Source organism: Lissotriton vulgaris, chromosome 5 (genome assembly GCF_964263255.1).
Source record: "Lissotriton vulgaris chromosome 5, aLisVul1.2, whole genome shotgun sequence".
Lineage (NCBI taxonomy): Eukaryota > Metazoa > Chordata > Amphibia > Caudata > Salamandridae > Lissotriton > Lissotriton vulgaris.
Genome location: NC_141693.1, coordinates 259,900,012 through 260,044,190, shown reverse-complemented (window position 1 = coordinate 260,044,190; position 144,179 = coordinate 259,900,012). Strand labels below are relative to the sequence as shown.

At 46.2% G+C, this 144,179-nt stretch overlaps 1 protein-coding gene and 1 long non-coding RNA gene across 2 annotated transcripts; both read left to right on the top strand.

Annotated features, from left to right (window-relative positions):
- The first annotated feature begins 59,671 nt into the window (after nt 1–59,671).
- Nucleotides 59,672–66,695, top strand: LOC147710648 (TAR DNA-binding protein 43-like). The gene is made up of 6 exons (XM_086921323.1): nt 59,672–59,826; nt 61,077–61,323; nt 61,691–61,851; nt 62,110–62,250; nt 64,690–64,854; nt 64,941–66,695. Exons 2-6 carry the CDS (start codon nt 61,083–61,085, stop codon nt 65,538–65,540), a joined length of 1,308 nt encoding a protein of 435 aa, XP_086777449.1. The 5' UTR covers nt 59,672–59,826; nt 61,077–61,082; the 3' UTR covers nt 65,541–66,695.
- Nucleotides 66,696–77,727: 11,032 nt separating this feature from the next.
- LOC147710647 (uncharacterized) lies at nt 77,728–141,756 on the top strand. The gene is made up of 6 exons (XR_015295640.1): nt 77,728–78,834; nt 78,931–79,010; nt 138,996–139,051; nt 139,161–139,368; nt 141,175–141,225; nt 141,474–141,756. It is a non-coding gene; the product is annotated as an uncharacterized LOC147710647 (long non-coding RNA).
- The last annotated feature ends 2,423 nt before the right edge of the window (nt 141,757–144,179 follow it).

Genomic DNA, 144,179 nt, shown 5'->3' with positions numbered 1-144,179 from the left:
ATGCTGCCACCACAGACACGAGTCTGACCTCCTGCTGCTGGGAGTCCTTCCAGCGAGGGAGGCTTGGACAAAGGGTTTCCTGCCTTGGGAGGTGCGAGCACCACCCCAGACAGGGTTTTGTGTATTGGGTAGGATAGGGCTGAATAGATTGAGACATGCCGGGGGCACACAAGGTGTCCCCATGCATAAGCCAGTCCAAACCGGTCCTGGGACTTTCCAGACCCAGGCCTGGCAAGGAGCTGGACAAAGGAAAGGGGTGTAACCGCCCCCCTTCCTGGTTCCTCCCAGAGGAGGGACCTAGTAGGTGATCCACCCCTCAGATTGGGAATAAGAGTGGGAGCAGTGCCATTGCACAGCAGATAATCCTGAAATCAACTTTAAACAAGAAGAAGACTGGACTTCGACATTCTGCTGCACAGAAGACTGAAGAGAATCTCCCTTGTGGCCTAAGAGTGGCCACCCTGTGAACACAGGCACCAACCGGCAACTCAACGTCTGCTTTGCCGCCGCCTCCCGCCGGAGCCGGAGCCCAGATCCTGACAAGACCCAAACTCCCAGACCTCTCACAGCCCGATCCACAGTCCCTGCAAAGAAGGGACCCGTGGAGGCACCGAGTGACGTGGGACCGGACCTCTTGGAAGACACTCTAAAAGCTGACTGCGCAGCAACCGAGGCATCCTCGACATTGTGCTTTGGGGACTGAGAACCCCCACCACCGAGCAGCCCTTGCACCGAAGATCAGCCCCCCAGCATCTCCACGATCTGCGTGGGGCCCTTTTGCATTGTGCCACTCGACACGCCATCCCGGCCACTAGCCACGCGGTCAAAGGCCATCTTGGCGACAAAACTGACAAACTACACTGCGGGTCTGGTTGCTCCAGACTTGCCCTAGCTCCTGCAGAAAGGAGCCCCCGCTCTGACCTTGCTGGTCCGAGTGATAAGCATCTTTTGATTCCTGCGTGGCTTGAATTAGCTAAAGCCTGTTTGCTCCGATCAGGTCGCCGACACCGCCAACAGCGAGAAGCCTGCGTGGGACAGCTTGTGACCGACTCCTGGACGTCCTCAACCCCCGGTGTCCACGTGGCTGCAAAGAGAAGGTACACCTCAACGCCTGTTTGCACCCGACATCGCCTGGTTCCAATCTGGTTCCACGGTAGTCACTGGCTAGTGACTTTGAACATTGTCCCCTCTGCTTTCAGGTCTTCACATCTTCAGATCCACCCTTGGATCCACCGGAACTCTTCACATCGAGCCGCCTGCAGCACCTTCAGCTCCAAGCACCATCGACCAGCGTGACGAAACCCGACACTACTTCGACCCTGTGCACCCGCTTCCTGTGGGTGAGGTAACTCAGCTCCGCCGGTGTTCCTACACTGGTACACATCTCAAGGGCCTGTGTCTTAAGTTTCAGCGTTCTAGGTCACTCGGAAGGTTCCGAACTAACTAACTTTGTACTTTTTACGCACCATAGACTTTACATTGGTGAGTGCGTGCACTTTAAACACTGCACCCGAGTCCCGCGGGCCTTTCCTGACTTAGTCACTGCTAGTCTCGAATAGCTCCAGCGATTCCCAAGGCCCTAGGCCTGTTTCCGTTCTGAGTGGTATCTCTTATACCACTTTCTTAGTATATGGTTTAGGTGGCCCCTAGGGCTCATCCATATGGTGCAACTTTTGTGTATTTTAAACTGTCTTGTGTTTAACGCTTGTGCTTCTGTGCTCATAAAGAGTCCAGGGGATTCTTTTAGTTAATAAACCAATATATATTTTCAATAGATATCTGTGTGGTGTCCTTTCATTTGGTATTCAAGGGGGTTGTGTATGGTAATACAGCTGGCTTCACATGCCTTTCAGAGTTTAGCCTAAGACTGCTTTGTCCACGTTACCACTAGGATAACTGGTCTACAAGGTTGAATTACAACCAATCATCATAAGGGTTGCTTGGCATGGTACAAAGTGATCACTAGAATTAGTGAGCATTATATACCAGGCCAACTTCTCACAGCACACAACACATAATTGTTGTTTTAGCTTTCAACCCAGAAGAGCGTCGTGATTTACTTGAGAAATAATATGTTATTGCTCTGATATCAGCTTTGCTCTGTACACTGTCTGCACATTGAGTGCTGAAGGCTCCAAGGATAACTCGACACAGTGTTGTTGTTAGTCTGATCGTCGCACCTTCATAGACATAACACACATGCTGCTGCCAAAATCTGACTCGAAGCGGGTTTTATATTGCTTTGCTGAAAACACACGAAACACACTTGATGGTGCTTCGCATGCAGAGAGCTGGTGGAAGATGATGTGATCCTCTACCACTGAGATTTTGAGGTATGGGCCCGCCCTGCTAAAACCCAAATGAGACCTTCATAGATAAAAATATACTATGCTAAATAGGGAGGGTGAGAATTAGGTGTTGTTAATTCCTATTCATTACAGCATCTTAGTATGCTGTCACCATTCGCCCTTTATGGACTAGTAACTATGCTGATAACTTTGTTGCTTATAATATGTTTGCTTGTATTATATAAGATACTGCGTTTGAGAACCCTGCATTAGTAAATAAATATTTCAAATATGCATGTGTCCTCATTTACTCCACGTTCTGTTTTGAAATGATTATATAGCAAAAGAGTGTTCATTTGTTCCACGATACCTGAGGTAATCTAAGTTCATGTTCTGGTTTGTCTAAGCATTGGGAGTTTATTATGACCAATGAGACACTGTAGCTAGCTCGGTAAGGGGATTTTGGGTACTGAGGTGAGTTTTGGGCCATCCTAATTCACTGAGGTTCCGAATCTCTATGCACAGTTCTGTAGGAGAACGGAATTCCCGCTACAATGGTCATCCCCCACTTTTTGCCTGGAAAATTATGTCGTTTTGACTGGAAGAGCACAAGGTCCCTGCCAACCAGGTCCCCTGGGCCAGATCTCCTTCCCTGAACTGTGCCTGTCGTTTCCACAATTGGCACCACTTTAGCTCATATATATGTTTCTAGTAAAAGGTACCCCTGGTACCAAGGGCCTTGTGGTTAAAGAAGGTCCCTAAGGGCTGCAGTATGAATTGTGCAACCCTAAGGGACCCCTCACCAAGAACATGCATGCAGCCACTGCATCTCTTGGTGCAGACAAAACTGAGGAGTCAACATGACACACACCTCTGTGTGCCAAGCCCACAGATACTGCATGGCATATAGGTAAGACACCTTTCTAGCAGGCCTTAGCCCTAAGGTAGGATGCACTACATCTCCTGTGCGGGTATATCAGCATGAGCAGATATGCCCCTGCAGTGCCCTTGTTGATTCCTGAATATTGTAAGTGACCAGAGAAGCCATAGTAAGTACATGGGCTGGACACTTATCATTACAAGTTCCCCAGCTCCAGGTTGGCTTCATTAAAATATGGGATGTTTGTTACCAAACATCTCAGCATAATGAACCTGCACTTATTCAGTGCCAGATTTATTTAAAATTGCAAACAGAGAGCCCCTTAGAGGGGTCCCCTGAAACATACCAATCTTTACTGTGGTCACCAACTGGCCTGAGCCAGCCTGCCACCACCAGACAGTGTTCTGACCTAATGGGGAGAGTAACTGTGCACTCTGAGGTCAAGAAAATGCTTTTCTGGGTGGAGGTGTTCACACCTCCCCCTGGTCAGGAAGAGCCATCCGTTACAGGAAGCTTCAAAGGCCTTGCTGCTTTTGTAATGCATCCCCAGTGACTCCTGTTAGAGAGAGCAGTCCCCCTTCCTGTCCTCACCCACTTTTTGACAGGATGGCAGGTGGGAAAGCGTAGATAGGATAGGAGGTTTGCCTCCTCTGCCAACTCCACCACTCAGGTGCTGGAGGCGAGGTGAAGTACACTTTCAGTGCCCACCCTGAACCCGGCTGGCCCTGTGCCACTGGTGGTGTATTGTTGGTGCTGAACTGAACCAAGCCCAATACTGACCTTAACTTCAGAAGACCAGTCTTGTAAGTCAATTTTGTCTAGATGTATGCTGAATATTTTCTCCCCCCATATGTTAACATTGTAAAGTCTGAAAATTGCACTAAGACGAAGTTCTGTGGTCTACCAAATAAATATAACCAAGTATTTTTTTTATAAATTGGACTCAGATTTATTCATTGAGTGTATCTCATTTATTGCCACTGTATGTACAACAAATACTTAACACTACCCTCTGATAAGCCTAACTGCTCGCCCACGATACCACAAAAGAGAGCATTAGTATTATCTACTTTGGCCTCTGTAAAGACTCTGGGGATCCACTGGACTTCTTGCACACTATACATCTTTTTGATATAGTATATAGAGAGGTTGTTTCCTACAGCTGGGTTGTTCTCTTTTAAACCAGCTCAGACCCAGAGGTGGGTCCATGATGTGGACACAGGTGACAGTTTACCTGTCAATAGCAAACTCTCCCAGTTGTTTGACCAGGTGAACACCAGCATCAAAGATGTTGGAGCTGAGGCTGATTGGCACCTCCAGTAGTCCTTGGTCAGAGCCCAGTGCTTCTGGTGCCTAAACCCAATCCAAAAGGTGGGAAGTCAGAGCAAAGGCTCTTTGTGAAATACAGGGGACTCAGATTATTAAACAACACTGGTGCTCCCCGCATCCCAGAACCTAATGAGTTCATAGACAGACTTGGGGCTTCCAAGTACATGGGTACCTTTTTTCTCACCTCAGGATATTGGTAGATTGACCTAACAGAGGGAGTCAGAACAGGGCTGCATTAAAGTGATGACCTTTTATTTAAAAAAATGACCTGAGCACCTTAGAAATGTGGTGAACTGGGTTCTGTCTGGGTTGGATACTTTTAGTGCAGCATATCTGGATGCCATTGTTGTATTTAGCTCCACCTGGCAGGACAACCTGGCCCATATGAAGGATGTGCTTCTGGTCCTGCAGCAGGTAGACCTGACTTTTAAAGCAAACAATTGCTAAATAGCGCAATGGACTGTGGTACACCTGGGCCACCTTATAGGTTGGGGACATCTGCAACCACTCTAGGCCAAGACCCAGATAATTCTGGCCTGGGAGCCTCCCAAAACCCAAACCCAGGTCATGGTCTTTCTTGGTGTGACTGGGTACTTCAGGAGATTTTTAAAAGAGAATGGCACTATTGTAGCACTCCGGACAGCACGCACCTCCAAGAAGCAGCACAAGAAAGTTAATTAGATGAAGAGTGTCAGAATGCCTTTGACTTCCTGAAAAAAGCAATATGCTCAGCACCTGTCCTAAAAGCACCTGACTGTAGCATAGAGTCTATTGTCCAGAGAGATGCTTCTGAACATTGGCATGGGGCAGTGCTGGCACACGTAAATGCTGAGGGCTAGGATCAATCAGTTGCCTATCAATTAGCTGCCTCTCCAGTGCACACTGTTGGACTGCCATTGAGAGGAAATCCTTTGATGAGGATGTTTTCCTTGAAGAAGCTGGGACCCTGTCTGTTTGGGACTCACTTCAGAGCCCAAACCAACCACATGCCTCTCAGGTGGCTCATGCAGATAAGGAAAACCCCAAAAACTGTTGAGGTGGTCCTGCTCCCTACAGGGAATGGACTTTACAATGATACACAGACCTGGGAGTGATCATGCAAATGCAGATGGCCTTTCCAGGTTTTTTCACCTGCATGATGAGAGCTATTAGACAGTTGCTTGCCACCTTTCATCTCGAAGGGGCTAGTGAGGTAATGCCTTTTTTGTATGATATTCCCCCAAATGTTTGGACTGATGCAGAAGGTATTGTTGCCCGTTTCTGGGAATGTAGACACGAGTCGGACGCGCGCTTTTCCAGTGTCAGTTTTGTCCGCGGGAGCGCGCTGCTGGCTGCTTGTAAGCAGACACGCACACACACATACAGAACCCCTCCCCCCGTCATTGCGCACACATACAGAGACACACACACCCCCCCACCCCTCCCCCCACCCCCCCCGCCGCCGCCACCGCACACACACAAGCGCACCCTCCAGCACAATGGCATTTTCCTCGCAGCACTGAGACCGCCTCCCCGGCCGCTTCGTAGCTGTAGCATGACTTTAATTACCGTGTTCACATCCTTTCACCTCCTCGTCTGCTGACCCTTGGATCCCAGGGCCAGCCAGGGTGCTCTGAGTGCTGGCCGAGGCACGCGAGCCTCCTCTCCCCAACGTGCGGGGCAGCTGCGGCGCCTCCTCTCCCCAGCGCGTGCGCCACCTGCGGCGCCTCCTCTCCCCAGCGCGTGCGCCACCTGCGGCGCCTCCTCTCCCCAGCGCGCGCGCCACCTGCGGCGCCTCCTATCCCCAGCACGCGCGCTACCTGCGGCGGCTCCTCATCCCCATGCAGCAGGCACGCGACGCCGATAAAGAAGCTGGCTTTGACTCCTCCCGTATATTTAGACGTCTATGCTCAAAGAAGAAATGCTTCTTACTTGGTCAGCGTGAGTGATACCTGGCATTTTGACTATTTCTGTGGCACACAGAATAGATTGTCGAAATATCTCCCCCAGGCTATTCAAGGGGCAGAACTAGTGCTTAGAGAATATGTGTGCCGTACGAAGCGCACCGAAAATGAAAACAACGGGCGAACGCTGCTCTGATAGTATCTGGGGAAATAAAGGAGGTTTTGAGGCGTGCCCGGCACACAGCGGGGAAGGGTACGTCCCTCTACCTCCCATACTCCCGCTCTCTCCTGGCCCGTCCGCCCACACAATCGCTCATGACACAGGATCGTGGCAGATATAAAGCAGACATTGAGCTCTGCAGAAAGGGCGGGAGCAGCGCACACCCTCTACAGAGAGAGGAGGTACCATGACAGGCACCACAGACCAGACAGGAGCGAGGGGACCGGGGCACGGGGTTTTCCGCTACCCGAGAGGAAGACGAGGTACTAAGGTAAAGACCTTCTATGTGCCCCTAGTCTGCCACCCGCATTTCTCTCATGAACGCTTGTGATCTCTAGTCAGTGCCCTGTTTCTCATAGCCTTTTCCGTATTTAACTAGGCTGTCTTCTGTACTCCTCTAGTCACTCCCTTGTATTTCTTTAGTCATCTACCCGTGGGCTTCTCGGCTGCATCTTGTGTCCCTCCAGTCTGTCCCACGTTTGCTCCCGTGCTTCCTTAGTCTGCCTCTTGGTTTGCCCCTGTGCTTGTCTAGTGCTGCGCTGACTTCATCTGGTTGGACCCGATGCTTGATTAGTGTGTCCCTGTGTTCTGCTAGGTTCCCTCCATTCCCTAGTGTTCTGCTACTTTGCCCAGTGCTTCCCTGGTATGCCCATATGTTCTCCTGGTTTTCCCCATGCTTCCCTAAAATGCCCATGTTCTTGAAGTGTGACCACATGGTTTACAAGAAAGGCCCTTGTCCTACTAGTTTGCTTCTATGCTTCCCCGTGCTCTCCTGCAGTCTGCTAGTTTGCCACTACTTCCCTAGTGTACTTCTTTTTCTAAAGCTGTGTGAATAATAAACGTAACATTCACTTACATTTGTGCCAGCAGTACTTCTTTCTAGGGACATGCCTGTTCGAATTACAATAATTTTTATTTAAGTATTAATTATTAAAAACAAATTAAAAGCAATTGTTATTTGTAATATCAATACATCTAAGTCACGTAAATACAACACATATTGCATTACAAATGCTATAGCTGTCACATTTGCGAAAGTTAAAAGTATTGGCATTATAAATGACAAAGCTATTAATTTCACTATTTTCAAAACCAACACATAAATAAAACATGTCATTTACAATACCAAAAGCTCAAACGTTCTTAATGCGAGACCTATTGCATTGCAAATGCTTGTTCAACTTTGAAGTGTACTAGGTCCTGCTGTCCAGGTCCCTCAAATTTATGTATAATTGGCTAATACCTGACTGGGGTATACACCTGTTACAACGCATTTGTTACAACGCACTACCGTTACAACGCGACTTTTACAACGCATACCATTACAACGCATTGCGCTGGGGGGCGCTCTAGGATAGGGAATAAGTATAATTTACTATCCAACACCTTCCCTAGGGTCCACGGGGACTGGAGTTAGAATAGTAAATTATACTTACCACTATCCAGCACCTCAAAGCGCTATGCGTTGTAATGGTATGCGTTGTAATGGTCGCGTTGTAACGGTAGGTAGTTGTAATAGTATGCGTTGTAACATGGTACATCCCCTGACTGGCATATTTAACTTCCCTATAAATCACTAGTATATGCTACAAGGTGTACCCTGTGCTTATAAGTTAAATACCACTAGTGCACTCCAGTGTTTATTTCACCACTATTGCAGTGACAAAGTGAAAACATGGCTCTTGGTCTTCTACTGCAGCCTAGCCGGGAAGCTTTTAAACTGACAACCTGAAATGGCAAAATAAGCCTTTCGCTAAGTCCAAACCTTCCTTTTTAATATTTATACCTTGGCCCTAGGGAAGGCCTTAAAAGTCAATAAGGAAAGGAGCAGAATATTAAAAAGAAGGGTGTGTTTCTTTATTGTTTTACATGTCATGACAGTTGAAATTCACCATTGTAATTTTCACTGTAGTAAGGCTGGTAGTCCCGTTGGCTAACATGGGTTACACTGGTCCAACCGCTAAGTGTGGATTTCCATTTGAGACTAACAAATATAGTACTTTAAGGTATCAAATTGTTACATTAAACCTGACATGGTGCTAATGTTGGCTTTAAAGTAACTTGTAATATAAAGGTGACTTTCTAAAGTAACCACTGTATTGCCCCAAAGTTCTAGTAGCCATTTCTGATTAATTACTGCAGTTGTCCCTGAGACAGCCTGCTGCCCTCCAGCCAGGAGGTGTGAATTGCTCCCTGTAACAGGGAACAAAAGACATGGTGATGGCCAGAGGATTTTGGTCGCCGATGGCCAAGCTTCAAAGGGCCTGCTGCCTGTCACAGGTAAAAGCGAGTCATACTTTAGCCTGCCCTCTCAGTTGTCTAGGTAGACAGGCTGGCATCTCTTCCAGAGGGGGAAAACCTGTTGCAGAACCAGTTTACCAGGAGGTGTTGCTCATTGTTAGAAATGTGATTTTTGGCAGGCTAGGGCATGTGCTGAAGCCAGGCAGAAACCACCACTCTAGTCAGGATAAGGGATTTACAGTCCTAAAATAACCCCTGCTCACCCACTTAGTAGCTTGGCACGAGCAGTCAGGCTTATCTTAGAAGCAGTGAGTAAAGCATTTGCACATTACCAACCGTAATACAGTGTAAGTACTACAAAAGGACACTACAACAGTTAAGAAAAATAGCCAATATTTTTATATACTTCAAGACAAGACCAAAACGATAAAAATCCACAATCCAGTCCTTCAAAATATACAGTTGTCAACATAAGCTTCAAAAACAGTTCCTTGATGTCGATAGCTCCGTCCGGGGCTATCACGGCGTCGTGAGCAAACAAATCCAAGTAGTTGTGGCTGACCGGGGTGTCGCGGGCCAGCTACGGTGTTGGGAAGACCCGCAAACAGTACCTTTTAGAAAGGCAGGGCGTAGGTGACCTCTTGTTGAGCTTCTGAAATCACGGCGTCCACAGGCGTCAGTTCCGGAGGTCAGTACAGGATTCGTCAGGGCCCTCAAAGTCACACGCGTTGCAGGTCGATCTCCTCTCTGTTGGGATCAGGAGCGCTGGCGTCAGCAGGCGTCATGTGCTGCGGTGCGAAGTGTAGCGTGCAGTGCCCCCAGGTCACGGTGCAAGCAGCGGCTCGGTGGCGGCCTCGGATCGCGTCGTCGGTGAGACCAGGGTCGAGGTGCGAGATGGAGGCTGTGCTCGTCACGGTGCTGGGGGGTCACGGTGCAAGCAGCGTCGTCATCGTTGCTGAAGCGCTTTCGTCGGCTGACAAACTGGAGTCGATGGCGCCGGCGTCGGTAGGCCAAGGCTGCGGTGTGGGATGAGGGTGGTGTGTCGTGTAAATTTACGAGCGGTGCCCTCGAGCCACAGTGCTGGTAGCGGCTTCGATTTCGGTGTGGAGCGGCATTGTCGGGGATTCCAAGACGTCGTCGTGAAGCGAGATGGTGCGGAGTGCGGTGCCCACAGGTCGCAGTGCGAGCACCAGCTCGGTGGCGGCGTCGGATGGCGTTGTCAGTGACACAAGGGTCACGGTGCGGCGTTGCCCTCTGCGGTGCCAAGGCGTCGTCGTGAAGCGAGGCGGTGCGGAGTGCGAGCAGAGACTCAGTGATGGCATCAGCAGGCGTCGTCATTGAGACAAAGGTCGCGGTGCGGCGTTGCGGTGGTGCCCTCTGCTGTGCCGTCAGGTCACGGAGTCAGCAGCGCCATCGTAGATGCCGTCCAGTTGCTTTTCCTCTGTTGCAGCACAAAACACATAGTCCTCGGTGCTGCGGGCAGAAGAGCTTGAAGTCTTTGCTGTTCCTGAGACATTGTGAACAGGAGGCAAGCTCTACCTCAAGCCCTTGGAGAAACTAAAAAAGTAGATTGCAGAAAGTTCAGTCCAGTCCTTTCAGTGCCCAAGACAGACGCAGCCACTGCAGGCCAACACAGCAAAGCACACAGCAAAGTGGTGGTTCCTCCTCACAGCTTCTCCAGCTCTTCTTTTTGGCAGTCTTCTTGATCCAAAAGAGCTTTAAATTTCAAGGGTCTGGGCCCCAATATTTATATCCCAAAATCCTTTGATCTCTTAGGCAGAGAGTGTGTGTGCCCAGACAGAACCAGTTCTGCCTTCTCTGATGTGACTTCCTGGCAGGAGGTGGAGACAGCTTTGTCAGAAGCTGACCAGGCCCTTTGAGGTGCAAGGAAATCTCCTCCCTCTTCCCCAATTGCAGCCCAGGTCTATTCAGCCCTTTCCTGACCCGCCTAGACTATCTGGAGCCACTACTGCTCTCCCAGCCTTCTGTCAACCAAAACCCAGACAGGCAATCCACATTCCCGCTGAGGCATACGGGATGACTGAGCAAGAAAATACCTACTTTCTAAAAGGGTATTTTTAAACACAGAATGTAAAAATCACCTTCACTACAAGATACATCTTTAGATTCTGTGTTCAGGCATACTAAAATTTATTTTCCTACCTAGTTCCCAGGGCCAGTTATGTTTATAAGATGTTATAAACAAACTTCCAATTCTGTCCTATGGGGAACAGGTAGCCTTACAATAGTGGAAAACGAAATGGGCTGTAATTTACTATCAGGACATGCCACACACAACAGGGCATGTCCTACCTTTCACAGACACTGCACCCTGCCAGCAGGGGTACCTTGGGCCTTCCTTAGGGGTGCCTGACATGTAAACGGTAAGGTTAGAGACTGGCAAGTGTGTGCACTGGCCAAGTCAACATGGCAGTTACCAACTCTGTGCAGACTCTGCAAAGGTAGGTCTGAGTTACCTTTTTAAGGCTACTCACGTGGGTGGCACAATCAGTGCTGCAGGCCCACAAGTAGCCTTTGATTTACAGGCCATGGCACACTCAGTGCACTGTACTAGGGACTAACAAGTAAATCAAATATCCAATCATGGAAACACCAATCCATAACACAATTTACACAGAGAGCATATGCACTTTAGCACTGATTAGCAGTGGTAAAGTGCCCAGAGTCCTAAAGCCAACACAAACAAGTCAGGAAAAAATAGGAGGAAGAAGCAAAAAGTTTGGGGATAACCCTGCAAAAAGGGCCATTTCCAACGTCATTATACTGGACCCGCCTCAGGGTTGTGCCGATAGCTCTGACCAATGGAGGATAGGTTCAGACATGTTGGATTTGGGCAAGGAGATGAACTGTGGTATTGTTTGTGCCGATCCCCTAGGAAGTGATGTAAAGTGGGTATGGTTGCCCTTGGGAATTTTATCCTCATTGGCTAGGGAGTCCTCCCCACCCCCAAACTCAAAACTAGCATAAAGGAAATAAGAAGGACTGCACCTACTAAACCTGTGGACCTCAGGAAGAAAGGCTAACTAAGTAGGACTACACCAGCTGAACCAAAGACAGGTCTTCGGAAAGAGAGGACTGCTCCTTCTGTTAATGCCTTAACCGCGGTGGCAATTCTGCCGTGGTGCGGGCGTTCTAATAAGTGGGCGGGGCTGCGTCGGCCGTTGGCCGTTCGCAGCACTAGGGAGGGAGTGCTCCCATCGGCCATTGGCCGACAGGAGCACGGAAGGGGTTAAAGTCATGGAGAGAGACCTCAAGGTCTGGGCCTGCTCCCACTTGTGCCATGGACCAGAAAGTGGAGCCAAAGGGCTAGTTAGCCAGCCTCCTGTTAAGCTGCAGGAACACAAAAAATAAAGAAGCCCTGCCTCTGCAAAGTACCTTGCTGACCAGTTACAACTGTATTTGTCCTGAATGGATCCCTGACGTAATATCAATTCAACAAATATCGAAACACTAAATTATCGGAAATGAAATATCGCTAACAAAAATATTTCCTAACTATACAAACCACACATATTGAGAAATCAAATATCGTACAAAATAACGGCTTTTACATGTATCGAAAACAAAAATATCAGAACAAAATATCATTACCTTTAAATAAGCATACAATAAGTTAAAAATATTGATCCACACAAATTCGAGTTCAATAATATGGCCAAACTAATTAAACAATCATTAATAAAACACTGAACACTTTTCACATAAAACAATTACTTTAAATTTACCCAAAGCTTGTTATACACATTGAATTTAAATTAAAAAATCGTATATCAACAAAATAGTTACCATTCACCCCAAAAATGCACAAATCTTAAAATACATACTGTAGGAAATTGGGTTATTAGTTGTGTGGCCTGCACAAGTAAATGGTCCACAAGTGTCTTTACAGGGAACCAAGCACTTCATTGTAGCACTTGACTCTTTCAAGGTAGCAAGGCAGAGCAGTCCAAGAACTACTCAGGGGAGGTGTTGTGGGCTAGTAATCACTGTTCGCTTGCCCGCAATAATAGCACTCAATAAATGATTGCCCAGACAGTACTTGTTCTTTAGAAACAGGAGAAGTACGTTTATTACACACACATTTCTAAATACTACACAGTAATTTACAAATATGTACATTGGAAGATGGAAAATACCATATAGGACATTGTTTAATCACTTTTTGGCCCTATAAATGGGTCACACGAACATATCAAGTGAGTCTATTGGTTTTGTCAAGGTTCAATAGCAGCAAACCACATATTAAAGCCATTATTTTGAATTTATTAGATACAATTATCAAAAAGAATAATCCCGCTGAATGCACTGATTAATGCTAATAAACCATATTTACTTTGAGCAGTAATCATTGCCATCATTATGGGAAATCAATAAAGCATTTAAAATAAGCAGGATCATTACACAGCAATGGAGGACCAAATTATGCGGTCATGTTGACTAAATTATGCAGCAAGAAAAGGAAAATTAGGTGGCATGATGTGGTACATCCTATTTTCCACAGAATAAAAGGTTGGATGTGCAGTTAACGGAGCTGGTAGTCCTGATGGATAAGATGAGCTCAAGTTTCCCAAAGGTATGAATCCTGTTGATGGGTGATTTTAAAGATAAGATTTGCCATAATCCATCGAGAGATGAGTTTCAAAGGGAGACCGAAAATGTTCAGGGGAATATGTGTCAGTTTCAGAAGCACCATCACAGGGATGGGAGAGGGAAACAACTCGGTTTGTTGCTTGATAGCTTGAACCTGACAATTGTTAATAGTAGATGCGTAGTCAGACCACCAGCATTTCGCGATTTCGCGGTTTGCCGCGAAATCGGCACTTTTGTAAAAATGCCGCGATTTTTACAAAAGTGCCCGCGAAAACTGCACTTTTGTAGAAATCGCGGCATTTTTACAAAAGCCGCTATATCCTGGGGTTCTGTCTAAATCATTTTCGATAGTACATGAATGTGTTGGATTCGTTTGCATTTGTACATTTGGTTAGAGTTCAATCTTTCAGTTTTATATACATTGTTGGAAGCTTTTACATCACAAGAGCTGCTCCTCACCTTTCTACTGTAATTTGCAGTCAGCTGCACATTTTATGGACTAGTTTTTCTTTTTTTTTACTTTTATGCAGCCGTTACATCGAATGAATGATTCTGTTACCTTTGTAATTTGCTGCCTGAATATTGGTTTCGCATTCTGCACATCTTGAAATAACATCGCGCTTCTGCACGCAACTCGTTTCTACAATTACTTGTGAGCTGCTTGTCATTTGTTTACATAGCGCTTCTGGCCGGACCCACTATTGGTCTGTAATTGTGTGGAAATAGCTCTGCCTTTACTTCGACTGTGCCCCGGTTTCGTTTTGACTCTGTTAGCCACCATTTTGTTGTTGTTGTCATCTCTCCTGGCCCGCCTCTACCTCCCCGCGACTGCCTCCCAGCTGACCCTCCCACGCTCCTCCCCCTCCACTATCCATTTAAGGCAGATGTCCCAACGTGCAGCGTCCACGCGCTGCGGCCGCGCCGAAGGTGCGCCAAAGATAAGCCCGTCTACGCCCGTCCGCGCCTGGACCGCGCCCAGCGCCAGAGCCCCTGGCCCCCGCAATGCCCTGACCACCCGCATTACATATGACGCAGCCACCCTCACAGCCCTCAACACCGGCCGACCTCCAAACTGCTACCAAGCCGCCCCCGGACATACCCATGGACCTTTCACCTGTAATTCATGCAAGCTCGCCTGCGTTAGAACCCTCACCAAACCCACCACTTTCAAACATACTCCTAACACCAACCAGCTGAAATGTATCCTTCTGAACACCCGCTCAGTCCACAGTCACGCCGTCCAACTCTGGAACCTACTCGACACTACAGATCCGGACGTCGCCTTCCTCACAGAAACGTGGATGAATGCCTCTTCAGCTCCAGACGTCACCATAGCCATCCCGGACGGGTACAAGATCATACGTAAAGACCGCACAAAACAAAAAGGAGGAGGCATCGCCATCGTCCATAAGAACACCATCCGTGTCTCAACCAGCTCTGACGACAACTTCACTATCGCCGAACATCTTCACTTCCAGATCCACACCGACCCCAAGACCACACTTAGAGGCACCCTCCTCTACAGGCCACCAGGACCCCGCACACAATTCAGTGAAGACATCACTGACTTCATCAGCCCACACGCCCTCCACTCAGAGGACTACATCCTACTGGGAGACCTCAATTTCCACCTGGAAAATAGCAACAACAGCAACACCACCACCCTTCTAGACAACCTTGCTAACCTCGGACTCAAACAACTTGTAAACACCCCACCCACTACGCAGGACACACTCTCGACCCTATCTTCACCTCCAGCAAGCACATCTCCTTTAATCACACCACAGCTCTCCCTTGGACGGACCACAGCTGCGTCCACTTCGAATACATAAAAACCACAATCCACAACCACCCTCAACCAACACTGCGAAGAAACTGGAACAAAATCACCATCGACCAGATCTCCACATCGCTTCTTCAAAATCCCTCTGCCTATTCATCGAACCCTAACCAAGCAGCCATCAACCTCACACAATGGCTAACCCACAGCGCCGACAACCTAGCACCCTTGAAAAAACGTCAAATCAAACTAGGCAGCAAAAACGCCCCCTGGTTCAACGATGACCTTAAGAAATCAAAGAAACTCTGTTGTTCCCTTGAGAAAGCCTGGAAAAAAGACCCAAACATTAGGACCAGAGACACCTTCAAAAACGCCACCCGAAAACACCACCAACTCATCCGAGCAGCCAAGAAATCCGCATTCAAAGACCGACTAGACAACAACGCCCACAACAGCAAGGAACTATTCAACGTCGTCAAAGAGTTTACCAACCCCACTGCCAACTCCAACGACATCACTACCTCTCAAACACTTTGCAACTCCCTAGCTTCATTCTTCCACAACAAAATCGCCGACATCCACAACAGCTTCGACAACCATCCCGGGGACCAACCCACCCATCCTACCTCCGAAACTCAACCCCCCCAGAACATCCTTTATGACTGGAACCCAATCTCCACTGAGGACACCATTCGCCTGATGAACTCCATCCACTCAGGATCCCCCACAGACCCATGCCCCCACCACATCTTCAATAAAGCAGACTCCATCATCGCACCCCACCTCCGAGATGTCATCAACTGCTCCCTCAACTCCGCCACATTCCCGGAAAGCTGGAAACACGCAGAGCTCAGCGCCCTTCTGAAAAAACCCACAGCAGACCCCACCGAACTCAAAAACTACCGCCCCATCTCGCTCCTACCATTCCCAGCCATAGTCATTGAGAAAGCCGTCAACAACCAGCTCGCCGCCTTCCTCGAATCCAATAAATCCCTCGACTCCTCACAATCCGGCTTCCGAGCCAAACATAGCACCGAAACCGCCCTCATCGCAGCAACTGACGACATTCGAACACTACTGGACAACGGAGACACAGTCGCCCTCATCCTCCTTGACCTGTCCGCAGCCTTCGACACAGTTTGTCATAGCACCCTGATACAACGTCTCAACAACATCGGAATTCAAGGAAAAGCACTAGACTGGATCACTTCGTTCCTCACCGGAAGAACTCAGAGAATCTGCTTCCCACCGTTTAAGTCAGAGGCCACCGAAGTCATCTGCGGCGCCCCACAAGGATCATCACTCAGCCCCACACTCTTCAACGTATAAATGAGCCCTCTCGCAGCCATCGCACGCCATCACAACCTTAACATCATCTCCTACGCCGATGACACTCAACTGATCCTTTCCCTCACCAAAGATCCAAACACCGCCAAAACTAACCTACATGAAGGGATGCAAGAAGTAGCCGAATGGATGAAGCACAGCCGGCTAAAATTGAACTCGGACAAGACAGAAGTCCTCATCCTAGGAACTTCCCCTTCTGCCTGGGACGACTCTTGGTGGCCAACGGCCCTAGGAAAAGCACCCATCCCAACGGACCATGCACGAAACCTGGGCGTCATCCTGGACTCCTCACTCTCGATGACCAGACAAGTCAACGCAGTTTCTTCATCATGCTTCAACATTCTGCGCATGCTCAAAAAAACATTTCGCTGGATCCCCATCGATACTAGAAAAACGGTAACCCACGCACTGGTTACAAGCCGCCTGGACTACGGAAACACCTTATACGCCGGTACCACCGCAAAACTTCAGAAAAAACTCCAACGCATCCAAAACGCTTCAGCCAGACTCATACTAGACATACCGCGCAAAGACCACATGTCCGGTCACCTGAAAGACCTCCACTGGCTTCCCGTTAATAAAAGGATAACGTTCCGCCTCCTCACCCATGCACACAAAGCCCTCTACGAACTTGGACCCGAATGCCTCAACACGCGACTATCCTTCTACACTCCCCCCGCCAGCTTCGTTCTTCCAACCAAGCCCTTGCTGCTGTTCCACGCATCAACAAAACCACCATGGGGGGAAGATCCTTCTCCTACCTAGCGGCTAAGACTTGGAACTCCATCCCCATTCACCCCCGTCTCACTCAAAACCACCTAGCCTTCAGAAAACAGCTTAAAACATGGATATTCGACAGGTAATCCTCCACCCTCCCTCAAGCGCCTTGAGACCCTCTGGGTATGTAGTGCGCTATATAAATTTCCTGACTTGACTTGACTTGACTCTTAGGCTTTGAGAAGTTTATGACCTAAAGCCCAATGGGAATGTTTCAAAACAGTTGTTCACTTGGGAGGTGGAGGGGAAGGGGAATACACACATTCTTTAGAACAAAGATTTGTTGAAATAATTAGTCTATCGCAGCATAGCTTAAAATTGATAAGCCCACAAAGTACACACAATTGAGCACCAGAGAATCACATAATTTAACTATGATGTATTAATATTTTTTAAATAATAGTATAGCGGCGCAGTGTGCTTTGTGACCACACAAATCAAATTATAATAAATGAAATGCCAATTAATTTGGGTGGGTTAGAACAATAACTTGGCTATCCACTATAGGTTGCCTTAGACATCTAAAAAAAAAAATAATATCCCAAAGAAGCCGTACAGTGCTTTTCATGCGTCTATTGATGTGAAAAGATGCAGTCCATATAGCAATTAGGGAAGTTTGTCAATGTTTCATCCCCAACCGGTTTACTTAGCAGGGGGCCTCATTAGGACATTAGTCTAAAAGACACTTCAGCAACTCAACCTGAAGGAGGAACTGCGAAACGCAAAAGCTGGTAACCCAGTTGGTAAAGGAGAGAATCCTAAAAGAGTAACATACATAAAGTAAAAAATAAAAAGCAAGAGCTAGAGAATTGCCCATCAAGGAAACAAATCAAGAGCTTTCTTATGGGATAAGCTTATGTATTTTATCAAGTCTCTTACACTGGCTTTTGCCACAGAAAGCAAATGTCCCTTAGTAAGCCTATTAATACATTTAATCCCCAAAGCAATTGAGATGGCAAGCTTTGCAAGTCTGACAATGAAGCAGGTGCCCTTAGCAGTTAGTTATGTGAATGCTTTTCAAAGTGCTTTACTTGCCAAAGTTTTAACTTTTTAAAAATGTTCAAGTCCTGCAGAAGTGTGTTGTAATAAACACAGTTGTGAGTGTGCATGCCTTAGCTGTAGTTTTACCTACATTCACTTGTGTTAAAGTGGCATACAACCTCATTGCTGACACTTGAAACAATTACCATTCCTGGAGTTCGACCAAAGTTCAAAAATACCTCTGAGCACTTGATAGTGCTACAGATGAAGCACTTCTTATTACGGACGATGCGGCCAAGGTTTATCAGGGCACCGCATAGTCGTTCGACACGCCCTGCCATTGTGCAGACGCCGTCATTACTCTCGGGATTGTCCGAAATTTGCAAGTCCAACTTAAGAGCCAGTATTTTCTGAGCCCTGATAAACCTTGGCCGCATCGTCCGTAATAAGAAGTGCTTCATCTGTAGCACTATCAAGTGCTCAGAGGTATTTTTGAACTTTGGTCGAACTCCAGGAAGCGTTAGAGAATCGGTTTCTCACAAGTACACCGCATCCAGTCGCTACAGGGGTCCCGGCCGGGATCTCTGTAAGTTGCTTTTATTCACTCACTTCACGGTGTCACTGTTATCGGATGCATACCTCACTAGTACTGAGCAGGTGCTCGACATACAGTCAGTCCTGAAGAGACCTTTTATCCACATAAGGTCGAAACGTCGTCGACAACTCCCAAAGAAGCAGACCGTTCTTTTAAGTTGTCATTATTGGGCAACTTTAATATTTATTTGGAAATTAGCTAATAGGTCGCCGCTTTCTTTTGCAAAAAACGAATCCATATTAGAAACCCTATGTCACTCCTTTTTCATTATGATTTGCTGTAATATGTTTAGTTTTTTTGCTGGTAATTACTCACTTGGGACACAATTTCACTGTTTTCAAATTGTATAAGTGTATATAAATGTGTAAATTGTTCATATATGTAAGATCTGTATCTATTGTTGCTGGTATCTAAATATATTCTTCCAGTGCATATACCACTTACTTGCCTTTCAACTTTTTCCAAATCACCCACATTGCCATCGTGCATTAATATTATCATATCTTTTGAGTAATTATCCACAGGAGCCATTGTTTTTGTGTGAATACTTTACCCAGGCTCCCAGTGAGTAGGGTTCCCCTGTTAATTGTCCTACATGCTCAATATCAGGCAGACTAACTCACGGGGCGTGGCTTGGCACGCAATGGCGACAGACGTGGAAGGGTAGAGCTCCGACCTAAGCTCCCCTTCCCGAGGCCGTTTCTCCGCACCTGTTATCCTGCTTGGGCCACGGCGGTGGGCAGACCCGGAGACAACCTCCGCCAGCACCTCAGCCGAGTTTGCGGCACCTCACGAGCCGGGAACCGCACCGGCAAAAACTGCGTCCCTGCGGCCGCACTTGGCAGACCCTGCTCCGGAGCGGCTGATTAGGCGAGTCCGAGGCTTTGACTGCCACGACAGGCCCGGCGGCGCGGCCTCTTTGGCGCCGTCGGATCATCGACAGCTGAGTGGCTCCTTCGCACCTACTGCCTTGCCTCTGTTGCGCTGTATCTGTACAAACTCGAGAGCACATATGAGACGGCTGGTACAGGGAAGCGCCTGCCCATGACGGACGCTTTGTGGAGAGGCACTTCAATTCACAAACTGCGCATCGCCCCGCCGGTGAGTGGCAAGAGGCTGTTTTGGACCCCGACCCCCGCAGGGCTGAGGACACACGATCCGGCTTCATTTGACCGCCGGTAGAAGCGGCGCCAGCGGGAGAGAGACTCCGACCGCCCCTTGTGCAGCATACTCGGGTGGCCGATCCTGCAGGCGGTGGGGAGTTGAAGAGAGGCGCGAACGGAGACTCGGCCCTGCCGGCCACCATCAGCGACGCCGAGCTCTGACCGTGAGGCTGCTGGGCACACGGGCGGCGGGCGGCGGGGGGACGTTTGAAGGTAGCCGATCCCTACCACAGCCGCGCTGACACCTGGGGGTCTCCCCCGCGCCCCCCGCCTGCTAGCAGTGGGCGCCCGCCAAAAGCACACACGAGCCCACTTGACTGCCTCACTTGATGGTTGGGTGAGGCGAGCCCGCGTCCACAACCACATACCTGTGGAGAACCACGAAGAACTGCCTGGGGACGCCTCCTCGGAGTGTTGAGGTGCCGCCCTGCGGCGCTGCCCCGCCGGGTGAGCGCTCCCTCTAACTGAGCTGCTGATCCCCCTCCGCTCACTGGGACACTGCCACTGGTAGAGCTACCTGCAGGACAAAAAACTGAGTAAGCGACTCGTTGCTACTCCTGGCATACCTGGGTAAGTCATCGCCTGCATGCCAGCGGCCTGAAGTGTATGTGACGAGCCTCTGATAACCTCGCCATTGTGCTCTACTTCTGGGCACAGCTCAGTGTCCCACACAAGGATTGCCGGACTAGCGCCCTGGCCACGCAAACGCGCCTATTGCAGCTGTTTATTCTCTACCCGCACGCATCGACCATAGAGGACGCTTCCACGCAGTATCTTGCTCATGTCTGGGGGAGTGAGGACTCGCACGGGCACAGGTGGCACATCGCTTAAAAGGAACAAACCAAATCGCCACCCAAGATGGCTTCTGACGTTGTGACGTCGAAATTAGACAATGTACTTGCCGTAATGGAACGTCTGGAAGCGTCTCTTCAACAGACTCGTACCTCCCTGGAGGCTAAGATAGATAATGTGGCGATTGACCTGACCCATCTGAGAGCTGATCATAAAAAATTACAGGATTGTACCATGACACTGGAGGGCTCGATGACTGCGCTTGAACCCCGAGTGAGTCAGTCGGAAAAACATGTCTGTGACCTCCTGAACAGGGTGGAATTCCTGGAAGAGCGGGCGGAGGACGCGGAAGGACGGGCGAGACGGAACAACATCAGGCTTGTAGGCATACCGGAACAAGCAATTACAATGCAATGGTTTCGCCTTTTGAAAAGTTTGAGCTATTGGCATTGTAAATGACAACATTTGTATTTGTGTGTTGGTTTTGAAAACAGATAAATAAATGGCATTGTCATTTACAATGCCAATAGTTTAATCTCTGGCAAATGCCACACAAAAACACACAGACCCACACACATGGCTTACTCCAAGCATAACAGCACCTAGGATGCTGAGACTTAAAGCCTCAGTAGATAAGCATTGTAATGTTCTCATATCAGAAAAGGCTTATCATCACATTGTTGCTCTGTCTTTTGGGTGTGAGTTTGGTGGATGTATCAACCCAAAAGTTATTTACTTTGTCAAAGTGGTAGGGTATACCATCTGCTTAAGCCAGGCTGCAGTGGGTCATATGTTTACCACAATTCACAACTTAAGATCTCAGATATGGAAGAATTTAATTTCAGAATATTTTGTAGTGCTCCGGTTTGTTCAAAAGGATTCAGTAACTCCAGATGACCCGAGGACTTATGGTAGTTAAAGCGTACAGACAATCTGAGTGTCTGAATACTCCAGAAGTACAACCAAAAAAAGCATAAATAACCAGGAGGACTGTGAAAAACAGGCTACTGCTGTATTAAAATTTGAGGTGAAGTGTGGTAGCTGGTATTTGCTGTATGGTGGCACGTTGCTGATGACACAATGACTGTGTTTTTTACGGCTGTGCTAATTGTAGAGAGATAAGCAGGGAGAAAAGACAGCGGCAGACAATGTGACGAGAGGTGCTAGCAGAAACGACCGGAGGGGAGGGTTAAGGAGAGAGAGAGAAAGAGAATAGAAGAGAAAAATTGAGAGGATGAAGAAGGGATATTAAAAGAAACTGGAAAATTAGGAGAGAGGGTAGGTGTGAGAAAGAATGGAGAGAAAAAGAAAGTGGATGTGAATGAGGACGAGTGAATGGAGAAGGGAGCACAAATAATGAGGAATAGAGAGAGAAGAGAGGAAGAAAGGAGGGAATTGAGTGCAGAAAATACAGTCCGAGAGAAGGGAAAACGAAAAGAGGAGCGAAATATTCAGAAGAATTCGATGGTGAGAAGGAAAAAAAGCAGAGAAAGAGTAGGTGTGAGAAAGAATGGAGAGAAAAAGAAAGTGAATGTGAATGATACGGGAGAAAAGAATTGAGAAAACCGAATGGGAGAAGAGAATAGTGAAAGACAGTAGAGAAGGGAAAGACTGGGAAATGGGAGACAAAATAAATGAGGAAGAATGAAAAGGGTAGACGAATGTTGCAGGGAAAGCGAGATGAGGAAAGGAGGGTAGAGGCAAGAGGAGGGAGGACGTCAAAGAAGAGGCCTGGGCTCTGATAGATATAATTATAAAACATGACAGCGGGAAGGGCACTCAATAAATTAGAAATGCAGAAAAAGATGAGAGGGGTAGGACAAGGGAAAACGAGGTTGAGCATGCATCAGCTCTGTACCCCGGCTGCCGAGGCGCCCGAGACCACCCGTGCCACGTGGCACCGAAGGACTGGGCGCAAAGACCACTATGGAGAGTGTGGAGGTCCGTCCCTGCCACCCAGGAGACAGCACCTAGGACTGGCAGCACTGCCGAGAGAGCATTGAGGAGGCAGACGGCTGCGGACGCGTGAGACAGCACCCAGTGCTGCAGAGAGAGCGACAGGGAAGTAGGATCAGAGAGGCGGACCCTTAGTAGAGGCCGTCAGGGACAGCACCTAGGACGGTGTAATGGCCGGATTTTCTGCTTAGATGGGATCCGCCCCTAGGGGCCCCTCTAACCCAGCCAAAACGTAACCACATCCCTCCTCAGGACCATCTATCCAGGCACCTGGGTACCTACCTGAGGATGGGGAACTCGCAATATACAAGCTCATATTATTAGAAACACCACTAAATCTATAGGGATACTAAGAATACTCACTGATTTCTAAGGATATCCATGCCCTACACCACACTCATACCTTATAGTCTCGCGGCCACTCAGACCCAGACTAATCTACCCCGGGGCAGATATGACACACAATCCGGTGTGTCTACACATGGGCCTGCAGAACCCAATGCTCTCTTTTCCAAACGGTTTACAATCCAGCAAACCTCCACGTTGGTAATCCCCCCCAACGCTCTCATTTACACACGGGCCGCAATCCGGCAGCCCTACACGCTGGTAATCCTCCCCAGCGCTCTCATTAACGCCGTATATCAACGACGACCACATTCCTATGAACACCTTCAGTTATATGTTGGGAAGTCTCTCTCTCTCCTATTCACTAAGGGCTTGCTACTACAATAATATTATGGGATAGCCGAATTACTTAGTGTCAACAATTCCCTAGCTCAAGGGCTCCCTGTTCTCCCTATTTATTCAGACTTACCGGATCAGGGGCAGCATCTGTTCTGGCTGTAACATCTGACTAGGAGAAAAAGGCTACCTATGCTTTGGAACAGAAGACGCTGTTTACAGGATTATGGGAGGGTGTACCAACTTTGTCCCTTAGTTGCAGGTCTCCTATCTCCCTAATTATTCACTATTACTTACCTGATCAGGGGTAGCATCTGTTCAAACAGTAATACCTAACTAGGAAAGGGGATTACCCTCACTGTATGGGGACAAAGATATACACACTATGTGATTGAGTTATTCCTTGATTTAAGCGCTCCTACTCCCTTCTGAAGACAGGCTAGCTTTATCATAAACACACTCATACACCCTAGTTCATTAATTAAATGGAATCACTTTATTGTAACAATAATAAAGTATATATACACAAAACTATGGGCTCTCTATAACTAGCAGTAACTTTAACACACCGCTGAAAGAAAAGGATTAGACATACAATTTATCTGCGGGGTAACAGGAACTTTTAACACACCGCTGCAAGGAAAAGGATTAGCAATACAAAAGCCTAGGGAATAAAGATAAGATTAAGATGTAAGTGTGATTAGTTCAGACTACCTCACCTATTGGAAGGAAGATTTCTCTCTGCCTCTGGTGGGATTAGGGCTCTCTCTGTCTTTCCCTCCTTCACCACATCATCACGCCTCTGGTTCAATTGCTCCAGCTGACAGCCTTTTTTGATGCTCTCTGCACTGCTCTCTCTCCTCATCTTCAGCACTGCTCTCTCTCCTCATCTTCAGCAATCATCTGCCTTCTTTCTCCATTCCAGAACTGCACTCTATTCTGCAGCTCCAGCAGACATCCTGCTCTCTCTCTCCAAGCTGAACTGAGCTCCAAGCTGAACTGAGCTCCAGGCTGAACTGCACACAAGCTGGAATGAACACTCCTCCTCTCCTGTAGCTCGCTAATATGGAAGCTTGTCCTTTCATGGAAAGTTACGGCCAGTAACCTGCCGCCCACCAAATTCTTGTACCTCCCCGTACCAAGGACACGTTCCCAGCTGGCCAGCCTGAAGTTGTGTCTTCGGAGTGGAGAAAAATACATTCCTTCGCTAAGGGCCAGCCTGAGCCGGTTCTCTCCAAGCGAACAACAGCTTTAACTATAAACTTTACCTTTACTCTAAAAAGCCTCTCAGCTTCATCAAGATGGAGTCCCTCTAGTTCTAGGCCTGTAGGCCTGAGAAGGATGAAATACCCCTTAGCTCTGTCAGAGTACCTACATAAACCATACCAATGTGTAATATAAAGTCAGGACCACAGGATCCACCCGCTACTATAAGCAAGTATGTCAAAGCCAATAGGCAATAGACAGATTAGAGTCAAGAATAAGGGATCTATCATCATATTAAGCAGCTGTCCTCTTCTAGGTCTGGAAAAATGGCTTAAAAGGGCCAACATAAGCTAGGAATACATATCCTAGATGTGAGCAAGATTAAAGTCTATACTACTGCCCACTAGGGCCAAAAACCATGTCAACACATTCCACCCTTAGACTTTATCTTGTGAGCATCTATAAACAATAACATCCATATAAACAAACATCAACACAATCTATCAACAAATCAAAAACCAAAAAACTCTCTAAAATGAAGGACAACGTAAAGAAATTCCACCTGAAACTTAATGTAGGGAATACAAATCTAACAACCAACTGAAAACAAATCAAAGCACCCTTGACTTGAATGCTGAAACATATCTAAGATTGGATCTGATAACAACAGAAACTATCCAAAGCATCCTCAAACTAAATGTGCCTCAACTTCTAGTGATAACTGGTGAAATCTAGTGATGTAGGGACTTATGTGTTAAATGAAAACAGCAAGGGGCCTAAATGGGGCCTACCTACTTCGGACAACTTAAGAACTAAATGTGTTTCAACTTCTAATGATAAAACAACAAAAGGGCCTAAATGAGGCCTACCTACAATGGTCAACTTAAGCTAATGATAACTCATGAAATCTATTGGCGTAGGGGCTTGTTTGTGGAATAACAATAACAATGGGCCTAAATGAGGCCTACGGACATTGGTCACCTTAAGGAAACATTTGGTGAAATCTGAGAAATAAACAGGACAAATTGTTCTCAAGGTCTGGGCAAACATGAATACTAAAAGACACACCTCCCAGGACAACCTAAAGTCTAGGGTAACCACCCTTGGATCAATCAAAGTGAAAGTGTAATAACAGGAAAATAAAGACAACCCCATTCCTACAAGATAGCTGGTGTAGCATTAAGCAGTGACATATATCTATATAAATGTGGACTATATGTAAAAGCACAATATCATAAAACAGTTAGCACTTAGTTTTCATCACACCGTGGAACACATGTGTGCACCACCATTCTTTTTTTTCATCCCTCCATACTGTTTTGCAGGAAAACTATAATAGGTGACTGCATCCTAAAAAGCAAAGATAGTACTTCATAAGCATCAAAATCATGAAAATATTTCTTTTTGTTTAAAAGTGGGGCCTGTTCGTAGTGATTGCAAAGAAAAACATGGGAATAATGCAGGCCAAGTAAATGCATAACAGAAAACATTTCTTTTTGCTTAAAAGTGGGGCCTGTTCGTAGTGATTGCAAAGAAAAACATGGGAATAATGCAGGCCAAGAGCTTGCATAACAGAATCCTTTTGCGGGAAACATAATCAAAATCCAAGAAGAGAATATTATTGGCTTTGTAATATAATTAACCCCTTCCAGGCTCATGACGAGCTCAGTCAGTGTTCAGCACAGGGGAAATTTGGGCAGTCAATGTTTTTATTTTTCGGAATATCAGTGTAGGTCACCACCCTGCGTCAGCATCCAGTAGAAAGGAAGCACGTCCTCCGCCGTTGATCCACCACCAATCCGGTCTGGTCTGGTCTGGTTCCATCTTCCAAAAATAATAAACTAACATAAAAACATGAAAGTAAAAAACTAAAATAAGAAAGGAAGTGGGGGGGGGCCGACCCACACACCAACACCACAACCCAGCAACCTAGGACAAGAAAAACAAGTATCATTAATCTTGCAGGATAAAATTTTCCATTTAAAAAGCACCCCAAGTGCTTTTCATTGTCGAAAAAAAAAAAACTTAATTAATTAAAAACATTCTTCTAAAGTCAAGACATAATTAAAATCATATATTTCTAAATTTGTTTGGGCAAAATCTAATTTTTACATACACAGCCAGAAGGGCCGAATCATACCCTAATACTCCGTGAAACAGCCCCTCCCTTCAGAATACGCAGGAGCCAGGCTACAGTGTGAAGTAATTTGAATCACTGCCAAGGGTTGATCTCACTGCAAGGGGAAGGCACTGCCAAGCACTCGATGCAAGCATCTCTAGTCTCTAATCAGGGAAGCCCACCCAGGCCTACTGTATCTAACTAACTCCAAGGGCCAAGAGTCTGCCAACTACTCTGCATGTGCAAGCATCCCTTATCAGCGGGCAATGAAGCTGTCTGCGCCGACAGCCAGGAGGAGCGAGTCAACCCCCCTTCACATAAACACACCGTCCGCGGAACAAAATTGGCTGTTAGCCAATCATAACAAGACAGGTAGTGTTCGGAGCCTGTAGAGGGAAGGAAAAAAAAAACCCGTCTTCACAAACCACTGGTCTGCCAAGGTCGACAAACAAATTCTTTGTAAGCCTTTCCCAGGCCTGATTCTTTAACTAACGAAAGCAAATTCATATGTGGATGCAAGCAATTTAAAATAATTCTGGTACAGTGTACTGCTACTTAAAAGCTCCACTTTCTAAAAAAAACTTTTGTTTAATTAATTCAACTAGAGGGCAAGGGACATTTGAAACATGGGCATTAATTTAGCATGCAGATCAACACACAGAAAGGGGCAATTTGCTTCTGCACACAATACTATGCATTTCTTATTTGAAAAAACGAATTATCATGAACTGTTGGGTTTAATATTTCTATGCACATATATCTATCAGGCAGCATGTTTAATAAACACTGACTTTACCATGCAAGATATTACCTTTCTATCAACAGCTTGTCAAAGTACATAGGCGAGCCTTGTAACTAAATGCAAATTAAACTAATGTAAGGGACACTAAGATGGTAGTGTGTTATAGTTATCATTTTTAACAATATATTCTGCTCCACCCTAACTATACACACTAGCATCCAAAAAATAAAAATATATACTGTCAGCTGTTGAAAGAGAAATAATTTAAAACAACATAAAATGCAGACACATTTCACCATTGTATTTTGTTCAACCAGGGGCAACATGTAATTTTGCATTGCAGAGCGCAAACCTTTCAATTAAACCTAATAAAAGGGCCACATTCATATATTATCAAACAGCCATTTATTTTCTAACTGAGTGGGTTAAGTCATATATGCCGGTTTTACTGCATATCAAAACATTCACATTTGAGAGAAAAAAAAGGTTCTGCTTGCATTTGGGAAAATAATAATGAGAACACATTTATTTCAAAAGCACACGGTTGCCTTTCACTAATTAAAAGCACATGTTACCATGCACTGTTGGGCAAGATTGATTATTCTCAACCTGTGATCATCGCAAAACACCGGCCAGCACATTCCTTTCTAGATGGAAAACCCTCAAGGAAATAATTAATGAAAACAGCCCCGTAGCGCGCGCACACCAACTGGGCCATCTTCTAATATTTCACTCATTTTAAATCATGCATTCAAAAATAATTCTCCACACGTCTGTGGATACATATTAAGAAGCACATTTAAAAGAACACAGCTCTCTCCGTGCAAACCCTTATCTCAATCCGACTGGTTGATTTATAACTTACCGACCTCTAAGAGTTAGACACATGAAGTCATCCGTTCCAAGGCAAACCCACACAAATTCGTAGACGCATTTCAAAAAGAATGTTAAAGGAACAGAGCCCTACGCTCAGCACAAGATGTTACCTTTCCTTCAAGAAGCTGACAAAGCACGTAGGCAGACCCAGGAACCAATAAAAGTCAAAATCAAACCACCAATCACCAAAGTATTCACTGACTTTTAGAGTCAGATCAAATAACCATGCATGTTAAACAGCATATTAACATAAATACTGCCATCTCAATTCAAGATATTAACCCTTTGGCAGCTCAAGCACAATCATTCCCCAAGACTGCAGTACATGGGAAAGTCATGAACTCATCTCTCCACATTTACAGATAACACGTACGCACATCTACAAAACAATTTCTCCAAGCATATGAAAGAGAACCAGCTCTCCCCTACCTAATGCAACAATAACATGCACCATTCAAACCATAACCACATGGCGCTATTCACAAGCCATATTTACAAGACAAGTCAACAAATTCAAAAAATGACACGCTCCTCACAAGGAATATATGCAAGGCACAATTCACAAGCAACACAGCAAGTCAAAATGAGAACATGGTCCTCACAAGCCACATTTACATGGCGCTATTCACAAGCCATATTTACAAGAGAAAAAGTCATATTACATTGAACACATTTCACATTGAACAGCATAAGCAGATGCAGCAAGCAATTTAATGGACAATTTAAAAGCATTATTCACACACATTTGTACAATTGGACCACCACAAAGATGTTACCGGCTCCCTCATGTAATGTCATCCTTCAACCCTGACAGTTCAAACACCAAGATGAAAACCATTTCTTCCACCCTGCGTAAGTCAAATGCCATGATGTACTGCAATCTCCTGACACAGCAACTGTTCAAGCCCATAGGTCACACAGGCTACATAAACTGCAAAACTACACCAGATGGAACTGGCGCTCAGGGCACCCCCCATAATACATAGGAAAACAATCCAAGCACATGGCCAGATCACACAGGCTTCGTAAACTGCAAGACTACGCCAGATGGAACTGGCGTTCAGGGCACTCCCACACAACACATGGGAAACTCTCCAAGCACATGGCAGGTCACACAGGATTCGTAAACAGTCGACTACGCCAGATGTAATGGCCGGATTTTCTGCTTAGATGGGATCCGCCCCTAGGGGCCCCTCTAACCCAGCCAAAACGTAACCACATCCCTCCTCAGGACCATCTATCCAGGCACCTGGGTACCTACCTGAGGATGGGGAACTCGCAATATAAAAGCTCATATTATTAGAAACACCACTAAATCTATAGGGATACTAAGAATACTCACTGATTACTAAGGATATCCATGCCCTACACCACACTCATACCTTATAGTCTCACGGCCACTCAGACCCAGACTAATCTACCCCAGAGCAGATATGACACACAATCCGGTGTGTCTACACATGGGCCTGCAGAACCCAATGCTCTCTTTTCCAAACGGTTTACAATCCAGCAAACCTCCACGTTGGTAATCCCCCCCAACGCTCTCATTTACACACGGGCCGCATTCCGGCAGCCCTACACGCTGGTAATCCTCCCCAGCGCTCTCATTAACGCCGTATATCAACGACGACCACATTCCTATGAACACCTTCAGTTATATGTTGGAAAGTCTCTCTCTCTCCTATTCACTAAGGGCTTGCTACTACAATAATATTATGGGATAGCTGAATTACTTAGTGTCAACAATTCCCTAGCTCAAGGGCTCCCTGTTCTCCCTATTTATTCAGACTTACCGGATCAGGGGCAGCATCTGTTCTGGCTGTAACATCTGACTAGGAGAAAAAGGCTACCTATGCTTTGGAACAGAAGACGCTGTTTACAGGATTATGGGAGGGTGTACCAACTTTGTCCCTTAGTTGCAGGTCTCCTATCTCCCTAATTATTCACTATTACTTACCTGATCAGGGGTAGCATCTGTTCAAACAGTAATACCTAACTAGGAAAGGGGATTACCCTCACTGTATGGGGACAAAGATATACACACTATGTGATTGAGTTATTCCTTGATTTAAGCGCTCCTACTCCCTTCTGAAGACAGGCTAGCTTTATCATAAACACACTCATACACACTAGTTCATTAATTAAATGGAATCACTTTATTGTAACAATAATAAAGTATATATACACAAAACTATGGGGTCTCTATAACTAGCAGTAACTTTAACACACCGCTGAAAGAAAAGGATTAGACATACAATTTATCTGCGGGGTAACAGGAACTTTTAACACACCGCTGCAAGGAAAAGGATTAGCAATACAAAAGCCTAGGGAATGAAGATAAGATTAAGATGTAAGTGTGATTAGTTCAGACTACCTCACCTATTAGAAGGAAGATTTCTCTCTGCCTCTGGTGGGATTAGGGCTCTCTCTGTCTCTCCCTCCTTCACCACATCATCACGCCTCTGGTTCAATTGCTCCAGCTGACAGCCTTTTTTGATGCTCTCTGCACTGCTCTCTCTCCTCATCTTCAGCACTGCTCTCTCTCCTCATCTTCAGCAATCATCTGCCTTCTTTCTCCATTCCAGAACTGCACTCTATTCTGCAGCTCCAGCAGACATCCTGCTCTCTCTCTCCAAGCTGAACTGAGCTCCAAGCTGAACTGAGCTCCAGGCTGAACTGCACACAAGCTGGAATGAACACTCCTCCTCTCCTGTAGCTCGCTAATATGGAAGCTTGTCCTTTCATGGAAAGTTACGGCCAGTAACCTGCCGCCCACCAAATTCTTGTACCTCCCCGTACCAAGGACACGTTCCCAGCTGGCCAGCCTGAAGTTGTGTCTTCGGAGTGGAGAAAAATACATTCCTTCGATAAGGGCCAGCCTGAGCCGGTTCTCTCCAAGCGAACAACAGCTTTAACTATAAACTTTACCTTTACTCTAAAAAGCCTCTCAGCTTCATCAAGATGGAGTCCCTCTAGTTCTAGGCCTGTAGGCCTGAGAAGGATGAAATACCCCTTAGCTCTGTCAGAGTACCTACATAAACCATACCAATGTGTAATATAAAGTCAGGACCACAGGATCCACCCTCTACTATAAGCAAGTATGTCAAAGCCAATAGGCAATAGACAGATTAGAGTCAAGAATAAGGGATCTATCATCATATTAAGCAGCTATCCTCTTCTAGGTCTGGAAAAAGGGCTTAAAAGGGCCAACATAAGCTAGGAATACATATCCTAGATGTGAGCAAGATTAAAGTCTATACTACTGCCCACTAGGGCCAAAAACCATGTCAACACAGACGGTCATCCAGAGAGTGTCAGGGAGGCTGCATCCTAGAGGCATCTGCATGGAGTTCCCCAGGAGCACCCACTAGAGGGGGAGCACCGTCGAGAGAGAGTCAGGGACGTGGGGCCACTGAGACAACTGGGGCCTCCCGCGGACACCCCGCGGACGTGCGACGCAGTTAAGAGACCTCTGGCAGCTAGGACTAGAGAGCCAGCCGACAAACGGAACACAGCAGGGACTGGCGGCACTCGCAGAGGGGCCAGCGAGACACCAGCTCCGTGGAGGCACCAAGGAGAATGGCAAAACAAAGCTTTGAAGAAAAAAGAAAACAAGTCAGGTCCCGGGCCGGCATCCAATCACAGCGCAGCCCGGAGAATGACGTCACGGGATTTCCCGGGTCGGCAGCCAATCACAGCGCGGCCCGGGACACACGGCAACAAGGGGCGGGACTTAAAAAAAGAGTCAGAAACGCCCCCGAATCGCCCTTTCACGGGGAAAGCGTGATTGACAGCCAATCTCTTCCAATGGCTAGCCTCCATTTATGGAGCTAGCCAATGGAAGAATGGGCGGATTCAAGTCCCCCATACTGTAAACAAAAGTCTTTGCCTTGGCGGAGCACTCCTTTGCAGTGCTACGGCCAGGTCGAAACCTAAAAATGGGAAGGGACCGACCCCACCGGACGCGTGGAAGACTGGCTCAAGGACCTCCTGCCAGAGGGTGTACTATCGCCCTACTTTGTGGTGGAGAGAGCGCACCGCGTCCCCTCCAGGCCCCTCCCCCTGGGCTCCAACCCCAGGCAGCTGATCTTCCGTGTCCTCAACTACAGAGACCGGGACACCATTCTGCGCGAGTCCAGGAAACTTGGAGACATCCGGATTGATAATGCCACAGTGATGTTCTTTCCTGACTTTACCATCCAGGTGCAGAGACAGAGGCACTCCTTCATGGCGGCGAAGCGCAGGCTGAGACAGTTGGGCCTTATGTACTCCCTCCTCTTCCCGGCTAGACTGCGCGTCGTGGCGCAGGACAAAACACATTTCTTCACGGATCCTGAAGAGGTTGAGGCCTGGCTGGATGGTGGAGTGGAGGAGACGCCTAGGAGGACTAAGGGCACCGCCACGATGACACGCGCCAGAGGACAGAGGCGGCGCCGTCGCCACAAATCGCCCACGCCGCAACACTCACAGGAGGCGACTGCATGTTCCCCCCCGGCGGACCAGATTCTGCAGGAACAGCGGGACGCACTGCGCAAAGTGTCGGAGATCAGCAGCTCCCCGGCTCCCTCCTCCGCACCACATGCCAGCCCACGTGCTTTCCCCAGCGATGACGAAGCCATCTATGGTTTGCCGGACTCTCAACATTCTGCCGATCTCCCCGACGTCACACCACAAACAGCGGACCTATTGGCCTGAGGGGGAGCCACTGAGACTTCTAGACTCGATGACCTGCGACGACTGGCCTCGGCGACGCGGCCCTGGCTCACCATGGTCTCCTAGAGGTTTGATGGAAGGGAGTGAAGGTGAGATCCCTTTGCTCTGCGAATACTGACATCAGCGAGACGCAGTGACTAATCCCTTGCACCCATCATGTACACTTGTCAAAAGACACTAAGGCCCTTTTCCTGTTGCTAGGGCTACCTCTCTTGTGGAGCTGTGTAACCACTGCTTGCTAATGACTTGTACCTTCCACACAGCCTCTCCTGCATTGTGTGACTGTAAGCGGACATATATCCCTCTTTAACCAGGTGGGTTGACAGCCAAGGACACCCACCAGCCGTGGCAAGAATTCCACGGCCTGGGGTGGGCAGCGAAATCCCCCCCCCCCCCTCCCCTGTCCCTTTCCTCTTTTCTCTATTGTGAACAATATTGCGTTGTCACCATTGCTGCCGACCACTTACCACCTCCTAGATTCGTATAGCTTCTTTAACTCATTAGAGTGTTTGGACAGCGACATGTTGCAAAGCCGACCTTTTGGAATTTGTTACGGTTTTGCATTGTTTGGACTGTATGCTTTTTATCCCGACCCCACCCTCGGGATACTGCCTGGGTTATTTCTACATGTGTCAGTGCTAGTGTCTGTTCTGGGCGGTAGAGGGGGGCCAAGAGATCGATGGAGGTTCACACCTGAGGGGTGGAGAGTGGGGGAGGGAGGTGATTCTCGCACAGGTGACGACTATGGCTGAAATCAAGATATGTACGTGGAATGTTAGGGGCATGCATACCCTGTCGAGGCGCTATCAGATCTATTCCCACTTGAAATGCCACAAATGTCATGTAGCACTACTACAGGAGACACACTTAAATAGGGCGGAGGTACACGCGCTGCGCCGCAGATGGCGCGGACAGCTTTACGCCACTGAGTATACCTGCGGGAGGTCATGGACAAATTCGAATTGGGGGACGACTACGAGACCATGGTTGGATTCTTGTACCGCAAACCCACAGTTCGCGTCCGTACAGGTGCACTGCTCTCTGACCCCATTCGTGTGCGGAGGGGCACCAGGCAGGGCTGCCCCCTGTCGCCCTTGCTGTTCTCCATGGCTGTGGAACCCCTAGCTGCACTACTCAGGTCCCGAGGCGCAGAGTGGGGTATACCGATGGCGGATGGCCTTCACATAGTATCACTGTATGCGGACGATCTCCTCCTCTATATTAAAGATCTGACTAATATCCCAGCGTCCCTTGCTGACATTTTCCACACCTTTGAAGGGATGTCGGGCTTAAAGGTCAATTGGGCCAAATCAGGGGCCTATTCCTTTGACCCAGATGCGCCCGAGAGTGAGATATACCTGGGTGGTGAAAAACGACAGTGGTATCCCACGACATTCAGGTGCCTAGGTATTTACATCTACCGTAACCCATTGGATATATTAGAAGGGAATCTGATGCGGGCAATTGCATCCATCCGGTCACAAATAGGGTTCTGGAAAACTCTGCCGCTAAACGCTCCCAGCCGGCTTGCCTTGGCAAAAATGATAGTCCTACCCAGGCTATTGTATTATTTCGCCAATATGCCATCCTACGTCCTCAACCGGGTGTTCCGGGACCTAGAAGCCTTGCTTCCCGACCTAATCTGGAATAAAGGACGACCACGCATTGCGCTGACGAAGCTATATATGCCCACAGAGGCGGGAGGACTAGCAGTTCCCAACATAGAACTATATTACCTGGCGGCGCAGATGCAGTGGGTGTCAGGGTGGCTGGGCGGTAGAAACCTGGGAGATACGGCCACGGACGCTATTGTCTGGACTCCGCTGCAGATCCACGTGTTGTTTCACCCACTGACCCGGACTCCTCGTCCCTCGCAGCTGTATCTTGCAGTAGCGCGCAGATGTTTCCAACGCTGCCTGTGTCTCACTCGAACGACGGTACCATATGCTCCGGTACTCCCATTATTGGGCATCCCGACAACAACCGGGGCGCTTACGAAGGCGGTACTAGGCAGTTGGACCACTGCAGGGGTGGAAACACTGGGGGACCTATACTCAGATGGCGCTCTCCTCCCTTTCGCGAGCCTTGCAGTTCTCGCATGCTACATACCACACTAACCAACACCTATGCTGAACCCATGCTCCGAGAAGCTTACGTTGCTTGTCTGATTGCTTAGCAGTGTCGCCCTTGGCGCCCCAGCCCGCACCCTAGTATATCCAACCCTTAGTGTGTACTCTAACCACAGATCACCTCACGAACCATATCCTAGGGTCGCATTCGACACGCCCTCATAGTGGAGATCACCCCCCTTATCATGTCGATACACACACGGACCGTAGACTGCACCCTCCTACCCCCTCATTGGACTACTACTGACACAACGACACCGCGTATCTTTCCCTACGCACGAGGACACGATAACCCAAGCTCCCCCTCCCTTTAACGCATACTCCCCGGGTTATCGTTCTGTTGTTTAACTGTCACACTGGCCCCGTTCTCCTTTTTATTTTTATTTTTTATTTTTCTCTTGACCAAGCTCCTTGACGTCTGTTCCTCGACACATTACATTATGGGATTTCTGAGTGTGACAATCATGGTCGGGGTGATCCCAATTGGGCACCACCGCCAACATCCACTTCTCCTGCTAGGATTAATGTGCCAAATAAAACCCTCACACATCGACCCACTCATGATGTCGCACAGCCATGTCTTCTGAAATTAATGCAATATGCCCACTCATCAGGCGAACTTCGCCGAAACATTTATCCATAACACCTATTAGTGAGAAAGGGCCACTATCCGTCTGGTGACATTAAGAAATATCATCATAGTTTGGTAACCAAGGAAATACGTTAAACGTTATAAAAAAACAAGACAATCTACAGACCTATGTATTTATTACACTAACTGATTTGCTCATTGAGAAGTGCTGCCATGGAAAGACTTGCACCGCCGAACCTCAGGGTTGTCGGCCTTAAGGCTGTGTTCAACAGATAAAGTGTATACGTTTATTGAATGCTGCGGCTGGCCCGGAGGGGTTGTAAGCTAAACGCAGTGTAATGTGCAACTTGAATAATAAAGGTCTTAAAAAAAATAATCAGGCAGACTAACTCACTATTCGATGAAGAGACCTTTTGACCTATTGGCGCCGCCAGTGCTTGTCTGTCTCTATGAGGATCTTTGTTGGCTGTCCGTTTCTCCCGTACTCTTACTCTGCCGTTTTCATGTCTGTTTTCTCCTAAAAATGTGTCTCATGGTTGTGTTCTCTTCACCTGTATGTCAGACTCGCCACTCATTGTAATCAGTGAATCATTATCTGATGACTACACCTTAGCTGTTGCTTAAAGTTACAGCAGCATGTAACAATGTGTGGGGTCCTACAATTTCTTCACATATATGTTCCCACTATTGAGACCGGTAGTAAAACGTTTTAAAACTGAGAATGGAAAAATAATTGCATCACATTGAAATATCCATATAATTTTTTGAAAGCGTTTTATAAATAGCGCAAGCTCGACCCGAAGGTATCAAAGCGCTTTACATGAACACCAGTTGAATTACAGACAGACACATTTATTTTTGGAATGCACTGGGAGATTATGTGATTTGCCCAGAATCACAGGATGTTGAGCGTCCCTGCCGAGACGTTAGCCCGTTCTCCAGCTTTGAGGTCAGCCGTTAGGCCACATCCTCTGGGAATGATACCATGAGGTGCTGTATTTCCTGGGTGTTGGTGCTCTAATTACCAGGTGTGGTAAAAACATACTATGGCAAGAATTCGTCTGGGAAAGTTGGAATAACGTACAAAAAGAAGGCTTTCACAAGTTAACACACATTGGTAACCCTTGGAAATTTTGTGAGGTTTTATCTGCCAATTTTACTAGCAGGAAATTGCAAGAGATGCAATGTTTATACCAGTACTCATCATTGCAATTAATATATGCAAACACAAGTTTGTGCATGAATCAGAATTTACCTTCTCACTTGTACCTGGTACCTTAGTGCGTATAAATTGCGATATATAACAGACTTGTATGCAGATTCCATAAGTGAAGTCTGAAGTATGAGAGCAGTGTAGTATATGAGAGAAATTTCGGATGTCATTTTTGTGAGAAGTTGGCCTGATATATAATGTTCACTATTCTAGTGAGCACTTTGTATCAGTCCAAACAACCCTTATTGATGATTGGTTGTAAGTCAACCTTATAGACCAGCTATCCTAGTAGCATGGATACGAGCAGTCTAAGGCTAAAGACTCGAGAGGGCGTGTTAAGCCAGCTGTTATACCACACATGTACCCCTTGTAACACCCAGTGAAAGGACACCACACAAGTGTTATGAAAATAAACAGTGTATTTATTAAAATCACAACAGCCCTGTACTCTTTATGAGGACAGGGTACTAAGCACAAAACAAAACTCTTACGAAAATACTTAAGTTAGCACAGTATATACAAATGCCCGAGGGGCACGGAAAACCATATACTCTGAAAGTGTAATGCGAAATTACTAGCAGGTAAGTACAGTACTAATAGGCTTTGGAATCGCTATATCTTGACTATAGAATCTTCAGATTACTTCTTGGAGACCCAGGGGACTCGGGTGCAGAGTGTGCACTCTCACGCGTGATGCGGGACAAAGTCTATGGTAGCTAGTTTTCAGAAAGTTAGTGTTCTCGGGCGAACCCAACCTGGTAGGAGGAAAACGTAAGTGGATTCTGACCCTTGGATAGTGAGGCTATGCTGGGGCACCGAAATGCCGAAGTTACCTAGCCCAGGGGCTGCAGCTGCATAGGTCTCAAAAGACGTCGGGAATCCTCGTAGACGGACCAGGAGCCTGGAAGAAAGAAGTTGCTGGCAGGCGACCAGTGAAGAAAGTTCGATGGATCCAAGCCTGGATCGATGATAGAAGACACCTGAAAGCAGAGGGGACCAAGTTCGTGACTACTAGCCAGTAGTCAGGTGGCACCAGGAGGGCACCGGATGGTAGTCACCTCGACTAGGTGAGTGGGTGACGCTGTGCTCACAGATCTCACGGACCAGGAGGCGTTGTCGGCGACCAGGATGGAGGAGCGAGCTGTCCCACGATGGATGAAGCTGTCGGCGTCGCTGGACCCAGGATGGAGCAACAAAGCCTTGGCAAATTCAAGCCCACGCGGTGGACTCAAAATGGCGTCTGGAGTGGACCAAGAGGGTCCGGGGTGCCTCTCTTGAAGAAGGAAGCAAGGGCCAGTCTAGAGCAACCAGACCAGCAGCAGTGATGTCGTCGGGCGTCGTTAGGAAAGCCACAAACCAGCCGGCTAGTAGCCAAACAACGCGGTGAGCAGGCAAAAGCAGAAGGGCCCCACGCAGATCGTGGAGATGCTGGAAGGCTGATCTTCGGTGCTGGAGCTGCTCAGGGTTGGGGCTTCTCGGACCCCAAAGCACTCACCAGTGGAAGGCTCGGTGGGCTTGTTGCAAAGAAGTCGTGCAGTCTTGGCGATCGTCGGTCCCTCGAGGTCTCGTCGCACTCACAGTTCTCAGCTTGGCTGTAGAGGTGAGTAGAGGTCAGAGGTGCCAGGGAAGCCGGGTCTCGTCGAGCTGGGTCGTCGGATTCCGGAGGAAGGACTTGCAGCAGACCGCAGTGTTCTTAGGATGGTGCCTGCGGATGCAGGGTGACTACTCCTTAGCCACAAGGGAGAATCTTGAAGAAGAAATCTTGATGTCCTTTCGCAGAAAGTCGTGTCTTGATTCCAAGGATGATCTAATTTGAACAGGGGGCCCGCTCCCATCTTTACACTAAACAAGCATTGGAAATGCAATAGGTCTCGCATTAGAAAAGTTGGAGCTATTGGTCTTGTAAATGACAAATATTTTATTTATTTGTTAGTTTTTAAAATAGCTAAATTGATATCTTTGTCATTTACAATGCCAATAGTTATAACTTTCGCGAATGTGACACCTATAGCATTTGGAATGCAACATGTTTTGTATTTACGTGACTTAGATGGCAGCTCTGGTCGTTAGGCCACATCTCTAGAGAGCAGGAGAGTGCAGCAGGGGAGAGAAGCACAGCAAGGGGTGTCGGAGGATAGGGGGGCAGCTGGGGTTCTTGGTGCTGGCTTCACTGGCCCGGGACCGTGGGGGTCGGTCCTAGGCTAGCTTGTGGGTTGGTGATGGGCGGAGTAGGGGCAAGGGGTCTTGTGCTGCACGCAGGCAAGGACATCGCGGGGTGGCAAGTAATTGTGAAAGTTACACTTTAAAGGGAAGGACGAGGCGGATATTACATGTGTAGCAACATCATATTGTTGGAGGTCACTGGTTGGTGAAGAGGCACGCAAGGTATACTGGAGGGATTAGGCATATATTTGTGAGTACGGAGCTGGTGGGGGCTCCCAGCAGAGGCGACCAGTATATGGAGCGATTAAGGCATAGAATGTTATTAAGAGCGCTCCCAGTGAAATGTACGGGTGGTTGGGCTCGGGGTGATAGCAGGGTGCAAAAGAGAAACTGTGGTAGAAGGAAAGGGTGCCAAAGGGATTGGGGGGATGGGGCGTTGAGGGTGAGTGAGGGTGAGGGTGAGTGAGGGTGAGGGTGAGGGGTTGAGGGTGAGTGAGGGTGAGGTGTTGAGGGTGAGTGAGGGTGAGGGTGAGTGAGGGTGAGGGTGAGGCGTTGAGGGTGAGTGATGGTGAGGGTGAGGGTGAGTGAGGGTGAGGGTGAGGGATTGAGGGTTATTGAGGGTGAGGGTGAGTGAGGGTTTGAGGGTGAGTGAGGGTGAGTGAGTTTGATGGTGAGTGAGGAGTTGAGGGTGAGGAGTTGAGGGTGAGTGAGGGTGAATGAGAGTGAGGGGTTGAGGGTGAGGTGTTGAGGGTGAGTGAGGGTGAGGGTGAGGTGTTGAGGGTGAGTGAGGGTGGGGGTGAGTGAGGGTGAGGGTGAGTGAGGGTGAGTGAGGGTGAGGGTGAGTAAGGGTGAGGGTGAGTGAGGGTGAGGGTGAGGGTGAGTGAGGGTGAGGAGTTGAGGGTGAGTGAGGGTGAGGGTGATGAGGGTGAGGGTGAGGTGTTGAGGGTGAGTGAGGGTGAGGTGTTGAGGGTGAGTGAGGGTGAGGGTGAGTGAGGGTGAAGGTGAGTGAGGGTGAGGTGTTGAGGAGGAGTGAGGGTGAGGTTGAGGGATTATTGAGGGTGAGTAAGGGTGAGTGAGGGTGAGGGCTTGAGGATGAGGAGTTGAGGGTGAGTGAGGGTGAGGGTGAGTGAGGCTGTGGGGTTGAGGGTGAGTGAGGGTGAGGTGTTGAGGGTGAGTGAGGGTGAGGGTGAGTGACGGTGAGGCATTGAGGGTGAGTGAGGGTGAGTGAGGGTGAGGAGTTGAGGGTGAGGGTGAGTGAGGGTGAGGGTGAGTGAGGGTGAGGGTGAGGTGTTGAGGGTGAGTGAGGGTGAGTGAGAGTGAGGGTGAGTGAGGGGTTGAGGGTGAGGAGTTGAGGGTGGGTGAGGGTGAGATGTTGAGGGTGAGTCAGGGTAAGGGTGAGTGAGGGTGAGGGTGAGTCAGGGTGAGTGTGAGTGAGGGTGAGGGGTTGAGGATGAGGTGTTAAGGATGAGTGAGGGTGAGGAGTTGAGGGTGAGTGAGGGTGAGGGGTTGAGGGTGAGGGTGAGTGACGGTGAGGCGTTGAGGGTGAGCGAGGGTGAGGGTGAGTGAGGGTGTTGTGAGGGTGTTGAGGGTGGGTGAGGGCGAGGGTGTAAGGGTGAGTGAAGGGGTGTGAGGGTGAGGGTGTGTGAGGGTGTGTGCGGTTGAGGGCATGTGAGGGTGAGGGTGTGAGTGTTGTGAGGGGTGAGGGTAAGTGAGGGGGTGATGGTGTGTGAGGGTGAGGGGATGAGGGTGTGAGGGTGAGGGTGTGAGGGTGAGGGTGAGTGAGGGTGGGCGAGGGTGAGGGTGTGAGGCTTATTGAGAATGTGTGTGGGTGTGTGAGGATGTGTGAGAGTGTGTGAGGGCAGGTGTGTGTGAGGGCGGGGTGTGTGAGGGTGGGGGCATGTGAGGGTGTGTGGTTGAGGTCATGAGGGTGAGTGAGGGTGTGTGAGGGTGTGAGGGTGAGTGAGGATGTGTGAGGTTGAGGGTGTGAAGGTGTGTGAGGGAGGGTGGGGGTGGGTGAGGGTGTGTGAGGGTGTGTGTGTGAGGGTTAGTGAGGGTGAGTGTGTTGTAAGGGTGGGGGGTGAGGGTGGGTGTGAGTGAGGGTGTGTGAGGGTGAGGGTGTGTGAGGGTGTTTGTGTGTTGTGTATTTGTGTGATTGTGGTGTGTGTGCTTGTGTGTGTGTGTAGTTGTTGGTGTATCTTTGTTGTATTATATGTTTTGGAAATGTTGAATAGCAGAAGTGTGACTGTCCCATAATTATATTAACGTATTTAAGTTATTGCGTTCTAGTTTTTTTTTGGAATCCCGTACTATTTTGATTGACGTCCGTGTCAGCCAATGAGATTTCAAAATCCTCTCACGTTGCGTAACAATTTACTCGCGTCTAATTGGAAATCCCCATATTGTTGAAAGCGGGTCCCGTGTAAGGAGTGTTGGCTTCGTTGTCTGTTCCGTGCATCGTTCGACAGGTAAGTTGTTTTTTGTTGTTTGTTTTGTGTGTGTATAGTGTTATGAATTATTCGATTTGTTGTTTCCTATTAGTTTTATTGGCATAGTAGTGTCTTTGTTTTGCAACGAAGGATGTTTATTTTGAATTGTCGGCTCTTTATGTATGTAATGCATTGTATCCTATTGTTCAGATTTAATTTTTAAAATGTTTGCTTTTGGTTAGTAGTTGTGTTAATAATTAGAGCAGTGTTTTTTTGTGTGTAATTGTGTAGTATGTTGTATATCTGCGTGAATATTTTATATTGTTTCAACTCTACGTTCTGTTATTTCAGTTATTATTAAATGTATGTTTGTATAGCTTTTTATTTTGATGTGTATGTAAATTTCGTGCTGTGGTTTGTGATACTTCCTCTTCGTTAATAATCAATGCAATGTCTCCGCTTTGTGTTACGATGTATTTTTAAAGCAATATTGTCTTCTTATATATGCTTTCTCCATGTTGCTATCAGAATTCTGACTTATGTCCACATTACTGTAGAGTAGCAAATTTTTTTTTGTTGTATATTTGATGTAATTTCGTGTGAATAAATGCTCGTGTTATATGCGTACGGCTTTTTGTGTAACTCTTGACAATTGTGTTTAATCCGTCCCATTCCCCGGGTGAATAATGCTTATTTATTCCCCCAATAAAAAGTAGGCTGTTTCACATTTGTGTTTGTACATCCTCGTCCTCGCTTCCTGCCAGATATTTTTTGTTGTTTTGTTGGTGTTATATTGTCCGAATCATTTTTGTTTTGTGACCTGAAGCCTGATAAACATCCTTGCATGCTGTAGCTCACATTTGGGAAGTAGATTTTGCGTGTAACGTATCTGATGCACGACTCCGTTGACCCCCTTTGTTTTTAATTTCGTCCTAAAATTTGTTTATGTCTCAGAAAATGGCATAAAATTTATCAATTTGTTAAAGGCACAATCATTTTTTTTAATAGGGTGGAATAGGAGGCTATTTTTTGAGTCTTTACTTATATTGTGTTTTGTTTAGTTTAATTTGATTGTTTATTTGGCTGGTGGATTAGGATGGCGTATTTTTCCTTTGGATTTTGTTTTCTAGGATGTATTTCTGTTGCGTATTTTGAGGGTGTATTTGGAGGGTGAATTCGGCTGTTATTTTATTAGGGTGGATTAGGACTCTGGATTTCTATGTTGGAGTTAGAGTGTGTATTAGGATGGTTTATTTCTATTCTTCCTTTGGATGCTGTATTTGTGTGTGTGTGTGTGTGTGTGTGAGGGTGAGTGAGGGTGTGTGAAGCTGAGAGTGTGTGACAGTGTGTGAGGGTGTGTGAGCGTCAGTGAGTGTGTTTGCTGCATGTCTGATGCTTGTGGATGTCTGATGCTTGTGGATGTCTGTTGCTTGTGGTTGTCTGTTGCTTGTGGATGTCTGTTGCTTGTAGAATTTCTGTTGCTTGTGGATGTCTGTTGCTTGTGGATGTCTGATGCGTGTGGATGTCTGTTGCTTGTGGATGTCTGATGCTTGTGGATGCCTGATGCTTGTGGATGCCTGATGCTTGTGGATGCCTGATGCTTGTGGATGTCTGATGCTTGTGGATGTCTGATGCTTGTGGATGTCTGCTGCTTGTGATCCTTGTGGATGTCTGTTGCTTGTGGATGTCTGATGCTTGTGGATGTCTGCTGCTTGTGATGCTTGTGGATGTCTGATGCTTGTGGATGTCTGCTGCTTGTGATGCTTGTGGATGTCTGATGCTTGTGGATGTCTGTTGCTTGTGGATGTCTGTTGCTTGTGGATGTTTGTTGCTTGTGGATGTCTGTTGCTTGTGGATGTCTGCTGTTTGTGATGCTTGTGGATGTCTGACGCTTGTGGATGCCTGACGCTTGTGGATGCCTGATGCTTGTGGATGCCTGATGCTTGTGGATGCCTGATGCTTGTGGATGCCTGACGCTTGTGGATGCCTGACGCTTGTGGATGCCTGATGCTTGTGGATGCCTAATGCTTGTGGATGCCTGATGCTTGTGGATGCCTGATGCTTGTGGATGTTTGATGCTTGTGGATGTCTGATGCTTGTGGATGTCTGTTGCTTGTGGATGTCTGTTGCTTGTGGATGTCTGTTGCTTGTGGATGTCTATTGCTTGTGGATGTCTGATGCTTGTGGATGTCTGATGCTAAGCATGTCTGATGCTTGTGGTTGTCTGATGCTAAGCATGTCTGATGCTTGTGGATGTCTGATGCTTGTGGATGTCTGATGCTTGTGGATGCCTGATGCTTGTGGATATCTGATGCTTGTGGATGTCTGATGCTTGTGGATGTCTGATGCTTGTGGATGTCTGATGCTTGTGGATATCTGATGCTTGTGGATGTCTGATGCTTGTGGATGTCTGATGCTTGTGGATGTCTGATGCTTGTGGATGTCTGATGCTTGTGGATGCCTGATGCTTGTGGATGCCTGATGCTTGTGGATGTCTGATGCTTGTGGATGTCTGTTGCTTGTGGATGTCTGTTGCTTGTGGATGACTGTTGCTTGTGGATGTCTGTTGCTTGTGGATGTCTGTTGCTTGTGGATGTCTGTTGCTTGTGGATGTCTGCTGCTTGTGATGCTTGTGGATGTCTGACGCTTGTGGATGCCTGCCGCTTGTGGATGTCTGATGCTTGTGGATGTCTGCTGCTTGTGATGCTTGTGGATGTCTGATGCTTGTGGATGTCTGATGCTTGTGGATGTCTGATGCTTGTGATGCTTGTGGATGTCTGATGCTTGTGGATGTCTGATGCTTGTGGATGTCTGATGCTTGTGGATGCCTGATGCTTGTGGATGCCTGATGCTTGTGGATGTCTGATGCTTGTGGATGTCTGTTGCTTGTGGATGTCTGTTGCTTGTGGATGTCTGTTGCTTGTGGATGTCTGTTGCTTGTGAATGTCTGTTGCTTGTGGATGCCTGTTGCTTGTGGATGTCTGCTGCTTGTGATGCTTGTGGATGTCTGACGCTTGTGGATGCCTGCCGCTTGTGGATGCCTGCCGCTTGTGGATGCCTGATGCTTGTGGATGTCTGCTGCTTGTGATGCTTGTGGATGTCTGATGCTTGTGGATGTCTGATGCTTGTGGATGTCTGATGCTTGTGGATGTCTGATGCTTGTGATGCTTGTGTATGTCTGATGCTTGTGATGCTTGTGGATGTGTGATGCTTGTGGATGTCTGTTGCTTGTGGATGTCTGTTGCTTGTGTATGTCTGATGCTTGTGGATGTCTGATGCTTGTGGATGTCTGATGCTTGTGATGCTTGTGGATGTCTGATGCTTGTGGATGTCTGTTGCTTGTGGATGTCTGTTGCTTGTGGATGTCTGTTGCGTGTGGATGTGTGATGCTTGTGGATGTCTGATGCTTGTGGATGTCTGTTGCTTGTGGATGTCTGTTGCTTGTGGATGTCTGATGCTTGTGGATGTCTGACGCTTGTGGATGTCTGCTGCTTGTGATCCTTGTGGATGTCTGTTGCTTGTGGATGTCTGTTGCTTGTGGATGTCTGCTGCTTGTGATGCTTGTGGATGTCTGACGCTTGTGGATGCCTGCCGCTTGTGGATGTCTGATGCTTGTGGATGTCTGCTGCTTGTGATGCTTGTGGATGTCTGATGCTTGTGGATGTCTGATGCTTGTGGATGTCTGATGCTTGTGATGCTTGTGGATGTCTGATGCTTGTGGATGTCTGATGCTTGTGGATGTCTGATGCTTGTGGATGTCTGATGCTTGTGGATGCCTGATGCTTGTGGATGCCTGATGCTTGTGGATGTCTGATGCTTGTGGATGTCTGTTGCTTGTGGATGTCTGTTGCTTGTGGATGTCTGTTGCTTGTGGATGTCTGTTACTTGTGGATGTCTGTTGCTTGTGAATGTCTGTTGCTTGTGGATGCCTGTTGCTTGTGGATGTCTGCTGCTTGTGATGCTTGTGGATGTCTGACGCTTGTGGATGCCTGCCGCTTGTGGATGCCTGCCGCTTGTGGATGCCTGATGCTTGTGGATGTCTGCTGCTTGTGATGCTTGTGGATGTCTGATGCTTGTGGATGTCTGATGCTTGTGGATGTCTGATGCTTGTGGATGTCTGATGCTTGTGATGCTTGTGTATGTCTGATGCTTGTGATGCTTGTGGATGTGTGATGCTTGTGGATGTCTGTTGCTTGTGGATGTCTGTTGCTTGTGGATGTCTGTTGCTTGTGTATGTCTGATGCTTGTGGATGTCTGATGCTTGTGGATGTCTGATGCTTGTGATGCTTGTGGATGTCTGATGCTTGTGGATGTCTGTTGCTTGTGGATGTCTGTTGCGTGTGGATGTGTGATGCTTGTGGATGTCTGATGCTTGTGGATGTCTGATGTTTGTGGATGTCTGATGCTTGTGGATGTCTGATGCTTGTGGATGTCTGATGCTTGTGGATGTCTGACGCTTGTGGATGTCTGCTGCTTGTGATCCTTGTGGATGTCTGATGCTTGTGGATGTCTGATGCTTGTGGATGTCTGATGCTTGTGATGCTTGTGGATGTCTGATGCTTGTGGATGTCTGTTGCTTGTGGATGTCTGCTGCTTGTGATGCTTGTGGATGTCTGATGCGTGTGATGCTTGTGGATGTCTGATGCTTGTGGATGTCTGTTGCTTGTGGATGTCTGATGCTTGTGGATGTCTGATGCTTGTGGATGTCTGATGCTTGTGATGCTTGTGGATGTCTGATGCGTGTGGATGTCTGCTGCTTGTGATGCTTGTGGATGTCTGATGCTTGTGGATGTCTGTTGCTTGTGGATGTCTGTTGCTTGTGGATGTCTGTTGCTTGTGGATGTCTGCTGCTTGTGATGCTTGTGGATGTCTGATGCTTGTGGATGTCTGTTGCTTGTGGATGTCTGTTGCTTGTGGATGTCTGTTGCTTGTGGATGTCTGTTGCTTGTGATGCTTGTGGATGTTTGTGTGTGTGTAGTTGTTGGTGTATCTTTGTTGTTTTATATGTTTTGGAAATGTTAAATAGCAGAAGTGTGACTGTCCCATAATTATATTAACGTATTTAAGTTATTGCGTTCTAGTTTTTTTTTGGAATCCCGTACTATTTTGATTGACGTCCGTGTCAGCCAATGAGATTTCAAAATCCTCTCACGTTGCGTAACAATTTACTCGCGTCTAATTGGAAATCCCCATATTGTTGAAAGCAGGTCACGTGTAAGGAGTGTTGGCTTCGTTGTCTGTTCCGTGCATCGTTCGACAGGTAAGTTGTTTTTTGTTGTTTGTTTTGTGTGTGTATAGTGTTATGAATTATTCGATTTGTTGTTTCCTATTAGTTTTATTGGCATAGTAGTGTCTTTGTTTTGCAACGAAGGATGTTTATTTTGAATTGTCGGCTCTTTATGTATGTAATGCATTGTATCCTATTGTTCAGATTTAATTTTTAAAATGTTTGCTTTTGGTTAGTAGTTGTGTTAATAATTAGAGCAGTGTTTTTTTGTGTGTAATTGTGTAGTATGTTGTATATCTGCGTGAATATTTTATATTGTTTCAACTCTACGTTCTGTTATTTCAGTTATTATTAAATGTATGTTTGTATAGCTTTTTATTTTGATGTGTATGTAAATTTCGTGCTGTGGTTTGTGATACTTCCTCTTCGTTATTAATCAATGCAATGTCTCCGCTTTGTGTTACGATGTATTTTTAAAGCAATATTGTCTTCTTATATATGCTTTCTCCATGTTGCTATCAGAATTCTGACTTATGTCCACATTACTGTAGAGTAGCGAATTTTTTTTTGTATATTTGATGTAATTTCGTGTGAATAAATGCTCGTGTTATATGCGTACGGCTTTTTGTGTAACTTTTGACAATTGTGTTTAATCCGTCCCATTCCCCGGGTGAATAATGCTTATTTATTCCCCCAATAAAAAGTAGGCTGTTTCACATTTGTGTTTGTACATCCTCGTCCTCGCTTCCTGCCAGATATCTTTTGTTGTTTTGTTGGTGTTATATTGTCCGAATCATTTTTGTTTTGTGACCTGAAGCCTGATAAACATCCTTGCATGCTGTAGCTCACATTTGGGAAGTAGATTTTGCGTGTAACGTATCTGATGCACGACTCCGTTGACCCCCTTTGTTTTTAATTTCGTCCTAAAATTTGTTTATGTCTCAGAAAATGGCATAAAATTTATCAAATTGTTAAATGCACAATCATTTTTTTAATAGGGTGGAATAGGAGGCTATTTTTTGAGTCTTTACTTATATTGTGTTTTGTTTAGTTTAATTTGATTGTTTATTTGGCTGGTGGATTAGGATGGCGTATTTTTCCTTTGGATTTTGTTTTCTAGGATGTATTTCTGTTGCGTATCTTGAGGGTGTATTTGGAGGGTGAATTCGGCTGTTATTTTATTAGGGTGGATTAGGACTCTGGATTTCTATGTTGGAGTTAGAGTGTGTATTAGGATGGTTTATTTCTATTCTTCCTTTGGATGCTGTATTTGTGTGTGTGTGTGTGTGTGCGGTCCCAGTGAAATGTACGGGTGGTTGGGCTCGGGGTGATAGCAGGGTGCAAAAGAGAAACTGTGGTAGAAGGAAAGGGCGCCAAAGGGATTGGGGGGATGGGGCACCAACGCAGGCAGCCACAGAAGACCCGGCGTAAGGGGTAAGTGGTAGGAAAAAGGGGTCGGCAGAGTAAAGGAATTGGTAAGACAAGGAGAATAGGGAGGGCGCATCAGCTGCGGGGTGCGAAGGTTAGGGGCTCTGCTGGGAGGGAGGGGGGCTCCGGGAGGGACGAAGGGGTGGGGGGGCAGGACAGGCAGCGATACGGAAGGAATGGAGGAAGCTCGGGCATAGAGGGGTCCAGCGGGCATAGAGGGGCCCAGCGAGGCTACCAAAGAGCAGAGGCATGCCTGGCATACACAGGCCGGCAGAGAGTGACTGACGAGAGCACAAGCAGTGGGCCGGAAAGTGAAGGGTGCGGGGCGTCGGAGAACCTCGAGGAGGGAAGGCAGATAAGGGGAGGGGGGAGGAGAAATGCGACACGGCGGGCAGGGGAGGGGGCGAGGGGGGAGGAGAAATGCGACGTGCGTGTGAGGGAAATGGCTGATGACATGGGGGAGTGCGCTGAAACTTTCGAGAGGATCGAGTGCTCAGGCAGTTGTGAGCAAAAAGTACGGGAAGACGGAGGGCATTTCTGTGGGATGGGGGAGGAGAAATGCGACACGGCGGGCAGGGGAGGGGGCGGAGCGGGGAGAGGGAACAGACGGAGGGAAGCCAGATAAGGGGAGGGGGAGGAGAAATGCGACACGGCGGGCAGGGGAGGGGGCGGAGCGGGGGCCTGGAGTGCGAGGGGTTTTAACATATGGCTGGGGAGTTTCAAAGACCGTAAGACGGCGGGCAGGGGAGGGGGCCGAGCGGGGAGAGGGGAGAGGTGCGACACGGCAGGCAGGGGAGGAGAGTAGGAGGAGGAGGGGGGAGGAGAGTAGGGGAGGCACGGCCTAGCGGCCGTGCAATCAAGAAGTGAGGGGGCGGAGCTGGGGGAGGCAGTGAGAGAGAGAGTAGGCAAGGCAGGCGGCTGGGGGCATGTGCACGCGCTTTTAAGCTCAATGCGCATGCGCATTGAGCTTAAATTTCTCGTGCACTGCAAGGAATCGCCACGATTCCTTGCAAGTTGGTTAAAGAGTGGATAAGCCCCCATAGTCTCGCAAGCTCGATGCGCATGCGCATCGACAGGCGAGACCTAAAAAGGGGGCTGACCCGGTGACTAAGTCCTGCCTATGGGTGGGACTAGGAGGGGGGTGGTTACACCCCTCTCCCATGCCGGACTTTCCCCAGGCCAGGGGCTGGTGTGCCCCTGGAACTGGTTCTGACCGGCCTATGCGTAGTGAGCACCGGGGTGCCACTCAGCAGTCACCTTCCTGTAAAGCCCTGCCTACCCAGGATACACAAAACTCTGTCTGGGACGGTGCTAGCACCGCCCTCGACAGGAAACCCTTTGTCCAGGCTCCCCTCGCTGGAAGGACTCCCTGCAGGGGGTCAGACTCGTGTCTGTGGTGGCAGCATCCATTTTGTGGAGCTGAGGCTTCAGTTAACTTTAACCGGGGTTCACAGTTACATACATGTCGTGTCCCTCTAGAAGGGTGGAATGCTAACCCCGTCGCCAGAATTGGCGAGGGGTTAGTATTCCAATTCGTATGACACCTTACTCGACATGTTTTGATAAAGCAATACCAAAGATAGAATTTAACCGCGAGGATTATAATGCACTTAAGAGTATATGGTATGCGATATCATGGAACAGCTATTAGGACTTGGTTCCGCAAGCTGCAGGCAGGCTCAGCTCATGCCAGAGCACCATCTCACACGATTCCAAGCACTCTGCCTTCAGGATTGTTAAGGCCTGCCATAGGAGTGACTGATAGGAATCTGTGTGTCCATTTTAGGGTTAGATATAGGTATACTATATCTACAGCAAAGGGTGATTACACGACTTTGCCCCAGCTGTCATGCAGCCAGTTGTGTCAAATTTAGGAGGCCAGCCAGGGGTGGCATAATACATGCTTCAGCCCCTGGTAGGCCCTGGGTACACCTATGCCCTGAGTTACAGGGTCTGATAAGGTGGCCCAGTACCAATTGGAAATGTACCTAAGGTACATGGAATCCATTTTACAGAGAGAGCAGTAGGCCTGGGGTCCTGATTGGCAGGGTCCCAGGTCGACTATGTCAAAAACCAGCTAAAACACAGGGCAAAAAGTTGGGGGCAACCATAGTCAGGAGGTACCTTCCTACACAACCCCCCCCCAAACGAAAGGAGATAAGGCTATCCTTGTCCATGTAAGCCTCTATTACCTAAGTGGCCATATAAGGAAGGACCAGCTCTGGCTTGGTTTCCCCCTGTGTCATGGTCCACTAGGCAACCCCTCACCCTAAGGGTATCTGAGGGGGTATGTAACACTTACAACGCATCTTTTACGTCGCATTCCGTTACAACGCAGATTTTACAACGCGGGATCCATTACATCGGATGTCATTACAATGCATGGCATTACATCGCAGATGCTATTACAACGCATACTATTACATCGTAAGTATTGGTAAGTATTTAATTTTTTTGTATTTTATTTAATATTATTTAATTATTATTAATTATAAAAAAAATATTTATTTCTGTTTTTAAATATTATAAATTAAATATATTAATTTAAGTGATTTTTTAAATAAGTATGAGCATAGGAGTATATGTTTTGGGGTACTGAGGTATATGTTTTGGGGTGTTTGGGTATTTATAGGTTTTAGGGCAGGGTTTGGGTTTTGGGGTACAGGGGTGTTTTTAGGTTTTAGGGCAGGGTTTGGGTTTTGGGGTACAGGGGTGTTTTTAGGTTTTAGGGTAGGGTTTGGGTTTTGGGGTACAGGGGTGTTTTTAGGTTTTAGGGCAGGGTTTGGGTTTTGGGGTACAGGGGTGTTTTTAGGTTTTAGGGCAGGGTTTTGGGTGTTGGGGTACAGGGGTGTTTTTAGGTTTTAGGGTAGGGTTTGGGTTTTGGGGTACAGGGGTGTTTTTAGGTTTTAGGGCAGGGTTTGGGTTTTGGGGTACAGGGGTGTTTTTAGGTTTTAGGGCAGGGTTTTGGGTTTTGGGGTACAGGGGTGTTTTTAGGTTTTAGGGCAGGGTTTGGGTTTTGGGGTACAGGGGTGTTTTTAAGTTTTAGGGCAGGGTTTGGGTTTTGGGGTACAGGGGTGATTTTAGGTTTTAGGGTAGGGTTTGGGTTTTGGGGTACAGGGGTGTTTTTAGGTTTTAGGGCAGGGTTTGGGTTTTGGGGTACAGGGGTGTTTTTAGGTTTTAGGGCAGGGTTTGGGTTTTGGGGTACATGGGTGTTTTTAGGTTTTAGGGCAGGGTTTTGGGTTTTGGGGTACAGGGGTGTTTTTAGGTTTTAGGGTAGGGTTTGGGTTTTGGGTTACAGGGGTGTTTTTAGGTTTTAGGGCAGGGTTTGTGTTTAGGGATAATTAAATTATATTTACCATTTTAAAATGAATTAAAATATATTTAATAAATTAAATTAATTATTTTACATTAATTACATTTTTTAATTAAATTAATTAAATTAAATAAATAATTATTATTAATGTAATTTAATTTCATTATAAAAAATATGTACTTTAAACTAATTACTTTTTTTTAATTAAATTAAATTAATTACAATTTTTAATAAAATTACATTTATTAAATAGATATTATTTAATTAAATTAATTTAATGACAATTTTGAAATGTCTTTTAATTAAATTATTTAAAAAAAATTAATTACAATAAACTAAATAACATTTTTAAAAAAAGGTATACTTACCTATACTTACGATGTAATGCCATGCGTTGTAATAGCATCTGCGATGTAATGCCATGCATTGTAATGACATCCGTTGTAATGGATCCCGTGTTGTAAAATCTGCGTTGTAACGGAATGCGTTGTAACACAACGCGTTGTACTGACACCAATCCATCTGAGGGTCTCCACCATAGGGAATCTCTGTCTCTGGTGTGTCTTGGGAAAGAAGAAGGCTGATGCTGGGATGGAGTGCTGAAGTGAGGTTCCTCTACCTTTGGGCTCAACTTCCTCCAATCACCATCCATCATGTGTGCCTTCCTTTCTTTAGCTGAGATGCACTGAGCTCTCAGGGTCAGCCTCTGGCTACCTAAAGCTGGAGGCTGAGTCCCTTTGTTTGGCTTACTGGAGGGACAGGTCAGGTCTGGGGTTTTTAGGCCCCATGTTTGGCTGTGCCCAACAGTGTCCAGCTGTGGGAGGTCCCTAACTACTTTTAAGGGGGATCCCTCAGGAGTCTGATTTCTTTTCACTTGGCTAGGTTTACCAGCTTCAGTGATCCTAATCTGCTGATTAAGGAGTTCTTCTGGACAGGGGGCCCTTTGGGGTCCACCACTGGCCTCCCTGACCTCGTCAGCCCTGGGCTGACTGAGGCAGGGTAGAGAGGGGCAGGTTACCTGCTCCAGACTGGGTCCCACCTTGGAAGGGTCCACTGACATCAGGGGCTCTGCCAGGCTAGGCCTGACTACCTCTGGGGCAGTTCCTTCACAAGGGGTCAGATCAGTTCCCTGAGGAGGCTGACCCTTTCCTAGAGTCTGGTGGGAGGGAGATTTCTCTTCCTCCTCAATGCTCTCTGTCTGAGTGGAGTGATCCATTGTTTCAGGCTTCACAACACTATCTGTTTGAGTGGAGGCTGAGACCATTACAGCCTTGCCAACCTATCAGGAGGGCACTCAGTTTGTGTTTGGGCTGTGACTGTCACAGCCCTCCTATCCTGTTCAGGAAAGTCTGTCTGAGCCTGGGCAGTGGCTACCACTGCCCTTCCAACCTTTTCAGGGAGGAATGGTGCTTGGACTGGGGCTGTAGCTATTACTGCCCCACTAACCTTTCTGGGTAGGCCTATCATTCTGGAGTGAGTTTCTTGCTCCACCTCAGCCCATGCTGAGATTTCCAGGTCATTCCCCAGTAAGCAATCTACAGGTAGGGTGTCTGTCACTGTCACTCTCATGGGCCCTGTGACATTACCCCAACTGAGCTCGACTACTGCCATGGGATGCCTTCTCTTCACTCCATGAACGTCTGTCACCTGGTAAAGGAAACCAGGGGTCAGTTGAGCAGAGGGGACCAGATGGTCAATCACCATGGTGATACTTGCCCCTGTGTCTCTGTATGCCTCAACTTTCTGACCATTGATAAAGGGCTCTTGTCTATACTTTCCCAAAATGTGGGAACCAGTAGTGAAGTTGGCAAACCCCAAGCCAGTCTCACAGACAAGAGTGTTGTTAGGGGACCTGGCTAGGCCATAGTCCTCCTGGTTTCCCAAAGTAATGCCCACCACATTCTTGGGGGCACTCCCACCACCTGGGGGATTACCACTAGTGGTAACAGGAGGTCTGGGAGTGTTACTTGGGGGTATGTTTTCCTTATTGCTATTTTTAGGGCACTTGGCATCACTTTTGTAATGGCCCACCTGTTTACAGGTATGGCAATAAGGTTTCTTCTGTTCTGAAGGAGTGTTCTGGGACCCACCACCCTTGTTGGAGTTTTGGGGCCCTTGGGAAGTCTTCTCTGTGGATTTATCCCCACCCTTCTCTTGAGGCTTGGTTGATTCCTTCTTCTGGTCACCACCCTGGTTCTTAGGCCTGACCCTGGTTCTGACCCATTTGTCTGACCTCTTACCCAATTCCTGTGGAGAGGTCAGATCAGAGTCTACCAGGTGCTGGTGTAATAACTGGTTCTGACAATTACTTAAGATTTGCTCCCTCATAATTAGATTGTACAATCCTTTAAAATCAGTAACCTTACTACCCAGTAGCCAGCCTTCAAAAGCCTTAGTGGCACAATCAACAAAGTCAGTCCAATCCTGAGACTGAGTTTTCTGGGTGTCTCTGAACAGCATCTGTACTGTTCAGTGGTTAAACCAAACCCATCAACCAGTGTATTCTTCAGGACTTGGTAATTGTTAGCATCCTCAACTCTAGTAGTGAGGAGCTTATCTCTACCTTTACCTTCAAAGGAGAGCCACAAGATAGCTGCCCACTGACTTTGGGGAACACCCTGCGCAGTGCAGGCCCTCTCCAAAGCAGTTATCCATTTGTGGATGTCATCCCCTTGTTTAAAGGGGGGCACTACCTTATTCAGGTGCTTTGTATCAAAACTCCTTTCCCTATTGCTAGGTATATTGCTGCCACCAGTGGGTTTTGACCCACTCAATTCTTGCTCTCTAGCAAAGGCAAGTCTTTCTTTGGCCAGGGCAAGTTCTTCCCTTTCAATCCTCAGATTGACTTCCCTTTCCTTAGCTTCATAGATTCTCCTCTGAGGGGAAGTCATCCTCCTCACAGCAGAATTCTGAGAGCCATTGGTTTGAATAGATCTGCCAGAGCCTCTTGATAGAGACCTAACTCGTCCATTCCCAATGTTAAGCTGGCCTGAGAGAGGTCCCAGGGGTCCCCTAGTACCATTCTCATGCCTGCTTAAGTTGGACCTGGTTAGTCTGCTGACTTCTACCTGTCCCTTGTCTGCCTCATCCCCTGACAACTCATCCTCATCCTCAGCATCATCTGCCTCCTGGAGGGGATGGTCGTGGTTATCAAAGGGACCCTGTAAGGGGGGCATGCTCCCACCTGGATTAGAGGGGTCTGGGTTACCAGCCCTCTTGGCATCATAAGTCTCTAAGAGACCAATCAGGAATGGGAGTGTGGGGTTAGACCCCTGTCTTATCTTCCTGGATGTACAGAGTTGTCTCATCTCCTGGAAGCTAAGGGCTGCATATCTAGAAGAGGCCTGTGGAGGGTCCTCAACCACCTGAGGGGTCTCAGTAGACTCTCCGTGGTTAGACATGCTTCTAGTATGGTGTAAGTGATGCACCTACCTACACTATGTGTTTACCTACTGATCCCTTGCTAAGAGTTGCAGCCAAGGTGTGCTAAGCCTTGAGGAGCTGCAACAGCTGGTTCAGTAGAACTCAGAGTATTCTAAGCTAAGTTATATGTACCTAACAGTACTTATGTGATCTTTCAACAAGATATTCTTAGGATACATGTGGTAGAACAACAGCAAGCTCAAATCCCAACTGCTGCTCACCAATGTGAGAAGTTGGCCTGATATATAATGTTCACTATTCAAGTGAGCACTTTGTATCAGTCCAAACAACCCTTATTGATGATTGGTTGTAAGTCAACCTTATAGACCAGCTATCCTAGTAGCATGGATACGAGCAGTCTAAGGCTAAAGACTCGAGAGGGCGTGTTAAGCCAGCTGTTATACCACACATGTACCCCTTGAACACCCAGTGAAAGGACACCACACAAGTGTTATGAAAATAAACAGTGTATTTATTAAAATCACAACAGCCCTGTACTCTTTATGAGGACAGGGTACTAAGCACAAAACAAAACTCTTACGAAAATACTTAAGTTAGCACAGTATATACAAATGCCCGAGGGGCACGGAAAACCATATACTCTGAAAGTGGAATGCGAAATTACTAGCAGGTAAGTACAGTACTAATAGGCTTTGGAATCGCTAGATCTTGACTATAGAATCTTCAGATTACTTCTAGGAGACCCAGGGGACTCGGGTGCAGAGTGTGCACTCTCACGCGTGATGCGGGACAAAGTCTATGGTAGCTAGTTTTCAGAAAGTTAGTGTTCTCGGGCGAACCCGACCTGGTAGGAGGAAAACGAAAGTGGATTCTGACCCTTGGATAGTGAGGCTATGCTGGGGCACCGAAATGCCAAAGTTACCTAGCCCAGGGGCTGCAGCTGCATAGGTCTCAAAAGACGTCGGGAATCCTCGTAGACGGACCAGGAGCCTGGAAGAAAGAAGTTGCTGGCAGGCGACCAGTGAAGAAAGTTCGATGGATCCAAGCCTGGATCGATGATAGAAGACACCTGAAAGCAGAGGGGACCAAGTTCGTGACTACTAGCCAGTAGTCAGGTGGCACCAGGAGGGCACCGGATGATAGTCACCTTAACTAGGTGAGTGGGTGACGCTGTGCTCGCAGATCTCACGGACCAGGAGGCGTTGTCGGCGACCAGGATGGAGGAGCGAGCTGTCCCACGATGGATGAAGCTGTCGGCGTCGCTGGACCCAGGATGGGACAACAAAGCCTTGGCAAATTCAAGCCCACGCGGTGGACTCAAAATGGCGTCTGGAGTGGACCAGGAGGGTCCGGGGTGCCTCTCTTGAAGAAGGAAGCAAGGGCCAGTCTGGAGCAACCAGACCAGCAGCAGTGATGTTGTCGGGCGTCGTTAGGAAGGCCACAAACCGGCCGGCTAGTAGCCAAACAACGCGGTGAGCAGGCAAAAGCAGAAGTGCCCCACGCAGATCGTGGAGATGCTGGAGGGCTGATCTTCGGTGCTGGAGCTTCTCAGGGTTGGGGCTTCTCGGACCCCAAAGCACTCACCAGTGGAAGGCTCGGTGGACTTGTTGCAAAGAAGTCGTGCAGTCTTGGCGATCGTCGGTCCCTCGAGGTCTCGTCGCACTCACAGTTCTCAGCTTGGCTGTAAAGGTGAGTAGAGGTCAGAGGTGCCAGGGAAGCCGGGTCTCGTCGAGCTGGGTCGTCGGATTCCGGAGGAAGGACTTGCAGCAGACCGCAGTGTTCTTAGGATGGTGCCTGCGGATGCAGGGTGACTACTCCTTAGCCACAAGGGAGAATCTTGAAGAAGAAATCTTGATGTCCTTTCGCAGAAAGTCGTGTCTTGATTCCAAAGATGATCTAATTTGAACAGGGGGCCCGGTCCCATCTTTATACTAAAAAAGGGGGCTGACCCGGTGACTAGGTCCTGCCTATGGGTGGGACTAGGAGGGGGGTGGTTACACCCCTCTCCCATGCCGGACTTTCCCCAGGCCAGGGGCTGGTGTGCCCCTGGAACTGGTTCTGACCGGCCTATGCGTAGTGAGCACCGGGGTGCCACTCAGCAGTCACCTTCCTGTAAAGCCCTGCCTACCCAGGATACACAAAACTCTGTCTGGGACGGTGCTAGCACCGCCCTCGACAGGAAACCCTTTGTCCAGGCTCCCCTCGCTGGAAGGACTCCCAGCTGCAGGGGGTCAGACTTGTGTCTGTGGTGGCAGCATCCATTTTGTGGAGCTGAGGCTTCAGTTAACTTTAACCGGGGTTCACAGTTACATACATGTCGTGTCCCTCTAGAAGGGTGGAATGCTAACCCCGTCGCCAGAATTGGCGAAGGGTTAGTATTCCAATTCGTATGACACCTTACTCGACATGTTTTGATAAAGCAATACCAAAGATAGCATTTAACCGCGAGGATTATAATGCACTTAAGAGTATATGGTATGCGATATCATGGAACAGCTATTAGGACTTGGTTCCGCAAGCTGCAGGCAGGCTCAGCTCATGCCAGAGCACCATCTCACACGATTCCAAGCACTCTGCCTTCAGGATTGTTAAGGCCTGCCATAGGAGTGACTGATAGGAATCTGTGTGTCCATTTTAGGGTTAGATATAGGTATACTATATCTACAGCAAAGGGTGATTACACGACTTTGCCCCAGCTGTCATGCAGCCAGTTGTGTCAAATTTAGGAGGCCAGCCAGGGGTGGCATAATACATGCTTCAGCCCCTGGTAGGCCCTGGGTACACCTATGCCCTGAGTTACAGGGTCTGATAAGGTGGCCCAGTACCAATTGGAAATGTACCTAAGGTACATGGAATCCATTTTACAGAGAGAGCAGTAGGCCTGGGGTCCTGATTGGCAGGGTCCCAGGTCGACTATGTCAAAAACCAGCTAAAACACAGGGCAAAAAGTTGGGGGCAACCATAGTCAGGAGGTACCTTCCTACAATTTTCCAGTGCAGTTTATTACTGCATTATCACAATTTCATTTGATATTATACAATACACTATCGCATTTTCGCTCTGTGTAAGTTTCAGGAAGCAGAGCCAAACATGGATCAGTAGAAGAGGTGAAACTAAGACATGGCCATAGGAACAAGCATTGGCATAGCCGATAGGTCTCACTTTTGGGACCTTATAAGTATTAACCCCTTCACTGCGGCGCTATTCCGCCGCAGTGCTAAGGGGGCGGGGCGGCCGCCGCATGCTGGTGACGGAACTGCTCCGTCACCAGCCTCGGTTGAGCTGTGCTCATGACGGAGCAGTTCCGTCATGGCCCGCCCCGCTCAATGGAACGCTCAGCGCAGGCGCGGAATTCGCGCCGCGCAGGCATTTCCGAGTGGGCCATGACGGAACCGCTCCGTCATCAGCACAGCGCACCCACAGCTGATGACGGAGCGGTTCCGTCATCAGCGTCCAAGGGGTTAAGTTATGCAGCACAATATATATATACTCCACTCTCTTGACATTCAAGGATAGTTGGTGACCGGACTGTGTTAACCACCTTATTTTTCATTCCGTATTCTTTTTATCCCTGGTTTGCTTCCTTACTGCCTGCATACGATGTAAAGCAATTTCTGTCAGTTTTTTTACAGGATGTATGTAGAGCGCTCTGATACCCACAGGTCAAGCTAGCGCTATATAAAACTTTTAAAATAAAATAAACTGTTGCATGGCTAAACACTTATAAGGTCCCAAAAGGCGAGACCTATTGGCTATGCCAATGCTTGTTTTAAGCAGTATGCGGCATTGGGGAAAGTAGTATCCTTACGGCTAGAGGTGATGACTTTATTGCTGAGAAAATGGGTTTGAGCCTCTGTGATGGCTCAGCATGCTGTGATCCTGGGCAAATCTTTTAATCTCCCGCGCCTACCATAAATTTAATGTGTCCTAATGAAACATAACTGCAGCTCGTGTAAAGTGCTCCAATACCTTCGGGTCGAGATCGCGCTATATAAATCTGTAAAAAAATGTTTATCATAAGAACTGTATGTATGTGTATGAAAAGTTCGTATGACCTTATTGGCATGTCTTCGAACTGTTCATGAAATCAAACGCGGCAAGAGCAATTCTATTTTGGAATTGAACTGTGCACACTATTTTCGGTTCCCTGTTCCAAAGTCAGAAGCTTTTCTTGTTTCTGACTCCAATAAAACTATGTCTAATGAAATACTGATTGTTTCTGACTCCTATAAAACCATGCCTTTCCAGAGATAGAACCTGAACATGCGCAGCGTGTAACGGCGCACTCCTATTTCGAACCCTTGCCTATGACAATACGCCTGCGCACAGTTGCCCAACGAGTGACGCATGGACTGTACCAAGTTCCCGTCAAGGGCGTATTTTACTGAGAAGAAAATCATTATATTAAAACAGTTAGTGTGGCTACCTCAAGATAGTTAAATTAGAAGAAATGAAATATGGACGTCTTGCTTATTTGAATCAGAGCCCTGTGACTAGGAGAGGGTGACTAATAATATATGCGCCAGTCTCACCCCTTTCCAGTCATGATACAGTGGTTTCATAAGTGGGCGTGGCTATAGAGGCTGTTGTCTTCTCGCGGGCCGATTAGGAACGGCCATTTTGATCGGGAGTTGCGAGGCAGTAGGTTGGAGATAATAGCGCAACCACGGATACGTTTGAGGAGCCTGATTCAGGCCTCGAGTCCTACGATCTCCCAGCCGAAGATTACGAATCCTCAGTCGGCGGGCAGGACCAGGCTGCTCCTCTGCCTGTAAGTATTATGGATCTGCAGGTTAATTTTCTATGAATAGAAGGAAAGAAACAACCTCATCGTTATATCATCAGTAAGCCAAATGGCGTTCATGTTACTCCTATACTCCCGCGACTGCGTTGACACCTTTAAAGACCAGGTTGCGCACGATTTTTGGTGGGTGGAGGCCATTGCGTCAACAGTAAACCTAGCGCGGTCTTCAACTGTAGCCCAAACACTACGTTGCCCTGCTGAAAACTTATTTTGTGTGTGCAGTGCCATATGGGCAATAAATAATCTAAGCGGTGTCAGTTAGTTTAACGTTACCCCGCATAATAGCTTTGACTCGCAGATACGTGATGAAGACTGGGTTCGCGTTTCATTTTTCGTGTGCGCGGCGGCCATGTTTGTTGAAGGTGTATCGATTAAGACTACGAACATGGCGTTCTACTCGTACTGCCATTTGGAGATTGCTTTTCAGAAACTAGCTTCAAGAAAGTTGGCAAAAGATTCTACTTATGTTAAAATTAATTTTAAAAGTACGATAGCATATAGGCAGTTTCGCAGGCAGCAGCACTATCCTGAAATAACGAATACCAGAATTAGACCGATTAACCGTCATCTAGTTTTACACTTTTGTGCTTTAAGAGACCGGGTTTAGGTAAATATTTAAATGCACCTTGTAATCTTTGGCAAGATATAACTAAATTCAAATTTCCCTTATTATTGCTGATGGAAATCAACCTCGTTAACTTGAGCGAATCCTCTACTCTAGATTGAGTATTTTGGAGTTGTTCAAGATGGTTTTTGAATTTGACAGAGTAAAGGGTGTAATATGTATAGTAAATTTTTAAACCACGTACTTTTTAATTTATTCCCAACTGGTTCTTTTACTTGATGCGGGCCTACTACAGGGTGGAGCGGGATACGCAGTGTGATTGCGTCTGAAAGTTAGGCCACGCTTACAGGGGGAAACAACTTGTGTGCTGCCATCTTTGTTCTTTATGTGAATCATGTCTGACTCCATGAATGACCGACCCGCACACTATGTAACAGATCCCTACACTCTGAAGCCTGCGCCATTGGTTAGTCACTTGCCCAGTTAGCCCAACGCTTGAGGAGTGTGTTCCAAGCCCCACATTAAGCAAAGGATAAATTAAGCTGAAACTGTCAGAAGTTATGAATTCCTGAATTACTACACATGCCGTAAAAGTGACCGCATTTTTTTCTTTGCTCTAGCTTTAAACTAGCCCGTTTTTGTTTTCCTCTAGTCCGTCATGGAGATGGAATACATCCGTATCACAGAGGACGAGAACGACGAGCCAATTGAGATTCCATCTGAGGATGATGGCACGGTCCTGCTGTCCACCGTCACCGCCCAGTTCCCCGGAGCCTGCGGTTTACGTTACAGAAATCCAGTTAATCAGTGCATGAGGGGTGTCCGACTTGCGGAAGGAGTGTTGCATGCCCCAGAAAGCGGTTGGGGGAACCTGGTATATGTCGTCAATTATCCAAAAGGTACTTTTGATGCTTCCGTGAATCTTAAACATACGTTTTAATAGTCGTAGGTTATTTATGGGCGATGTTCATCATGTCTGTGAAGTTTTTTTCCTCAGCTATAGGGGTACTCCGTTTTCGTTGCAGTACTGTATTATGTGCAAGTCGCGGTTAGATATGTTAGTTTGATGGAATGAGGGTCATTCTTTCGCAATTCAAGTTCGTCTCCTTAACTTGTCTCTGGGTTAAGAGATGGATATTTGGTTTAGCATGATTATTTATCTGTTTGTTTTTTAGTTTTAGTCTTCATTTTACCCAATGACGCCATATTGCTTGCTAGAACAGTATCATATTAAATGTATTGGGTAACGCTTGTTTGGTCTTGTAGACAACAAAAGGAAAATGGACGAGACAGACGCGTCTTCTGCTGTAAAAGTGAAACGTGCCGTGAAAACCTCCGATTTGATTGTTTTGGGGCTTCCCTGGAAGACTACTGAGCAAGACCTGAAGGAATATTTCAGCACTTTTGGGGAGGTCGTCATGGTGCAGGTAAGACTTGAATGGCAAGCATTCGGTCGCTGGTGGATTCCGGGCAGATACTAGGTTAAACCTTTTGCACCTTGAAACTAGTTTCCAAATAGCCCGACCCCACTTGACGAGTTGCATTGAAAAGTTGTCACGCACGTAATTAATTAAAAAATGTACAATTAGTGTGCATTATGTTGAGTTAAAATATGGTAGTAGTGCTTTATTCGGTTGTATGTTGCTTTCCCTCACATTCTGATGTAATCTAATTTCTATATCTAGGTGAAGAAAGATGCTAAATCTGGAAATTCCAAAGGCTTTGGGTTTGTGCGGTTTATGGAGTATGAAACCCAATTGAAGGCAATGTCCCAGCGCCACATGATTGATGGGAGATGGTGTGACTGCAAACTTCCGAACTCAAAGGTAAATAGGGTGGTGGGGCTTTCGACAATCGGCATGCCTGCACTCTAGTTGTCTCGCATTATTGCTAGCAGGCAATCCCTGCTCGCCTACGTATTCTCTGAAATAGTGTGCATGAATGTTATCACCTCCTTTCGTGTAACTATGTTCGTAATGGAATAGACCTTCCAGACTAATATGCATACAGGGTTCCAGTGGACTTATGCACATAGCTGGGGGGGGGGGGGTAGCGTATGATTCCACACAATCTTTAATTCGCTACCTCATTCTTAGAAGTTTCAGAAACGTTTTTTTCAAGCAAGATTAGGCGACGCCATGTGGTCAGTGGTTAAGTAGGAATAGTAATCTTTGTTCGGATACACTGTACTGTTTGTAAAACACCATATGACCCCCTTGTCCCCTATCCTAAGGGAAGTGAATGAATTCAGAACTTGTTCAAGAGGAAGTGTAAATTGGGTCAAGTCTGAAATAATCCCCAACCGTGACTCGAAATTTAACGCTAGAATAGCCCAATATCCTGAGGGAGTAAGCGGCCAATTGTTGAGATCTGCAGACCAACGTTGTTGTGTTAAGATAACTATGTCCAGTGGTAAACGCATTACTGGAGCAAATTTGCAGGATTGGTCGCACTTCATTAGCTATGGCCAGTAAAATAGTAGCTCTGTAAATGCTGAGTCTTAAAGCGTGTATCCTAAGGAGCGTACAAGCATAAACTGTCAATAGATTTTAAACTGTAAATGTGGGTCATAATTTGCCCTGATTTGGATGAGTTGAGGAAGCCCAGTCCTTTAATCGGAGTTTAGATCCAACATCTGGTTAATAGTAACATTTATTCTGGTGTAGTGGAATGCTGTGAACTCTATATCCAGGCGGGACGTCCAGTTCACAATGGCACCCTCCTTTGCAACAGCTCGTGTCTGTATCCTGTACCAGGTGTATTCTCCCAGCCCGCCCTAAAATTTAGCGGGTCTCTGTCTGAAACTAGTATTCCTTTTTACTCGTGTTTAACCTATGCATCAATTTGGTAAGAAGCAGTTGTACCAAAAAGCTTTTGCGTGGGATGGGTATATTTGCAAACATCTTAAACAATAATAAAGAGTTTTCAAACTGAACCATTCCTGGTCCCTTTGTAATCCATGTATATAAAGAACAAAAAGAGTAATTCTGAATCAAGTATATGTGCACAGAGAAGGAGTAACCATCGCTCACTAACCTAGTTGGTGAACTGCTTCATCATGGGACTTCAACCCAAGCGGCCGACTGCCACTCGGGTGTGCTATGACAGCGGTTTACAGCGAAGCTGGTATTTTTTGTGTAGTGCTGAGATGGTGGTAGTTTACTGTACCCAAAGTTTTTTTGATGATGGAAAAGTAAGGTTAAAACTACGAGTATGTCCGGCTGGTATAAAATGACCAGTGACATCCCTACTTAAAAAAAGTGAAAGGTGATCGGTCTACACGTTTTAGCCTCCAAATGCGAATTAGCGAGGCTTTCTTTAGGACTAAGACTGTCACAGTGGTATGTACATGCTACAGTGCACCCTCTCCAGTGGCAGTAATTACCGCAAACTTATGTTTTTGTTCTTTGGAAATGTGTTTTTCTGAAAAAGAAACCCAAATCAAAAACACTTAACTGTCCTGACATACGTGCAAATTATTGAATTAGGATCACATACCTATGGTGCCTAGCTTGGAGTGCATATTTTAGCACTATTACGACCATATTTGTATTGTGTGGTAGAGTAGTTAAAAACTACCCGTGAGGTGTCCTACCTGCTCCGCTCTAAACAGGCGTCATAGCACACCCGAGTGGCACTCTGCTGCTCAGGTGGGAACCCCATGATGAAGCATGGCACCAACTAGGATGGTGAGTGAGGGTTCTTTTAAAAGCAAGTGATAGTCCTTCTGCTCTGTGCACATATCATTGTTTCAGAAATACTCATTTTGTTTATATATCTATTTGCAAACCAACATGAGATTTGTGGACACCTTTAACTTCTGCCCGACAGCATAAGCAGAAGTTTGATCTACGAGTCGAATTTTAAAGGAAGTGAACTGCGAAAGTAGAGTGGAGCAACATCCTAATGAGTTAGAGGTTGTCTACTTGCTTGTAACAGTTGTCCGCTATCGATTGTGGCACTCCGCCTAAATTGTAGGTCCGTGCCCTAGGAACTTTGTTTTGATATTGTCCGCATAGTCCTTTGCGTTTTGAAGTACGAAGCAATTAGTCGTGCCCCTTGTGTGCTAGGACTGTGCCTTTAACAAATGGTTATTGTGAGTCTATTGTATCTGTTGCAGGAAGCCAGTTAGCGCATCAATGTTTTGTATATTATACAGGTCTTCGAATATTACAAGGCCTTTTACTTAAAGTGGAGGTATTCACACCTGGACTGGAACTTTTTTGGCTCGTATGCTTAAAATAATTTTTCTTTAACATTTACAGGGTCCTGAGGAGCCACTACGCAGTCGGGTGTTTGTGGGCCGTTGTACTGAAGACATGTCTGCCGATGAACTCCGGCAGTTTTTCGCCCAGTATGGCGAAGTCGTGGATGTCTTCATTCCTAAGCCTTTCAGAGCCTTTGCATTTGTTACATTTGCTGATGATCAGGTACAGTAAAACAAAATATGAGCAGCTGATGTAGATACCATTCTTGTAAAGTATAGAATTTAATCTCTTTGTAATTTACTTTTTAGGTCGCCCAATCGCTGTGTGGAGAAGATTTGATCATTAAAGGAGTCAGCGTGCATGTATCTAATGCAGAGCCTAAACAGAACACCAATAGGCAGTTTGATAGAGGCAGTGGCAGATTTGGGGGGAATCAAGGGGGCTTTGGTAACCAGGGTGGGTTTGGTCCAGGCCGCATGGTGGGTGGTGGTGGCGGTGGAGGTGGTGGTGGTGCTGGAGGTGGTCTTGGTGGTCCTCCAGGAGGCAACATGGGTGGCGGCGGCGGTGGAGGAGGAGGAGCTGGTGGAGGGATGAATTTCGGAGCATTTAATATCAATCCTGCAATGATGGCTGCTGCACAGGCGGCCTTGCAGAGCAGTTGGGGCATGATGGGCATGCTGGCTAGTCAGCAAAATCAACCTGGTGGGCCACCAGGAAACAATCCTGCGCAAGGTAACTTGCCAAGGGAGCCAAATCAGGGCTTTGGTTCTGGGAGTAATGCATATGGCTCAAACGCAGGGGCAGTAGGATGGGGCTCTTCTTCTAACCCAGGTCCTAGTGGTGTCTTCAATGGTGCAGGGTTTGGTTCTTCGAGTATGGAGTCCAAGTCCTCTGGTTGGGGCATGTAGTGAATGAAGTTTTGGACTTGATGGTTCCTCTTTTCTAACTTGATGGTAAGTATACTGTAAAATATATGTAAAACAGTCTTCTGATCGTGTTGAAGCAACATTTTTGACACTTTCTTTTCTAAAAACTGAACTGAATGCTCTAAATTTTATTGATCTTTTTGTTGTTGGAAGGTTTGTTAAAATGAGTGGGATAGGTTAAAGTTGCCTGGTTCAGTCAGGGCTTTAATTTGACTATTGCATTTGGAAGGCCAAGTGAGCAAATTAATTTGTTTCAGGAACATTCCTTCAGAAATTGGGTTACTTTTTTTTGTACAGTCTTCCCCCTCCCTTAATTACAAAGCACCAAGTGAACGCTTCACCGGATCTCTACTACATTCAGCGTTCCGTGATTGTTCTGGGAGAGCACTTCCTGAAAGCACAGCTGTAACTGTTCTCTGGATTGCTTTTTGTCGACTTGTTATCCAATCCTCCCTGCACGTGCCACGTCTTAACACGGTGGGTGTTGCATTTTTAATCCACTATTACATGGATTCATACCAACGCTAGACTCGCAAGACTGAGAGATGGACCAGACGGCTGTTTGAACTTTGTGGAATTGATGATGGTGCCGAGGAATGATATGGTTGGGTATGAGCGAAGAAGTGGGGAAAAAGTAGCGCGTGCAGAGACCTGGTGTTGCAGCTTGGATTTTACTTTCAAACGTGGCAAGATTGTCTCTGGACCCTGTGGCTTTGGTGAGAAAGTGTGCAGAGCAATGGGAGCAAGTAACGTACGAATGTTTCCTGCACTCGAAGACCTCAGATCTGTTGGACGGACGACGTGCACGAGTTTCCATGCCTTGTAAACTAATGTAGTTGAATGTGTTTTTGCAAAGAAATTGTATTTTTCTCTTGTCTATTGCTGTGAATGCTGTATGGGGTGTAATTGTACTTTGTTAATGACCTGTAAGTGTGGCTATGCGAACTGTAGCTTGTGCTTCAGGAGCGAGCACTGCGATGTGCCACAGGGGGACTGGTGTGTCATTTGATGGAAGTCAACCTGCTTGTAAGAACCCTAAAAGAATGTGGTCTGCTTCTGTCACGTGTTCTGTGTTTGGATGCTTTTTTTACAAGTTGTAAATATAGGTCATTCTTAAATAAAAACGTTTAAACTGTCTGCTTTATAAGTTTATTAATTTCCCCTCTTCATTGAAGTTCGGGTAAAAGCCACAGTAGAGATGGTGGTGGGTGGCAGGGTGGCGGTGTAACACGTCGTTGCACGGAAAGCAGTGATCTGAATCTTTCGTACAAATCCTCCATTTATTTGCATAAAAGTAACACACGCCCATACAAGACTTGAGCTTTTGCAACCTAAATGTTCTTACTTGTTTGAAATTTGTGGCCTGGCCCTGCCATGTTGTAGCATTGTACTGAACCTTGCGCTATAGTTGATTATTTGCCAGTGGCCCTTCAGCCAGAAAACCGACATTCTTAGCAGTGCCCTGTTGTGCTAGCCTTTCATACGCACTTCATTCTTGCTACATCTCGGGCGCATGCCCCAAATCCGTTCACTAATACTGGACCATTTCCATACGCAGCAGATTCCTTGCTACCATAGTTTTGCTGAGAAACTAAAAACATGCTTTAATGCACCACAACCGTTCATCACTGTCTCTTAACACTTTGTTTCACATTTAATTATGAACCGGCCATTCGCACAAGGGAAGCTACTAGATGATTTCAAAATGTCTGTACATCAGTTTTTATATATCTGGTCAAGTATGGAAATGCTTTAGTGACTAAATCACCTTAAAGCCATTTGCCAGGCATATCACTGGGATGAGAAAATCTGACATTCACACCCGTCCTATGTTATAGGCCTAAAACACCTTCTTGTCTTTATGCCCTGCACCCTAATGCCAACCACCTTTCTTTCTGCATAAATAAACTGCCTACGCGGTTGTCCTTACTGTTTACTTGCTAAGCATAGTTGGCCTCGCACCTAACTGATCAATAGTCTGACATGCACCCTTTATGTGCTCCTTTCCAGAAGGTGCTCAAAAGGTCCAGTCCCCTCATCACTCACTATACCCATCTTTTAGCATTGTCTCATTTGGCTTTTCAGATCACCTTTTCTAGCTTTTTCTTTTTATGAAACTTGGCATTCAGACACACAATGGCACCATTATTTCCTAGGCTGACATGTTTTATTCTTCCGGTTACCTCCCCATTACTACTCCCCATCTATCCTTGCTGACTTCATCCCTGAAATTCAACCTCCTCTTGCCCCAAAACCAGTCCTCTTTGGCATGCTTGTGAAGAATGAGGTATTCATCTCAAATACGTTTATTCCAATAAGGTGTGTGCTCTTTCATACCATTCAATACACAACGCTAATTGCCTCCCTACTTGGTTTCCATCCACGCTTGCTCGCTGTCATGCACTTTCTAGTACCTTCAGTTATAACCCTAAGGCCCTTGCATTGACCTTAGTTCCTCTTTTACATGTGTTTCCTTTAGCTGACATCTTGATCGGCTGTATCTCCTCCAATGGGTTTGCAGATCGTCTTGAACACAATGGCTTGGAGAAGTTACTGGGGTTGTAGTTTATGGTGCTTTCATTTTGCTCTTAATGCCAGTCCAACTGATTTAGAATAAGCATTAATGCATTGGCTAAGAAAAGATACTGCATTAATTTCAGAACTAAGTAATGGCAGTATGAAAAGCAAGGTAAAAAAAAAATCTGCGTCAACATTAAATTGTATCTTCATTTTTGAATGTGAGTGAGGATGCTACAATTACACACATGATAACATCAAAATAAGTCTGTTTTGAGGCTCAGTGCCATTGTAGGATCATGGTGCCTTTAATCCTAAAACTGACAAGACAGGAACACTTTGAATTTGTCAATTGTAATATCGATTGGCATCTCTAGCCATGATATATAAGATATTGTATCCACTGCTGTACAATGTTTGGAAAGTGGATTAAAAGTAGTGGCAGATCTGCATTTACCACTGGCAATAATACCACTAACCCTACTATATAGGGCTCGGAATAGGTCTCTAGAAAATGATACCCATGTCAACTCTTGGTAGCTTGGCTGCGAGAAGCTGGTTAAACTTCAGACAGGCAAAGCATTTAAAGGGTAACCCTTTCTAGGACTTATAGTGCCACTCTTGGATGAAGCCAACTTTGAGCTTGACTGCGATGGAACCCAGGTCTGATGCACTAAACTGAAGGCCCTCGGTTAACACCATGGCTGCTTAAGATATTTCCCTGCTGTGCTGGACCATAATGGAAATGGGTGTGGTTATGACTAGCTTAGCTCGTCACGAGCACTGTGCCTCATGACGATCTGATCTTGTCATGAGCAGCGAAGGGCTAAAAATCTTATTTCCCCCCACGTACAACTTTTCTGGAGGATTTCTCGCCATATGTCTGGCAGGCTGGATTCAGTGAGAATTCTTCCTGAAGTTCCTCTTGTGTCGCCCTTTTTCAAAGTTACTTTTTCCACACAGTCTATGCATTTCTGCCTTGCAAATGCAAGACAGTCAATAGGAAATAATGCTCTACAATTCGGAGTTCCACTAAGTCTCCTGATTAAAACAATGGTACCTCACTTGGGTGGGTAGGCATTAGTGCTCATGACAGGAAATTGCCCAAAATGGACACACCACTTTTACAGTAAAAGCGGACACCAGAAAACCTAAGAAAATTTGAAAACTAGCCACTCCGAGGAATCCATGATAGGAGTGAGACTCACCAGGTTCTGTTACCCAGATTCCCTTGCAAATCTCAAACTTTGAAGAAGAAAAAACATTTCCCTCTTATTTCTGAAATGGAATGTTCTGGAATCTGTGTGGATCCACAAAATTCCACCTCCCCTTCCCCCCGTCTTCTGATTAAACGGGTATCGTGCTTGTGCGGGTGGACCAAATACCAGTGATGGGCAGGGGCCCAAAAAAACAATCTGGTTTTTGGGGGGTACCCGGGATTTTGGCCCCAGGCTCGGCGGCCATCTAGTGACACCTTACAAACCAACACTTCAGGGGAAATAAAGATACCCAGGGAGGTATGGCTTGCATGGATACCCCCAATCTTTTCCTACCCAGAATCTGTGGCAAACCTCGTGTAGCTGAAAAAAAAAATATTCTCACATTTCTGTGTGGGGAAAATTGTGGGATCACCTGGCTGATTCAAATTTGCTACCATGGGAAAAATGGTACCTCATTCACATGGAGGTGCGCCAAGGTCCTGTCACCGGCAAGGGCCCAAAACTTATTGAGAAGGCATCAGAATTACCTCTCATAAAACAATATTAATTTGCAGGGGGTGGGGCACCAAAGATTTTGGCCTCAGCATGGCCGCCATCTAGGGAAACCTACCAAACCCACACATTCTGAAAGCGAGTCACCCGGGGGAGTCCAGGGAGGTATAATCTCAACGGTTTCTGACACAAACCCCATGCTAACATCAATCTTAGCTAAAAAATTGCATTTTTGCGTGGGATCACTGTGCCAGTACAAATGTCCTAACACAATGTGTAGGAAAATATTGGGGGTATCCACGCAAGCCATACCTCGCTGGACTCCTCGGGGTGTGTCTTCAGAAATGTATGAGCTTGGTAGTTTCCCTAGATGGCTGCTGGGGCCAAAAACCCAGGTGAGCCCTTGTCTGGCAAAGTCGAGTTGTTTTGTGATAGGCAATTTAGATGTCGCCACAATATGTTTTGGACCCTTGCCTGTCGCGGGTACTTTGCCCACCTAGACGATGGAGCTACCATTTTTATCGGGAGACCCGAGTGTTATGCTGGATGGTAGGAAAATTGTTTTCTTATACCAGAATATTATGTCGCAGTAATACAAGGAAAATGTGGCCTATAGTCCCATTTTGAGGTTTGTATGGCCTTGTGAGTGAAAAGAGCTTGTTGGGATCCTTGATGGGCATGCCCTATTTTTTTTTTTTGTTGAAAACCTGTTTTTATTGGCATATGTCACATAGTAAGACACTTAGCATTCAACTTGTCATTTATTTCTCGTACATATGTGCATCTTATCAGTAGTAAACATTCTTTTTAAGTTGAACATCCCCCCTGAACAATACTCTCTCCCCGTTTCTTTCCCTTTCTGGCACTTCTAATTCCCGCACTTCAATCATTATTAAATTAGAAATGAAACCTGGTCCAACCCACAGCATGCCCTCTTTTTTTGGGGTCAAATATCTAAAGTTGCTGTATTTTCCCTAGACACAGATTATACCGTACCACAGAAATACAGACGAGACAAATATGACTACTGACTATCCATCTGTTCCTCAAGTACACATGTTGGATTTGACACAAGGGAGAGTGAAAGGATCAAAATGTATATTTTATACCAAGCTATTACAAAAATAAAATCAGACCCTCCAGGAGTTCGCGGTTTGCCGAGGAATCAGCACTTTTGTAAAAATGCAGCGATTTTTACGAAAGTGCCTGCGAAATCGGCAATGCGCACAATTAGATCTGTTGGTGACTACGTTTTTCATAGGGAGATGCTTCTTCCACATTTTAGGAGGGTGCCTTTATCATAGCAAACTCAGGCAGAAGGAGGACATCTTGGGAGCTAAACACGGTAAAGGAACTGGTATGGTACTGGCAACATGGCAAATGTAGGTGGCAGGCGAGAGAAGGGCAGGCGGCAAGCTTCCTCGTAACAGTTGGCACAAGTAAGGGCCAGGCAGATGAAAGGTGTCTGGCATCATGGTGTAAAAGGCAGCACAAGATGAGATGAGAACAAAGGAGTGGGATGGCAGCGAGCACCTTCGGGCAGAACCTGGCGCGGGTAGAAATCGAGAGAAGAGGACATTTTCCAGGCAAGTGAAGTGATTAGGTGGCTACTGGATAAAAGCAGGGAGTAGATGAAAGGTAAACGGGAAGGGATCATCTTGGTGGCAGAATGGGATACAGGCAGGTAATTAATAGGCAGCAAGGTGATGGGACCAGAACTGGACACTTAGCGGGCAGGCAGTGAACCCAATGGGGCAGATCTGGTGAAAAAAAAGTCACACTATCGAAACTGTCAGGCAGCAAGAAAGTGGTGGAGAGAGGACAGAGCAGCAGCAAAATCCATCCATACATGTCCTGTGTAAATGTCTGTCACCCTAGCACATGGGTACTCACAAACTCTTGTCGGGGGCCAAAATTACAGTGAGGTTTGGCTGAGGGCCGCACAGGTAGGAATGGAGTCCGTGGGGGGCGGGGTTTGAGTAAAAAAAAAATCAAACCAGTTTCGAAACATTACACAGTGCGATAATGCTGTATTTTAATAGCAGATGTAACTACAAAGCAAATTTTGATAATACTTTTTTATTAGCAGACAACAGCAATATTAAGAGGTATTGCATAGCTTCCTATACATTTTAACCCCAATTCCATTATCTCTCTTCCCCCCCCCCTAGTCCATGTAGCTTTGTCAGTCAATCTTTGTCAGTCTCTCTCTTCCCTCTGTCATCCAGTCAGTCTCTCCCTCCCTCTGTCAGCCAGTCAGTCTCCCCCTCCCTGTCAGCCAGTCACTCTCTCATGTAAACAAAAAATCTTTGCTTAGCATAGTTTGCCACCCTACAGGTATTTTGCTGTTTGTATCCTGATATATCATATACAACCAGTGACATTATACCTGTGACAAGTCCGGACTATTGTCTTTGCCAATGGTTGTTAGTTGCATACCGCATAAGATAAATAAGCAACAACTATGGCTTCGTTGTGTGTATGTGTATATATATATATATATATAAATATAAAAAAATTGAAAATGCTTCAGTTCTGAAACGATGAGACTATGAAGGAACTAAAGGAAGTATTTGAATTACATCTAAGTCTTTGAGCAATGAGGCTGGTATTGAAATGAGATATTGTTGGTTCACCTGGAGTGCGAGAATGGAGACCAATGGTTGTTAGTAGCATAAGATAAATAATCAACAACTATGGCTTTGTTGAATATCCTATATAACATTGAAAATGCTTCAGTTCTGAAATTATGAAACTGAAAGCAGTAAAACGGGCCTATTTGGAATTGCATCAAAGGCTTTGTGCTGCTGTTGATTTGATATTTATCTAAGGGCGAAAATAGAGACCCCAGTAGTTAGTTGCATAAGATAAATAAGCAAAAACTATGGCTTTGTTGTATATAATAATGAGAATGCTTCAGGTCTGAAATGATGAGACTAAAAGAATGAAAACGATGGATTTGAAATGACGAAGGCTTTTTGAGCAGTAGTGCTGCTGCCGAGTTGATGTATATATTTTTCACCCAGAAGGCAAAAATGGAGGCCCAATAGTTACATGTCTCAGCAGCCCTGCCTGCTAACTCGGGGAGAACAAACTTGCATAAAAAGTAAATTTCAGCCGATGATTAACTCCCAATATGGTAACAGCGCCATGTACTGTCATAGGCACTATTAATATGCATAACCGCTCGTAATAAATTGAAAAGAAAAACATACATAAAAAACTCTTCTGCCCAAGATTTTAAGTGCCCTGGAAACCTCCAAAAGATATCTTTCACTTGTGTGTGTGTGTTGCATAAACAGGATCTAGCAACAGAAAACCACAAAGTATGGGGGCCCAGCAATAACAATTCTGGCATTGGCACACAACACACTTACTCCTTTCAAAGACGAGACGTGGCAATTGGTGTCAGGTTGCAGTGATTCTCGGCTCGGTTTCAGCTGGGCACACACTGCTTCCATTGGTGCGAGTCTGAAGTAGGTCCTGCTGCAAGCCTATGAAGTCACGAGGGGAGATAATTGTCTGCGTATGCTCTATGATCTTTCTCGGCAAATGCGGCCCCCAAGGAGACACCACAACAGCAGTAATGGCGCTGAGTCCGGGATGGCTGTGTGGGCCGCAAGGAAAGGTCTGGCGGGCCGTACTTTGAGTAACACCGCCCTAGCAGAATAGTAAAAAAAACAAGCATTTAATGTAATAGGTCTCACATTTACGCGAGTTTGAGCTATTGGCATTTGGTTTTTAAAACAAAATTAAATAGCGTCATTTACAATGACAATAGCTTGAACGCGCGTCAATGCGACTCCTGTTACATTGCAAATGTTTTAACGTGCCCCCACTCCCCCTTCGCCCGTGAAAACAAAAACGGTCGGAGCCTTAGCCAGACCCTCCAGGATTTCACGATTTGCCTTGAAGTATTACACCTTGTATAGTGCCTTTATTTTGAGTTTCTCCTCTGCTGCTCCTAAGTGGATTCCACAGGTCATACTCTGTGACTGGTAGCATAATCTCAATTTCTTTGGGTATTTTTCTGTCCCTTCAATCTGGGCCCCCAGAGCATACACTAAGGTAGGTTCTAGAATGGAAAAAGGAAAGGAAAAAGCTGTAGGAGAACGCCCTGATGGAGATGGAATCTGTCCTGAAGAAGCTGGTGAGAGAAAGGCGCAGTAAGAGCATCCCTCAACAGATCTTCATGGACGCCTTGCTGCAGGGTAACCTGAGCGACAAGCAGGTGCTGGAGGACAGCATGATCCTCTCACTGGCAGGATGTGTTATCACAGCTAACTTGTGTTCATGGGCTTTATATTTTCTCACCACACCGGAGGACGCTCGGGAGAAGCTTTACAAAGAGATGGCCCAAGTACTAGGCAAGGGGCCCATAACACTGGAGAAAGTTGAGCAGCTCAGGTATTGCCGGCAAGTCCTCTGTGAGATAGTACGGACAGCTAGACTGACACCCATTGCAGCACGGCAAGGCTTCAGGACCTGGAAAACAGTTTCCATTGATTGGCCATTCACACACTGTTCATGTGTGACCAAGGACTAGTCGCACTGCCAGCCCAGCACATTACAACATTCACATCCACAGACCGCACCACGACCACATGACTGACATAGCAATCACACCGGCTGGTGGTTGACACTGTGTGTGCATTGATGTTTGGCTACCATGACATCAATTCAGACACACTCTCCCTGCTGTAATTACACCTAACAGACCACCTTTTATCACTAACAAACATATAATGATCCTTCCATCAGTTGTCTAACCAACACTCTCCTCTCCCTTCAACCATAATAACACTAACACACAACACACACACTGCACACGACCACACTTTGTAACTCTTGAAACAAACCAGTCTAAGATAAACACTCTCACCTCTACTTCATTCCCTCCTACACACAACATACACTCTACTCATAAACACATCATCACCCCCTCTACGTCACAACCTCCTCTCCCAAACAATACTTCCCAACCAAATCCAGTGCATGAAACATATACATCAGCACTACACCTCAAAAGCTAAACATATCGCACACACCAGCACAAGATCTTCAGAGCACAACACCTCATAATACATACCATCACAAAATACATACATATACCCACCTTTCAAACCACACAAAGGAACAAACTCCAATGCCAAGCTTTCACTCTTCCACCACACCTAACACAGATACAGCAATACAGCACCTCTCTTCTAACTGCCTCTCATCCATTGGACAATTTAGAACATTACTACATGACCCACATGCTGCACCACCTCCCATGACTCATACACCTTCCACCTTAAACACACGCAAAAAATATAAGCAACATACCACACCTCACAACTTTGCTTCCCCAAGTCGCCCTCACAACAGTGTTACACCACAAAATCAGCACCGCACTCCAACTCACCCTCAAACACCATCTCCAACACATACACATGCAGACCCATCAAAATGTCCTCTTAGCATGCTGGATGAGAAACACGATACAGAACAGCTACACGATTGCTACCCTAATACAGCTAATACCAGCCAGACCCCCCAGGATATAGCGGCATGGATTGGCAAATTTAGCGGCACAAAAATGGAAATTTAGCGGCATTTTATTTTGGGTTTTTTGCAACACCAAACACAGAACCGGATAGTACCTCGACCTAAAAAGGGGGACCACTCGAACCCGGCCAATTACAGGCTCATAGCCCTCCTCGACATAGAAGCAAAGTTATATGCCCGCCTTCTTCTCAGGGATTTGGAGGACTGGGTGGACAAGAACGACATTCTCCCGCCCACACAGACCGGCTTTAGGGCTCATAGCTCCACTCTCGACAACATCTTAGCCCTTTCCTACCTTGCGAAGAAGGCCAATACGAGGAACAAGCCGCCCCTGTTCTGCTGTTTCATAGACTACTCCACAGCCTTTGACCGAGTGAACAGGGGCCGGCTCTGGGCAAAACTTGATTCCTGGGGTGCTACCACAGGTTCTGCTAAAATATGGGATATAAGTCGCAAACAAGAATTGAAGATTACAATACATCACAATAAAGAAGCGCATTACGGTAAAATGAATAAGTTGCCTGACTGACCATCTGCCCTCTAACTCATTTAAAAATATACACGTACATCATGCCCACAAAAATCCCTTGTGCTTATTTCACGGGTGGCATCTTGACCGTACCTTTCTTAGTGAAGCATTGAAAACAGCAGGGAACCCTTTCTGAAGTATCACAGGTATAGATTATGATTAACCCAAAGAAAGGCTCAATTTATAGCGCTACCGCATAGATGTGAAGTATCACGAGTACAAATTTGAGAAGGGTATAAACTTGCAAAGAATGGCGTAAAGTATAGCGCAACAGCATTGATGTGAAGTATCTCAGCTACAGATTATGTATGTTAAGGATGTATGTATGCACCTTCGAATCTCACTGGACCGTTCCTCAAATGTGACTACAATAATTGCTGGCAGAGAGGAAGAGTGTAACAACAATAGGCCCTTCACATGCAAAAAAGTACAAAAATGTTACTTGAAAGTTTCGCACACTTAAGAAACAAAATAGGAGTTATGAGAAACAGGAAGTCAATACAACGCTGGTAAAGTGCTGCTTAAGGCAAGATTTGCTGTGATAAAACACAGAGAGTTAGAGCTATTGGCATTTTAATGGAAATATTATTTACGTATGTGAGAGACAGCGCACTGGTGCGAAAGTGATAGAAAGCGAGAGAGAGATGGTATACCGAGATAGCTATTTGCGTATATGAGTGAGTGGTAGAGTGAAGAGATTGCAAATGATTATAATTGTCCTGAATGAAAAAGCACTGCGGTGCTTTTTCATTCAGGACAAATATAGACTTTTTACCCAGGTTTTGGGTAATGCTCTTGGGACAGGGAGCATTTGGAAAGTTCACGCTGGTTTATTGAAAAGTTAATAATTTGGTGATATTTGGATTGGTGCTTTGTTTTTCGCTGGAGTGGTCCACTGTCCGAACTGTGGTGCTATAAAGATGGCAAATGATATAGAGAGTGAATGATTTAGAGAAAGGTAGAATTAGAGAGAGAGTGTTTAGAGGTAGGTTAGTGAAGTTGGAGAGATAATTGTGTGGTAGAGAGAAATGCATCCTGTGATTCTGGGTAAATCACTTAATCTCCCTGTGCCTACCAAAAAATGAGTGTGACCTTGTGTAATGTAACTTGTGCAGTTTTAAAGTGATCCAGTACCTTTGGGTCGAGTTTGCGCTACATAAAACTGAAAAGAAAAAATGCATTCTGATTAGCCCAGACTTCCCATAAAGTGACATCATTCATCACTCTCATGTACAAATGGCAAATATATTTGGGTTAAAGCTAACTGCATCACAATGTGGTGTCTGCAGCAATTAACAACCACATTAATGTAATCACCTTAACCCAGGTCCTTTATTTAAAGCAGACACCCTGGCACTCTCCATGATCTGCAGTCACCCCCAGCCGCTCATTCCACACCATACACCAGATCAGAACAAACCACAAAACATACTATGTGAATTCCTCAAACACAACAAACAACAGCACACTGTATGGCCTCACTTCAGCCTTACAAAAACTTACCAAGCCATAAGAAATTGAAAAGTGCCAGCCACATTATTACATCGAGATTACAAGGCACACAGCTAAAATCCACGTTCACTTCACCCCTTTCCTCCGGCTATCACATTCCACCTTATGACACTAAACACACACATATCGTTAAAACAATCCTTTGTATCTGCAACATTGAATCGCTACTAGCTGTAGTGGTACATCTACACCCTGATATGCCTTCTCTACCTTCATAAGATGACAACCTCAAAACCCACACTCTCTGAGGTACCAGCATAAAAAAGAGATGCCACTCACCCTGCCACCAGAATAATGATCCTTAGCGGATCCTTTGCGACATAAGCTGAGAGGAAACACTTGGGTGTCTGTACACTCAGGAGGTATTTTCACTCTACACTTGCATTTGCATCTTTATTGAAAACTGAGCCATACTGCAATGAAATTGTACTGTATTGAATTTGAATTCATTTTATTGAAAAGGAGCCATACTGCCCTAAAATTGTATTGTATTGAATTTGAATACCTTACCTGTTTTAAAATTCGCCGTTTTTTCAAAAGAGCTGTTTGTAGAACAAAGTACAAAACTCTTGCTTTGCCTTTTCCTAGTTTGTGGGTTGCTTGCTCTATGATAGAGAGGAGCGAGATACTCCTAGTGACCATAGAGAGGAACGCTCAGGTTCTGCCCTAAAATTGTATTGTATTGAATTGGATACCTTACCTTACCTTATCTGTTTAAAAATTCGCTGTAATTTAATAGGTATCTGATATACAAAAAATAGGTCACCCCAATAATCTCCTCGGGACTGGGTATAATCAATAACAAGATACAAACGTCCCTAGAAGAATCATTTAACTATTATTTCATATTTCAAAACATGTCACGTATGTGAACACAATTTATTGCAATCAGGGAACTTCTCCTAGAACACTGTTGTATAAATATTTGTTTTAATCCAATTTTAGAAAAATATTCAATTTATCATGTACGGCAACCAAAGAACTACTGATTTTATCGATATATTTCACAGTAGTAACAAAACACCTTTTGCTTTTTGTACATATGGGCGAAAATCCATCATATATAAAACTTAAACATCTTTTCACATTGCTTTCAATGTGGCGCCCGAATAGGACGCCGATCAGAAATTAAGCCTGCATACTAACCCACTTAGCCACTACAAGATGGCGCATGTTTTGGGAGGATATAAATAGGAACTCCAATATGGCGCTGGTGCAGAACGCCAGATAGGGGAACGCGTTCGTGGATAGACGAACACGAAATGAGATAGAGGTATGTATGACTAGTAACTTTGTGGGTAAAATACTGTAAGTTAGAACTGATTAGTTTCTAGTACATAATTATAAAAGAACCATTTGATCTTATACTCGATCATTATTGCAGATCGTGAATAACTGATTACTTTGGAAGATATGTAAAGACTCCTGACTGCAGAATAAGATTTAAAGAAGTAGGGTAAGTGTACTATGGATTCACGGATGTTATAGGTTGTTTTACAAATAACTGAAGATATTTTTCTAATTAAAGTCCTTGGGGTTGTTTAAATTGCAGGGTCTTTTACTTCATAATTTGAAGTGACGAAGAGACTGATTATTTCAACTGAAAACTTTTTCAAAAATATTTGGATTACGGTAAAGAACCTTTCTTAATAATTTTTGTAAATAGTGTTTAGTCACCTCAGGTGACTCTTGCTTTGGAGGGTGACTAAGAGTTTATAAATACTCTATAAAACAAAAGATAGTATAACATGTGATCTAGTAATTTTGATTAGGGATATTACCCAAGATGGGGCCGATCATCTATAATATAGGAATATTAGATAGTTGATCCCCTGTGGGGCATTATTTAATTTACAGATGCTTTTTCAATACAAGTAGGAGGATTCTATGTTACATATAACTATTAGCTTTGAAAGAATGCTTGAAACTTATGTACATGACTTGGTGGTGGCTTGCTGAAGACGTGCACATATCGGGTGTATGTTCTTTCTGGTATTCTCTTGCCGGGTTCTTTTCTGCTCATCACGGGATTCTGGAAACTGTTATATTTATATGTTAGCTTAAATCAATTATAGTGATGTTTATTTGTATTATGATTTCAGCCCTGATGAAGTCGCTGTGTAAATAACTTACAAAACGAAACACTTGTTGGCTGAATAATCCAATGACTTCTGTATGTGGATTGTGGAGGATTTGAATTCGGAGAAAAGAGAAAAATAAAAACCCATGATTTGAAGGACTTTGTTGATATATTATTTTGGATTACCCACCTGGGACTGCTTTGGATGAATTCAGTGGAACCTTATTATTTCTGATACTGAACTTTACAAACTGAGAGTGCTCAGGAAAGCTAATTTGTACAGGAGTTCGGACTAACCATAGTGTCTTACGCTGATGACGCACAATTGGTAGTATTAGTGTCAGAAGAGATTAACTCTAATCATCTTCAGTTGGTACCATGCCTGGAAAAAATAGCCAAATTGATGACCAATTCCAATCTAAAACTGAATGGCGATAAAACAGACCTGATGCTCCTGGGCTAAAATCAGCTGGTCAGACGTCTGGGCCGCCCCTCCTGTTCCAAAGCCATCCATAGAAAATTTTGAGATGTGGCTTGACCACAACCAGTTCATGGAAACTCAAGCTATAAACTTTCAGCCGTCAGTGGTCCAGGCCCTTGTGACTTCAAGGTTAGACTCCGACAACTCCTTGTATTTGGGTTCTCCCAAATACGTTGTTGATAGGCTACAAGTTGTCCAGAACGCTGCGGCCAGGACGCTGCTAAAAATTCCTAGACCGGAGTCAGCTAGCTCCTCACTTAAAAAACTTCACTGGCTCCCCATCCAGTCCAGGGTGAAGTTCAAAACCCTTTGCTTAGCTCATGGAGCCATGTACGACAGGGATACAGCCCTGTTAAAAACTATGGTCACCCCCTATGTCCCTAATAGATCTCTCAGGACATCTTATGATCACTCAAAGAATAAAGAGATGGAGATGGGGAGGGAGCTCTTTCACAATCTTTGCCCCCAAATCTCTGGAATTCATTGACCAAAGAGCTGAGTCTGACCAGAGATGAAGGAAGTTTCAGAAAAAAACTTAAGACCTGGCTGTTCCCTTAATATTTTTCTCCACCCTCTTCTTCGTTTTGGCAGCGCTGGGAAACCCCTGGGCTGCCATGCACTTTATAAATCACATAAACAATAAGGCAATGAAAGTGCAATCGAAGAACTATGCGTCCCCCATCTTGCCCAACGCTTACAAAGCCCAACCGTGTCAGCTGCCTCCAATGAACCCGGCAGATCGCAATACCAGTGACACCAGGATTAGATAGATTCCATGGGAAAAAGTGCAGAAGCACAACGAACCAGCTGGAAAATGAAAACCACTGCTGCTACAGAATAGTCTATGAAGACGAAAGAAGGACCAAATAAAGTAATGGAAAGCATAACAAGCCGGGTAAACAAGGGGCTGCTCTTAGTGTAGCCACGTCTCCTATTCTTTTTTGGTGGAATCGTACTGCATGAAAACACTTTAAATGTTTTTTTATAGTGTGCACCAGTTCTATCAGATGATCGCGCAGAGATTGTTTTGCAAAATTAGCCCTCCCTGTATTACACCTGGGTGATTTCACGTTAAGAGAGGCTAGACTGCGCTATGTTTTTTCTTCTTCAAACAGCCACATTAACAATACATTTGTTCCCATGAGGAATGGCGACTGACATCAAATGGCAGCGATACAACATACGAAAAACACTACATTGAAATAGTACATGCAAAGGGGATAGTAGAACCGGAGCGAAAATTCCATTTGCATCTTAAGAACTGGTTCTTCATGTATATTGTTAGAGTAGGCTCTCCCTTCCATTGAAAAGTCTACGGTCGCACTCCGACTCCACCCACCAGCAGGTGAACCCCAGGAGCATCATGGTAGATGCAGTCTTTATAGCGTGTGCGCTATTTGAAGATTGTGTGTTCTTGCAAAGTTGCAGCACCAACTCTGGACACCGGTGTTTCGGAATAATTGTTCCTCATCAGCAGAATGTAGGATTCTTTGGGGTTTGCTGTGCAGGCTGCTAAGTGTTCTCAGGTTAGATACCTCTCAGGGCGCGTGGGTGCGTGATCAGAGCTCGTCAGCTCGTAGCTCAAGGGAGCCAATTTAACTGAAAAGTCTAAGGTCGCACTCCGACTCCACCCACCAGCAGGTGAACCCCAGGAGCATCATGGTAGATGCAGTCTTTATAGCGTGTGCGCTATTCGAAGATCGTGTGTTCTTGCAAAGTTGCAGCACCAACTCTGGACACCGGTGTTTCGGAATAATTGTTCCTCATCAGCAGAGTGTAGGATTCTTCGGGGTTTGCTGTGCAGGCTGCCAAGTGTTCTCAGGTTAGATACCTCTCAGGGCGCGTGGGTGTGTGATCAGAGCTCGTCAGCTCGTAGCTCAAGGGAGCCAATTTAATTGAAAAGTCTAAAGTCGCACTCCGACTCCACCCACCAGCAGGTGAACCCCAGGAGCATCATAGTAGATGCAGTCTTTATGGCGTGTGCGCTATTCGAAGATCGTGTGTTCTTGCAAAGTTGCAGCACCAACTCTGGACACCGGTGTTTCGGAATAATTGTTCCTCAACAGCAGAGTGTAGGATTCTTTGGGGTTTGCTGTGCAGGCTGCCAAGTGCTCTCAGGTTAGATACCTCTCAGGGCGCGTGATCAGAGCTCTTCAGCTCGTGGCTCAAGGGAGCCAATTTAACTGAAAAGTCTAAGGTCGCACTCCAACTCCACCCACCAGCAGGTGAAACCCAGGAGCATCATGGTAGATGCAGTCTTTATAGCGTGTGCGCTATTCGAAGATCGTGTGTTCTTGCAAAGTTGCAGCACCAACTCTGGACTCCGGTGTTTCGGAATAATTGTTCCTCATCAGCAGAGTGTAGGATTCTTCGGGGTTTGCTGTGCAGGCTGCCAAGTGTTCTCAGGCTAGATCCCTCTCAGGGCGTGTGGGTGCGTGATCAGAGCTCGTCAGCTCGTAGCTCAAGTGAGCCAATTTAACTGAAAAGTCTAAGGTCGCACTCCGACTCCACCCACCAGCAGGTGAACCCCAGGAGCATCATAGTAGATGCAGTCTTTATGGCGTGTGCGCTATTCAAAGATCGTGTGTTCTTGCAAAGTTGCAGCACCAACTCTGGACACCGGTGTTTCGGAATAATTGTTCCTCAACAGCAGAGTGTAGGATTCTTCGGGGTTTGCTGTGCAGGCTGCCAAGTGTTCTCAGGCTAGATACCTCTCAGGGCGCGTGGGTGCGTGATCAGAGCTCGTCAGCTCGTAGCTCAAGGGAGCCAATTTAACTGAAAAGTCTAAGGTTGCACTCCGACTCCACCCACCAGCAGGTGAACCCCAGGAGCATCATGGTAGATGAAGTCTTTATAGCGTGTGCGCTATTCGAAGATCGTGTGTTCTTGCAAAGTTTCAGCACCAACTCTGGACACCGGTGTTTCGGAATAATTGTTCCTCATATGCAGAGTGTAGGATTCTTCGGGGTTTGCTGTGCAGGCTGCCAAGTGTTCTCAGGTTAGATACCTCTCAGGGCGCGTGGGTGCGTGATCAGAGCTTGTAAGCTCGTAGCTCAAGGGAGCCAATTTAACTGAAAAGTCTAAGGTCGCACTCCGACTTCACCTACCAGCAGGTGAACCCCAGGAGCATCATGGTAGATGCAGTCTTTATAGCGTGTGCGCTATTCGAAGATCGTGTGTTCTTGCAAAGTTGCAGCACCAACTCTGGACACCGGTGTTTCTGAATAATTGTTCCTCATCAGCAGAGTGTAGGATTCTTCGGGGTTTGCTGTGCAGGCTGCCAAGTGTTCTCAGGTTAGATACCTCTCAGGGCACGTGGGTGCGTGATCAGAGCTCGTCAGCTCGTAGCTCAAGGGAGCCAATTTAACTGAAAAGTCTAAAGTCGCACTTCAACTCCACCCACCAGCAGGTGAACCCCAGGAGCATCATGGTAGATTCAGTCTTTATAGCGCGTGCGCTATTCGAAGATCGTGTGTTCTTGCAAAGTTGCAGCACCAAGTCTGGACACCGGTGTTTCGGAATAATTGTTCCTCATCAGCAGAGTGTAGGATTCTTTGGGGTTTGCTGTGCAGGCTGCCAAGTGTTCTCAGGTTAGATACCTCTCAGGGCGCGTGGATGCGTGATCAGAGCTCGTCAGCTCGTAGCTCAAGGGAGCCAATTTAACTGAAAAGTCTAAGGTCGCACTCCAACTCCACCCACCAGCAGGGGAACCCCAGGAGCATCATGGTAGATGCAGTCTTTATAGCGTGTGCGCTATTCGAAGATCGTGTGTTCCTGCAAAGTTGCAGCACCAAGTCTGGACACCGGTGTTTCGGAATAATTGTTCCTTATCATCAGAGTGTAGGATTCTTCGGGTTTGCTGTGCAGGCTGCCAAGTGTTCTCAGGTTAGATACCTCTCAGGGCGCGTGGGTGCGTGATCAGAGCTCGTCAGCTCGTAGCTCAAGGGAGCCAATTTAACTGAAAAGTCTAAGGTCGCACTCCGACTCCACCCACCAGCAGGTGAACCCCAGGAGCATCATGGTAGATGCAGTCTTTATAGCGTGTGCGCTATTCGAAGCTTGTGTGTTCTTGCAAAGTTGCAGCACCAACTCTGGACACCGGTGTTTCGGAATAATTGTTCCTCATCAGCAGAGTGTAGGATTCTTCTGGGTTTGCTGTGCAGGCTGCCAAGTGTTCTCAGGTTAGACACCTCTCAGGGCGCGGGGGTGCGTGATCAGTGCTCATCAGCTCGTTGCTCAAGGGAGCCAATTTAACTGAAAAGTCTAAGGTCTCACTCCGACTCCACCCACCAGCAGGTGAACCCCAGGAGCATCATGGTAGATGCAGTCTTTATAGCGTGTGCGCTATTCGAAGCTTGTGTGTTCTTGCAAAGTTGCAGCACCAACTCTGGACACCGGTGTTTCGGAATAATTGTTCCTCATCAGCAGAGTGTAGGATTCTTCGGGGTTTGCTTTGCAGGCTGCCAAGTGTTCTCAGGTTAGATACCTCTCAGGGCGCGTGGGTGCGTGATCAGAGCTTGTAAGCTCGTAGCTCAAGGGAGCCAATTTAACTGAAAAGTCTAAGGTCGCACTCCGACTTCACCTACCAGCAGGTGAACCCCAGGAGCATCATGGTAGATGCAGTCTTTATAGCGTGTGCGCTATTCGAAGATCGTGTGTTCTTGCAAAGTTGCAGCACCAACTCTGGACACCGGTGTTTCGGAATAATTGTTCCTCATCAGCAGAGTGTAGGATTCTTCGGGGTTTGCTGTGCAGGCTGCCAAGTGTTCTCAGGTTAGATACCTCTCAGGGCACGTGGGTGCGTGATCAGAGCTCGTCAGCTCGTAGCTCAAGGGAGCCAATTTAACTGAAAAGTCTAAAGTTGCACTTCAACTCCACCCACCAGCAGGTGAACCCCAGGAGCATCATGGTAGATTCAGTCTTTATAGCGTGTGCGCTATTCGAAGATCATGTGTTCTTGCAAAGTTGCAGCACCAAGTCTGGACACCGGTGTTTCGGAATAATTGTTCCTCATCAGCAGAGTGTAGGATTCTTCGGGGTTTGCTGTGCAGGCTGCCAAGTGTTCTCAGGTTAGATACCTCTCAGGACGCGTGGGTGCGTGATCAGAGCTCGTCAGCTCGTAACTCAAGAGAACCAATTTAACTGAAAAGTCTAAGGTCGCACTCTGACTCCACCCACCAGCAGGTGAACCCCAGGAGCATCATGGTAGATGCAGTCTTTATAGCGTGTGCGCTATTCGAAGATCGTGTGTTCTTGCAAAGTCGCAGCACCAACTCTGGACACCGGTGTTTCGGAATAATTGTTCCTCATCAGCAGAGTGTAGGATTCTTTGGGGTTTGCTGTGCAGGCTGCTAAGTGTTCTCAGGTTAGATACCTCTCAGGGCGCGTGGGTGCGTGATCAGAGCTCGTCAGCTCGTAGCTCAAGAGAGCCAATTTAACTGAAAAGTCTAAGGTTGTACTCCGACTCCACCCACCAGCAGGTGAACCCCAGGAGCATCATGGTAGATGCAGTCTTTATAGCGTGTGCGCTATTCAAAGATCGTGTGTTCTTGCAAAGTTGCAGCACCAACTCTGGACACCGGTGTATCGGAATAATTGTTCCTCATCAGCAGAGTGTAGGATTCTCCGGGGTTTGCTGCGCAGGCTGCCAAGTGTTCTCAGGTTAGATACCTCTCAGGGTGCGTGGGTGCGTGATCAGAGCTCGTCAGCTCGTAGCTCAAGGGAGCCAATCTAACTGAAAAGTCTTAAGGTCGCACTCCGACTCCACCCACCAGCAGGTGAACCCCAGGAGCATCATGGTAGATGCAGTCTTTATAGCGTGTGCGCTATTCGAAGATCGTGTGTTCTTGCAAAGTTGCAGCACCAACTCTGGACACCGGTGTTTCGGAATAATTGTTCCTCATCAGCAGAGTGTAGGATTCTTCGGGGTTTGCTGTGCAGGCTGCGAAGTGTTCTCAGGCTAGATACCTCTCAGGGCGCGTGGGTGCGTGATCAGAGCTCGTCAGCTCGTAGTTCCAGGGAGCCAATTTAACTGAAAAGTCTAAGGTCGCACTCCGACTCCACCCACCAGCAGGTGAACCCCAGGAGCATCATGGTAGATGCAGTCTTTATAGCGTGTGCGCTATTCGAAGATCGTGTGTTCTTGCAAAGTTGCAGCACCAACTCTGGACACCGGTGTTTCGGAATAATTGTTCCTCATCTGCAGAGTGTAGGATTCTTCGGGGTTTGCTTTGCAGGCTGCCAAGTGTTCTCAGGGTAGATACCTCTCAGGGCGCGTGGGTGCGTGATCAGAGCTCGTCAACTCGTAGCTCAAGGGAGCCAATTTAACTGAAAAATCTAAGGTCGCACTCCGACTCCACCCACCAGCAGGTGAACCCCAGGAGCATCATGGTAGACGAAGTCTTTATAGCGTGTGCGCTATTCGAAGATCGTGTGTTCTTGCAAAGTTGCAGCACCAACTCTGGACACCGGTGTTTCGGAATAATTGTTCCTCATCAGCAGAGTGTAGGATTCTTCGGGGTTTGCTGTCCAGGCTGCCAAGTGTTCTCAGGTTAGATACCTCTCAGGGCGCATGGGTGGGTGATCAGAGCTCGTCAGCTCGTAGCTCAGGGGAGCCAATTTAACTTCCATTGTAGCATATATAGTCCAGTGTGCAAGAGCATGTTACTATTACCCAGGGGAATCAGTTTGCAGCCGATCAGCTGGAGTTCAACAGAGGGAATTAAATGGTGTTCTCCTCGGCCAAATCCTAAAAGACCCCGTTAGTCAGTATTACTGTCTGCCTTCAGTATCTTTTCCAGTGTGCAGCTTCTGATTGTAACATATACCTAATGTGTACTGACTTGATGGCAAACTTTTTATCGCTAGAGAAAATGGAAAGGATATGGCCCAGCGGCTAGAGCTGCCCACTTCATGAGAGCTTCCCACTTCAGAGCTGGTGATCCGAGCTCAACATCACTTAAATATGGGCAAATCGTTTAATCGCCGTACGTACCTGCATTATATTGTACAATTTTAAATTAGACAGCTAATCTAAATTAGACAAAAAAAAGTAGCGATCTCAGAGGGGGCAGAGGCAGGCAAGCCAAATGTTGTGGGAGGAGTGATGAGTGTGAGAAATGTAATGTAATGAGAGCAAGCCCTGCGCATCGCTGCTCTTTCCGGTGGCAATACTCCAGGTGAGTTAACTAGTGAGAAAAGGTGGGACATGCACCAATCATTAGCCATTTTCAGGCTACACTTATTGATTGACACAGACAAAAGCCAAATAAAGCGGTGGGAGGAGTCAGACACCACAAAGTACACACAACAGATCACCTGACAGCTTGTGCTGTCTAGGCTCGACCTAAAAAAGGCACTGGGCCCCGCAGAGCTGAACAGGAAATACACAATTTATGCAGCTGTGACTTGGAGAGAGGTAAATGGATTAGGGAAGCCACAAAGGCGCAGGGAATCCCCTTGAACGGGCCATTGATTAGCACACGCACACCTAATCCAATCTGCAGCACCCTGGGTGTCCCAAGCACAGCAGGGGAGGGATGGGGTTTTTAAAGAGCGCCCGGGAAAAACTGCTTCAACCTATATTGCCAGAAGATCAGCCGATAGTGAGAGGAGAAAAGAACTCCTTTTCACAGACTGGAAGGGGAGAGTTTTAGCAATCACACTTAAAATGGAGGAAACCAGTAGAGCTTTTGAAAACGGGTATTTGATAGAGACTACTAGCTGCAGATTCCTTAATGTAGAATTACCCCCAGGCGTGAGACTGGATCTGGAAAACCTTTCTGCCACAGCATCTCTGCGCACCGGGGGGACGGCACCATGTGACTTCGCCCTGATGTCGTCCGTGTTCGGGACGTCAGCGCAGATACATAAGTCCCACCCCAGCGCGCCTATGTCAGTTTTTTCTCTTTTCAGCGTGCAATGCGGATCCAGATTGTGTCCTAGCCTGTTTTCAGGCCTTCTCTTCTTTTTCATGCTTTGGCGCTGGTGGGACAGTGTGCAAATGCCTTCGGGCTTCAAGACGTGTACCTCCTGTGCACTTCCCATGTCTGCGACAGACCTTCACCCGATTTGCATGTGATGCCTAGGTGAGCACCACGACTCGGAGGGCTGCGACGCCTGCCAGCACCTTTAGCCTAAATCATGGCGGGAGCGCCGGATGAAGTTACTGTCAGCGCGCTTGTCCAGGTCGGTGTGTTCACTCCGTCCGTCCCCTATAAGCATGGGCGAATTTTGCAAATCTGGCGTTCGCAAATTTTGCGAATTTGCGAACTCGCAATCCGCGAATTCTCGCGAATTAGCAGATTTTTTTTTTGTGTTCGCAAGGATTTCTGCCAGTTCGCAAGGATTTCTGGAAAGGGGCGACCACTCGGTCCCCCCGAACGTATGATTGGGTGCCCCGATCCCTCCGGGAAACCATTTTGGGCGGGGGGCGTGGCTCGGCTGGTATGCCCGAAGCGGTGTAGCCGGGGCGCGCCTTTTTCCGCCCAAGAGGGGTTGTCCTAGACACCTACACCGAAGACCACGCCCAGTAGGCGTACCCGAGGAGGGTACACGCCCTCCCGCAGAAGAATAAATAGAGCAGGAATCCGAAGAAGCGTCCTCTTGTTCCTGTGCTCTGAAGGCTGCACCCACTCGTTGCTCGTGAGCCCTCGACGGAACAAGCGGCAATTTTGAGAACTTGTAATCTTGTTGTTTCTCTTTCAGTTATTTGGAGTACGAAGGATCCAGGACCTCGTTGATCGACTAGGAGGGGAATACTTGAAACCATGGCTGGCAAGAAAGCAGGAAAGGGTTCCGAGACGGATAAGGTATTGCGCCTACTGTCGAACCGAATGGCTTGCATGGACTGAAAACTCGGACAGGTCCAATCGATCGGTCGAGGTTTGGCGGAAGTCAAAAACAGCTGGCGGCACTGAGCAACTCGGGTCACCCTAAGAAGGTAATAGGCCCAGCCTTGCCGGGAGTCGTCCCCGAGGGTAGAGGGAAACAGGTCAAGAAGAGGGCGGTTTCGGGGGAGGTCCCGGTTCCAGAGGTACCCCCAGTCGCCCCCGTCACGCCGGCAGACAACCCGGTACCAAACCCAGATATAGGTCTGCCGATCCCGGTTGTGATTACTCCCGCGAATGATGAGGAGATGCCTCCCGAATTGGCCATCCAGTTGGCAGCGGTGTTGCCGTGGCTCAAGAAAAAAGCAGGTGGGGCAGTGGCCCCGGGAGACCCGGCCAAAGAGGCCAGACTAATAATCGAGCAATTGCGGCAGTCGAGAGAGGCCGCAACGGCGAATGTTCCTCTTGTTTCCCCACAGGTGGCACCGGTAGGACCTGAAGTTGGTCACGAGAAGACGGCAGAAACAACGGCCGAACCTGGTAAGCTCGCATTGCCAATGGCGGGGGAGGGTTCATTACCCTCGAGGCGGGAGAAGGTGGCACAGCACATCCCTTTGGCCACAAAAGAATTAATATGGGGAGACAAATATGTTAACATGTTTTCATTATTGACTGACCATCGCGAGATGGAATATGCTAAAACCCAGAAGGATTTATGGCACCCGAGCGTTTGGCGCGCCAAGATGGCGGAATTCAGGGTGGATGAGACAGTAACGAACTGGGTTAAGGCCTTTTCTATATTTATTGCAGTAATGGGGGAACGAAAACCCGAGCTACTGACTGAGTTAACTTGCTATCAAAATCGTATTATGGATTTTTATTCAATGTATGAGGGGGAGGAATGGAAAGGTTACGATATGAAATTCCGGAAAGCGAAAGAATACGATGCTACTTTGACTTGGGATTGCCTGGACTCGGTGTCATGCACAAGCAGCTCTTGCCAGGGGCGGCAGGTACGTCCTCGCCAGGCGGGAGCGGGTCAGGGTTCGTCCGCCAAAAGTCCGCTGTGCCCTTTCGAGCGGGCGCTGGTGGGGACCACCAGCCCAAGACCGGCGGGAATGGCGGCAAGCGGGGGGTTTGTTGGGGCTTCAATCGAGGCAACTGTAACAGACCACAGGGAACATGTAGGTTCAAGCATGCGTGTGCGGGCTGTGGGAATTCCTCACACCCGGAGAGTACCTGTAGATCTAAAAACAGTGGGACGGGAGGTAAAGGAGGGTCTAAGCAGGAGTGAGGTAGGACGTCGTGACCGATTGCCTACACCCGTTGATATCATGGCTCTGACTCCTTGGTTGAACAAATACCCTGATCATGTATCCGCTGGGGTGTTGAGGAAGGGATTCTTACATGGCTTCCACATCCCGGCGGGGGATTTTCGGGGGGCCTCCTTTTGTAAAAACCAGTTATCAGTACAGCACAACCCAAGCGTGGCACAGAAGAAAATTGCGAAAGAAGTCAGCTTAGGGCGGGTGGCAGGGCCTTTTCATCACCCGCCGGTGGCAGAGTTCATCTGTTCCCCATTGGGGGTTGTCCCGAAGAAAGACCCTGGGGAGTTTAGACTTATCCACAACCTGTCTGCTCCAAGGGGTTCTTCGGTGAACGAAGCCATTGACCCAGAAGTTTGTTCAGTACGGTACGCATCGTTTGATGATGCCGTGGCCATGTTAAATCGCCTGGGCCCCGGGGCGCTGATGGCGAAATCAGATATCGAATCAGCGTTCCGGTTGCTCCCGGTACACCCACAGGCTCAGCGCTTGCTAGGTTTTGCATTTCAAGGGAGTTATTTCATGGATAAATGCATGCCTATGGGTTGCTCCATTTCTTGTGCCTATTTTGAAATGTTCAGCTGTTTTTTAGAGTGGGCATTCACCGAGGCGACAGGGCATAGGCATGTTATGCACTATCTGGATGACTTCCTGTTCTTGGGAGCAGCCGGTGATACGAAATGTGCGCAGGCGCTGCAGGACTTCTGCATCCTCATGCGGGAATTCGGAGTCCCATTGGCACTAGGTAAGACGGTTGGACCATCTACTTCACTGGAGTTTCTGGGAATTGAGCTCGATTCTGTGGAGGGATGTTTCCGTTTACCGATAGAAAAGGTGTCCAAGTTTAGGGCTTCCTTGACGCAATGCCTGGGCAAGGAGAAGGTGACCCTGCACCAGTTACAGCAAACAGTGGGTCAGCTTAACTTTGCCTTGAGGGTGATACCAATGGCCCGCCCCTTCTCGCGCTCTATTGCACAAGCTATGGTTGGTCTCAAGGAGGGACACCACCGTACGAGACTGTCTGCAGAGGTTCGCCAGGAAATGCGCATTTGGTTGGCATTTCTGGCGGACTTCAACGGTCGAGTTGTGTGGAACAAGCCACCAGCGTCTTCAGATGAACTAGGTCTGTGGACTGACTCAGCTGGGAGCGTGGGATTTGGCGCCATCTTTGGTAACCGATGGTCGGTGCAAACATGGCCGACGTGGTGGCACTCCAGCGGCCTCACAGGTAACATTGGGTTCTTGGAGTTATTCCCCATTTGGGTTGCTCTGATGGCATGGCCAGACGACTTCAGGGACCGCTCGGTGGTGTTTTGGTCTGATAATATGACTGTTGTCGAGTGCATTAACCAACAGGCAGCACACTGCAAATGGATCTTGAGATTGTTGAAGGAAGTTGTACTGCTTTGCATGAGATTGAATGTACAGTTCAGGGCGAAACATGTGCCAGGCGTACTGAATCATGCAGCTGATGCACTCTCTCGTTCACATATGCAGGCGTTCAGGGGCTATCTACCTACAGCGGACCTAGTGGCGGCACCATTCCCCGAAGCGCTATGGCTAATCGGTGCCCCGGATTACAAGACCTCACACGGGAACTCGGATGACCTTTAAGATGGCGTCGAGTGGAAAGGGGGCCCCCACCACGACAAGGGAAGTTACAGTTGGCAATGAGGGTAGAGTCCTCTGCGCATGCGCCACTCACACCGTGAGGGCGAGAGTTTTGGTAGTAGAGATCTGACACCGGTTAAGACCTTGCCGTTGGCCCTTAATGCTAGGATGTACAATTTTCATTTAGAATGTATGCATTTTCAGGATGTTAGACTCGGCTAGGAAACCTTTGTATTAGAGATCTGTTAAGGTTAGCCAAAGAACATGTCTTCATCGAAATGTAATAAATGTAAAATTGTACATAATGATGAAACTTTTATTTAATGTTTTAAATTTTGTTTCATATTTTAATAAATACGGCCGGGAGGGTGACTCCCTCCCGCCTCCCAAAAGTTCAAACCTGTGTCCGACTTCTCCCATCCTTGGGGATTGTGTTGGGAGGGGGTGGCGGGCATCCCGGCCATATGCCAGTTCGCGAGGGTTTTGTACCAGTTCGCAATCGCGAACTTACATGTCGGCTCACAACGGTCACGATTATGTTGTTTCTACGTCTGGTTCATCATCACAGGTTCCCAGAACCCTCTGTTTCACCCCTGGCACCCTCTGTTTCACCCATGCCATCCTCTGGTGCATCAATGCCACCCTCTGGTTCATCATCACTGTAGATTATGGGGGGAAAAGCAAGCACACCTGCCTGCTTCAACTGACATGAATTAATTTGGGGTTGATTTATTAATGTGTCACTGTTTTAAAATTCCAGTCTGGCACCTGCTTCCTTATCTGTAATTTGCTTTCTGTTGCAGTGCAATTTTTTTTTCCAGGACCTTTGTGGCCTACTTGTTGCTATTCTATGAGCCTGCTGTGAGGGTCAGAGCAGGGTCATATAATTGTTGCAACTAGCAACTGAACTCTGGAGGGGCCCTTGTCAGGAAGCACTACAGGGAATGGTTACTAATGATGAGTTTGAACTTTTGAACCTGCTGAATGCTTTTTTTGTGTTCGCAAGCATTTCTGCCAGTTCGCAAGGATTTCTGCCAGTTCGCGAGGGTTTTGTACCAGTTTGCAATTGCGAACTTACATGTCGTCTCGCAACGGTCACGATTATGTTGTTTCTATGTCTGGTTCATCATCACAGGTTCCCAGAACTCTCTGTTTCACCCCTGCCACCCTCTGTTTCACCCATGCCATCCTCTGGTGCATCAATGCCACCCTCTGGTTCACCATCACTGTAGATTATGGGGGGGAAAAGCAAGCACACCTGCCTGCTTCAACTGACATGAATTAATTTGGGGTTGATTTATTAATGTGTCACTGTTTTAAAATTCCAGTCTGGCACCTGCTTCCTTATCTGTAATTTGCTTTCTGTTGCAGTGCAATTTTTTTTCCAGGACCTTTGTGTCCTACTTGTAGCTATTCTATGAGCCTGCTGTGAGGGTCAGAGCAGGGTCATATAATTGTTGCAACTAGCAACTGAACTCTGGAGGGGCCCTTGTCAGGAAGCACTACAGGGAATGGTTACTAATGATGAGTTTGAACTTTTGGACCTGCTGAATGCTTTTTTTGTGTTCGCAAGCATTTCTGCCAGTTCGCAAGGATTTCTGCCAGTTCGCGAGGGTTTTGTACCAGTTCGCAATTGCGAACTTACATGTCGGCTCGCAACGGTCACGATTATGTTGTTTCTACGTCTGGTTCATCATCACAGGTTCCCAGAACCCTCTGGTTCACCCCTGCCACCCTCTGTTTCACCCATGCCATCCTCTGGTGCATCAATGCCACCCTCTGGTTCATCATCACTGTAGATTATGGGGGGGAAAAGCAAGCACACCTGCCTGCTTCAACTGACATGAATTAATTTGGAGTTGATTTATTAATGTGTCACTGTTTTAAAATTCCAGTCTGGCACCTGCTTCCTTATCTGTAATTTGCTTTCTGTTGCAGTGCAATTTTTTTCCCAGGACCTTTGTGGCCTACTTGTAGCTATTCTATGAGCCTGCTGTGAGGGTCAGAGCAGGGTCATATAATTGTTGCAACTAGCAACTGAACTCTGGAGGGGCCCTTGTCAGGAAGCACTACAGGGAATGGTTACTAATGATGAGTTTGAACTTTTGAACCTGCTGAATGCTTTTTTTGTGTTCGCAAGCATTTCTGCCAGTTCGCAAGGATTTCTGCCAGTTCGCGAGGGTTTTGTACCAGTTCGCAATTGCGAACTTACACCGCACGCAGCAAAATTGTATCACCAAGAAAAAAAAAAAATCCGCTGCGTGCGAATTTGCGGATTTTGCGGGAAATTCGCGGATCTCGCGGATTGCGAATGTACCGAAAAATCCGCAAAATCCGCGAGCGTAACGGATTTTCCGCCCATGCTTAGTCCCCTACCTCGGAGGCGAGGAACTGCCGGTTTCATCTGTGACATCGTCTCTCGCCACGGCCCCTGGGGCGTGGCTCACCGGCTGGTAGGTCCTTCAGTTTGTCTCTGAGGCCCTGTCCTCCCGCGGTGGGCGCCGACTCCCCCCGGGACATGCGCCCTCGCCTGTCGCCTTCCTACCCGCCGTTTCCCGGTGCAGAGGTGACTAGGGACCAAATGACAGCCTTTCTCTGAGGCTCTGCAGGCTTCTTTGGCCCTTCCTCCACATCCCTTGCCTCGCACAGGGACTTCGGTGGAGTCGCCGGCGGCTAGGCCCTGGTGCCGAAGGTTTCGGCTTCAGGTCGTAGGAGGGTGGTGTTGTCGAGGTGTGGTCCTTTGAGGCTCCCCTCTTTGTCGTCTGGCATCCCTGCCTCACCGCAAATCCCTACGGGGCTCCCTGTGGTGTTGCCCGAGATCGCCGGGACTCTGGGCTTGCCCCTGAGTCCCCCTCGGTCCTCTGAGCAGGCAGCTGCCTTGCCAGAGGTCGAGCCGGTGCCGTTTTGGCGGCGGGAGCCTTCCTCCCCGGCTCAGGTGGAGTCGCGGGTGGAGGCCGGGACCTGGGACACTTTCCCAAATCCCTCTTGGTCCTCGACGCGGGCGGCTGCAATGTTTGAGGCCGAGCCAGCACCTTTTCGGCGGCGCTCCTTCGCCGTTCCGGCGTCGACCCCACATCTGCCCCATTCTCCCAGAGAGCAAGTGGTAGCAGAAGTATCCTGGCACCACGAATGCCCATTACGGCGCCGGTCGACGTCGATCAGGAGCCGATGGCGGACTCCATGGAGCTGCGCCTGCGTTGGGTTCTTGATTAGTCTCCTAAGGTCCCTTCTTCTCCAGAGGTCTGTCATCTGTTGGTGTGTTCCTCCCCGAAAACTGGGTACCGTATTGTTGCCTTTTCACTGGCATATTCCAGGGAGGGCTCCTCGCCGTCCCCAGGTCCTAAATCCTCGAACCCTTCTTTCCGTGGCTCATTGCTGGCTTTTCCACTGGCTTCTCCGCCTTCCCCTCAGGACCCTTAGGTTTCCCATCCTCATCTATTCCGGAGCTGGCCGCTCCCCCCGGGACTTGGGGGTGGACAGCTCACTCTGCAGCCATCGCCCACGGAGGAATTACTGTCTCCTCCGCGACGCCCAACTGAGGCCAGTGTTGCCTTTGTTCGGGCTATTTCCACAGCCACTGGTATTCTGAGGATGGGTGAACCTGTCACTCCGTTTCCTACGGACAACCTTTTGGAAGTTCTCCACCAGGGCCCTGGTGTACAGGAGTTGTTCCTTCCTTTTAAAGCGTCACTCCACTATTGTCTTATGGGGGCTTAGGGGCGTCTCAGGCGCTTCTGCATCGCCACCGCCCTGCTCCGCATGACCCTGTCTGTCTTTCCACCCTTCTACTCAAGGCTCTCTTCTGCGGAATGCCTATCCATGTTGGCCTGTAATGTTGTTTCCTGCGTATCGGGAGGCCCGGTGGTTGGATTCATGGAGTCATAATGTGTTTGCTTCTTACAGCGTTGCCTTGCGAGCGCTCAACACTTTGTGTGTGTTGACCAGGGCTACTACAAGTCTGTGGGACTCTGTTGGGTCCCTTCTTTCTCATGTCTCCCATGAGGGTGCCCGTGCTGATCTGCGGGGCCATGTGTTGGATTGTAGGGGTTGGCCGTGTTTATTCTTTGTGCGGACTTGGACGTTGCCTATGCTCTCAGCCGTGCTATGGCCACCTCTGTGGCTCTCCATCGCTATGCTTGGCTGCGTGATGCTGGCTTGCCTGAAAATATTAGAGAGCGTCTGGTTGATCTGCCCTTTGAAGAGGTCCTTCTGTTTAATACTCATGCAGACTCTGCCATTCAGCGTCTTCTTGCGGGTCTCCGTCCTCCTCCTCCTCAGTAGGTTGGTTTGTTGATCCTCCAGGTCTTGGTGAGGGATGTTATACCATTTGCTCCTGAAAATCTGGGGTTGAAGTGTCCTTTACACTTTCTGTGTGGTTTGCTATGCCCTTGGGGTCTCTTGGTTGGACCACTTCTTCAGTTTGGTGCTGGTTTCTTGGTCATTACCTGGGCGTAGCTGGCATTGCTTCAGTTCTGTCTTTCTAGGGATCTGATGCGTCAATTGACTGGCTTAGTATGCCGTCTTCGACGTTGTGCTGCAGTGTTATCACCCTGTGGTCCACCGTTTCGGCCTGGTCCTCTGTCTCGTGTTCCCGGGGTGATGCTTTCCTGTCCTACTTGTTTCTCCTCTTATCTTATGGCTGGTCCCACTTTTTTCGTGGGTTGGTTTCTGTCTGGAATGGTCCCCTTCTTTGGGTCGTTCGAGATTTCCCTGGCCCTTGCCCTTGCTTGGTGCTCAATGTGGTCTGGCGCTCGGCTCAGGCGCTTGTCTGAGGTCAGTTGCACCGCTTGCTCTTCTGGTCTTTGACCAGGGACCTTGACGTGGGTCCTTGTGCTCCTACCTTTGTTTTCGCTGGGGCTTTTCGAGACTACGTCTTTCTTCCCACCCCTGCCTTGTTGCTGGAGGCGTTGTTCCTGCCTTGCCCGTTAACTTCAGGCTGTGCCAGGTTCAACTGTCCCTTTCACTGTGTGTGTGTTCCAGTGGAGGGCTTTGTCTCCGTTCAGCCTCTTCTTGGAGTCTTGGGGTGATTATTCGGTATTCCTCTGCCATTGTCTATTCCTCTGGGCTTCTGGCGGGGGTTCCTGGTGCCTTGACAGGGCTTGGGGTATACTGTCCTCCCTTCGTCTTGTCTTTGATTTCTTCTGCTTGGTGGGGGTTGTGCCGCCCCTCTCCTCTGCTTCATATATCCCCTGTGCAGCTCTGTGTTCTTCTCAGCTGGTGAGGTTCTCTCCTGCCTGGAGGTGGACTGGGCTTCTCCCTGTCCCTATGACTCGTCCCTTGTGGGGCCCTGTATTATTCCAGGCTGATGGGTTCCTCTCGCAGACCCTCCTCCCCTTTGGGTATGGCTAGGGTATCTATTCTACGGTAAGGAATCTGCGGCTAGTAGTCTCTATCAGATGTACGATTTACTTACCTTCGGTAACAATGTATCTGGTAGAGACGATTCTAGCCGCAAATTTCTTCACGACCCGCCCTTCTTCCCCGTTTTGCGAGGACTTTTCCTTGGTCTTCTGCACTCGACTGCCTCAGGACGGCTGTCCTCTGCGAGTGCCCTGTCTTACTCCCTCCCTAGGGGGATGCTTGCCTTGCTGTTGCTCCATTCCTTCCTTTCTGGTGGTTGTGTGATGAATTCCTGGGTACTTCTGCGCCCCTGCACTGGGGTCTCCAATGCGGGGTTCACTCGTGTTCTGCTTCCTTGTGTTGCTTGAACTTGTTCTTGGGGTTGAGGTCCCTTGGCTGGGTCTCGACCCTCACTTCTTGTTAGGAGATCCTCCCTGCTGGTGTTGTCTGGGGGTGAATTGTCGTTGCTCTTCCGTTCTGGCCTTGGAACCCTTCTTTGTTCTGGGCGGTGGTTGCAGAACTCTTCATCTGCTGCACATTTTTTCCCATGTTTCCTGCCCCCGGGGAGGCTGTTGTATTTGTCTGCAGGCTTGCATACGGTAGCTGCGCTCTGTTCTTTCATTCCATGACTTGGTGCCTTAGTACCTGGCACTATTCTGGATGGTGCTGTTCCTCACTTTTTATTTCTTTCCCTTCTGTTTAGCTGGGTTTTGGCACACTGTTCTAGTATTCTCACAGTTTTGTTTGTGATGGCTCCGTGTTGTACTGACGTAGGCGCGCCAGGGTGGGACTTATGTATCCTCGCTGATGTCACAAACTAGGACGACGTCAGAGCGGAGTCACGTGGTGCCGTCCCCCTGGCTTGCAGGGGTGCTGTGGCAGAAAGGTTTTCCGGATCCAGTCTCCCGCCTGGGGGTAATTCTACGTTAAGGAATCTGCGGCAATAGTCGTCTCTACCAGATATATCGTTACTGAAGGTAAGTAACTCATACGACTGTGCCGTACATACATACCATACCTGCCAACTTGAACAGTCTCACTGTGTAAGAAGGGGGCGGGGCTTTGTGCTGAGTAGTACCTAGGAGGACCCCCCCCAAAGCTTACTGAGGCTGGTGCCGACGTTCTGGGGTGTTATCACGCACCTCGATGGCTGTGAGCAGTTTGAAGCCTAACGAAAGGGAGCTGGAAAACTACTTTTTGCAGTGGTTTTCAGCTTGTTTTCCCTGCCACTGTGTGATATTCGCCGGCCATGGCCCGTGCAGGTAACATCAGTGAGGTCGGGTAAGGGGGGATTTCAAGGGACGATGCAGAGGGAAAATTAAATAAATAATCTTCCCTCTGTATCGTCCCTTGAAATCCCCCCTTACCAGGCCCCTACACTGTTACCTGCACGGACCGCTGCTGAGATCCGCTCCTCATGGGTGACTGTGTGATGGGAGCTGATACCACGTGTTACACTGTGAGTTTTCAGGTATGTACATTCACACACGTTTTTACATTTGTGCATTCTACATAAACATATATACACACAGTGGGATGAAGAGGGCCACTGCATCCAGTAATGTAACTAGCCATGGTCTTGTAGAAAATGCCTCTATGCTGTGTCTCATACCATGGGCGGCTTGAAGCAGGTGAGATGTCGAGAAGCAGCAGGAATGACTGCAGGGAGGGGGTGTGAGCGAGGAGCCCCGATATGGCCAAAAAAAAGGAATAAACAGTGATTTCCGATGGGTGGGACCTAAGCCCCCAAAGGCGGGACAGAGAACACTATTCACCAACCAGAGCATAGGAATTTTGAAAGGCAGGCCAAACAATCAACCAAAAGTCCTGGTCTTGTTGAAAGCCCATTGACTGAATACAGCATGTCTTGCAGACAGTACATGCTGCTGAACCTAAAACGGGAAGACTAGGCCTTGCCATTGCCTTAAATGGAAAAGTTGAGTTGGCAATTTAAAACTGCCCTTCCAGTCTGCAGTGGCAGACTAAGAGCCATGTTTTACCTTTGTCACACGCAGCGTGGCACAACCAGTGATCCAATCCCTGGTGTGACTCCCTAACCTACAGGCCCTGGGTTCCGTATACTAGGGCATTAATTCCCAAACTTTTGACTCCAAGGGAGTCACTACTGGAAGCCGGGGACCCCATGCACGTTGTACGATTTACATTTCAAACATTAAAACAGTAATTAGAAAACAAACACACATGTGCACACCAAACAAGTACTCGAGTTACTAAAGATTATAGCATTTTATATTGACAAAAATTTGCAAAAGCAAAAAAATTAAATGGGATGGTTAAGGCTGCACATCAGCGACTAGCTTTTCAATATTTGGTTTTATTTCGCAGTACGAGGCTCTTGCCAGGGCTCGACTAGAAACTGCTGTTTTTTAAATGCATGGTACACATTCTTCGCAGCAAGCATATTAACCATCTGCACTACCGTAGGTGAGTCAAAGCTGCCACTGGCCAAAACTCCCATCTCTCCCCAGTAGGTACATTACTCACCGGAGTCATGTTGTCGCTTTTATTGTTGCCTGAAAACTGCTAGTTATACAAGGAACATTGCGGTGCTTTTAAAACTGCTGTTTGAGTACCATATGAGAATGTGTCACAGACCCCTGGGAGTCCGCAGACCACAGTTTGAGAACCACTGAATTAATGCCAGTTAAAAGTTTAACTCCGCTGCATGCTGCACGCGTGATCAATGCTCACACACGTGCAGTACACACAGCGGGGCAATCTCAAAGTCCCTGTATGAGCCCAATAGACTATCTTCAGTAGGAGAAAGTCGGGGCGCTTGCTGGTCACCCTATAGTAGGCGGAGGGAAAGAACCTTACTTATTTGAAGGACCCTCACTCACCACTAGTTGGTGACATGCTTCATTATCGGGTCCCCGCTGGGGTGACCGAATGTCTCCCCAGCGTGCTATGACGCTTGGTTACAGCGGAGCAGGATGTGGTGAGTGCAACAGTGCCCAAATAAGAGGTGACTAAATGTGATTGTGCAAATGTGTTAAATGTTAAAAAATGCAAAGGTTGTGCCTTTAGAATTTTTTTTAATAATGGCCAGCCCGCATTGGTTAAAAACAGAGTGAGCGGACTCCCCAGGTTCTTATTAAGGAACTTGAATCCTGAATCAAAAACAGAAGTTGGTCGACATGTTTCAGCTGTTTAGTTGCGTATAGCTCAGCTTTCTTCAGGACCTATATTAAAAGTCCTCCGGTGGAGTGCGCGCGCTAAGGCGCACCCCCCGAGAGGCTCAAAGTGTGAAAAATAAATATACAGTGAAAAAAGGCGGATATTTTCCGTCAATTACCCACTACACAATTGGTAGGGATGTATAAAAAGACCTGTAAGGGAAAAGGGATAAACAAGACCACAAACACATAAACATGAAGAAGGAGAGTTACTTTCTTCAGTGCGAAATTTTGATTAACAATGGTTTCAAAAATGCGTAGGTCTAGGCGTCATGCATGATTTATGTGACACCAGTACTGGGGTGCTACCTTAGATTCCATAGTTGGGTGCATCTAAATTAGCCACAAACACCGTCCCTATAATGAGGTCGGTATCAGGTGATTGCTCGGCTCTCAATTAGAACCAACAATATGCAACTCGCTTTTTACTCAAAGAGCGATAGAATAAATACACAACACGCAGTGTTAAAAAGGTATTTGCAAGTGTATCCTAGGATGTTAGAAGGAACCATGAAGCCACACACAGAGGAAAGCTCCCTCTCAAAGCGGGAGAAGTTACAGGCAACAGTGGGTCTACTGGAAGCTTTTGATAAAACTCACTTCCTAAGGGACATGGTTACGCCCCTACGGAGACGACAGCGTGGGATATCTTCACTCCGCGTTACTTTGAGAAAAATAACAAAGGAGAGAGACCGTAAGAAATTAGTACGGAGTGCGAGTGCTCGCCTCGATGGCAGAGTAGGGTTGACTTACTTCAAAGACCGCGGCTCCCCACCGTGTACCTATACAGTCAGCGGCTGTCTTTCGGGAGTGCGGAGAAGGTAAACAGGCCGTTTTAAATGCTTGACGCCCCTGATTGGTTCAGCCGGCCCTCGTGGGTGTGTGACATCGGTGGCTCAAACGCACGCCCCGCGTCTTAAAGTGACAGGTAGCATTGGGGTGGTTCAGTAAACATAAAGACCAGCGTGATTGGTTCGGTGATCCCACGTGGGATGATGGTGTCAGGGGGACTCTGACATAGCCAGCGTTTTGGTGCTCGTAACCATGAAGATAAGGGTTCGAGTCCAAATTCTGATAACGATCCGAGTCCTTTGTTATTATTTGCGGGGTTGTGAATAGATTTAAGGCATATTTTAAAAAAAACAAAGTAAACAATGGCTTGAGTCCCTCGCTTGGATGGTTAAGTTTTGCTCAAAACAAGTAGTGACCCCTCGTTAGGATGTATTGCACTCAAAGCAAAGAGTCAAACATTAGCATTAGTCCCTCGTATGGATGGTGTTTCAATCCAGCAGTGAAAAAGAGGGGTCAAATACTAACCTAGTCCCTCACTTAGATGGTGCAATGTTGTGCTCATCAAAAGTAATACCAAAGAAAAAAGGGGGATCAAATATTGTTAGCCTTGGGGGGGAAAAAAGGTTGGTCATCACACAGAGTGGCGAATGTGTTTGCGGACCTACATGTGTCCCTTCCCAACTGATATCAACTGGGTCCCTAACTAGGTGCCTGTGAGCTCTAGCTGGTATTCAGAAATTATAATCTCATGTTTTGAGAGACAGGAAGGGGGGGTGTTTAAACCCATCAGCATAATACACTGCCCCACGGTATCTCATTGTTGAGGCCCTTTGAATTAGTACCCAGGCGGTACACCCAATGCTGTTCCTTCTCGAATAACAAGGACTCAGAACTGCCCTCCAGATACTACAATAACATGAATTGGCACAGATTTCCAAATTGAATCATGCACCTTCTGCTCTCAGCATCAAATGGTCCCTCTCTCCCTCATTATTCAGTCACCTCTTACCTGACCGGGATTTACATCCGTTCATGAAAACGATGTCTGACTAGAAGACCAGGTTACCCTGATTGAACAAGAATACAAGGCACATGTCGGTTCACTAAGAACTGGGGTATTTTATTACAATAATTATAAACACAGAACTATACTATAACATATATCCTGCAAAGGAAAGTGAAAGGTTAGAATGTGCACACTATAAGTAATGGTCAGACATCACCTTGTGGATACGAAGTCAGGGTTCAACAGTCATCTAGGTTCCCTTCTCGTCTGTGCCTTGGCTCGTCTCGGAATCACACCTCAGCAGTCACGAGTACACGTCTGCACCGCTATGCTCTGTCACCTCTGCTTCCCTCCAAGTCACTGGAGCCTTCCTCTTTATTAGCTGTTGTCTCTCTCTGTCTCTAATCGCTCTGCGCTACTTCTCCTTCTCCTTCAATCTTTCTCAGAGAGTATCAGCTTCATGATCTTTCTCGGACTTCAAGATGGCGACTGTCTGCCTGGAAATAATTAATGGCATTGATGCTAACGTCTAGCTGCTGCCTACAGACTGACTGACTCACTGCCTAACACTTTCGCTAATATGGAAGCTTGTCCTTTCATGGAAAGTTACGGCCGGTAACCTGCCGCCCACCAAATTCTTGTACCTCCCCGTACCAAGGACACGTTCCCAGCCGGCCGGCCTGATGTTGTGTCTTGGGAGTGGAGAAAAATACAGTCTTTCGATAAGGGCCAGCCTGAGCCGGTTCTCTCCAAGCAAACAACACTTCGAAACTAAAACATTACACTTGACCTAGAAGCCTCTCAAGCTGCCGAGGCAGAAAGCAAGATGGAGTCTCTCCCGTTTGAGGCCTACAAGGCCCGAAATAAGCATAACTCCATAGAAGGTATACTAATACTCTTGCAAAAGGACGGTTTATAAGCCCTGATCTAAGGAAAAGGGTACGAAAATGCACTACTGTGTCTTATGAATAGGCCCTGTTTATAGTTCTAATCCCTGCACTAGGAGGGTAATAGGCTGGAGTCATCTTCAATCATTCTCCCTCAAAGGAGGGCCGAAAAAGTCGGTCAGAACAGGCAGACCATAATAAATAAACCCAACGTGGGAACACTAGGTGGAACTAAGGCCAAAAACAACGGAGCTAACACAAACACAGTTGACCATAACAAACCAACTCCAACGATGCCCGCACCTAGCACAAGCAAAAGCCAACCTCTAGCTACACATGCCCCTAATCCAAACATGACCAAGGTATCTAGTTTGGAAGGGACGGATCATAATGCTGATAAAAGCAAAAGGGTCCCATCTCGACAAACTAAGAATGATGCCCAAAACCGCCCCATAGTTCAATCCGAACTAAACACGGGAACCAAAACGAGGAAGATTCCCACCCGCATCAGCCTGCCGCCTGAATGTGGGGCATACGTGCTGGTTTTAGTTAATGTGCCCAAATTAAAGAACGACCAAGAGGAAAATCACATCACTCTTAAAAACAGGATTCTCCATCAGCTATCTATAAATTGTAATTTCCCAATGGAAGGAGCAAGGGAGATTATTCAAACACAAAGAGTAGGGTGGGTGGGCCCGCTGAGAAAAAGGTTTGATGGGGACTGCATAGTTATAAACTTTAGGTCCCCTCAACTCAAAAAACCCTTGCTAATGCGCCACTGCCATCACCGTGGGAATTTAACAAGACCCTGCTTCCCCTGGGTTACTTTTACAGACACCTAGCCCCAAACTCCAACCCCATGAATAACCCGGCTGTGCGATATCAGGATCCAAATCTTGGTATCAGGGATCTATTCCCATCTCACCAACTGAATCAAGGTTTTGGCTCAATAAATGGCTCAGCTCAACGCTACCAGGCCCCATTCCTGGGACACTCGATGCCACACCCATACTTCCCCATCATGCCTCCGCTCAACCATAGTGAGAGGCCATATTTAACCTCGAATTTAAACCTGAATTTGCGTCAGAATGAGTTGAGGCCCCTATATAACATCCCAACCTATAACCGGTTTGAACACGCCTTCTCAAACTTAGAAGATCAGGACTGACTGAGGAAAAGGGGAAGTAACATCGGATGTCAAGATGAAAGTAATGATAATGAGGAACACTTACCCCAACACTAACTAACACAACTCAGGAAACAACAATACAACATCATATTATCATACCTGTAACAACACAAGAGGTTGCACCTCCCATACCAATTAACCCCAAGCGAAGCAGAGTAATGAGTGTTAGAAGCAAGTCAATCAAACACACCAATCACTGTGACTTGTCCATTCTTAGCTGGAATGTAGCAGGGCTAGAACAAAGATTGTCAAATCCACAATGGGTCCAGCTACTGGATGGTAAAGACATTGTTATGTTTCAGGGGACATGGGCTGTTGAGAATTTATATATAGAGGGCTACCACTGCTTTAGCGTGACAGCACCCAAGCCTGATTCAGGACGTGCAGTAGGAGGTCTGTTTATTGGTATTAGGTTCTGGCTGGTGGCACAATTAGAGACCTCTCTAGAGGAAACCCAAACATACAGATTTTAGAGTTCAAGCGAAAGACCCGGATTTATTTAATCAACTTTTATAACAATGATTTTTATTCTGTACCCAACAAAAATTTTGAAGCACTCTCTAAAACTTTACGGAATCTTGAAACCAGCTTAGAAACTGGGGAGGAAACAGGGATTTTAATTGGGGGGGGACTTTAATGCGAAAATCCCAAAGAACGGCAGGACTGAGGATAGAAATCACTCAGATCAAGCTGAACGAAGGGGCATTGAATTAGCCAATATACTAACTGAGCATACTCTCAGCAATGCTATGGATACAAGTCACATTCCTAGTACATTTCACGCCCCTACGTTCAGAGGTAGGGATTGTTCATCCGCCATTGATTTTATTTTCATGTCTCCCCATTTATTAGACCGTGTGATAAAATTTACAGTGGTAGAAACATCGTTTGGCGATCACAACCCCCTAACTGTAACTTTAAAATTAGGCCCTAGCCAGGTATACGCCAACTTAAATGGCGCAAGAGATATCACACCCACGGGTTTCGGCTTGCGTCTAAAATGGAGGGGAGTTGACAGCGGGGCAATATTGGAAGGTGTAAACAGAGAACACCCCTGGTTAATCAATTCTTGTTTAACAATGGATGGGAACTGTCATAGGATAATCGATGATTTTGGTAAACTGTGCTTAGCCATAAAAACCTCCCTGTCAGTTCCATTACCTAAAGAAGGGAAAGAACCAAGGTGGTTTGACTCTGCCTGCTCATTAGCAAACAGGGAATTGCGCAGGGCATTAACCACTAAACCAAGGCGCGTAACGGAGGTACAGGCAACCAGGAAATTTTATAAACTCAAAATAGCTGAAAGGAAGGCTGCATTATTAACAGAACAATGGGAGTCGCTGGTTGGGAGCGCAAATTCGAAAAGCAGCGGTCCTTTTTGGTCAGCTGTTAGGAAAACTCGAGAAATGGGCAAACAACTAACCCCAATAAGCTGCAACATAACCAGCAGCTCTTGGGAGGCCCATTTTTCCAAAATGTATGCTGCCCCACTTGTGGAATTAACTAGTTTTATCCCTGGTCAGCCCCGTGGCTTAGAAATAGAACTCCATGAGGTGAAGACAGCCATCAAAGAGAGCCTTGGAAACAAGGCTCTAGGCCCGATGGACTGCTCATAGGTATAATTCAGCATAGTCCGGATCTATGGGCACCAATCCTCCTCAATGTTTTTAATAGCATGCCAACAGTACCCGTGCCCATTACTTGGGCTACTAGTACTATAGTTCCAATTTTTAAAAAGGGCGAAAGGTCGGACCCAGTTAATTACCGTCCGATTTCTCTCTTGGATAACACCTTAAAAATTTGGGGGCGAGTAATCTATAATAGGGTGGTAGAGTGGACCGAAGATACGGGCCTATTGGACCCGTGTCAGATGGGATTCAGGAGCAAGGTGGGGACGGTCGAGCAATGCTTAAACCTGAAACTAATTATTGATAAGTATAGCGTTGCTCGATCATCCCCTATCTACATTGCGTTCATAGATCTTTCATCTGCCTTTGATCTAGTGAATAGATCAAAATTATGGGCAATTCTTTTGAACTATGGCCTGGACGAGGCCCTTGTTAATTTCCTGGCGTACCTCCACACCGATCTTAAAGCATAGGTTAGGATAGGGATGGGTGGAGAAGTTTCTGGACCCATCAACATTGGTAGAGGGGTAAGACAGGGGTGCGTTTTAGCACCCCTGTTGTTTATCATCTACATTAATGGTTTGGCCAAAACCCTAAAGCAAGTGACTAGTGATGTACCAATAATCCAGGGGCAACTATTGCCAGTTGTATTATACACAGACGACGCGGTCCTTATGGGACGAACACCAAATTCCCTTCGCTTACTTGTTAAAGGTTTTGTCCAATACATGGAGGGCTTAGACCTGCGCGTCAATTTAAAAAAATCTTTTATTATGCCATGTGGACCCGGGAAACGAAAGCTCAACACTATACACATAGGGACAGATAAATTAGAATCTGTAACTACCTTCCCATACTTAGGTTTGGTTTTCGCTGCGAACGGCTCATGGAGTGGGCATACGGCCCACGTCATGGGCAAGTTCTCGAAAGCCACCAATTCCATTTTGAGTTTGCCCCGCCCAAAGAAAATAGGTGCCACTAGAGCTATTTTAAATTTTATTAGGTTACAGTGCTTACCGGTAGCCACATACGGGGCTGAGGTCTGGGGATTGAGGAATAATCCTAATATCCAGCGAGAAGAAGGTCGATTTTGCAGGAAAATACTGGGTGCCCCAATTTCATCTTCCGGATTTATTTGCCACGAGGAACTAAACCTTCCCTACGTATGTGACTTTATCAGATCTAGACCCCTCTTTTCTGGATCAGGATCTGGAGGAATAACTCAGCCACTTTAACACAAAACATTATAAAAGACTGTCTCAAATGTGAACATGGTATGTTGATCCCCTGGCTTGCGGGAGTCCTAAAAACACTGAGTACCGTGAACAGGGAAGATCTTTTCTCCGACCCTAGTAGGATTGAACTTAAAGATAAAATCGAGGTCAACCAAGCACTGTATGCACTTTATAACTCCGAACGAATGAAAAGGGAAATCCTTAAATCAACTGTTGCGAGTTACATGAGGAATGATTTAAGCAGGAGAACACTTGTACCATACCTCACCCTACCCATGACTAACTGGGAGAGATCACTATTGCTTCGGCTAAGGTCAGGTTCAGTAAAATGTTTGCTGGGCTTTCCCTTAGGCCATCATCATACAACAGATTACAATCCGTGTCCGTGTGATGGTATCAGTAAACAAAATGATTTGCACTTTCTATTCTTCTGTAAATTTTACTTAAAATATATTAATTGGTTTTTAACACCTTATTTTAGAAAACAGAGACCCCTTTCGTTAGGGGAGTCTTATTCAATGTTACTTCCCTGGACACAGACAAACTAATTTATCGCACTAGCACTTTTCTGAGACTTATAACACGTGTACGTAAAATGATGGAAAACCCCTGAAAATAGTCTTATGAGAGTTGTATCAGATCTTTTTAATAATTATGAATTTTGTAAATCTGTATTTGTCATGTAATTGAATTGTTTTTAATGTGGTACTTTTATGAATTTTATGAAATTCGAATAAAGGTCTTTTGAACTTGAACTTGAACCTCTAACTTCACTGCTTACCACCTTATTCAGGTATTTGTATCCCTAGACCATTCACAAACCCACTTCCACTACACGCTTGTTCAGTATCCATTCACCTTTGGTACTTTACTACTAAGTCAGTACCGGTGCTGGAACTCAAACCTGGGTCTTTGCTGCAATTAAAAGCAGCCACTCGGCCAAGCCTTCACATACGTAACATTACACAATTAGAAATAGAGGATGAGAGCCCTGGAAATTCTGGATGCGCGACAACCATAGGGGCGTTCCTGTCGCATTGTGTGTGACTCATACATAAGAATCAGGACTATATGTTTAGGCTTATAACATCGTTTTTGCCAGCATTTAAACACCTATCCATAAATGTGAAACCATTTTGGTTAACTGTGAAAAGTAATGTAAAAATGTGTCAAAACATTTAAAAATGATATAGAAGGATCAATATCTTATAATGTAAAGTTTTATATTTAAAAAGAGTTATACATTGTAGTTTGTATATATAAAATGACTTTAAGGAAGGTAGTATTATCAGCGCAATCTCCATGCTTTATTATTAACAAACAGAAGCGTGTGGAGTGTTTACAATATCTTGCGCTTTGTCCTGCACAGATAAGCCGACGAGGACCTTTGACAAGATCCTGTCCCACCTATTAGCTAGAGCATGGGTACTCACAAACTTTTTCTCAGGGGCCAAATTTACAGTGTGGTTTGCGTCCGAGGGCTGCACCGGTGGGGGCGGGGTCAGTGGGGGAGGGGGACGGGGTTAGAGCAACAAAAAAACCTGTGACCATGAGGCTGATCACAGGTCCCTGCAGCGGACGCCTTCGTCCACTGAGCCACCAGACCCAACATACACACATCTCTCTCTCTCTCTCTCTGTCTCCCTCCCTCGCTCTATCTCCCTCTCCCTCCCCCCTCTCTCTCTGTCTCCCTCACTCTGACTGTCTCCCTCCATCTCACTCCCTCTCTCCCCCTGTCTCCCTCTGACTCACTAACTCTCTATTTATCTGTCTCCCTCTCTCTCTCTGTCTCCCTCACTCTGTCTCCCTCACTCGGCCTCCCTTTCCCTCCCTCCTTTTCCCTCACTCTCCCTCCCTTTCCTTCACTCTCCCTTCCTTTTCCTCACTCTCCCTCCCTTTCACTCCCTTTCCCTCACTCTCCCTCCCTTTCCCTCACTCCCTTTCCCTCACTCCCTTTCACTCCCTCCCTTTCCCTCACTCTCCCTCCCTTTCCCTCACTCTCCCTCCCTTTCCCTCACTCTCCCTCCCTTTCCCGCACTCTCCCTCCCTTTCCCGCACTCTCCCTCCCTTTCCCTCACTCTCCCTCCCTTTCCCTCACTCTCCCTCCCTTTCACTTTCCATCCCTTTCCCTCACTCTCCCTCCCTTTCCCTCACTTTCCTTCCCTTTCCATCTCTCTCCCTCCCTTTTACTCCCTTTCCCTCATTCTCCCTTACTCTCACTCTCCCTCCCTTTCCCTCACTCTTTCCCTCGGATGTATGACGTTATAACGCATACCATTACAACTACCTACAATTACAAGGCGACCATTACAACGCATACCATTACAACGCATAGCGCTTAGAGGTGCTGGATAGTGGTAAGTATAATTTACTATTCCAACTCCAGTCCCCGTGGACACTAGGGAAGGTGTTGGATAGTAAATTAAACGTATTCCCTATCCTAGAGCGCCCCCCAGCGCAATGCGTTGTAATGGTATGCGTTGTAAAAGTTGCGTTGTAATGGTAGGTAGTTGTAAAAGTTGCGTTGTAACAGGTGTATACCCTTTCCCTCACTCTCCCTCCCTTTCCCTCACTCTCCCTCCCTTTCTCTCACTCTCCCTCCCTTTTCCTCCCTTTCCCTCACTCTCCCTCCCTTTCCCTCACTCTCCCTCCCTTTTCCTCCCTCTCCCTCCCTTTTACTCCATTTCCCTCACTCTCCCTCCCTTTCTCTCACTTTCCCTCCCTTTCACTCACTCTCCCTCCCTTTCCCTCTCCCTTCCTTTCCCCCACTCTCCCCCCTTTCACCCTCCCTCCCTTTCCCTCACTCTCCCTCACTTTCACTCCCTTTCCCTCACTCTCCCACTCTTTTACTCTCCCTCCCTTTCCCTCACTCTCCTTCCCTTTCAAGGCACACAAAAAGAGAAATTGTATTGAAAAACCACCATGGCGATAGAGCCAACACTGCTCCCGCATACAAACCACAGTTTTGTGTGCACGCAAGTAAAAACAAGCATTTACAATGCAATGGTCTCTGCATTATTAAAGGTAGAGCTATTGGCATTGCTCATGACATTTTTTTTAAAAAATCAGAAATAAATGGCATTGTCATTTACATTGCCAATAGCTTAATTGTTAAATAAATGGCATTGTCATTTACAATGCCAATAGCTTAATCACTCGCAAATGCATGACCGATTGCATTTACACCCACACAGACCCACACACACAAAGCCACCCACACACACATACAGAGCCACCCACACAGAGACACACACACACACACAGAGCCCCCCACACACACACAGAGCCCCCCACACACACAGAGCCCCACACACACACAGAGCCCTACACACACCCAGAGCCCCACACACACCCAGAGCCCCACACACACCCAGAGCCCCACACATACCCAGAGCCTCACAAACACCCAGAGCCCCACACACACCCAGAGCCATATACACACCCAGAGCCACATACACACCCATAGCCACATACACACCCAGAGCCACATACACACCCAGAACCACATACACACCCAGAGCCACATACACACTCAGAGCCACATACACACCCAGAGCCACATACACACACAGGAGAGCAAGCACAGCGAGGGGGCAGGGAAACAACTCCGCTTCTCTGATCCATTTGTGACTCACCACCTTCACTTCTCCTACCACACAGCGCCTTGAGGCAGCACAGCGTTGTGCAATTGCATTCATGAACTCATGTCTCTCACAGCTCGGAGGCAAGGCTGTGAAGCGGTTTGTGGCCCTACGTTTTTCATTGCGTTCTCTCCCAAGTAGCAGACCGACCTGTTCCCAGTGAATTCTGGGTGTCTCTGTGTAAACATGCAGCGTCTCTTAGCCTCTGAGATTCTGTGTCCCTGGCCGTCATGTGGCGACGACGCCTCGTTTCCCTCACTCGCCTGCCAATGTTCACGCCTGTCAGTCAGGCTTCTGGCAGAGCAGGCAAGGTTTGCGGGGAGGGGGTGAAATCCCGGGAAGGGGTAGGCTAGGGCAAGAGCAGGGAGTAGAGGGGTGCCCGGCTAAATTGGTACGGGGTACGAGAGTAGGGGAAGAGTGAAGGGGAGAGGTTATACCAGGGAGTGATGAGAGTGTCGCGAATGGGAGGTCGGGAGACAGCAGGAAAGGAACGAGTCCAGTCGCACTCTGATGGGGGTTTGTTGACAACAGTGTGACGAGAGTGCAGGGGACCAGCAAGGGAAAATGCAAGAATGGGGGTTGGGTGGACGCCTGGGCCCCACAGTGAACTTGGGGTGAAAAGAGAGAGGAGAGATAAAAGATTAGGATGAGATAGCGCACTCTCAGATTGTGACAGGGCGAGGAGAGACAAACAGAGAGAAACAGGAAGGACAGGGGACGGGCAGCAAGTGACGGTGTGCTGTCAAAGTGTGGTGGAAGTAAAGAGAGGGAGAGAGAAAGAAGAGGGGAAGAGCAGAGAGCGCGCATAGTGTCAAAGTGTGGGAGGAGTTGAAAGAAGTGAGGAAAAGGAGATGAAAGGAGGGAGAACCGTCGCAGAGGGTGCGGGGAAGTCAAGGCAGAGGATAGCGGGGAGAGAGGCCGCGCTCAGAACGTGTTACAAGAGATTAGGAGAGGGGAGTGGGAGCTACATTAAAAGCACAAGACGGGCGAAGGGTGCCAGTTAGCCCATGACAGGTTAATGGGTGAGGAGGGACAGTGGGAGAGCAGGGGAGGGAAGGATGGAGATTAATCATGCTGCGATAGTGGGAGAGGAAAGTGGGGAGGGGGCCCGGGGAGCGCATGGAGAGAGGGCGCTCTCTAAGTGTCATAGTGTGAAGAAAGTGAGGGAGAGTCACGGAGCCGTGGGTGACGCCTCGAAGTGTGCCAAGGGGTGCAGCGAGCGTAGCACGAGAGGGCGGCTCGGGGCTCCCTGGTGCATTGCGCCTCGAAGTGTGCCAAGAGGTGCAGCGGGTGCCAGGGATGGCTCGGGACTCCATTAGCAGCCGGTTCGCCCTCCATCCCCGACCACGACCCTCCATCCGACTGACTGATTGAGCGCTGGGTTTACAGTAAACAATCCCGAGCGGTGGCTTTCAATCTGCAGCACTTTCCCAGCGGGGCCCTTGACTCACTGCCATCTAATAAAGCATTTTACGTGGGAAAGGTGTAGTAATAAACGTGCATACCCAAATGTTTTGCTACAGTACAAAAGTCACATCGCATGCTACCAACATATAAGAGCTTGATCGTTGGAATCGTGCCGAATAACTTCATTTACCACTGTCCTAGAAGGAGTCGCACGGTAATAAGTTCTATGTTTTTCAGTGTGTTTTACGATGTGGAAAAAAACAGTAGTGATCCTGCCTAACCATGCTGGAAATGTTGACGTAATGAAAGATTTAACATGGATTCAAAGCGCCTAACGATACTTGTTCTGGCGGCGAAATAATTTAAACCTAATAATGGAAACTCCTTGTCTTACTTCAGTGGCACCGAGCCAGCATGCTTGCGCGTGATTTTGTTGAATGTCTCGGATGTCCTTCTTTTTGCGCCGCGGAGTCTCGGAGGCAACTGTCAGCAATAGGACAACGGACACACAGAGCACCAAAGGAAATGTGAGACGAGCAGACATCTTCCAGAGTGGAATAACGGGATCTACAGACCCGAGAGCCTCTATAGGCTTGGAAGATCTCACGACAGCAGAAGTAAGTATTCATAGGCTGCAGGCAGACGCGGACTCTCATAGGTTGTATTGGAGCCCTCCTCAAAGTGAGGAGTTTCGGAATAGGCTGAGAAGAAGGCGGGATTTGTAGTCCGTTCTAAAATAAAAGCTGTGTGGCCACGTCCTACTTCAGAATGATTTCTTTGGTGCCCCTGGGGGACATATGCCCTCTTATTCGTTCCCTGACAAGTTTTGGTGTCGAGACTGATACAAGGCTGTCAGCGTTATTGTCTTCTATAATAGATAAATGGGAGATTGTGAAAACTTGGGTCTCCTTAAGCACTAAACACAGAATGAACAATGCCAAACATCGGAGCTGTTCCTCACAACAAAAAATAAATAAAATGGCCGCCGCAAGCTTCCGAAATTTTCGGAATCGGGGGCGTGTTTTGGCGTTCTGAGTGACAGATGACGTCACAGGTGGAAAGAACGCCAAAAACACGCCCCCGAATCCGAAAGAGACGGGGCTTGATTGGAGTGACGCCCCTCTCCTCCAATGGCTGGCCTCCGTTTAGGAAGCCAGCCAATGGCAATGGAGGAGAGATGGAGGACAGAGGCGGGTTCAACCCCGTACTCAAAAACATTAAATCTGCGACAGGAGACTGTGCAAGCGCAGCCTTTAGGTCCTCGACCTAATAAAGACATGGACGTAAGAATTTGTACTTTTTTCTATATAAGGAAGGAAAGTGCTGTTTTATTTTACTGCGTTGGATTATAAAAACACTAAATTCAAGGGGGTTGCCTCCCAATCATCTGTTCTGTATGCAACGAGATGAACTGTTCAAATTTTATTTGTTGTGGACATTACGATCGACCACCTCGTCTAACTCGATTTCATGCATGGAACGTTTTTTTAAATGAAAAAAAAATATGGAAGCCAAATATTTAAGACCACCGGCACAAAAGACCGGCTTGCAAATAGGAATTTGATGTTGAAAAAGTATGAGTCAGATCTTATTATTAGGCTGATAAATAGATACCGGCTGGAGCCGAGACTCGAACACAGGTCCTTGCAATTAAAGGAGTAGCTCTTGTCACTTGGCCAATTAGCCTCCGTATGGACTACCTTTGAATTCTGCAGATCTTGTAGTTTTAAGATAATGCACCCGTCACATACACAACATCTCGCATTTACGCATGTTTGAGCTATTGACATTGCAAATAACAATGCCTTTTATATTTGTTTTTGTTTTAAAAACATAAATAAAAGGCATTTTCATTTACAATGCCAATAGCTTTAACTTGTGTAACTGTGAGACCTATTGCATTGCAAATGCTTGTTTACTTTGTCATTAAGCATTTCCTGAGAGTACATTTGTTACCATGCTCCCTCCTCCTCTATGTACCCATCGACACAAGTGCTCTCTTTTGACTCCTGCACCTGCTGCCATTTTGCTTCCTGTGTACATTTTTCTTTTTTATTTTACATTTAAATTTATTGTTCGAGCATGGTCATTTGCCATGTTAAAACACTACATTAAAATGAAAGCCATGCATCACGATGTAGTGTCATGAAGCACATGTGCGCATGTGTCATGAAGTATGTATGCATATTGATGGCCGTTTTCAATTAAAAAACAAAACATTCCAACATAGTGTGCACTTGCGTTTTAATGAATGCGTTTGCATAGCATTGCCAATATCAATTGGCAAAGTCAATATTGCAGACTTATAAATAAGGGACATTTTGGCTTTGCAAACGCTTCCCAGATGTTGACCCAGTCATTTAATAAACTAACAGAAAATGTGCCTTCACCGGTAACCTCACAAGCTTTTTCCAGAAGCAATGCGTTTAGGAAGGAGTGGACCCCCCCCAAGGACTGATCCGATGAAGGCTGCAAAGAAACTGACAGAATAAAAGCAGGGAGGGGTTGACGTTGGTGCAGTGAATGCTGCACAGCTGCGACAATTAGGAGGCCATGACAGGAGAAAATAACACTGCTAGACAGCCATCTACACTGACAAATACAGAGAAAGTGAGGCAGTGAGAGCTGGGAATATGGAGATGAAGGAAGAGCGGTGGGGAGGGGCCTTTGTTTGACCTCATGGTCACAGGTTTCAAATCCCTGTGGTTCCACTCAGCCTTTCATCCTTGTGAGGTCGATAACACGAGTACCGCTGGGTAACAATAAACATCTATTATTCAGCGCCAAGATATCCTTGGGTGAAGGTGCGCTTTGCAATACACGTTATGTTAGTGTCTTTTCTTTGTCCCTCTTTCTGACCTATTCTCTGTTCGCTCACCTCTTGCCCGTCCCTCTCTTGATCAGTTCTCTGCAGCTCTTCTTGTCCGACTATGCCAAATTTCATTACTTTTCTGCCTCTTATTTTCCCTCTCTCTGACGTGCTCTTGTTAGCGCTTTGAAGTAATTGAAAGTTGACACGGAGAGCTGGCACTTTACAACGCTTCTAAATAAACATTGATGTCAGTGGATGTTGCTGGAAGGAGAGAAAGGGAGTTAAGCAAGGTCAGATGTGCTGTCTAGGAACAGTAGAAGGAAACGGAAGGTACAGAGGGAAACCAAAGATAGCACTGATGTCTGTTCATGTGGGAAGTAGAGAAGAGAGACAGAGGGGAGGTAAACAAGGTTCTAAAATATACAGATGTGGAAGGAAGAGAATGAGACAGAGAGAGAAATATGCATGATTTCAGCCTGGCGAGGGGAGGAAGAAAAGTGAGGCAAATGAGGAAAAGAAAGGTCAGGTGTCTGCGATGTGTGAAAGTGGGGAAAACACAGAAGAGAGAGAAAGACATACCTGAGGTCTGGGGATTTTGAAAAAGCAAGTAAGGAGTGAGCAGGGGTAAAAAAAAGCACATATGATATGCGGCGGCGTGTAAGCCAGAGGAGAAAGATGCATGTAATGCTTGGGGATGTGGACAAGGAGGGAACGAGGCAGACAGACCTGGAGTCTGCAAGACAGGGGAAAGGGAAAACAGAGAGCTACGGAAGTGAATGCATGTTTGATGCCCGATGGGACCTGTATTTGTTTTATTTGCGGTTTTATTATATCGGTAGACATGAAACACCAAGAAGAAAAGGAAAGATCCATCAATGAATGTGAGATGAAATAAAGAGATGTGAAGGGCAGAGAAAGGCACGAGGTCTGAGAAGGCAAAGAGACACAGATGTAAAGGAGGGAGCATACAAAATATTCCACTTCCGTGTGTAGCTGAGGAGGAGGGGGCAGACTCGAGAGAGAACAGCCCGAAGCGAGGGAAAGGCGGAGCGTGGAATTACTGGAGAGCTTCGCCGTTTTGCTCGGGTTTCTTTCTCATAACCTCATTTCACCCCGCTCAGAGAGGAAGCAGACGTGCACGATGGCTCAGGCTGGAGCACCCGCTGCAGCGTGCACGGAAGCCGACAGCCACTCTGTGGAAAAAGGCCTTGAGACCTTCTCTGTGCGTCCTGGCATTGAACTCAAACCCACGAGGGAAATGGGGGTGGGCGAAAAAGCTGTCTTTACGCCGTGTAGGAATCAAGCGCCCCCTTGTTCATTTCGAATGAAGACCCTAGCTCGAAGAGGTTTGGGGTGGCTGAAACAGCTCTTATATGTACTGTTCAAGTTTGGGTCCAACGTAGAGCTGGGGCTTTTTTTCTTCTAAACTTGGAAACGAAAATAAACGACAACCCGTTCTTTTTGATCGTTTGGGAGGGCGGGGGTCATGCCGCGCAAATTCCCTTTCTTTTCCTCCCATTAAAAGGCGCGGCTGAGCACCTACAATCTAAAACATTATGTAGCACAGACTTATCCTGGGCTCCGACTCCTCTGTGCTCGTCAACATGGTGACTCAAAACAAAACTGAAACCTACGAACCGCGCGACGTGAGCTGTCTACGGTAGAAGCTCACGCGCGCGACCCAATCCCAAGGTGCATGGCAGAGTCCGATTCCGACACGCGCGACCCAATCCCAATGAGCGTGTCGGAATCCGACTCTGCCATGCTTCTTAATGTGCGCGTGGCCATCTCTTGTCTCCACTCGTTGTCGGCAGAGCCGACAGCTATAGTTCTCTGGCGAGAACGCGCTTCGCGCGCTTCTAGCCGAGACCTAAAAATGGACTAACTTATTTATTTTCACAATTCCCACTATCTGATTTCCACTCACCTTTATGCAGGTTCCTCAATTAATCACAGGTGGACTTGCAAAACACTACGCACGTCCGGGCGCCCCGGAAATGACGTCATGTCTGCATCACCAACGAATATCACGAGGGTGTAATGGTAAAAGGGGCACGATGGCATGGCCTCGATCTTTTTTCATTCTTTTCCAGAGTTTTGCGCACAACTACAAGCATGAAAACATTTATTCTGGCACCTCGAGTAAGCTTGGGCATGCAGGACCAGTTTGGAGAAAATTGGGTCGGGGATTCATGTGTATCGCCCGCCCAGTCTGTTTGTGGCTTTTAACTTCCTATGCTGTATGTTCTCTGTGTATGCTTGTGTAATACGAAAGGACGCAGACCCCCTTTTTATGCTGCTGTGAGGAGATGGCGCCTGAGTGAGCTGCTCGCCCATGGTCCGGTGGTTGCGCAGGCAGCGTTCTGCCCTGCTGGTCTAATATGGCAACATGCTGCTCCTTTCTCTGGAAAGAGGCCGCAACCTCCTCCGGTTTTACAGAATCTGTAGAATGTCCTGGTGCATTGTGATCCAGGAAAAACTGCGCTGGGGCCAGTTAGCTGACACAATATTCTTCTGAAGATGGAACAATATTTAATTTCCAGTGCTAAATTGCGACACAAGCAGTCTTTGGAGCCTCTCAATATTGTTTTTGTACAAACAGCCGTAGAATATATAGCTACAGCTGTTTGTACAGAAACATTATTGAGAGTGGCTCGATCCAAGGATTGCTCGTTTCACGATTTAGAACTGGAAGTAAAATGTTTCCATCTTTGGAATAATATTGTATCAGCTAGCTAGCTCCATGCGCATCGAATCCCTGTCCGCCCGAGTTTCTTCAAAACCTCATATTCATAGAGCAGGATCTTTTTCTGGGCACCTGGAATGAAGCGTCTCTATAGATGCTACTTTCCGGGTGCACAGAAAAATACATGTTCAGGGCTTTAAGTGGGTGGATCACCAGCCGTTTTTAGGTTTCACCTGTCGAAAGCTGCGCAAGCAGCCTTTCGCGCAGGCGAAATCTAATGACTTACACTGTGTGGCTTTGTTCCGCCCTCTCTTTCCATTGGCTAGCTCCATAAATGGAGGCTAGCCATTGGAAGAGAGATCTGCTCGTCATTCTGCGAGCAGATTCGTGGGCGTTCCGGCGATTTTTAGGCTTTTCGCTACGTCATGCGGCTGTGGGCGTGTATATTTTTTTTTTTACATGGATGTTTTTCCTCATTTCTAAGATCGTCCTGGTCCCGCATGGTTGTATCCCGCTGTCCATCCCCCCTTCCGCTGTCCGTGTGCCTGTTCCCGCCCCCCCTCCCGCTGTCTGTGTGCCCGTTCCCACCCCCCTCCTGCTGTCCGTGTCTCCGGCCCCACTTGTACACGCTTGTTGTTAAAAGTGTCGAACTGAGTTGGCTGCGTGAGATTCAAAATGAACGTGAAGGACGTCACATTGGGATGTAAGCTCTTAATTAAAAAATACCCTTTTCATTATTAATTGGTTTTCGTGTACGCCGGCTGCTACTTTGTCAGTCGCATGCAGAATGACACAGGAAGCGGTTAGCAATGTCACCATGCCCGCGCGGAACCCACTGAGCTATTTATTTTGGCTCTTTCCGGGGTTACATCTTGGTGATCATCACTGGGCAGAAGGAACGGGGCGTACACCACCCCACGCACCCACCTTCCGCGCCTTCACGATCAGCCGGCGCTTGCAGTAGGATTGATTTCCAAAGCCAGACCCCGCCAAGCAGATCCGCCCGCCAGCCCTGCAGCACTCCCCAGCCCCACCAAAGCAGATTTTTCTTTCAGAGCGCATGCATCAAAGTGCTACAAAATCACAATGTCACACAGCTGTGCCGGAGATTTATGAGATGCCGTAAGAGAGAGTGTGCGCTGGAGAGAGTGACGCTCAGCGAGCAATCCACCGTCAGGTGGGACATGCTTTTTTTTTTTAATTTTCCAAATAAACATTCTTTGATTTGAATGAGTGTGTACATTAGCATTACTTCCTTTTTAATGGGGTTGTCCTGATTACACCCCCGGTTTTCCATCTCGCCGATGAGTATTGATGTTGCCACTCCGTTGGAGACAGGGACAAATTACCAGAGAGCTGTAATCAATCACATGCTGTGGTAAGAGATAGTCACCCCTCAGGGTTGAACATTTAAATCTATTGGTATTTAAATACGTGCGTTTCTAAGCGTTCCCAATTTTTGGCGGATAAGAGAACAAGTGCACAGCAAGATAACTTGGTTCTCCCAAGATCACACATTTTGAGGAAATGGTGAAGCTGGGATTGGACGTTGGGCTCCTAGTTCCCAGACCAGCATCTCCACCACTGTTTTTCCAGACACAATCCTAACAGCCACAACATTGTTTGTCACAAAGATCCTCATCGTTGCAGACTTTTCAGCCCTTTTAATTGAATTATTAATAAGAAAGAGGTTTAAACGGTGCTTGCTGCTTTTCAAATTTTCCTAATAAAACAGGCGAAGCACACATATAGGTAAGCAGAGCAGTGCATTAATGCAGAATATTGCACGTACATACATACATACACACATGCATGCAGACATGCACACAGACACACACACACACCCCCTATTCCACCTCCTCCCCAAGTACTCTAAAAAGTATTGCGGAAATAAAGGTTTACAGTCTCTTCTAGGCATTTATCCAAGATCACACAGGTATAAGAGGATAACTGAATACGTGTACGACTGATCGTACACCCTATTAGGGAGAAACCACTACATCATTGTACAGTTGCGATACAGGATCAGTTTTAGGGGTAGGTACGTAAAAATCGTATGATTTGCTATTTTGCACAGTTGGGTGAAATTACGCTAAATTGTAAACAGATACCCAGAACTGTATTTTAGCACAAAATGCGCCCTCACATCCACTTTGGACACAAGAATGCATTTGGTGCTAAAAAAAAACAGTGCAACAAAAACAAAAGCAACTTGAAGAACAGCTGTTTGAACTCTGTCATTCACGTTGTTACCCTGCACTCATGGTATTTTTTCACCAAATATAGCACATTCGCTGTAGTTTTTTTGTTACCACAAATAGTCAATAATCATGCGATGTGGCATAATAGCATAATTTCTGGAGTTCTGTGTAACAATACTAACGCAAAATTATCAAAATTAAGCTAATTATGCCAGGATAATGCTAATTTATCCCAGGCCTGTCAATATGCCTTTTGCTAAACATATTCTAGAGATTATGTTGCTTGCTTTAAAACCTGCAAACTTGAGTTCAGGTCCTAGCTTTCCTAGTAGTCACATTGTGTGACCATGGAAACAGCACCGTATTTTTATTTTCCCTGAATCTCAGCCCCCTACCTGCTAAAACGTGGGAAGCTAGAAAGCTAAGTAGTCTTCAGTATGAAGCGTGACATTAAACAAGCATCTGCAAAGCAATTGGTCTTGCATTTACGCAAGTTTGAGCTATTGGCATTGTAAATGAGAATGCCATTTTTTTATCTGTTTTCAAAACCAACACATAAATACAAATTTTGCCATTTACAATGCCAATAGCTCTAACTTTTCCAAAGGCGAAACCGTTGCATTGTAAATGCTTGTTAAAAGGGGGCATTGAACCAGCGGGGGGCCTGTTCTGTTTTGCTCTGGTTCTCTCTCCCCCCCTCACTCTCTGGAGTCATGGTTACTTATATGCAACAACTATCACGTTATAAGAAACGTGATTGTACAACCAAACGGCTCTACAATAGCGTATTGACTCGTTACCAAGAGGCAGCCTTAAAAACCTTGCCTTCCGCAGACTGCCCTCCAGCAACACAACAATCTAACACCATGCTTTCTCCTCTTGAAATGTGTCGGGTTTATGAGTGGCTTATCTCCACCTGAAGTAATTACATGTTTAGAACTATGCCCACTCTGCAAACTTTAATGTATGTGGGTGGCTTTTATTCCATTTAATTTCCTGTAAATTTACCAAACCGGAGTGCACATCACTGCAGCTGCGCAATGTGTGTTTTTCTCTAATTGCAGCACTAACTTTTCATTCTAAAATATCCAATGGCTGCACAGAACCGTTATGGGAACATGCAACGCACATGCTTCAGCGTTTAACAATTTACTACCTAATGTATGACTTTATGCAGTTTTATATTGACATACATGTGCTTTTAAAACGCAGATATAAATCTGTGGTATAACTTTGTGCTGGGTTTCTCATGCTACTTGTCATTATGTCCCTACGCAATTGTAATTGTGCTACTCCTAAATCCATAGTTACAAAGTGGTGTTTGCTTGTTGACCAGGACAATTCCCTTAGGAAAACTTGAGCTGTGATTGCATTAATTGCACCCAGTCACCTTAGCTAACAAGCGTTCACAATGCAATAGGTCTCGGGTTAATAAAGTTTGAGCTATTGGCATTGCTAAATATTGCAACACCAACTGCAACAAAAGTCTATAAATCAAAGGCCAAAAAAAGTGTCTTTATTTTTGTAGCAATGGTAGCATGCTGCGCTTTAGATGAATAAGTTTGGAAGTAAAGTGCACCATACTGCGATTGCTACAATAGTTAATTATGGATGCGTTAACAAATGATGTGTGCACTGATGGCTGGTGGTGTGTGTGCCTGGTGGAAGCGTGCACTGCCGGCTGGTGGTGGTGTGTGTGCCTGGTGAAAGCGCGCACTGACGTCTGGTGTGTGTGTGTGCCTGGTAAAAGCGTGCACTGACGTCTAGTGTGTGTGTGCCTGGTAAAAGCGTGCACTGACGTCTGGTGGTGTTTGTGCCCAGTGGAAGCGTGCACTGACGGCTGGTGGTGTTTGTGCCCGGTAAAAGCGTGCACTGACAACTGGTGGTGTGTATGTCTGGTGAAAGCGTGCAGTGACGGCTGGAGGAGTGTGCCTGATGAAAACATGCACCGCCTAAAGCACCACTCAACCCCCACCGCCTACAGCACTGCACAACCCCCAACGCCTACAGCAACGCTCAACCCCCAACGCCTACAGCACCACTCAACCCCCAACGCCTACAGCACCGTCCAACCCCCAACGCCGACAGCACCGTCCAACCCCCAACGTCAACAGCACCGCCCAACCCCCAACGCCGACATCACCGCTCAACCCCCAACACCGACAGCACCACCCAACCCCCAACGCCGACAGCACTGCCCAACCCCAATGCCGACAGCACCGCCCAACCCCCAACGCCGACAGCACCGCCCAACGCCTACAGCACCATTCAACCCCCAACGCCTACAGCACCGCTCAACCCCCAACGCCTACATCACCACTCAACCCTGCTTGCACCCTGAGCTCCATGCATTTGCACAGCAAAGGCAGAAGGGGGTCTGGGTAGACCCTGGATTCCATGTATCTTTACGGTTTGTGAGAGCGTAGGACAGGATGCCTACACCCTGAGCTCCATGCATGTACATGGGTTATGACACCAAAGGACAGGCTTGTTAGACCCTGAATTCTCTGCATCTGAATGTACACAAGCCTAAAAGGAGGAGTGTAGCTGAACCCTGGAATCCTTGTGTCTTTATTGTATGTGCCAGCATAGGAAAGGGCATTTGCACCCTGGAATTCTTCTGCATGGTTTGCGTTGGAGTGGAGCAGGCTGATTGGGCCCTGAATTCCCTGTATTTATAAACTGCATACCTCAAGGGACAGTCTGGGTGGGCCTTGGAATCCCTGCAACATTGTAGGCCTCATAAATACAAGCTGGTTGGACCCTTGATTGCCTGTATGTGTATGAAGTGCCTCCCAGAGGGACAGGCTGCATGGACTCTAGATGTCTTGTCTTTTTAAGTCTCATACGTGCCAGTTGGTTGGAGCCTTGATGCCCTGTATACGTCTGGCATACATCTGAGAGGGACAGGCTAGATGGGTTCTGGTTTCCCTGTGTATGTGAGGTTCATGTGTGCATGCACAGTCATGTGTACCCCAGATTTCCTTTATCTGTATATAGTTTACCACAGATGGACTGGCTGGGAGGGCCCTGTGTTTCTGTGCATGATTCATGCCTACGATCAGGCTGGTTGTTCCTTGTATATGTATGCCAGTATGCCCAGAAGGGACAGGCTGGTTGAATCCTGGAACCTCTGTATCTGAATGATCAGTACCAGTGAATGAAGGATTGTGCGTCTGTGCCCAGTATCTGTATGGTACCATTGATGGGAGGGACATGCTGGTTGGTCGGCCCGTGGACTTCCTGTATCTGTATGGCTAAGCCTTGGTGGGACAGGCTGGTTGGGCCATGTTTCCCGTGTATGAAACATGCCAGGAGTGTCCGGGTGCTTGAGCCTTGGAGCCCTTGTATCGGTCTGTTGGTATACTTGGAAGGAGGGGCTGGCCCATTCCTCTGAATTTTAAGCCTGTGAGGCACAGGCTGTTTGGAGTGTGAATGGATTAGGCCTTGGAGGGACAGGCTAGCTGGGACTGGAACCCCCTGAATCTTTATAGTATGGCTATTGGAAGGGACGGGTCGATGGACCTTTGGATTTTCTGTATTTATGGTGGTTTTACTTCTGGGAGGACTGGCAGGTTAGACCCTGCATTTCCGGAGCTAGTGCCTGCACTCCAGGACATATAGGTTCCTAGCTGGGATACAGGGTTGAGATTGTCCTCAGTGGCACCAAATTCCTGTCAAGTCAACAGTGCCATAAAGAGAGAGAATGGGCTGTGGGGCAGAGGATTTAGTGGGTGGTGAGGTAGGGGAACTGTAGAGTATGTGGTGAACCAGAAGAGCAGGGCGGAATTAGTGGGAAATGAGAAGAGGTGACTAAGCAGAGGATAGGCTGCGGCCATGAGTGAAGGGACAGGCTATCCTTACTGCAGCATGGAAAAGGGAGAGCTCCGTCTTACTGCAGCAGGGAGAGGAGGGAGGGCTCTACCTGACTTCGGTGGGCCAGTGAACTAAGGGAAATCCTGTCTGACCTCAGCAGTGTGTAGAAAGGAGAGCTCCCTCAGACAGCACATGGGATATGGAGAGAAATTCTGCCCTGGGTGTGGAGGGCTCTGCCTAACTTCAGCAGGAAGAAGGCTGAAGCAATAGCGTAGCTAACAGTGCAGCAGGTGCAGCGGTACCGTGGCTCACGGGTGTCAGGCACTCTGCACCCCAATTGTGGCTGCATTTCGCTACATGAGGGCAGTTTTTACTGGCGTGGGCAGTGTCATGAGCCCTGGCGCAGGGAAGGAAATGTGCCCCCGGTTGCGTTCCGAGCTATGAAATACAACAGTGATCAGGGTTTAGTGGGCGCCTCAGACCTATTAGCTCTGGTGTCACTGCACCTGGTGTACCAGTGGAAGCCACACCCATGACAGTTTTCCTTGTTTGCAACCATGGCACCGTCGCTACACCAGGAATGACACTGCATTATCTTGCCACAGACGCTCACCTCGAATATTTCTATTAACGTTCTTAACATCTTTCTGTACTTAAAAGAGGAGACAGGAGTGCGACGAGAAGCAGACTGCAGGCGACTTCCAGGCTGAGGCTGTTTTGCTGTCAACACACTGTTTGGTGCCACAAATGAGTAGTAATTTAAAGGAAGACCTCCCTTTGCGTGCTTACACATTCTCCCCAAGTGTATCCATGCTAATCACAACAAGCATCACCTGAAGGCAGGCACTGAAAACGATCGCTATTGTAAAAAAAAGCCTGCGAGTGGTGCACGCGAGTCACTGCGAGGCATATGTTTTCAATTATCACGCCCGTGTCTGGGCATGATAATTGAAAACATATGGGCTTTGGTGCGTGTAACAGACACCAACAGGCCTATTGCATGTTCTGTTAAAAAACAACACGCACACAAAGCCCAATCAAAATGGACCATAGGAAATTAACACGCACGAGCGTGAGGAGTTTCCCCGAGAAAAGGACTCTGGCTGTGTGAATACTGCTGCGCAGTGTATGCTTGGCCGAGACCTAAAAAGGTAATTCGCCTTTCAAATGTATTTGGCAAATTGATTAAATGTTACTAACCACCCAGCGGTGACCTCAACGTTTTATGTGAGAGGATGGATCACTGACAGAATATCGACAGTCAAAATATCGACTTGCCAAAATATCGAGGTAAAAATATAGAATGCCAGAATATCGACTTCCTATCTACAAACAGGTAAGTACAAAAATATCGACTCCAAAATATCGATAGGAAAAAATATAGACAGTCAAAATATCGAATTTTTTAAAATATCTTAAAAGTACTTTTAAAGTAATATAATAATAAATATAATTAATTTAAACATACTTAAAAAAACTTAGAATTAATAAATAATTAATGTAACTTTAAAAAAAACATTTTTAAAAACACACACACACATATATATATATATATATATATATATATATATATATATATATATATATATACATATATACATATTATTAACAAAACATATACAATATTTTTTCCATAGGATAGCGAGAGGGTTAAATTTACTATTCACACTCCAGAGAGTGCAACAGTAGGGAAAGCGTTGGATAGCGTAGGGATAAAAATTACTATTCCCACTCCAGAGAGCGCAACAGTAGGGAAAGCGTAAGGTTAAAAATTACTATTCCCACTCCAGTGAGCGCAACAGTAGGGAAAGCATTGGATAGCGTAGGGGTAAAAATTACTATTCCCACTCCAGTGAGTGCAACAGTAGGGAAAGCGTTGGATAGCGTAGGGGTAAAAATAACTATTCCAACTCCAGAGAGTGCAACAGTAGGGCAAGCGTTGGATAGTGAGAGGGTAACAATTACTTTTACCACACCAGAGAGAGCAACAGTAGGGAAAGCATTGGATAGCGTAGGGGTAAACATTACTATTCCCACTCCAGAGAGCGCAACAGTAGGGAAAGCATTGGATAGCGTAGGGTAAAAATAACTATTCCCACTCCGGAGAGTGCAACAGTAGGGAAAGTGTTGGATAGCGTAAGAGTAAAAATTATTATTCCCACTCCAGTGAGTGCAACAGTAGGGAAAGCGTTGGATAGCGTAGGGATAGAAATTACTATTCCTACTCCAGAGAGTGCAACAGTAGGGAAAGGGTTGGATAGCGTAAGGATAAAAATTACTATTCCTCACTCCAATGAGTGCAACAGGAAGGGAAAGCGTTGGATAGCGTAGGGGTAAAAATTACTATTCCAACTCCAGAGAGTGCATCAGTAGGGAAAGCGTTGGATAGCGTAGGGGTAAAAATTACTATTCCCACTCCAGTGAGTGCAACAGTAGGGGAAGTGTTGGATAGCGTAGGAGTAAAAATTACTATTCCCACTCCAGTGAGTGCAATAGTAGGGAAAGTAAATACTTCATATATAAATATAAATAACATTAATATTAATACAAATTACTAAATAATTAAAATATTTTACAATTTTATAAAATATATTAAATAATAAATTAAAATTACAAATAAAAATTAACTAATAATAAAAATTACCTACTAATGCTACTTATTTACCAATCACCAATAAATTAATTTACAATATAAAAATAAATAAAAATTGGACACAAAAAATATTTTAAAAATATAATTACTTACAATTAAATTACTTCCCAAGCTATTCCCCTATAAACACACAACTCACTACAGAAAATAATGTAATAAAAGTAACATATTTATCAATTAATCAATTACAATAAATTACAAATTATATTTTAATTAATTACCAATTAATAAATAATTAACACATAATTCTAAATAAATAACAATACATAAAATAACATATTTAATTAACTATAATTAAACTATTTCCCACCCTATTCCCCTGTAAACCCACAACCCGCTACAGAAAATAAATTACTAAAATTAACATATTTATCAATTAATCAATTAAAATTATTTATTAATTATATTTTAATTATTTACCAATTAATAATTATGTAACAAGTAATTCTAAATAAATACCAATAAATAAAATAACATATTTAATTAATTATAATTAAATTACTTCCCACCCTATTCCCCTATAAACCCACAACCCGCTACAGAAAATAAATTACTAAAATTAACATATTTATCAATTAATCAATTGAAATTAATTACCAATCATATATTAATTAATTACCAATTAATAATTAATTAACAATTAATTCTAAATGAATAACAATAAATAAAATAACATATTTCATTAATTAAAATTAAATTACTTCCCACCCTATTCCCCTATAAACCCACAAACCGCTGCAGAAAATAAATTACTAAAATTAGCATATTTATCAATTAATCAATTACAATTAATTACCAATTATATTTTAATTAAATACTAATTAATAATTAATTAACAATTAATTCTAAATAAATACTAATAAATAAAATAACATATTTAATTAATTATAATTAAATTACTTCCCACCCTATTCCCCTATAAACCTACAACCCGCTGCAGAAAATAAATTACTAAAATTAACATATTTATCAATTAATCAATTAAAATTAATTACCAATTATATTTTAATTAATTACCAATAATAATTAATTAACAATTAATTCTAAATAAATAACAATAAATAAAATAACATATTTAATTAATTATAATTATATTACTTCCCACCCTATTCCCCTATAAACCCATAACCCGCTACAGAATTATATTACACAAAAAATAAAAATTAATATTTACTTACCTTAAATTCAATATTTGTGTTGTCTATATTATGTCTAGTCGATATTATATCCATTCTATATTTTTGATTGGATATTTTGTCCATTCCATTCGATATTAAAATTTTCTAGTCGATATTTTGGTAGTCTATATTATGTCTAGTCGATATTATGTAATTGTAAACAAAAAGAGAGAGAGGGTATTAGAGTATGTGTAGGGAGAACTCCTGGTCCCCTATTAAAGATGTTCAAAAACAAATGGAGGAGTACCCCCGTGAAACCGTAGTAGATGAGCCTCTGAACTATATTGTGGTGCACGTAGTGCCCAACCAGTCAAGGACAGCAGTAGTCCTTAAGAAGACCCCTCACTCACCAACCTGGTTGGTGACATGCTTCATCATCGGGGTCCCACCCCGAGGGCCGAGTGCCAATGGGGTGTGCTTCGACACCTGATTATAGTGGAGCGGGTATTTTTTCTTTTTATATGTGCAGTGAAATATTTAAAATAAGTGTTTTAAACAAGTATCCAATTCTACCCGCTCATTGATTTTATTCCGGAGTGATTGGACACTTGGTAAAAAGATATGTAACACCTTTGTCTAAATAGGTAGGCTGCGGTGTTAGCGACGTGTTGTATATTAAAAAAGGGCGCATGTATTATGTGATTAGAATATAGGTCTACATGTTTCAACCATTTTATTATTATCGGTTTTCGTCAGGACCAAAGTGAAAGATCTGGGTGGTACACACCCGCTGAGGTGTGCCCTGCCCTAGATCAATGTGTAAGCAAGAACCACAAAATTGTAGTTCATACAAAAAGTAAAGCGATTTTCTTCCTGGTTCTGGAAAAAAAACCTGAAATATAAAAGTTGAAGGAAAGGGGTTTGGGACCACAACAACACAGGTCACACAATTTGTCAAACAAACGACACACATACATGTAAGTAGGTGACAACCAGCCTGGGGTGTCAAAGTCATGGTGGGCAGTGCGTGATCATGTGACCCACACTAGTTGCATATTCTCCCAAACTGTGCATGTGTATCTCTAAAAACATTGGATACATCCCATTCATATACGTGATATGAACTATTGCAAGGTGATGAGAGACGTGGATGGAGCCATTAATCATGTGTCAGGGCAGTATAGTGGCTGACATAACTATAGATAAAAACCTTCAAACCACCTTAATCCATTTAGCGATAAAAACATACATATATGCGTGTAGATCGGGTCCTCTCAAAGTGTAGTCAGTGACTGTACAGACTCATGTGCATTTACGTCTCCTTTGAGATAGGCTTACTCAGATTAGAGAAACTATTTGCTTCATGGGCGTCCCGGTTCCAATGGCGGACCACTCACGTAATCTAATTGGTAAGGAGACAGGGAGTAGAATCAGGCCGGAGAGCCGTAATCGTTCGATTGATAATCGTCATGCCCAGACAAAACAAGAACATAGAACTTACTTGCGGCTGTGTCCTAGAGGTATAATAACCTACTTGGTAACCTGCATGGAGCCCCGTGGGTAGTGACCCGTGAACGCCGAGTCCTCTGTTATTAACGCGAATACTCGACTTCCGGAGCCGGGCCACATGGGACTAGGCAGCCAATAGGATTGGGCCACACAGGGAACAGGCAGCCAATAGCGGTTACTTTCAAATAACACAGCATAGAAGCCGTCCGAAGTCATGGTAACGCTACTTGAGCTCGTTGTCGGTCTTAAATAAAGTTTTTACGGCGAGTTGTGGGTTAGGATTTACAATGCGATCCGGGCAGCCGGGGTATTGTCACTGATCCCAAATGTAAATGGGATCCATTGAACAGTAAAAAAGGGGGGGGGGGGTAGGGAGGGAACAAAAACGGAGTGTCTTAAACAGATATAAAAAAAAGTTAATGGTAACAATCGGTCTATTTCGCTGTTACAGATGCCAAGGGTACCAACGGCAGCTACAGTGTTTTGTGCTGCCAGTATATCAAGAATCAGATTCACTCAGGCGTCCAGTACCTATGGTCAAATAGTAGATGAAGAAGAAGGAGTCAGGACAGTATTCTGGGAAAGCCCCTTGGTAGGGTTCATTTGCAGAGGGGCAATTATCCCATGATGGAATTCCAAGGTATATTGTCGTTAAGACCAGTTTTGTGCGAGGAAAGCCTATATATCCATCTTTGTTCCTTTTCGAACCAGCGCTGGTTCAGATTGTTGCCTCGTGGTTGCACTCCAGAATAAAACATGGGGGTCCTAGATGTCCATTCCTCTTTCTCCAGTGCTCGTTCTAGGACTTTAAGGGTGTCATCCTGGGGGATTCTGGTGTAAAGGCTCTCAATGTCGAAGCTTACCAGAATTGTCTCGTTGTTAACTGTAAGACCATTTAGGAGTTGTAGCAAGCTTTTAGTATCCTGTAGGTAGGTACTGTTTTTTTGGACCAGGGTTTTGAGAAAGACATCACAAAAACGTGACAGGGGTTCTAAGAGAAACCCCAACCCCGAGACAATGGGTCTTCCAGGGGGGGGGAATTTGTTTTTGTGCATCTTCGGGAGAGTGTAAAAATAAGGTATTATCCCCTCACTCTTACACAAAAAATCAGCTTCTTGTTTTGAGATGTATCCCATTGCTTCTCCGTCTTCCACAAGTGATTGTATCTCACTACGTAGATCGTCAGTTGGATCACAATGTAATATCCGGTAGTTTGTCTCATCAGCCAGTAATCTTAGGCATTCAGCTTGGTAGGCAGATTTATCCTGTACCACCACTCCTCCTCCTTTATCAGCAGGCTTTATTACGATTGTGTCGCACAATCTCAGTCTTTCCAAAGCGATTCTCTCTTGGCCGTTCAGATTGGTGAACGTTTTTTTAGGTTGTAGTTTCTCGATGTCATTAAAGATAGCCTTTTCGAAGGCAGCTACCTCCACCGGGATGGTATGTGGTGGGGGCATGAAGGTAGATTTGTTGTGGAGACCAGTCTCATTCAGGTCTGTTTCTTGGGTAATGTTGTCTTTTTTCTCAAAGAAAGCTTTCAGCTTTAATTTTCGGAAGAAGCCAGAAAGTTCACAATGGAGCTTGAATTTATCAATGTTTGCAGTGGGCACAAAGCCGAGGCCCTTGTTTAAAACGTTTTCTTCATGTTCAGAGTGAGGTCTGGTAGCTAAATTAGTTACTAAACTCTCCGGTTGCTCGGTCCTGCTTGTGGTGTTTTGTTCCTTGTTAGGTTCACCGCTGGATCCTCTGTTCCCCAGTGTACTTGGTTGCTTTGGTTGCCGGTTCTTCTCCTGCCCTTGCCTCTCCCGCCCCGGCCTAAAAAAGGCGGTCTGTAGGTATTGGGCGGGTGTAAGGGTTGTTGGAAAGGGGGTTGCCACCCATACACCTGGAAGTTATGAGGATGATTGTAGGGACCGGGATAACCTTGCATCGGTATTGGGTTAAAAGGGGGCCAATTGCCTTGGGATATTCCACAACCTCTTCCTCTCTGTCTGTTGCTCCCAGTGCTAGAGTTGCTGCTAGCACTTGAGTCGTTGCTGGAGGCGTCTGAGTCCTGGTCGGTTTTCGCTGGTGGTACGAAATCGGGGTCTGAATATGGGTAGACATTTGTATACGAGAACCGTTTTAGATCCTTTTGGAATTTCTGTACCTTTTGTTGCGTTAGGTTATCTTTGTAGTCATTGATTTCTCTGTTCAGCTCGTCTAATTTCTTCTTGTAGCCGGTAATGGTGGTCTTTATATGGCCTTCTGCAAGTTGTATCTCCACTTGTATTTTCTTCGATAGTCTCAATGCAGTCTTTAGGATGAGAACTATCCAATCGTGCGGGCAGTGCGACGCTAATATTGACCAGTCCTTACGGAATGTAGCATCTTCGAGGAAAATGCGCGGTGCGTTAATAACTAGAAGGCCTCTCGGTGCCGTGTTGTTAGTAAGGTATTGTTTTAGAATGGTGCCGTGTAATATGGTTGTGATTCTGTTCCTTTTCATCTCCGTTAAGTTCTCCCAGTCGCTGGTTTGTGAAATGCTTTGTGCTATATTCGCGTCGGCGAATATAGTGAGGTCTCCCATAATTGCATCAACCTCTTCCGAGGAGTAGGAGAGTCCTCGGTTTTCGCTCATGGTTGTAGGTGGAATAGGGATGTGTGGTGTAAAATAAAGTGTACGTGTTTTCTCTCACAGCTGTGCGCTGCCTAGCTAATTGTAAACAAAAAGAGAGAGAAGGTATTAGATAGAGTATGTGTAGGGGGAACTCCTGGTCCCCTATTAAATATGTTAAAAAACAAATGGAGGAGTACCCCCTTGAGATCGTAGTAGATGAGCCTCAGAACTATATTGTGGTGCACGTAGTGCCCAACCAGTCAAGGACAGCAGTAGTCCTTAAGAAGACCCCTCACTCACCAACCTGGTTGGTGACATGCTTCATCATCGGGGTCGTACCCCGAGGACAGAGTGCCAACGGGGTGTGCTTCGACACCTGATTACAGTGGAGCGGGTATTATTTCTTTTTATATGTGCAGTGAAATATTTAAAATAAGTGTTTTAAAAAAGTATCCAATGCTACTCGCTCCTGGATTTTTTTCCGGAGTAATTGGACACTCGGTAAAAAGACATGTAACACCTTTGTCTAATTAGGTAGGCTGCGGTGTTAGCGACGTGTTGTGTATTAAAAAAGGACGCATGTATTATGTGATTAGAATATAGGTCTACATGTTTCAACCATTTTATTATTATCGGTTTTCGTCGGGACCAAAGTGAAAGATCTGGGTGGTACACACACGCTAAGGTGTGCCCTGCCCTAGATCAATGTGTAAGCAAGAACCACAAAATTGTAGTTCATACAAAAAGTTAAGTGATCTTCTTCCTGGTTCTGGAAAAAAACTGAAATATAAAAGTTGAAGGAAAGGGGGTTGGGACCACAATAACACAGGACACACAATTTGTCAAACAAACGACACACATACATGTAAGTAGGTGACAACCAGCCTGGGGTGTCAAAGTCATGGTGGGCAGTGCGTGATCATGTGACCCACACTAGTTGCATATTCTCCCAAAATATGCATGTGTGTCTCTAAAAACATTGGAAACATCTCATTCATATACATAATATGAACTATTGCAAGGTGATGAGGGACGTGGATGGAGCCATTAATCATGTGTCAGGGCAGTATAGTGGCTGACACAACTATAGATAAACACCTTCAAACCACCTTTTTCCATTTAGCGATAAAAAACATACATATATGCGTGTAGATCGGGTCCTCTCAAAGTGTAGTCAGTGAACTGTACACACTCATATGCATTTACGTCTCCTTTGAGATAGGCTTACTCAGATTAGAGAAACTATTTGCTTCATGGGCGTCCCGGTTCCAATGGCGGACCACTCACGTAATCTAATTGGTAAGGAGACAGGGAGTAGAATCAGGCCGGAGAGCCGTAATCGTTCGATTGATAATCGCCAAGCCCAGACAAAACAAGAACACAGAACTTACTTGTGGCTGTGTCCTAGAGGTATAATAACCTACTTGGTAACCTGCATGAAGCCCCATGGGTAGTGACCAGCGAACGCCGAGTCCTCTGTTATTAACGCGAATACTCGACTTCCGGAGCCGGGCCACGTGGGACTAGGCAGCCTATAGGATTGGGCCACACAGGGAACAGGCAGCCAATAGCGGTTACTTTCAAATAACACGGCATAGAAGCCGTCCGTAGTCATGGTAACGCTACTTGAGCTCGTTGTTGGTCTTTAATAAAGTTTTTACAGCGAGTTGTGGGTTAGGATTTACAATGCTATCCGGGCAGCCGGGGTATTTTCAGTGATCCCAAATGTAAATGGGATCCATTGAACAGTAAAAAAAAGGGGGGTATGGAGGGAACAAAAATGGAGTGTCTTAAACAGAAATCGAAAAAAAGTTAGTGGTAACAATCAGTCTATTTCGCTGTTACAGATGCCAAGGGTACCAACGGCAGCTACAGTGTTTCGTGCTGCCAGTATATCAAGAATCAGATTCACTCAAGCGTCCAGTACCTATGGTCAAATAGTAGATGAAGAAGGAGGAGTCAGGACAGTATACTGGGAAAGCCCCTTGGTAGGGTTTATTTGCAGAGGGGCAATTATCCCATGATGGAATTCCAAGGTATATTGTCGTTAAGATCAGTTTTGTGCGAGGAAAGCCTATATATCCATCTTTGTTCCTTTTCGAACAACCGCTGGTTCAGATTGTTGCCGGGGGTGATTTGTTCTATAATGGTCCATCTCAGATCGTCGGGGGTATGACCAGATGTAAGAAAATGCTCAGTTAATTTCGTTGTGGACTTTTTGCACCTGATGTTGCTCCTATGCTCGCATATCCTGAGTTTTATTTTCCTACTGGTCATCCCTATGTACCGGAGATTACACTGGCAAGTTAATCTGTATCTGACGTTGTCACTATTACAGTTCATGGGACACCGAATGGTTCAAACCTTCCCGGGTTTCAATGCTAGTGTTTTAGTATTGGTAGTTAGTGGACAAATGCTGCAGTTCCCACATTTGTAATGTCCAGTGACCTTAGAAAGGCCCCACGCGTTGAGTACTGTCGGACTATCCGAGGGATTTTGAAGTGGTCTGGTGTTGACCACACTATAACTGATATTCCTAGCCTTTTTGAATGAGAATAATGGTTTTTCCCACTTCATTCTGCCGGTGTTCAGAATAGACCAGTGTTTGTTTATGGCCTTGGTCACCTGGTTGGATACAGAGCTATATGTGGTAACGCACATTAAGGGTGCCTCTCTGGGGATTTTCTCCACGTTCTCCAATAGTGCATCTTGTGGTTGGTTGCGGGCACGTTTCTGGCATTTGTTGAGAATCTTATTAGGATACCCACGGTCTGTCAATTTACGGGTTAGATCCTTAGCCTGTTCCTTATAATCACTGATCTTGCTACAATTTCTGCGGATTCTCAAAAATTGCCCGTAAGGGAAATTTTCTCGTAGAGGTCTCGGGTGGAAACTCTCAAATCGCAAGAGATTGTTCTTGGCGGTTGGTTTATAGTGTGTTATGGTTTCCAAGTGGCCGTTCTCCTTGCTGATTTCGAGGTCAAGGAACACCATGGTTGTGTTGTCCTTCACACATGTGAACTTGAGGTTCTTATCACGGGAGTTAATCCATTCGTGGAAAGCAAGTAGAGTGTCCTCAGGTCCGTGCCAAATGGCTAGGACGTTGTCAATATATCGCTTCCAAAATAGGATATGAGTACTGTAGGGATTCTGGTCGCTGAGTATATATTTCTCTTCGAAGTCGAAGACGTAGAGGCCCGCCACGCTAGGAGCGAAGGTGCTTCCCATGGAAGTACCTCCTGTTTGGAGGTAAAGGGTTCCTTCAAACTCAAAGAAGTTTCTTTTGAGGGCTAATCTGGCGCACTCCAGAATAAAACTTATGGGGGTCCTAGATGTCCATTCCTCTTTCTCCAGTGCTCGTTCTAGGACTTTAAGGGTGTCATCCTGGGGGATGCTGGTGTAAAGGCTCTCGATGTCGAAGCTTACCAGAATTATCTCGTTGTTAACTGTAAGACCATTTAGGAGTTGTAGCAAGCTTTTAGTATCCTGTAGGTAGGTACTGTTTTTTTGGACCAGGGGTTCTAAGAGAGACCCCAACCCCGAGACGATGGGTCTTCCGGGGGGGGGGGGGGGGGGGGGGGAATTTGTTTTTGTGCATCTTCGGGAGAGTGTAAAAATAAGGTATTCTCCCCTCACTCTTACACAAAAAATCAGCTTCTTGTTTTGAGATGTATCCCATTGCTTTTCCGTGTTCCACAAGTGATTGTATCTCACTACGTAGATCGTCAGTTGGATCACAAGGTAATATCCGGTAGTTTGTCTCATCAGCCAGTAATCTCAGGCATTCAGCTTGGTAGGCAGATTTATCCTGTACCACCACTCCTCCCCCTTTATCAGCAGGCTTTATTACGATTGTGTAGCACAGTCGATATTATGTCCATTCTATATTTTTTACTCGATATTATGTCTAGTTGGTATTAAAAACTCAATATTTTGACTCTATACCGAGAGGATACATAGTATAACAGATAATTCATCAAAATGGATGTGTTGTCTTAAATAGCATCACATACTCTGTAATTAAATAGCCAATTAAATATTATCCTGCCAAATATATGAAAATATTTGGTTATGTGGAGAATATACCTTGACACAGTGCTCCTAAGAAGAGGTAGTAGGTTATTGCTAACACCCCCCACACTCTCCACAAGTTAGTCCTTTCTGATCCTACAATGTCCTTCATTCTGTCTCTTCTACCTCATTCCTCTTCACTGGATACCTCTTCCGCATCACTCTTGCTCCTTTACTTCCTCTCAGTCCTTTCGTGCTAACATTCTCCATTCTTTAGTCTTATCACTCCTCTTCAGCTTTTCTTCTTTCCCGTTCAGCGCTTCTCTGCCCTTCTCCTCAGCTCCGACTCTTCTGCCTTCAGTTCTTTTATCACATCCAGGCTTCTTCAGCCTCACCTCTACTCCCCTTGGCCCTCTTCTCGTATTCACGTGCCCTTTTTCCACCCCACTTAAAGTCCTGGATGTGTGTGTATGTATGTATTGGTGAGCAAGCCTGCTGTGCAGGCAGAACGCGTACAGCAGTAACCGACAAAGTGATATTTTCACAGAAGACACGGCATCGCCATCCTTGTGTTACAAGAGATCTATATACAATGTATATATATGTTTTTTTTTTTTTTTGCTGCATGGTACTGTTAGGCATGTGCCCCAGTCAGGTCCCTAACCGAGGGCCCGGAGTGTTCATTTATTTTTTGCAGTTCCCACTGGATGTCTGACAAGGTTCCGTCTATATCGGTTTCTTGAACTCACCAGGCTATGTTGCTATACCAGGGGAGTGAATTTTATTTTAATATTGTGACTTTATCTAGAAAGGTGAGAAAGGCTATACTTTGCTGATGGCAAAGGCAAGCACTCTGGTTTTTTTTTTAAATACCCCTCACACACTAAGAATCCCTTAGTGTCATGCTTCATCATGGAGGCCTTCCCGTCCCTCTACGGGGCGGGGCGTGCTACGACCTACAAGCTACGCGGGAGCACTTCGTTTTTTGACGATAGGCTATGTGTAATGTGAAGGTGGTGTGAGTGATTGGAAAAAGTGTAGGGACTTAGGTGTATAAATATGTGAATTATTAAAAATTCCCTGGCTAGTAGAAACAATTATTAATTAGCTTCTCTAGCTGGAAATGTTAAAAAAGGGGGGGGGGGTGTTGGTTGTAGTAGAGCTTATTACGCGTACTACTTGGTCGACATGACATGTTTCATAAGCAGTCCCCCACTGCTTACTCATCAGGACCTCTTTTAGTCCCTACTAAATATACTCAAATAACTATCTAAATAGCATGCCTATTGTCCTAAAATAAAGTAGCAAAAATAGGCTACTCTATTTAGCATGAGGGCTTGAGTAGGCCCTATTCATAAGCAAAAAAATGACCTATTGTGGTCTCTAGAAGGAAAAAGGAGGAAAAGGAAGAAAAAACACATATAGTCACATAATTGTCGACATATATATCTCTGCACACTGTACCCATTGGTCACACGTTTGTATTAATCCACCTATGGAGAAACATCGTGATATATTTTTCTCCGTATCTTTCACGTATTTTGCTATGTATTGTCATGATGCAAAAAAACGCTATCAAAATTGTTCCAATAGTTCATTGGTATCTGATACACTGTATCTAAAGAAAAACATTTCACAGTCACACGTTTATCTCAATACACTCATACTCGGCACCAGAACAAAAAGTGAAGTTTATCAGGGAACTGAAGGTAAATTTCTGCCGTTTTTCGGAACACCTTTAGAAGGTAAAAGAAAAAGCAATCCATGTCTCTCATACAAGGCTGAAAGGGTAAATATACATACTAGGATAAGAGATCTAGCGTGCCCCATGAGTCAGCATCAAAGGGTTTCCATGAGGCCACTGTAAAAAATAAAGTTACACCGGCTTCTCGACATCGGTTTGACTCGTGATACACAATAGCGCTAACACAGTGTAGTATATTATTTATATATATAATCTCACTCTTCTAGAGACTAGGGGCTTAATTTACAGAGCGGTGTGGAAGTAAACCTTCAAAATAACTCAATGGCTCACTGCCTACACCATGTACATGTTTCACATCCCCTATGCATCCCTATTTTTGAAAATTCCTAAATAGAGTACAGATGACTTCAAGCCTCACCAGTTTTACAAAGCTGCATGCAGAACGTTCTGGACAGACAGGAGGTCGGAAATACCAGTCAATGAATTGACAATGCTTAAATCAATATTGGCATTGCACTCAAAGCTTAAATTTCTGTCCAGCTTTCATCTTTCTCCCCAGGAGTAGGCATTTTGATAAGTCAGAAGTGCCAGGGCTTGCCCATTAGTGCATCCCTGGTCATGGGAAGAGGATCAAGTAAAGCTACAATACACCTTGTGTCTCAGTGCCCCTGACCTATGTTCAATTCCAGTACGGTGCTTACAGGGTCAAACAAAGGGTTACACTTCCCTGCCTAAACCCCTTCCTTAACCCCTCCTTAGTTCTTCCTATTCCACCCCCAGTAGTACTTCAAAATATATTCCCAAATGCAGTTTGTGACTGCCTGTCAGTGTTTCGACACTCCAATATGGCTACATTCATCATCACATGACCTGCCCTACCGTGAAGTTTAGGCTGCTGCTGTGATCACTGATATGCACCATCCTACTCTCCTTCAAGACCAGTTCACAAGCAATGAGAGTGTGGTGGCCATCATGTAAGCTGAGATTTATAAGTGATTAATTATACAGAGACCATGCTGTTCGCAAGCACACATTAGGTAAACTTAATCAATGCAACAATTAAAACATGCATTTCAGCTGTTGCAACTGACATTTGCTGTTGCAGTGCACAGTTCATTATGTTTATAAAGCGAAGGAAAAATAATTACCTTTTAAATTGCACGAGAGGAGAAGCAAGTCAGGACAGTGGCCCAAATAATTATTTGTATATTGGAAAAAGCGTGTATAAAAGCAAAAAGTAAACCTTTGTATTGTGATGCTGTCCTTCTGTAACTCCACTAGACCCTACTCCTGGTATCAGGGCTGCTTCACTGAACGCAAACCAAAAAACATGGCACTATTTATTGTTCTTTTGTCCCCCTAAACGCTACTGTGTAACATAGGCTACTTTTGTGGATGAAGCCAGAGTATGAAGCACAGACCAGTGACCCCTTATAAATGTGAGCTCTTGTGTCTGGCACAGAACAGTGCTCCACATCTAGTGTATGTAGCATGAATTAAATGTGTTCTATGCAACCAAGAACTGGTATATTGTATTTGAGCCTATGTTATGCACCTTCGACCAGGGCCCTGCTTTTTCTTAGCCTGGTTATGCAGTATGGCTGAGAGTCCACATCTTTGTTTGCCTGGTTCTGCAGTATGGGCATTGGCCCTTTCCTGTGAGCTTAGTGATTCACTGTAGCACTCAATTAGACCCCAAAAATATACATCCTAGTTAATACTAGGCAAAAAATATATTTTCCTACATAGGATGTAATATGAAAAATCTACACTAAAAGGTGCTGGGTCAAATAAGGATATGGTGTCTCCTTAAGAAATCAGGAAACTAACTTGCATCTATTTTCTCTTTATATCCAGCACGTGTTAAATATGGGAAACAAAAGAATAACTGTTTTTCCACGTGGATCAGATAAGTAACTATGTCCTTCTAACCATATATAACATCTTAATCCTACCATATAGCTGATAGACGAGGATTCTTTGGTTAAATATATCTTTCTTCTCTCATTGTATTCTGTACAGGACGAGAGGCTGAAGAAACTTTAGTGCGAAGAAACGAAGCTACACAAGCAGGTACCTCCGGCGAGGGAACATGGATGCGAACAGGAACCCGGAAGAAGAGATCAATAACCTGTTAGACGAAGACCCGCGTGTCAGAGCCGTAACATGTCAGAGATGTCCAATCAAGGTACCACGAATTCCTGACTACGGGACCACAGGACCCGAGCAGGTACGTAGACAACACAAAGGGAGTACGGGAAATGCTAGGCAGATCTGTGACTGAACGCGAACCACGTTCTTGTCACGGACCAGCCAATTTATCTGCACTTGACTCCACCCAGCTTCCTGTCTGCAATAGGAGCGGGCGTGACTAACAATTCCCGCACCCTGCTCTCCTTGAGCCTTGTTATGTCTAATGCTGGGTGTTTAGGGCCTTGTTTTTTGTGAACCAGCTTTTGTGTCATAGATTATGGCCATCTTCAGTATTACCTGTTTTAGATGCTGAAAGGAGAATCTAGAATGGATCCTTGTGCAACAAATTTGAAATACTTTGATAGTTATGGAACAGATAGCTCACTGGTATCCTGGAAAGCTATTACTCTGCCCTGATAGTATTTCCCAGAGGCATATTTGTTTGAATGAGTGGTGAAGGTGCTTGGTGCCACAATCATGCAACTGTAAAGGGACAACATTGAATCAGTCAACTGTTAATGTAAATGTAAATGTAATTTGTACTTGTAAAGCGCACTAATACCCCAACTGGGGTGTCCTGGCAATGTAACGCATACCGCTGTGGAACCCTTCCTGGCTTTTCCCTGTGAAATGTCCACTCCTGGGCACCCCCAAGGTGAAGCCAGGCATCCCAGCGCTGTTGGGGCCGTTGTGGAGATTGAGCAAGCTATTACCCAGAGTTGCAGAGTGGGACCCATGATTAGAATAGGCACCGAGGCGAGAATTATCAGGTTTGAGGAAATTGAGCCCAAGACCCGCCGAGGCGGTAATTGAACCCTGGTCCCGGGCCAGACCTCTGCATCAGGGTCTGCCGCTCTAACCATTGAGCCACACCTCTCCACGTGACAAGTAATGCCGAACTTGTCACTTCCTCAAGCTGGAAAAGAACACACAGTATATCTCTCTCCTGTCTCTGGATGTCTTAGACGTCTATTTCTGACCTGCACCATCACTTGGCCATGTGAAAGCCACTGAAACCGTGGCTGTGCATTGAGATTCAGTCTTGCAAAAATGTTTGAAGCCTTGCAGCGATATTACCTTTCTCATGCTACCTTGGCAAAAATATTGAAGTATGTCCATGTGCTAATATATAGTGAACCCCTAGTTTTTCCAAGTTGTTTTTAGCCAATACGACTCAGCAACTTACAACCTGAAAAAAGAAATAACAACTGGTGACCTTACATTATATAACAATTGTCCATAGTCTGGAACACAGAGCTGTGCCCTGTTCGTTATAATCATGAGTCCATAAAGTTATGTGGTCAGAGCCCCATTCCGCATGGCGGTGAACATTGCCATGGGGCAAATTTGCCTTGCTTTGCTCTTACTAAGCATGGACTCATGGCTGTTTGCACTTGTCAACTTGTATTGGGCGATTCTGTTGCCCAAGCAGAAACCCAGCCACTACAGGCACAATTTCCACTCTAATTGATTTAGGACTATGAAAATACATGAATATACATACAGTGTTAAAATATATGTTTGCATATGTGGTCTTGGATCATATTATTGTACACTCTCATTCACACTTAACAGCCTGCAAAACAGCAATGGGGGAGGGGTTGTAACTCATTGAGAATTTGCGCTACAAATGACATGCAAATCTGTTGCATAGTCTTGAGTTGGGATTTAATTTCAGCTCTCCCAATAATTAGATCAGTGGCGTTGTTCCTAGCATTTGGTTGTAAGCTCCGATTTGGATTTCTGGTCAGTATGGTAATTTTTTTACTGTTCAGGCTCAACATGGCTGCCTCCATGATGGTTTTGTAAATTAAATCTGGTATTGATTGCTTTGTGTTTGCAGAGGAAGGGTGACAGCGTCTGGTGAACAGCGGTGGTTTCTTCACTTGGACAGGTGAGTCTTCTTTCTTTACCTCCTGCCCACCTTTTCATCAATGCCTTACTCTCACCATTACCTCTTTGACCAAGTAACCTTAATGTTAAACATATTAACCCTTGTAACCATATCTCATCTGGCTCAATATATGAAATACAAGGACTTGAACATTTTAAAGGCAGCCCAGTCCTATTAAAAACCTAAAATAGTGGTGTTAACATGATACTGATGTATGTTAATTTCTTTTTACTCCGGGCTCTATGAAGTCTAAGTGCAGGGATGAAGGCTGGCCATCACTGGACAACAGAACTGTGAGAAGGAAGCTGGCTATAAAGATTTGCAATACTGGAAGAGGACTAAAGAAACCTCTGAATCTAAAAACAAACATTGAAGTTGCTGGCTTTCATTAAGCCTTTTTTGTTCTTTTTGTAGTATTCTGGCATTTTTCCCCTCTTGAACAGTGTCCTAGACTTTCTTTATGTTCTCTTGTTCAGTATCCTGGCTCCGATGGGGCCAAAGGTGTGTTTTAGATCAATAAAATTATATGTTAACATATCCCCTTTGATGCTTTTTCATTTAACCATTACTTCAATTTCAGTCTTTTTCCACTGGTCACCACATTAAACAGCTTCAGATAATGCTTTGTACCTCAAAGTAAGGCAAGTCCCAGTGAATCAGGAGTTGGGAGTAGCTGCACAAGTTGTTAATATTATCTTAATGCAAAGTATAACATTGTTGAAGCTACTACTTTTGTATGCATACGGTATTTCTACAGCACAAAGCTAGCCAAAAGGAATGTTTCTGAGATTTATTTTGTACAGTGCCCGCATCTCATGGTAGAGTTTAAAAAGTAATCTTTCCAGAGTAGGAGAATATTGATCTTATAATTGGGACCAGATTTATGGAAGTTTTGTTTTTGGTTTGCTTAAGTTTTATAATGTGGACTTGACGCAAAATCTTTTCAGGATTTATAAAGGAGAGCAAATTGATATTTGTTACAACACTCATCCACAATGGGAAAAGTTTTCACGTTTTTCTAGGCATAGTGTTTTTTGTACTGCAAGGGGGCCCTTCCAGTACAAAACCTAAGCTAGACTCTCACAGACACCTTTGCACCATAGTGCAAATGTGTGTGCATGGCGCTCATCTGCCTAATAGGGCAGTGGTGCAAGGGAGAGGGGTAGACATGGCTCTTTCCTGCTCTCACCCTGTGATGCAGCGCAGCAAATTTGGGTGTTTCGCTGCGTTAAGTGTCACTTTTTGTAAATCTAGGTCTTACTTTAGAACTCATGGCGTTGCAAATAATTCATGGTATTGTATAAAGAAGGCATATTGCACCCAAGTTCATTGATGAGGTGAGCCTCTAAATATTTCCCTACCAGCAAATCCATATTCCTAAACTAATAGTGGGACCCTGCAAGGGAATACTGGCAGTCGGCTAATGTGCTTGTAACATGGAATTTTTAATGTGTAATCCAGCCCGTAATGATTTATTAGTGATGCACAGCCACTCTGATGTATTCATTTAATCACCTGGGAGCTATCTACACTTGGCCTGCCGTTGGCATAAAATCCTGCAAGAGTATTTCATAACCATCATTGTCTAGTAATCCAAGCTCATTCTGTAGTTGTCCTAATATAATCCTAAATCTATGCTCATTTTTGAGTTATCATTAGATCAGGGGATCATTCCAGGTAATCAACTTCCATCCTAAAGCGGTAATAGGATCCTCCAGGAATAATCCACAATCATCCTTAAATTGTCTGGATCCCATCCTGGAGTAATTCACACTCATCCCAAAGTTGTCAATTAGTATTCGTAAAGTTGTAAAAGGTAATCACTCCCTGCCAGTGGAAGTCATCAGAACACCATCCTAGTGTAGTTTTTGTGATTACAGTGGAAGTCATTCCATTTAAATATTTTACCCTGTGGGCATACTTCAGGATGGTTTGGGATGACATCCTCAGATAAGTACAGGAATAGCGCAGCTGAAGTCATCCAATGACTTCAGAATGAGTCCAGGATGATCTTCCTTTTTGACCAGTGAGAGCTCCGTGACCGAAGTTTGATTCCTGCCACAAGGCCTTTCCAGCTCCCTGTTTCTTTGTCACCTGATGTTCTTCACATTTTTGATGCGCCTGCCCGTGCTGGGTTCGAGGAGTGAAACTAGAGGACGACACAAAGGAGCTTTTCAGGTACACAAGGGAGCTATTCAATCAAATCCTATGGAGACCCCTAGAAACAGAGCTATGCCTAGACAGAGCTCATAGGGTGGGTCCACCGCAGGCCCCATCGGCTCCGCCATCGGACATTTTGGTCTGAGTGCAAAGAAGAAGATACCCTCCAAAAAGCTCACCAGCTACACCCTCTGACGTTTCGCGATCAGACGCCGGTTCTATACCAGGACTTGTCAGCCCTCACCCTGCAAAAACATAGAACCTTTAGACCCATCACTGCTCACTTACAACAGCACAATATTTTCTCCATCTGGTGTTCCGCATGGACAATAAATTGTACCAGTTATGATCCCTGTCGGAGGCCTGCCGCTTGCTGAGTGTAGATGCCTCTACGGAGGAGAATGATATGGAGGGCCCCAAACCGGAAGTGGATGACTCCAAGCCCCGTTGGCGCCAACATGGCCGAAGACGTTGCCCTAGGAAACCTCCTGCTGCTGAAATAACAAAGGGCCAGCAGGCTGCTCTTGAAATTGCCTTGGCAGAAATGGCTACATCTTAACCTGGCTGAACTCTATGATATCAAATGGCCGACTGATTGCTTGTTCTCTGCCCTGAGCCATTGGCGGGAGGGGGGCTCTTTGATTCTTGGTCGACTACCCCAATTTGCCACACTTTCAATCACCTACGGATGATGGATAATATGTTACTGATCTCTTTCTTCAAATTCTAGACTTTTGTTTTTTTGGGGGGGGATTTCCAGTGTTCCTTGTCCACCTTCTTTTCAGGGTTAGCGT

Bases quoted from the DNA above. Each gene is read 5' to 3' on its own strand.
- LOC147710648 (XM_086921323.1), top strand. From the start codon at position 61,083: ATGGAGATGGAATACATCCGTATCACAGAGGACGAGAACGACGAGCCA. The intron at 61,324-61,690 runs GTACTTTTGATG...TTGGTCTTGTAG, and splicing joins TGTCGTCAATTATCCAAAAG to ACAACAAAAGGAAAATGGAC. The intron at 61,852-62,109 runs GTAAGACTTGAA...TTCTATATCTAG, and splicing joins GGGAGGTCGTCATGGTGCAG to GTGAAGAAAGATGCTAAATC.